We start from the raw sequence: 119471 nt of genomic DNA, 5'->3' as shown, positions 1-119471 counted from the left end.
TGGTAACAAAAACAGCTTCTTTAATAGGTCAGTAACAGTGCCTTGAACTGCTTGGGAAACAGAGACACTTCACCTGCTCTTTTAGAGTGACGACGTGCTTATTTACAGAGGAGTTTGTAGTAGTTTAGAAATACCCGTTCTTTCCACCTCTGTCTTGAGGTTAAAGCTGCATTTTGTCCTTTCAAACTCCAGTATGTGAACTGCAGTTCAGAGGGGAGCATCATTTTGTGCCTTAAAAGTCACATCAGTGGTTTTTTTCCCATTTGTAAGTGTTATTTAAACTTAGTACTGCTTGTAGAAATGGATAAAGTAGGATCCTGAAGTTTGTATTCCTGTTGTTGCTGTTTGGGAGTCTTGGCATCCCAGCAATGAATTTTAAGTGATCTGCGCAGCTGTGTGGGCACGTGTTTCTCGGCTTCCGAGCAAACAGTAGCTTCTGTACATGCTTGGGCATGGCAAAGTGAAAACTGGCCCCTGAAAGGATCTGTGGTGAACAGGGTAGCATTAAGGGTTTCCAGCTCACCCTGTTTTGGTAGCAAGCCTTGTTACGACAAATTCTGCTAGAAACAAGTATGACAAATCTGCTTTGGTTCTCAGCCTCTTGCCCACTAATTCCAGTCTTTTGTCTCTAGAAAGATAGTCCGTTAGTAGCAGTGACGTTTGATACTGGTCCTACGGCTTCAGGCTTTATCTTCACTGATGGTTACTTCAAGAACACTCAGTATTACAGATCAATGATCTGTTTTCCTCCCTTTGTCTTTTACTTCAATGTAATAGGAAGATCCAGAGTAGCAGAGCTACTTTGGACTAGGGCCTGTTCTTTTAACTTACTGGCTGTTTGCTAATTCACATGTTGAAGCGGATAATCATATATAACAGACCGTAGATTAAATGCCTCAGAAAAAGACAGGCAGAACATGATGATTATTTCTTGCCATTGAATTTATTTGGGTTTGGGTGGATACAGGCTTCCTGTGCTGCTGACCATCCTTCATTTATGCCTATCAGTACAGAAGGTGAGCCACGTTTCCACTTTCCACCTCCTCCTCGCACCTTGCATTTAGTAACAATAGAATAAATTCCTCTACTGCTTTCATGCTCTTTAGGCTGCTTTTTCCTGTTGATGGAAGTGGAGCTATAAAGTCCCGGCCCCGCTGTCTGGTAAGCGGACCATACTGTCTTGTCACTTGACAAAATCAAAAGTTTTATCAAAGACTGTTGAGCCAAGTACTGAAGTCTGTCTTCCTTAAATACCCAGAAGATGGGAATCGTCTGGAGTATGTGCAGCACCAGAAATGGTAGTAGCTTTTGTAGAGAGTATGTTTTTCAGAGGTGCCAAAATGGAGAGTTCAGAACCTACTTGCAGAGTTCTTCCTCCATGCAGACCTTGTGAGAGACACGCGTCATCAGAGAACGTGCAGCTGGACCTCATGATCTCTCCTTTTGATGAAGGTGTGGCCTAAGACTTTCCTAACCGGGAGATTAATTTTAGACTCGAACAGCATTCTTCCCCTCTTAGATGTGGGATTTGGGTTTGTTGGGTTTTGCCCCTGCTTTTTGATCACCTGCTTGAGTAAGCCTTCAACCTGGGTAAGTCTTCTGCTAGTTTCATGAAGCCTTGTGCTGGTTTTCTGACTGTAGAATAGCAAAGTTACTTTGTTTTGTGTTTAACTGCCCTAGCAGCACCCTGATGCGGTGCACGCGCTCGCGGGGGGCCGCAGGCACTATCAGTTTGTGGCGGTCTTTGCCAGGTTGTTGAAATGTTTAAAGCCTGGCCCCTCTCACCACACGAAACAAGCACAATGACACTGAAGCTTCTGACCGCAGCTTGCGACAGCAGAGCGAACTCCACACTGTCCCAAACCAAAAAGCTCTATTGCCGTAGACTTCATGTGAGAGCCTCCAGCAGCTGCCCAGAGAGCGACTGCCCGTGGCGAACGGCGCTTTGCTCTGGGCTGGTGCCGGGCAGGGGGGGTGCCTGCGTCAAGCGCCTCGCGCAGCGCGGGACGGGGAAACGGGGCACACACACTGCCGGCCATCAAGTGTTGGAAGTTTTGCGTGGAGGGATGGGTTCGGCGGTCTCTGTTTCTCAAAGCTGCTGCGGCTTGGGGTACTTTGCAGAAAATAAAAAAAATTGTTAAAACTACAGGTGCTTTCTGTCTGAAGGCCAGATGCTACTGCTTTAATGTGAATCAAAGAGGTAATAGTATTCAGAGGTCTCCTTTTTAAAACTATTTTTCTGCTTCTGTGCTGATGGTAGGTTTCCTTGGAGTCTTACACTTCACATTTTGGCTTAAAAATACCACCGTACAAGAAAGATCAGAGTTTTCCCTTTTTAGTGGCAGACTTTATTAAAAGCAGAAATAAACTTGGTGCTACGTAGCAACTGTAAGGTGTATCCCTAGGGACGTACTCTTCTACTTCAGACTCTAGCTTGTGAAATAAGGAAGCGGTTCTAGCACTGGCTTTGTGGGAGCTGCTGTTTGGCAGCCTGGCTTGCGAGGCAGTGGTATTTTAAGGGTGAGTGTACTGTAACTTTTCAAAGAGGAGGCTGAAATAGGGCATTTAGAGAGGGGGGGAAAGTTGCTGTTACAGTGAGGAAACTGTCGTTGCGTCTTCCAACTTCGTTGTGCCACATTACCTTCAGTCTATCAAAATAATACCCGTATTACATAAAAGTACAAAAACAGAGTAAGATGGTATCACAGCAACTTAATGATGTGATGTGTAAACATGAATGCAATTTGTTAATTTGATTTCTGCAGGTGATGTTTGGAGGTAGAGGAACTATCCCAAATCTTACATATTTCAAATACTTTTCTTACAGGAAGGAAGAAGAGGTAGGCTTTTCATAGTTAACCGTTTGCCAGGATTTTGCACTTCCAACTTGTTGACATGCGGCACTCTGCGGAACATCTACCAGCTGTCCATAAACAAAGGCAGGCAGTGTATTTTCTGAAGTCATTGACAAAATAACGTTTCCACCAAATGGTTTTATGAAAGTGTGTTTAGATAAAGACCATATAACTGGAGAAAAGCATAGCATGCTTTTGAAGCAAGGTGGTTTTTTTCTATGCGTTTTTTTCAATAGTATGTTTGTGGGTTTTTTTCTGCAAAGACTCAAAAAGCAGTTGTTTTTATAATTAGAAATATTTAAGTACTTTTAAAGAAAAAAAAAAGACAACTGTGCTGTCACTCTTTCAGAATTTCTGAAGCAAAAATTGATGTGTGCCATGACAGCTACCCAACTTTTATAACTAAGGTTAAAAGTCATATAGATTTAAGCTTTGCTTTTATACTGATGCTGCCTTCTCTTATTTTGCAAAGCTATGGTGCTCTAAAAAAAAAAAAAAAGTGAAGTAGACTGGTCAGCAGTTAAATAATAAGCCTTTTGCCTAGTTGTTTTTGAGCTTGAGATGTCCACTCCCCCTGTTTTTGAAATACTGTTTTTTTTCTCAACAAGGCCAAATCTCTTGAATCCCTTACATTGGAAGGAGCTGTATAGAGGCTTATGTACCACCAGATAAAAGCGAGGAGACATAATCCCACTGCATGCGGTCAGGATGCATTTAACCTTTACCACTGGGGCCTGGAAAATGGTACTGGTTATCAGTTTAAGAACGGGCTAATTTGCCCTGCATGATGTGTCACAGTGCACTGTGAGCATGTCTGCCAATGACACAAAGCGGGGAGGGGCAGCTGGCAGACAAACTGGGGGCACTGCCACCCCGAGGGACCTGGACAGGCTGGGCAATGGGCCACCAGGAACCTCATGCAGTTCTACAAAGGGAAACGCCACATCCCGTGCCTGGGCAGGAATAACCCCAGTACCAGCACAGGCTGGGAAGCAGCTCCCCAGAGAAGGACCTGGGGGTCCTGGGGGACAAGTAAACCATGAGGCAGCAACATGCCCTTGCAGCAAAGCAGGCCAGCGTCCTCTGGGGCTGCGTGAGGCAGAGCATCGTGGAGGGAGGTGATCCCTCCCCTCCCGTCGGCCCTTGTGAGACGCAGCTGGAGGGCTCAGTCCAGTGCTGTGTTTCCCAGTACAAGATACAGACTTACTGGAGTAAGTCCAGAAAAGGGCTACAAAGAAGATGCAAGGGCTTGGCGCATCTGACACGAGGAGAGGCTGCGGGAGCTGGAAGCGTTCAGCCTGGAGAAAAGAAGCTCAGGGCTTCTTATCCTTGTGTACAAATACCTGATGGGGGGAGCAAAGAAGGCGGAGCCAGGCTTTTCTCAGTGGGGCCCAGTGTCAGGACAAGAGCAAACGGGCACAAACTGAAACACAGGAGGTTCTGTTCAGACAGAAGAAACTCTGTTTACTCCGAGGATGGTCTAGCACTGACACAGGCTGCTTGGAGAGGTTGTAGTGTCTCCATCCTTGGTGCTATTTAAAACCTGACTGCACGCCGCCCTGAGCAACCCTGTTCGAGCTGACCCGGGTCTGAGCGGAGTCAAGACTCCACACTCTCCAGCGGCCCCTTCCACTGTCAACAGTTCTGTGCCCTCTCCTTAAATGGAGACTGGTAGGTGACGGTTATGGCACAGTACCACTTCCCTGGTGTAGCTGGGAAAAAAAAATCCAGGCTCTCTGCTGAAGGACTGAGGAGGGGAGTCAGGAAGTGATCTCAAACATGCATGTAAAACTGTTAATTACTGGAAATGTTTCTGTCTTGGGCAATGGTCTGTGTATATGTTCACTCTGTGGCTTGCTGCCAAATTACTGCTTACGGAGTGCTACCGTGTGTGTGAGGGGGTCCTGAACCTTTCGTTAACAGTAATTGCTGCACAATTACTTTACTGAGTTCTACAAGCACTGACTGCTTGAGCAATGAGAGGAAATTGAGCAAGGGCAGTATGGAGCTCCAGGTAACCAGGCAGCAGGTGTCTGGGCTGGAGACAGCTCTTAGCAAGGTAGCAACGAAGCTGAACCTTCAACCTGAACCTGTTTCTCTGCATGTAGATTAAAATGAAGCTGGAGAGGAGACAAGGGTTGTGGCTTCTTGAGATGCTTTCGCATTAGTCTTTCATGCAAGGAGCTTCGCTACCGGACCAGTTCCCTGCAGATAAAGGAGGGAGCTCTGGAACCATCAGGTGGGTTTCCCTGGGTCTATTCTGTTGTAACAGACCACTCCACCTAACTGTACCCCTGCTGCTGCTGTAGGTGCTGAGCCCTTAGCTCTACAGCTCTGCAGACCTCCTGCACTGAGTTGTGGAACCCCAACCCCAGGAACAGCTGCTGCTCGAATGGGTGGCTGGCCTTTGAGCAAGCAGCTGCCTGGTTTCTAAGGCCTACAGCATGATGTAGGCTTCTGCCTCGGCTGTGGTATTCCTGCTGGTTTTGTCACTGGTCCTGAACCCTGCCACTTGCTTGGCTCTAGTAAGTATTTAAAGCAGAGCTCTAACTGGTGTGAACTAAAGCAGCATATAAACACATAGACTCATGCTGTGCTTAACCCTTACTCTAATTTAAAGGTACAGAGCTACTAATGAACCAGCATCACGAACCAAAGCAGAAGCTGTTGCGAAGCACACCTGAATTAGCTCATCCTTATGCTGCTGGACTGCACTAAATCATCTCTGTCCTTCCTGCTGCTTGGGTTAAGGCTGTAACTCTGTGTTTGAGTGCGTCCTTTCTCCTTCCCTTCTCTTGTTCTACCCCAGAGCGCACCAGTGGGAAGAACGCAGAATGTGTTTTTGCTAAGCTAGCGATGTCTGTTGTGCTTTAACCCCAGCCACCAGCTCGGGCCCACGCAGCTGCTCGCTCTCTCCCCCGCCCGGTGGGATGGGGGAGAATCACAAGAGTGAGAGAACTCAGGGCTTGAGATAAAGACAGTTTAATAGGCATACCTGCTCATTAGCCAAACATGGGAAACTGAAAAAGTCCTTGATTTCTTAGCAACAACCAAAACATCACTGTATTATCAACATTCTTCTCAACTAAATCCAAAACACAGCAGCTTCTGGGAAGAAAATTAACTCTATCCCAGCTGAAGCCAGGACAATGTCTTTTAGAGAAAGCTGTGAGACTTAGGTAAGGCTTGCTGCAGTAAAAGGAAATGCAGGGGAACAGGCATAAACACAGCCTAGGCAATCCTTCTAGAAAAGAGAGGGCAGGATAAGATTCTTTCTATGGGACTTGACTATATGCTTAATACTGATGACTGAGGCTAAGGAACTCCCCCTCCTCCACCCACCTCTCTCTACAAGGCCCGAGATAGACTCTTCCATTAACGCTCGAGTCTTTTAGGACCCCTGTGTATCTGGTTGAGATGCTCTTCGGGGAAGAAAAAGGATCAGAATTCTGCAAGGCAATTAGCACAACTCTTTCCCCTTCGTTTCTACTCCCCTGCACTCCCTGTAAGTAGAAAGAAGTGCTTAGAATACATTCATGTCCTCACCAGAAAGGGCAGCAGAGAAGGAAAGTATTTGAAAGACTGCCCAGCCATAACAAGTAGATTTGTGGGATCATCTCACTTCAGCAGGTGGCCCTTGGCTTTAAAAAAAGGACCAAACTGCTTTTGCACACTTAATTAGAATAAACACAAGCAAAGAAAGTCTGAGATCTGAGGCCACTATGTTTCTGAAAGATGCTGTATTCTAGCGAGCGCGTACATAGAAGTGATAGAAGTCATGAATAAAACCAGCTGTTCAATCAGTGACAACTGGCCAAAGCAGCCTTACAGTTAATGCCTAAACCCATGTTAGACCATTTCAAAACAGTTTTTAAATAAAGATTGTAAGGATAATGTAGGAACCAATTCCAGTACACACATGGTTTTCTGTCCACATCAAGGCATTTTATTGAGGTATAAACTCTGCAGAAGATGAGGTAACAACTTGCATAGGATTTATGCAAAATAACTTCACAATTAAAATTTACTTGGCATTAACTACTGTATGTGGAGAGCGACTGATAATTCCTGCTTGATAGACTCTCCTCAATGCACAGTTCTGTTAATGCTAGTGGTAGGACCGTGGAGAAGGTACAGCAGTTGTAGCTAATGAAACCAGTCAGACTGAAAAATGCTTTCAGACAAATTGTACAGCTTCTTTTCAGTGGGTTGCATTAGAGATTACTGAGCTAGCCAACGCTTGCTCCAATTTAAAGAAAGCTCATCCCATGCAAGAAAGGGGGTGCTAATGTTCTTGTGGCAATGACAGCGGGTGGGTGAGGGTGGTTTTGTTGTTTGGGTTTTTTTAAGAAAGCTTTACATTTTTGGAATAAAAAGCCCCTGGTTGTCAAAGTCAGCACTTTGAATTTGGCACTTGAGCTTTAAGTTGTCAGACTTGTTAAGGGTAGAACATGGAAGTCTTGGTAAAGATACAGTCTTGTGTTATTAAATGCTCCTCTCGCATACTTACATGAAAATAAGTACATGCTCTATTTCCTCAGTTTCAGATTTTAAGAAATTCTATCAACCTATCTTTAGCGTGGCTCCCTTGAAGGTTGCAGAATAATTTCACTTCAGTCATGAAGAACATACAGAAAGTTTCCTGTGAAAAGCTCAGTTACTATTGGACATGTGAAACGTTCCTTGCTGGTGAATGTTAATATTCTAAGACCTAGTAGTAATTCCTGCAGACAGTAAGAATCATGATATCATTAGAACTATACTATAGAACGTACACAAGCATATATAGAAAATTAACCAGAGAAACATCAGTTGCCCATTGAAAGTCATACTTCTAAACCAATTCAAAAAGATTATCAAAATACAAAACCAGCTTAAAAAACAGCCTGAGGTAAGAGTTAAATGCAAATAGCAATCTTTTTCTTAAAAAAATAGCTGCATTGAAATTCTAGGTACTTAGTTACTGTCAATAAAAACTTTTACTAACAATTGTAAAGAGTACTTTAACTAATACAAAAGTATATAAACATTGTACACAGTTTCAAAGTAAAAAAGTACAATACTGTACTTTAATTTCAGTTAAAAATATATATAGTTATGACAATTCAAACTTTTACCATACACACAGGTGACTGGCTTTGGATTAGCTGCTACTGTTGTCCATGGAACAGTCAGCTAATTCTGTGTGCTGCTGACTGTCAGCTGTGCTGGGACATGCTGTTTTGCCATGTCCATTTGCCTGAGTAAGTCGGTGGCTGTAGAACAAAATGTAAGCTTGAGCCTTGCATACTTCGTCCATAGTGCACATGTTGAGTTTCGAATCATTGCAGTGTACCCAAAATCCTGCAGGGAAGAAATGCACCAAAAAAATATCATCAGGACACTGATCTGAGGCAACTGCATTGTATTTAATAATTAATTAGTGAGTCTCATTTAACAAGTTGTGTAGAAATAGTATACTGTTTCAGCTTCTCCAGTACATTTGCCCCTATGTTTTAAAAGCCCAGCTTAGCTCCCGTAGATTTATGAGAGTTCATAGCCAGAGCACGTTTAACGAGCCAATACGACTGTTTCGGTCTGCAGAACTGCAGTTCTCATTCCAGGCAGGTCAGCTACCAGCGACTCCCTTCTGCATCTGCGAGCAGACAGCCAGCTTCTCCGCTCAGCATTACAAACACCCCTCTCCCCCGCTCCCCATTCCACAGCCAGTTCCTACCTCCCTCTGAATTGTAGCAGTAGGCAGTGTAGTGCCCCGAGCCAAAGCCCTTCCCGTGATGCATGACCACAGCAGACAAGTCGTAGATAAAGCAGTCGGGTCGGAGGGACTTGAGGGACTCTCTGCAGCAATAAGGCTCCATGTTCAGCGTTTGATCAAAATGAACATGGACGCCAATCTTCTCACGATGATTGCGTCCGGACCACCTGGGAAGTTAAGGCAAATGAAAACTTACGTTCTGTCAAAGGAAGAGCACAGCATTCTAAATGATGTTTTAACATAACGAGTGTTACCCTCGCTACTGTCTTTGTGCACAAAATAAATGCTAATTTGCACACTTTTTTTTTCTAGCCTTCCTCTTTCACTTCTTTATTTCAAGGCTTTTAAAAATGTGTCTACAATACCTACTATTCTCATCTTCTGAAATACCCATCTTAAGATCTGTGTAACAGTGTGTGGGAAGTACTTCCCACATGTTGTATCTCACTGGTATTTCTCATCTATTCTTCTATCTCATTTTCATTTTCCTTTGTGTTCGGGACAGGCTCTATAATAATGCGTGGACTGAGAGTTCACAGAGATGCAGTCTCCACTTCCTTACTCTCAGGCTAATGCGTTAACGTGCTCGGTTAGACGAAGGTTACGTGTGACTTCCACTAAGTATAATCTCGGTTTGTACATTAGTGAATGTAAGCATTTACTCTACCTGAAGATAACAAAAGATTAATTTTTACCAACAGAGTTCACAGCGAGGTTAGTAGGTTTCGACTGAAAAGAAGGATGAAGTAATTTTGGTATTAAAGTAGCAAGTAGTTGGAATCCAAAAGGTCAGTTCTCTACTTACAGCATATCTTACTGATGTTTGAATTAAACGAGAAAAAGAAGTTTCTAATAACTATTTCTCATTGTACTAGCAAAGGGAAATGAAACTGATGCTGAGAAACATCGATCCCAAACAATGGAAGAGCAGGATGGAATTGGTCAGTTTGGAACACTGTTGTGGTGCTACTTACCTAAACCGTTTAAGGTGTAATCTGAGAACCTGAGGTAGTCGACACACCATAAGCTGCTTCTGAGCTTCTGTGAGTATAACTGGTTTAGAAGAAAACTTCCTTCGTTTTGCTGAGGCCAAACACACAGTTACACAATACAAATCTCGATAACAGCCTTGTATTTCAGTCTAAGATTTATCCACCAAATTTGTGTGGACCTAAATAGCTACGGCATGTGCCTCCTTAAAAAGGATACACTCTGAGAGCCATTTTGCAAGGATTGTTTTATGCCGCAAGGATAAAATACTTGCGGTCACTCAGTCACCTTAATTTAAAAAGCTGATGGGTTCTTCAGCTGGGAGTATCGGAATCCCCGTTAGTGTGTGACCAGACCATCTAAGAGAAGCATCACACTTTACAACATCCTTTGAACAACTCCATGTTCTAGATGGTCAGTAATAGCTGTCAGGTGACCACGCCAGGACTTTCTTTGCAACATACTTTTAGGACTTCTAGTATTTTCCTTCCATGCTTTCACAGTCAGTTTACTTTACATTTTACACAGAGAACATATGCATGAGTACATACTGCCTTTACTCACTGTTGCACTGATCACATGCATATATCTTTCCTTCCAAAGCTTCAGTTTCTGTAAACTTGGCCAGCATTTCTGTCAGCAGACACGGATACTGAGACGACATCTCCTTGCCGTTGCAGTGATACCTCTCAGGAAACTCCAGGGACAGGTCCCAGAAAGGTTCTATGGTATTTGACTTATTGTCACAGGCAAGACATGTAACCTGTAAAACAGTATTTCAACAGTTGCTTACGCTCAAAAACTTACTTTGCTAAAAGTGTACCATAACATAGCTCTAAAAAAAAGGGGGGGGTGGGGGTTTCTTCCTAGAGATAACTGATGCAACCAAAGACAAGACACAGCCATTTAATAAAAGAAATGATGCAGCTACTTTCTTTTCGCTGAAGCAGCATGTCCAATTCTGTTAATCACAAATAGGTAAGCGTTCTTATGTTTTACTGAGAAACCAAAGCAGGGTCAAAATAGTCTGTCTGGGGCTGTCCAAGAGAAAGCAGCTGGTGGAGTCTTGGGAATCTTTTCTCCAAAAAGAAACACTCCAAAAGGAAAGTTTACATGGAAGAGAGAAACTGTAGTTTAGGTTAATAAAAACAAAACAAAACAAAAAAAAACACCAACCCAACAGCTGGGGATTTTAAAGTCATATCCTTCTTACTTTGTAAGTCTTCCAGGGAAGCCTGGATTAGGAAGCACACTTCTTCAAAGAAAAATTAACAGGTAAAAATAATTTATTTCTTCTTTCAGTAAGTGGATCCATCGTCACACTAGGGAAAGGACAAGCAGTAAGACAACATGAATAAAATGTCAAGAAGTGAAGTGAGTCAACCTGGAAAATGCAGATAATACAGCAGACGATAATTAAGTTATGATAATATTCAATATTTAGGAAAGTAAGTTAAAAGCAGTAGCTCTTCGACGCTGGAACGGCAACGCATTAGGTGTTGATTTGCAGTCTTCTAAAAGCCAGCTCAAGCTGTTTATGGAAGAGTGTCACATCATTTGAGTCTTCCCCCGAAGGACCTCCACCCTTCCACCATCCACGTGGATGAACAACTTCTATTAGCAGCTGAACCTATGCAGTAGTGAAACTCTGTTTAGACTGTAACAAGCATAGTTCATAAGGGCTACAAATACCAGTAAATATCAAGTGTGTGTGAGACCAGAGATATGTTCACCTTGGTATGTTCAATGCACCAAAGTACAATACAATCCTGAAGAGTAACTACCTGAGTTTTCTACTGTCAATGTATTTATTGGCTTACAAGTTGCAGTTGCCCACTAACTCAAGCAGCTCTAACCTCACTGCTCTAGAAGAGATATATTCTGAAAATAAGCTGAATTTTAATTGGGTTCAGATGGATGGCTTTGACAGAACTTCCGTAAGCATCCTACATGTTCCCATCCCCTTCCCCAACAATTAAAACTTTTCCACCAAAAAGATTAAAAGAACCCAAAATTTTCAGATAGGACCGATTGTCAAGATACTGTTATTTATCAGCTCAGAGTAACAGCCAGGTGTGATAAGACACCACCATTTGTGTTTTACAGTAAATGGAATATCAAATACCTCCTTATCTCCTTAAGTTTGCACCACAAGGGTAAATAATTGCCAAATTAAATCTCTGTGAGCGTACTTCCTATTTAGGAAAATACCACAAGTTGTTTGGAACTAATATGAAGATGTAGTAATAAAGGAATTAAAATCTGTGAGGGACCCAAATTTTTTTATTTCACAGGCACGCCTTTGTGTTGCTGTTCTACGCAAACTCAGTGTAGTTCTCTTCAGTTAGGTTAGTAAGCCTACAGAAGTGTAAAAACGCCCTCAGTTTTGTTCGAGAGCTCTTTTATTTTCCTCTGAAGGTTTGCTGTTTTGCAATTAGTCACCCTGCTTTGTTTGTTATTTCATGATCATTTGTGTAAGGACAGATCTGTCACCTTACGGTACACCTTCCTCCTAGGTGTTCTTGTGAGTAATTATTTAATACATTCATTAGCTACCACAGCTTATACAGTCTATGCATTAGCTACCTAATGTGCGTGTGTATTTGTGTACCGGCACACATGCTTAGCTGCTTTAAATTCTTAAGAAGAAGAAAACACCACTGCCTTGTTCTTAGAAAACAAAACTTTGAACTTAGATGGCAGACAAGAGGAGAATCTTCTGTTTTAATTTACACTGACAGGAGCTCCTTTTGTAAGTGCTAACATCTGGCAACGTTTCAAAGCCACAAACTATTAGTAATTCAGAGCTGGAATCCGGAGTTGGAGACAAAATGATATGTTTGGCTACAGTTCAAGCTAACTCCAGCATAAACACACAATGACTAATAGATTTCTGCTGTACAAATGGGTAATTTTGTTGGGCCAAGAGTTTATTTAATTTACAAGTTACTTAAGAATTTGTTGCATGCGAATGCATACTGAAGGTTAACGGGCTCAGGATGAACTCAGTACAGATAATTTTAACAAGTTCTGAGGTTTTAAATGTAGTGTTAACAATCTGGGTTACTTTGAGATCTTCTTTCCCACCTAGTTAATGAGTACTATCCCAAACAAAAATAAAAAAAAAAATTGATCTAGCTTCCAATTTCTGCCTCTCAAAAATAAATATAAACTGATGCAATAGTGCTGCTTCTTATCTCATCACGCAACTGTGAGCAAAGCTGATTTGTGTTGACAAAATCCTGTACTGATACAGAGCTGCACTTATTTCCTCAAATGCAGGACGCTCCTCCTCACCACGAGGCTGCAGCAGAGTTAAACTCTGAAGAGTTACCTGGGACTTGCGTGCTTGCCAACAGGCAAGCAATTTGACGTATTCGATTACGCATACACCCAGCCGTATCAGCCGCCGTGGGCTAACTGCTCCTGGAGACACTCTCACTCAGTGGTAAATGAGAAGTATATCAGGGCTGGAACAAAGGTTGGGAGTCTTTTGCTTAGCCAGGCCTGAGCTTACGAACTGGATTACTCAACAAGCAGGAGGATCCCTACCCTTCTGTGGAATCCATCTGCACTGGCCTGTCCATGAGCACGGGCTTCTCAACACCCCCCATCACTTCTCTCCTAAATGGGACTCCTTTTTCTCACAGTCCTCCACTGCCTTTCACACAGCACAATCCAGATTTTCTTTTTTAATGAAAAGCACTGAAATTGTATAAATTGCTCAAAAGTTGATTGAACAAGATGTGAAGTCTTTACAAAAAAATAAAACAAAAAAATCCCCAAACATTAACTCAATGGGCTGGCAAAAACTTTTATGTATCTGTTCAATGTAACTTTTTCTGGTATGAGTATGCACAACAGTAACAGGGAAGTGAGTCTGCTCTAGCAATCTGGTTAGTGATGTGTATCTTTTTAGGACTACACTTTACAAGTTCAAAGTTCGATTTCACCTCCTCGTTATATTCCATAATTGCTATTTTAAGAAGCCTTAATGCTGTCATTTATAACAAAGTTACATGAGAAGTTTACATTAGAGCAAAGAAAGGATATTACTGTTTTTAGCCAGTCTGAAAACTCTACCTTATGTTCTGCCCTGACCACCCTCTCACACTTTGAAACACGGGTAGTATATACAATTGTTTGGTTAAAGCTCAGTATTCAATCATAGGGCAAAGGCCAGACTGAAAAGAGCTGGATCAAACTGCTTGATTCAAGCTAAGCATGGAGGCCACTCAGACAAGCATCATTGTGCCTGCAATAATTTGACAGACAGCCGCTGCCCCGGATGCCATTCAGCTTAAATGCAGCCAAAGAAAATGGTTAACATATTGCTGCAGAAGCAGCCAGCTCCATCATCCACTGTTTTGCCTATGTTCTGCACTTGCATGGAATAAAGACAACTGCTACCATCTCTCCTCTAATTCTTTTTTGGTTTTTAAGAACAGTAAGATGGCCAGTCCCATTTTTGAGCTTTCACTACTAAAGTTTTCACTACATGATACATAGACTAGTAATAAAATTTTTCCACAGCAAAGTAATCAAAGTAGAAGCGGATTTCTATGATACTGCTATAATATGTAATTCCACATGGCAATCCATACTGTATTTCCTCAGTTATAAAAAAAAATTAACTCTGTAGTGATGAGCATACAGCATCAGCAAAATGATCCGTATCTATTTAACAGAATAACATAAGCATAACCACAGTGAACCGTGGTCTGTGATTCAATGGCCTCCTCTAGATTAACTTAAAATGTCACCTTCATCTAGTTGGAAAGCAACTTGACAACCATTTTGTGATTCAGGCTACACATACAAGCACAGAGACTAATACTAGAATACAGAAATCAGTACAGGGGTCATGGATCAGATTAAGTGCAAATCCTCCTATTACCTACCTAAAGTTCTCATAGTTTTGAATAGTCTGTTCCACAGTAGATTTAATACCCCGCACTGCGTGAGTCACCCTCAGCACTGTCCCCCAAACTTTAACTCACAGCATACTACCGAAAACTGAAGAACTTCAAACAACCCAGAGATTGCTCATTTCCCCATCTCTCAGCAAATCTGTCCTGAAACACACGTGTTGAGCAAGTAAATGCAGCACGATTTGCAAGGAGAGGCATTGCCTTCTAAAACTTTAAACATAGTCCTCATACTACCTTGGCTAGAACCTGCTTCACTCGCTGGGTCTCAGCACGTTCATCTCTCCGGGCGCTGCACATTGCCCTTCTGCCGTGCTGAGCAGGGGGAGACATTTTGTTCAGATTCCATCTTAAATATGATCAGGAAGTAATCAAACAGTCTGTGGTTTGGGTTGTTGTTTTTTTTAAGTATGCCTAGAGATATCAAAAGCTAGTTCTTACATGGCATTGCTATAATAAGTGTGAATTATTGGGAAAAAACCTCACAGCCCAAGATACTATGGCCTAAGCAGAAACAGTAACTAATCACAACTTTGCTGTAGAGGAAACTCGTTACGACACCAGCACAGCTGCTGCTCTTCACTTTCACTGCTGTTTGGTGTTGCTGTAACAGAAATCTAGGCAGAGCTTTACGTAAGGCACCAGATTCAAAAGCAGTGGAATCCTCACAGAAGACTTTCAAAACCTATGCCAAACAAAACAGCTTCTAAAGGGTTCCTCACCACTCCAAAAAAGATGTTAAAATTACATTGCCTAGGTATTTCTTCAATCATTTATGTTAAACTTGATCAACAGCACTCTATAAAGAAATCATCAACAACTATTTACTGCTTTGCAATATGTGCCAATTCAGTAAAACACTGCACTCATAATTCAACATTCATTTTCTTCCTTGAATTATGTATCCAAGCAGCTTTCACATAAATCAGCACAAACCTCCTTTTTTCTCCTCCCTTACTTGGCCTTTTTCAGCCACAGAAAATATCAACAGTCCTTCTCCTTCTGCTTGCCTAGAATCAGAAACTATCCCCGATTAAACTCAAAGAACAGGAACTGGCTGATGGTGTGGCAAGACCATCCTCCATCTCTGAAAGGTCCTGGCAAGGTCATGGAAACCAGGAGAGGTTCCCAAGGAGAGGAAGAAAGCAAGCGTCACTCCTGTCTTCAAGAAGGAGAATCCGGGGACCTACAAGCCAATCGGCGTCATCTTGATCTGTGGGAAGGCCGATGGAGCAAATTATCCTGGAAACCATTTCCAAACATATTAAAGATAAGACGATGGCTGGGAGTAGGTACCATGGATTTATGATGGGAAAATCACGCTTGACCAACCTGCTAGCCTTCCTCCTACAATGAGATGACTGGTACAGATAACCAGTGGATGAGTGGGAAACTGTGGATGTTGCTTATCTTTACTTCAGTGAGGCTTTCAACACTGTATCCTATAACGTGCCCACAGAAAAAATGATTCAAGTGCAGGCTAGATACACGGACAGCGAGATGGAATGAAAACTGATCGAACTGCCAGGCTCAACACGTTGTGCTCAGCAGCATGAAACGCACCTGGAGCCCAGACACTAGTGGTGTACCCCAGGGGTTGATACTGGGGCAAATTCTGTTAAACTCTTGGCAGGTTTGCAGATGACACAAACCTGGGTGGAGTGTCTGATACACCAGAGGGTCCTTGCTGCTGCCCAGAAGGACCTGGACAGGCTGGGCAATGGGCCACCAGGAACCTCATGCAGTTCTACAAAGGGAAACGCCACGTCCCGTGCCTGGGTAGGAATAACCCCAGTACCAGCACAGGCTGGGAAGCAGCTCCCCAGAGAAGGACCTGGGGGTCCTGAGGGACAAGTAAACCATGAGGCAGCAACATGCCCTTGCAGCAAAGCAGGCCAGCGTCCTCTGGGGCTGCATGAGGCAGAGCATCGTGGAGGGAGGCGATCCCTCCCGTCGGCCCTGGTGAGACACAGCTGGAGGGCTCAGTCCGGTGCTGCATTTCCCAGTACAAGATGGGCCTGCTGGCAACAGATGGAGTCCAGCTGTCTCACAGCAGGAAAAGCATTCTTGCACATGAGCTGGCGGGGCTCATCGAGAGGGTGTTAAACTAGGTTTGAAGGGGGAAGGGGATATAACCAGGCTCACTAGAGATGAGCCCAGGCAGGGCATGCTGGGGTTGGGGGTGAGCTGGATAGCCCAGCTCAAGTGCATCTGCACCAATGCACGCAGCATGGGCAACAAACAGGAGGAGCTGCAAGCCACCATGCAGCAGGACAGCTATGACTTGGTCGCCATCACAGAAACATGGTGGGATGACTCTCATGACTACAGTGCTGCAATGGATGGCTACAATCTCTTCAGAAGGGACAAGTGAGGAAAGAGAGGCGGTGGGGTGGCTCTGTATGTTAGGGAGTGCTTCGATTGTATAGAGCTCAACAACCGATCGTGATAAGGTTGAGTGCTTATGGGCAAGGATGAGTGGGAAAGCCCACAAGGCAGATGTCCTGCTGGGAGTCTGTTATAGACCACCGAACAAGGATGAAGAGGTAGCTGAAGCATTCTACAAGCGGCTGGCAGAAGTCTCACAATCGCCAGCCCTTACTCTCATGAGTAACTTCAACTTACCAGCAGTCTGCTGGAAATACAACGCAGCAGAGAGGAAACAGTTTAGGAGGTTCCTGGAGGGTGTGGACGATAACTTCCTGACGCAGCTGGTAAGTGAGCCTGCCAGGGGAGGTGCCTCACTTGACCTGCTGTTTACTAGCAGAGAAGGACTGGTGGGAGATGTGGTGGTCGGAGGCCGTCATGTGCTTAGCGAGCATGAAATGATAGAGTTTTCAGTTCTTGGCAAGGTAAGGAGGGGGGTAAGCAAAACCACCACCATGGACTTTCTGAGGGCAGACTTTGGCCTGTTCAGGACACTGGCTGAGAGTCCTTTGGGAGAGAGTCCTGAAGGGCAAAGGGGTCCAGGCAGGCAGGCTGTCCCCATGTGCTGAAAGACAAACTGGTTGGGAAGACGACCAGCCTGGCTGAACAGAGAGATTTTGCTGAGACTCAGGGAAAAAAAAAGAGTTTACCGCTTTTGGATGAAGGGGCAGGCAACTCAAGAAGAGTACAGGGATCTCGTTAGGTCACGCAGAGAGAAAATTAGAAAGGCAAAAGCCCAGCTAGAGCTCAGTTTGGCCACTGTTGTAAGAGATAACAAAAAATGTTTTTACAAATACATTAACAACAAAAAGAGGGCCAAGGAGAATCTCCATACCTTACTGGATATGGGGGGGAACACTGCCACCAAGCATGAGGAAAAGGATAAGGTACTCAATGCCTTCTTTGTCTCAGTCTTTAATAGTCAGACCAGTTATTCCCAGGGTACTCAGCCCCCAGAGCTGGAAGATAGGGACAGGGAGCAGAATAAACCCCTCTACAATCCAGGAGGAAGCAGTTAATGACCTGCTACGCCAACTGGACACCCACAAGTCTATGGGGCCAGATGGGATCCACCCGAGAGTATTGAGGGAGCTGGCGGAGGAGCTGGTCAAGCCACTCTCCATCATTTATCAGCAGTCATGGCTAACAGGGGAGGTCCCAGATGACTGGAGGCTTGCTAGCCTGACGCCCATCTACAAGAAGGGCCGGAAGGAGGATCCGGGGAACAACAGGCCTGTCAGCCTGACCTCAGTGCTGGGCAAGATTATAGAGCAATTCATCTTGAGTGTGCTCACCACGCATGTGGAGAATCACCAGGGCATCAGGCCCAGCCAGCACGGGTTCATGAAAGGCAGGTCCTGCTTGACCAATCTGATCTCCTTCTATGACCAGGTGAACTGCCTAGTAGATGAGGGAAAGGCTGTGGATGTTGTCTACCTGGACTTTAGTAAAGCCTTTGATACTGTCTCCCACAGCATTCTCCTAGAGAAGCTGTCAGCTCATGGCTTAGACAGGTGTACTCTTTGCTGGGTAAAAATCTGGGTGGATGGTCAAGCCCAGGGAGTTGCGGTGAACGTAGTTAAATCCAGTTGGCAGCCAGTCATGAGTGGTGTCCCCCAGGGCTCAGTTTTGGGGCCAGTCTTGTTTAATATCTTCATCAATTATATTAATGAGGGGATTGAGTGCTCCCTCATTAAGTTTGCGGATGACACCAAGCTGGGCAGGAGTGTCGATCTGCTCAAGGGTAGGAAGGCTCTGCAGAGGGATCTGGACAGGCTGGATTGATAGGCAGAGGTCAGTTCTATGAGATTCAACCAGGCCAAGTGCTTGGTCCTGCACTTGGGTCACAACAACCCATGCAATGCAACAGGCTTGGGGAGGAGTGGCTGGAAAGCTGCCTGGCAGAAAAAGACCTTGGGGTGTTGGTTGACAGGCGGCTGAACATGAGCCAGCAGTGTGCCAAGAAGGCCAGCGGCATCCTGGCTTGTATCAGGAATAGTGTGGCCAGCAGGAGTAGGGAGGTGATCGTGCCCCTGTACTCGGCACTGGTGAGGCCGCACCTCAAGTACTGTGTTCAGTTTTGGGCCCCTCACTACAAGAAGGACATTGAGGTGCTGGAGCATGTCCAGAGAAGAACAAAGAGGCTGGTGAAGGGTCTAGAGAACAAGTCTTATGAGGAGCGGCTGAGGGAACTGGGGCTGTCTAGTCTGGAGAAGAGGAGGCTGAGGGGGGATCTTATTGCTCTCCACAACTACCTGAAAGGAGGTTGTAGTGAGGTAGGTGTTGGTCTCTTCTCCCAAGTAACTAGTGATAGGACAAGAGGCAATGGCCTCAAGTCGTGTCAGAAGAGGTTGAGATTGGATACTAGGAAAAATTTGTTTACCGAAAGAGTGGTCAATCATTGGAATAGGCTGCCCATGGAAGTGGTGGAATCACTATCCCTGGAGGTGTTCAAAAAATGTGTAAACGTGGCACTTTAGGACATGGTTTAGCAGGCATGGAGGTGTTGGGCTGACACTTGGACTTGATGATCTTAAAGGTCCTTTCCAATTTTAATGATTCTATGATTCTAAGATACAGACTTACTGGAGTAAGTCCAGAAAAGGGCTACAAAGAAGATGCAAGGGCTTGGCGCATCTGACACGAGGAGAGGCTGCGGGAGCTGGGAGCGTTCAGCCTCGAGAAGGGAAGCTCAGAGGGATCTTCTCCTTGTGTATAAATACCTGATGGGGGGAGCAAAGAAGGCGGAGCCAGGCTTTTCTCAGTGGGGCCCAGTGTCAGGACAAGAGCAAACGGGCACAAACTGAAACACAGGAGGTTCTGTTCAGACAGAAGAAACTCTGTTTACTCCGAGGATGGTCTAGCACTGACACAGGCTGCTTGGAGAGGTTGTAGTGTCTCCATCCTTGGTGCTATTTAAAATCCGACTGCATACCGCCCTGAGCAACCCGGTTTTCAGCAGAGTTGGAGTAGATGACTCCCAGCAGTCCTTTCCAACATCAACAATTCTGTGTGTGCACACATGTGCATATGTACACGCACACAAGTACATGTGAACTGTCACAAAGTCGTAAGAAAAATAAAGAATGAAAGACGAGCAACTGAAGGAAGATAAACAATCTCTGGTAACAAAAGAGTTTTCTAAAATAATAATTTGATCCTCAGTGTCTATTTTGACAAGTTATTTTGCTAATATCAGACTCAAATATACCTTTACATCTCACCACACACAACATTAAGAATATTAAGAGATTCAATAATCTGAACTATAATTTTGGCATTCTTTAAGAGTCAGTAAAAATATCTAGAATCATCCTGTCTGGCTTACAGAAAAGTCTTTTTTTTTTCCCAGTAATTTTCATGGCAAGAGGCTTATTTTTAACTTCAGGAAGTTTTTAAGGTTTGACCAATACAGTGGTAGAAGTTTCACTAATGCAGTGGCCAAAAAGCACAAGACACTTGAAACATACAGTATCTATTTTCCTTAGTAACTACCACTTCTTAGTTCCAGAAAGCTTTGTACTGCATGGGTTGAACTGGGAGACAGTTATATTGGGCAATTCATTTGGGACGCGTATGTGCTATACTCCAGTGTCAAGAGTGCCTCCAAATCAGCCGTACCAGTAACACATTTCTATTCTTTCGTCATTTGTGATGTCGATAGTCTTGACTCAAACTTGTTGTGAATATTAAAGTCTTCAAAAATACAATCTAAAATGGCCCTCTAAAGCAATCAAAACCTGTGTACTCTTATGTTATCCTAAGTGTAAAGCCATTTTGTTAAAAAGCTGAAATTCAAGAGGTAAAATCTACACTTCAGATTTTGCCAGGAAAAATATCTGCAAATTTCCTAGATCTGCTAGGCTAGCTTCCTAGATCAGCTAGATTATCTAGATCAGCTTTCACGATACTTTCATACTAATTTTCCTGTCTTTCTCTCCTCCAGTATAAATCATTCTGACAAAAATTTTCATACCGGTATAGCTACACACACACCACAGTTTCTGCTACTATGATTTCTTTGGACATATGGGACACAATTTTCCCAAAGCAGTGCTGAAAATATACATTTATTTTGGCTAAAGCTAAAATCTGCTATTTCAATTTCTGGATTTTTAAAAATATACCTGCCGACTTCCTTGCTTAATATGGACAAAGTCTGAAATAAAGATACCTTAAAAATTGTTGCATACTGCGCTATATAGCCAGGACTATTTGACAAAAAAAGCAAGCCAAAAAACTCTTGAGACAGATGGTAGCTAACCTACTTCAGCTCTTGAAGTGTACTTCAAAGATCTGTGAATCAGTATGGGTCATTCAGCACTGGCACATAACTTCATTGTGCAGTATTTTCTCCTTTCCCATTGAAGGGTCGAGGACAGGAGACAGTGGGTACCTCCCACAAGAGTACAACCACAGAGGGACTGGAAAGAACTAGGATTTTAACAGACATGTTGGCATCTGCTTATAGTCCCCCAGTGGGTTAAGACGAGCCACTGCTGCAGCAGATCTGCCCCTGAAAGCACAGGTTTACAAGGTACAGACTCCTGTGCTCAGGAAGTGCTATAGCACAACTTTCTCCACTCAATCACAGGAGGAAGACTAGCATGTGAAAAAGGAAAGAATAGAGGGGAAGGGTTTTGTAGCTCTATATCCTATCGTTACTTCCCTTAGATGTATTGGGTATTGAAGTTTCACGGTCTGTACTGCAGAGCAGGAAGCTGTAATCGTAAAAAGCACATTGGTATAAGAAATTAAAAAAAAAAAAGTCAAGAGGCAATCCACCCATGCTATTCCTGGTGTTACTCACTATGTATAGTTTAGCATTCCATAAAATACTAAAAGATTTGAAGTAGTAGCTGAGGAAGACTTACTTTAAATCAGTTGAGAATATGACAAAATAAAACCAAATAACTCATAAAAGGTACAACTGTTTTGACATCACCTAAAGCTTTTTCTAGTTATCAAAAAGTAATCTGCAGAAAATCTCACACACTCAATTTTCTCCTTTCTTAATTTTCTATTCTAAATTCAGTTGCAGTGCTGAACCAGGCAGCCATTTCAATAGCAACAGACTGATGGTAAACTTCAAATTAAAACAGCACAGCTAGAAGAAGGGAAATATTTCATCGCACATGTGAAAGCAATGTGAAACCTAAGTAAACATACAGCTTATCTGCACCGTAAGTGATCCTCTGAGGACTGTATCGAGTAGTTCATGGTATTCCTGAGGTTTGAAGGTCAAGAAGATTGACTTCATTGCACTTCAGTACCTCACAGAATCAAATATCTTTAACTAATGTTTTCAGTACAAAGGAATAGTAAATATAATAGCTTTTTTTGTGATCCTAAAACAGAAGGCAACTGCTGCACAGAAACAAGCTTCTCAGTTCCCCTTATTTACTGAATTCAGATATAGTTTATAAAACACTCTAGACTAAAATACCATCCCATTTTTAATAAATAGAACAGGCTATGGCTCCAACTATCTTCTAGAGGGAAACTGTGTACAGCTTGTAGGTAAAGTTAAGCCTACAAGGAGAAAGCATACACTCCTTGCTTTTAAGAGCTAACACTGTCAAAGATGTGAAGATACGGCAAGAAGTCTTTCATATTTTTCTTCAGTCATGCATGGATGTTTTCTTACCTTTTTTAACTTCATTACAGCAGTTTTGCCAGTTCTGACAAACGCCTTGTGAAATCATGATGCAGCTGTCTTATTGAGAGGAAAGGAATTGCCCAACAGAGTTTTTAAAGCTCATCCTCTCATCTGCAAACAGCAGGGCCTGAGTCATTAAGATGACGTGAATAAATTTTATCAAGGAGGAAACGTAAATCTTCAGGGGTTACCTTTAGCTTTTATCATGTTCAAAAGTGCTAGTGAAGACTGAACTGGAACAAAGGAGTAGCAGAAGACAAAGGGAACATTAGGAGGTAAAGTGTTGGACACTGTCTGTGGGAACTGCCTAATGAGCCGGGGAGAAATTGCTCTACAGATAGCAGACTCAATACTCTTTTCCTTGCTCCTCTCACTTCAGGCATTCTGAAGTTCATCGAGGCTGTATTTTGCACCCAGCTGCAGTACAAGAGCTGTGTGTAGTAGTCACAGAAGTTACAGGATAGCTCAAAACTGTTTAATTCCCTTTCAGTCTTACTCGATGACACTTGAGTGAATTCTCATTATTCCCCTCCCTGGTTTCAGGAAGGTGGGAGGGTTTCTAGTCACAAGCCTCTTCACATAACAAAGCTAAAAACATGTAAACCAAGTGCTACTGCTGCAATAATGCTTAGTCTCTCTGAGCCTTGAAAATTCTTCCAAAAAATAAGTTCTGTTAGAAGGCTTGGAATGCAACCAAGCCTTGTCAGTATACTTAAGAAATTGCTTTGCTTTACTAACAAAGTTACTATTTTGGAGAAAAGTGCGATTTTCAGATAGAAAGCTTTAATGACATAATACACTAGATATCTGTATTAGCACAACCCCGATACAAGACATGTTAACTACCCCGAGGAAACAAAGTATGCCAACAGAAATGTTCCTACACTGGGCCAAATGGAAGGTAGAGAATGATCTGGTTTCACTACTAGATGTAACAGTTTCTAGTAGCTACGCAAAACCTAAGATGACCTAAAATCTAACATATGCTGCAAGCAATCCTAGTTTTAAAAGTCCTTTTATCTTATCATAAAGTTTATAGATATCATAGCGGTAAACAATCCTTCGTCAAAAACCACTTGGATTTCTAGCATCACATAATTAAAACATTAAACCATCCATCAAATAAAATAATCTGAACATCCACATTTTAGTTTGTGTTAAACCTCTACTCCTTTACACAACACATCCATTAAATGCTTCTGCACTCCCTCAGTAACATGTGCATGTGTGCTAAAGACAAATTCCAGGTGGCCAAGACTTTCTCAACCTCTGTTCCTGCTGCAATGTGGTTAGCTGTTAGATTAATTCAACAGAACCCAGCATTTGTTTGTGCAGTCAGTTCTCAGACGTTCGTACACACACACAGTTGGGATATGCATAATAGTAAGTGAACACACTGAAGTACTTAACAGGAAGTCGAGAAGAAGAGAAGAAAAAAAGGAGAGTATTCAGGCAGAAAAGAGGAAAACCACCACTGCCTCCACCTCACATATTTGGTTCCTGTGTTGACCGAGCCTTCTGTATCTTTGTGTTGCAACAGAAAAGTAGTATTCCTGTACACAGCATGACTGACAGGCAATTACTCTGTAGTAACCAGTCTCAAATTCAAGCTATTTACTGAAATAATTCCCTGCTTGGCATCCATTACCTAACCAGTTTCCACTTAGATGAGATTAACACCTTCCTTAACACCTTTTATCTAGTATCACTACAGTGATAAGCTAGATGCTTAAAATTGTAAATTCTTTACTCCTGCAATTAGTTGGTGCTTAATAGCAAAGTCAGATACTTGTCAGTAGTTGCAAAGGTGTGCTTTAAAATACCAGATTTAACACTTTTATGTTTATCAGGTAACTCTCTGTTGAAAGTTTTAGGAGTACCCAAATAGCCTTTCTTCTGAAATTCTATATATTGTATCCTCCTCAGCCCCCCTCAGTAGTCATAAATGCGTTAACCTTTGAAGTATGCCCATCACTGATCAGTATAAACCCATAACTAGAAATCATTACACAAAAAAAAAAAAAAAAATCACAAAACATACCTGACTTAACAGCTGTCCATGAAAAATGTTGTTAACCACATTCAAAACCTGTTTTATAAGTTTTCTTTGAGCAGCAGGGATGAGAGCTGGATATCTGGTCCCTGTAGTCTCCAGTTCCTGCTGCACCTTATCCAAAAGTTCACAGAGAAATTCCTGAGCATCTTGTTGGGCATATCCTCTGAAGGCTGGAATTAGTCTCCACACAGAATGAAGCATGGCGAAGGGAGACACCAGTGCCCATTTGCCAGACCACATAACTTGAAACAGAGTATGCAGCTCATGACAGAGAGAAATATGCTTTGAACTGGGCTCCCTGGGCTGAATAAGTTCCATATTTCTACTTTTTGATGCTCCTCCACTTAATCCAGAGGATAAACTAGGCCGCCTCACAGAAGACGATCCCTTTACTTTCTCTTGGTTTTCACTCCCATGTAATGATGAGGCAGCCACTGATGGGTGTTTAGATGAAGATCTGGTTTTACCACTGGTTGCTGTCGCCAAGAGTTCCTGAGTTTGGTTGAGATCAAGCTTCAAAAAGCATTCTCGAAAAATAAGTAAGTGACTTAATACCTGCAGGATGGAATTCATATAGCATGTATTTCCCAAGTTTCTCAGTCCTGTTACCCCAGGAGTCACTGTAGGCCTTCGTTTAACTGGAGAGTCACTTATTTTTTTCAATCTTACTTCATCTGAGGTATATGTTTTTTTCAACTCTGCCACAGGTTCCATGTTCTGTGATGTTTTTTGTAGGCAGGGTGCTGTTTCTGAGGACATTCTAATCTGATTTTGTAAACGACTGCTCTTTCTCGGAGGCATCTTCTCCATCTCTGCTTTCAACTGACGCTTTCGTTCTTGTCTTCTCTTCCTAGCTTCGTCCCTTCTTTCCTCTGCTTCCTCCCGACGCCTTTCTTCTTCCAAAATCTTTTTTCCAGTAGGTGTCAACTCAAGCCATGATCTGAATATTTTGCCCAAGAACGCACGCCGTCGGTGCCAGAGAGCCGTGAACATGCGATCTTCATTCCGAAGCAACGCTTGGGCACCTCCATGTGCAAGGTAAGAATCATCACTTGTACCCAAAGAACGCAAAGTTCTCCCACTTCGAGTAATGCACTCATAGTTCTGACTCTTGATTGCACTTAATGTACTTCGCAACAGTTTTAAATCACCAGTTGCATTATCATTAAGAACATAATCATCGCAGAGGTAACAGAAAACATACAGCTCGTTTACTTCCAATGCCACTGGGTGACTGCTCTCCTGAAAGTGCTTTAGTGCATGTTCTTCAATATATCTTCCACACGCCACATGCGAGCAGCTGAGGCACGCCCACACAGATTCGGTAGTATTGCAGTCCATGCAATGCCATTTCTGAGGATTCAGAATGGAGTGATCTTGGGCCAGTCGCAGACGTCCTATGTGCTTACACTTATCCATTGTTAAAACTGAAATTGCAGAGATACACCAGCAAAACACATCATCCAAACTATTTTCTGTCCATGATATTTCAATCTGCAACTGAAAAAAAAAGAAAAAAAAGCTCTAGGTTACAGTTCATAAATACCCATAACCATATCACTTTCACAGGTGTCAGTATACCAAAGTCATACTAGAGGTTCAGATCATGACCTCCATCCAACTAAGTCCCACCAAACATACAAAGGCACTCAGTCATGTGGAGCCACAATCAACATCATTAACAGCAGCTGAACTCAGACTAAATGGCTGAAGACAACTGTTTACATTTCCAGTACCTTCTGGCACAGAACTGAAGCATACTAGCTACACTTTAGATTGGGCCTGGTTTTTTCAAAGGAGGACTGATTTAGTTAAAAGACACTGTTACAGAGTTTGGATACAAATACAGCTTAAAATGGGACAGGTGGCCCCGAAAAGCTGTGGATGCCTCATCCCTGTAAGTGTTCAAGCTCAGGCTGGATGGGGCTTTGAGCAACCTGATATAGTGGAAGGTGTCCCTGCCCATGGCAGGGGGACTGGACTAGATGACCTTTGAAAGTCCCTTCCAACCCAAAGCATTCTGTGATTCTATGATTCTAAACTGCTCCTACTAATTCTGTCCCTAAGCATACAGGTGTAGAAGTGCAAAGTTCACTGAAATTTATTACATTTACACAGCTCCAACAGTTCAGACAAATAAGGCTTTATGCAACTCAAACCCTTAATCAAACCACACCTGTAATTAAATCACTGCACCTTTGTGCTCAGGCAAGCCCATTATACCAGTGCTTTCTACAATAAGGTATCTTCAGTGAGTACATTTTAACATCTCATCCTAACAGCTCTAAAAGAGTGACTTGGAAAAGCAGAACTTGATTTCTTCATAATACAGAAATACCATTAGATACCTACCTCAGCTGCTGCAACCTTTATAAAAACCTTCATTTTGAACAGAACTTTTCTAATCCATGCCTTCAAAAAATTTAACTTAAAAATCTGGCTAGCATTGGCTTACATCATTTAGTAAGTTTATGTGGTAGGATTTATTTGTTCAAGGCTGCTGTATTTGCTTTCTCCTGTAAGGTGCATTTACCTAGAACAAACAGGCAGGCTTTCACTAACCAAAATTAAAGAGACAGCAATTCATTCTTTCTTCATGCTTTTACCATCTTTCTTTTGATTTTCTCTGGTTGAGAGATATCATCTAGAGAGAAACAATCAGCCAGGAAGTGATTATGTTTGCTCTCGGGTGTTCATGCCCACGATGTCACTGAGGAGCAGGGCTAAATAGCACACAACAGCAGTATCATCGTGCACAGTACTTGTCAGATGAAACAGTTACTTCATCTGAGGAGTACCACGGTTTGTCAAACACCCAGGCTATGCAAGCGAGACCAGTTATGCCATTATAAATGCACGCATGCTGTGGACCTGGCCTAGGCTGTACAACATCAAGGTCCAGGATTCTATGTTTTACAGATAAGTAAACCATGCTACAAAAACAGAAAGTGATTTAGACAACTCTGGATAGAACCCAAAAGATTATATTCCAGCTACTATCCTTGAATATGTTAATATTTCTTCATTTTTACCGTTCTGAAATACACAAGAATCGGTTACTCAATTTAGAACAGATGTCTAGGTTACAACAACCCTTAGCCCATGACATGGCACCACTACGGAAGGGAAACAGGTACAAAGTTGCAGCTGGATAGGAAAGCAGCTTTACTTATCACCCGGTACTTAGCTAAAAAACTGTAGTTAAAAGATTTAACAAGAAATGTCTTTGTTTGGTTAAATGGCCCACGGCTGGCACCTTTCAAAATGTTACAATACAGACACCAGCATAAGACCCAGACTAACTAAGCGCATAATCAGCATCCGGCATTGCATGTGTTGTGTAGGGCTTATTCTGTAATATAGAAAAGGTTGAGCCAGCTGTAGAGAAACTAATAAAGTGTACACCGTTTTACATGCCCTTGTTAATCATTCTCATTCAATTTAAGAGTTGTCTCCAGCCCATACTAACAGCACGGAAGAATTTCAGGCGCCATGACCTCTGGGTACCCACTCAGTAATTTCCAGATTAAGTATCAGCCATAGCGTATTACGGGAGGTCGAGATCCCTTGTGTGCTATGGTCAACAGATCACAAAAATAATGGCTTGCTGAACTTCTTCAGCTTGCTAGCATCCATAACATTCATTCTTTCTAAAACGCAGTCTATTCATAGGCTGCTAATGAGGTTCTTTCACAAACAGTCGTGCATACAAAGTTTGCTTTTAAAACTGTCTTTGTAAATAAGACCACTAGGGCTGTCCCATGCCTTCTGGTAGTCTGACAACCTGTTTTCCCCAACAAAGCTGAGCTTTTCTAGCACTGGTGAAATTCACTTTGAAATTTCAGAGTTGGACTACGCATATCAATTCTTTCTGGAGTATTAAAGTATTACCTATGTAAAGTCTGCTGCAATAATTAAATATGGTAGACAGGATTTTTAAGAGAAGATTCATCTTTGGTTTTTTGAGCTAACAGAAATAGATTTTCCTTCATAACATATTAGTAACGGTCCTTTCCAGCAAGCCAGAAAATAACACGAAATCCTGCCTTCCTACAGGGCTGTCACACACAGCAATGCTGCCAGTCAGAGGAGGCTGACAGGTCAACCTTTTCTGGTTTTAAGTCACTGTGTAAACACTGTGCCTTATTTTTCCTTCTTTTTAATACTATATGGTCAGGCAATTTTTTTTTCTCCATTTAAAAAAAATATTACCAAGAGTGAAACTACTTCCATATCTCAATGCAAGCAGATACTGGCCTGCAGACAAAAGCAGCCCGCCGATTTCGGGACAACCACTGCATAAACCAGGGTTGCACAATCAAGCTCTTCATGCAAAAGCAACACGATTCTACGAAAGCGCAAGATCAGCGCCTTGAAGAGAAAAACCTCAAGCCCCAGCTCCCCCACCAGCAGCCGAGCCAGCGTGACATTTTCCCACCTACGTCGATGTGTGAAGAAAGGCAACGGGGTGGAAAGGGGGAGGAAATATCTTGGCATGGGAGATTTCTTTGAAGAAAATGTGGTCAAAATGCAAAGTTTGGTCAAAAAGAGAGAAATACCTGAAAAGACTGCAAAAACTCTAGAAGTACAAAACTGAGACCAAGCAAACTTCAGCTGAATGTCAAGCAGCACTGTAACAGCATTAATGTTTTAAGATATCGAACGCTGAAGTACTGAGACTACGCCAAGCCACAAAAGTTTAAAACTTCACCTTAGAACCAAGACTTGGCAAAGATAAAATAGCTCAGGGACAAAACGAGAGTGAAGTGACATATAATTGTGGAAGTAACCTAAGAAATGCTGCATACTCATTCCCACGCCTACTAGAAAGCTGCAGCTGGAATAAAACAGCACAAGCAAATGCTTCAACGCTAAAAACCCCTAAAGAAAGTTATTCAGCGCTAGTTTCTGCATTCTTCTCTCCCGAGGTTCAGTTCTGTGCACACACACAAAGAAACTGTGAATTAGTTGACCAGCACTTCAGAGATCAAGCCCCCCTCTGTTCTTAGCACAGACCTGAGCTGCAGTAGTAAGCAAAACAACAAGTACTAGCATATAGAATTGCACTGCTGAAGTAGCTGTCTGGGAAACCAGATATACAAAAGTCGTCTCCTGCACCAAAGTTTTACAAACTAGAAATAACAATCTAGGGAATAGGTTGTTTTTTTTTTTCACTGAACCATATTTCAACCTTGTTGATGTGCTTCTTTATCTAGTTTCACTAAAGAACGGCTGGCAAAATGCACATTTTAGGGTAACTCATGAGCTGAGAAAGTACTTGATGCCAAAACCCAGCAACTTGGAAGTCAAGCAAACAGATGTTTTTCTTCTATTTGTGTTCCACGTAAACAAGAAATTTAAGATTTATCTTCGCAGCTGATAAATTTTAAAATTGTAACTCTAAACAAAAGGAAATCTTTTTCCCTTGGTCACTATTTTCATAATTAATTGCTCGGCACATAAATGAAAAATCAAACCTCAAGCGTTAAGACTAGAAACGCAGTACATAGTTTTACTGATATACATACACACACAGGTGTGTGTGCTCGCGTGTCCCATTAATGTTCTGGCTTTTAAATCAGATGACAGCTTATCAAGCTGATTTTCATCGGGTTCAGACTACTTGCTTAATATCTGCAAAAACAGGAATCATGAGTACTTGAACAACTGAAAGTTTCAGGTAACAAGGAGGCTACCTAGAAGGCAGACGCCCTGCTTTACTGCTTTCTTGAACAATTTTTCTTGTTTTTTAAAAGAAAGAAAACAACCTAATAAGACACTGATGGACGTAACTTCAAGCTGCAGCACACTCCTGCAGGCATAACGGTAAGACTTAAAAAAATCAAAGCAGCACTTCAGAAAGAAATTGTTTAAGTTACTCCCGATTTTTAACAGCACAGCCTTTGACGAGGAACTCCCCAGCACCCTTTCTTCGGAGCCGCACAGATCACTTTTCTAGGTGTCCCTGCAAACGGCGGGGGGGCTGGCACCAGCCGATCCGCCAGGCCCCTTCCAACCCAAACCATTCGGCGATTCCATGCTTCCCCCCTCGTTCCCCGCCGGCCCAGGACGGCGCAGGCCGCCGGCTGCCGGCCGGAGCCGCCCGCAGCCCCGCACGGCGCTGCCCGCAGACCCCAACTCACGGGGAGCAGCCCAGGCTGAAGCACTTCCACAGCAGCACGAAAACCGCAGCGTTTCTTGCTGGTCTGGGCTCGCACGTGGCAGTTCTCCCCGTTTAGAAAAATAAGGGTCGCCGACTGCCCCGACAGCTCCCCGGAGAACGCCCGGCCCCCGCTCCGGCGGCCCCCGCACCACGGCCGCTCCGCTAAGCCCACCCGCGGGAGTACGAGCGCTGCCCGCGGCTGCTTCGCTCGGAAGGTGCGGCGCTTCCCCGCGACACGGCGCGACCCTTCGCCCCCCGCCGACGACAAGCGGCACGCAGGGGACCCGAGCAGCCCGCCCGCCCGCCCGCCTCTCCTCCCCGCCCCCCGGCCTCCCTCGCCCCGCCGCCCTCCCGACCCCCACGCAGGGGCCCGCCGAGCTCCCCGCCACGCACCGAGGACGGTCCCGGGGGTCCCGCTCCGCCGCCAGAGCTGTTGGCGCGGCTGCAGCCCCCTCGCCCCCGCCCCGGTGGCTTCCCCCGGCCCCGCGCCGTGGCCGCCTCGCCCCCTCCTCAGGTGCCCCTCCGCGGGCACCGCCCCGCCGCCACCGCCCCGTCCCTGCCGCCCCCGCTCCCCGCCGGGCTCCTGCCCCCCCGCAGGCCGCCCCCGGGCGGCGGGGCCGCAGAGCCGCCGTCCCGCTCCCGCCGGCCGCCCCCGCACGCACCCGTCACCCGCCGTTGCCGCCATCTTGCGCACCCCGAGCCGCAGCCTCGTCGGAGCGGCCCCTCGGCGACGTCAGCGCAGCGCGGAGGCCGCCCCCCACCCTCAGCTCCCCCACGGCTCGGGGATCGCCGCTCCCGCCGCGGCCGCCTCCCCTCAGCGCCGCCGGGCGGGGAGCGGGCGGGGAGCGGGCGGGGGGGGGGGCCCGCCAGGAAACCGGCGCCGTCGAGCCGGCGGGGCAGCGCCGCAAGCGCGCGCGCACGCACACAGCCCCCCCACACACCGCCCGCCCGACGGCCGCCCCGCACCCACCTGCCGCGCGCGGGGCGGCAAGGGCCGACCGCCATGTGCCGGCGGCGGGTCCGTCACCAGATTTGTAGCGGCGAACCCAAGACCTTCCCACGTCTCCTCCCACCTCCCTCCGCCTCCCCCGGCCGCCGCCGGGCCGAGCCGGCCCGGTCCCGCGGGGCCGGGCGCAGGAAGCCGGGCGGGCGAGCGGGCGCTGGGGAGCCGGGGCCCGCGGCACCGGGGAGCTGCTTCTGCGCCCGGCCTGCGGCTCTGCCACCTGCGCGCCCGAGGCGGGTCTGCGCCCGGCCGGGAAAAAGAGGGCTCCCGGGCTCGCCCGCCCCGAGTCTCCGCGTCGCTCGGCTTCCTGCGCTTCGCTCGTGTTTGGGCTCGGTGCCGGGAGCCCGTTTCTGGCCTCGCCGCTGCCTGGGGTCTGTCCGCCGAGACGTGACCGTCAAACACGCTTTGTAGGGGACCTCAGAGCCCCCCTCCGCGTCTCCCCGTGTGCGTTTGTGGGAACTTCTGCCAGGCAGCTCACACAGAACAACCCCAGCTCTCACCCAGGCCCCTGTTACCCATTTACCGAGCACTTTTTCAGTCTCAGGTTTCATTTACAGAAGCCTTAAACAGGCAAAAACTTGCAAACCCGCATCCTGCAGATGTCCTGTTTGGTAAACTCGAAGCGCCTTTGCACTGGTCCTTTTAAACCCAACGTTTCTGAAATGCAGCCGGCTCTGCTTAGCTGATTTCCAGTTCTGCTCGTCCTGAATTAACTCACGCTTGCACGTCCCTTCTGCTCTGCCCTGGGACGTAGCGGGCAGCCGTGGACAGCCTGCCTGTGTTTGGGGCGAGAGGTGCCTGACGAAAACCCCCCCGCCTGGGCTGACGTCGTTTTTTTGCACCCACGCTGCGGCAGGTTGGCTTTCGGCTCACACGAACCTGCCCCGAAAGACGGTGCGCGGTGCTGCTGGCGACGGGAGAAGGTGTTCGTGGTGGGTGTGTGTGCTGCCGCTTCGCCGCGATCAACAGGCCGCGGCTTGAGGCAGAGCGTGAGCACTGCAGACCCCGCCTTCTCGTTTTGGATCCGTTCTGCGTCAGGATGGTTTCGTGATGGCGTCAAAATCTCGCACATCTGTTTCTGGATTTCTAACTGTGTCATCGCAGAAAATGTGTTTTAGTTTAAAACTTTAAATGAAATCTATAGGCCCTGATTGTCTCGGTTCTGCTCCAGTCGTGCTTTCTAATTCTTGCTGTCTCTAACGAGACTGCTGAGGCCATGTTAGCGGGATGTGGGCAGGAGAGGCAGAGTTCAGATTTTCTGCAGGGTCACTTTATCACGGTGCTTTCAGAAGCTCATAAGAAGAGTATATGGACAAAGTAAACTCACCAGGCTTCTCTCATGATTCCAATGTGCTCCTAACTCGTCACTTTAAAGCAAGGAATGCTGTTGCCTAATCAAAACACTTATGAAAACTGTTCATATAACAGTGATCCCACATATTTGCACATCCCTCTTATGTGTTTTTACGACAACTTTCACACTTTTCAAATAACTGCTTTTGTCAAGTTACTACCTCCATTTTTAACACCAGCAGGTTTTTCTTCGGTCGTAGTTGGGAAACTAACTCTCCCGCAGTGATGCGTCTCTGGAATCCTCTTACAACATTCTCACACTCAACACCTAAACCCAGTTCTGTGTGCTTGCCTGGTCTGTTGGGTGAGTGGGTGCTGGATCTGCTCTCAAGACCAGACTGACTCGCCACCCCTGCCGTAACCTCTTCAGCTGTGTTTGCAGGCTGCCCTTCACCCGAGCTCCTCAGCGTCCTCCTGTGTGTCTCCAGAGGGGAGAGCCTAAGCTCCGGATGCTGCCACACACGCTGGAGGTCTTGCCCATGTTGTCCGGGAGGATGAGGTCTAGGTGAGGCTCAGGGTGTTACCATTCAGGGCACTGAGAAATAACCCCGAGTCTTGGTTTTTCTAGGCATCCAGGGGAGACTTTGATCCTGGGCTGCTCACAGTAAGGCTGGGGCCAGCGATGGGAATGGGAAATGGTGGCTCTCAGCCATGCGTATGCTTAACCCCACTCCAGAGCTGATTACTCATTTAGACACAGCCTGGGGCCTTGTCACCAACCCCCTTTATGTCCTAAATGGGCGCTTCTAGCAGCCATTCCCAAAGTGATTATGTTCCTCAAAAAATCGTATTTAATGCTATTTTTTATATCTTGGTAGCCTATCGCGTCTCTAATGCACAGTGCTACCCCTTTCTCTGTCACCAAACAGTGCCTATCTATCAAGCCCCCGTTCTGGAGATAACAGAGATTCGCCATGTCTCTGCTGTCTCTGCAGTATCTGATTTAACACTGAATAGATAAAGTTCCCCTTTGTGTGTGTGTCTGTGCTGGTGGCTTCCCTTTGTAAACGGACAAGGTTTCAGCTGATTTTCGCTAAGTGCCCTTATTGGGTTAGGGCAGCCTCCAACCTCTCTTCCTGCATGTTGGCTCATCCATCGCAGAGCATTGATTCGGAACTGGGATTTGGCTCTGGCACAACAGGTAAATCGCTGAATTGTTATTTGCTGCTCTTACCATATCTCTCCTGCTTCATGCGTGCCTTTAGTGACATCCCGCTTAAAATTTTTCACCTCCCTTTAACCTTTCGCACAGTCATGTATTTATTCACCTAATTAATAGCCATGTTAGAAACGAATTCAAGACTCGTAAGAGAATTCCTGAGCCTCAGGGACATATATAAGACCCAGCTCCTTTCCACCACCCAGACATTACAACTAGAATGTTTGTGATTTATGGAGACAGCCAGAAATTTATTTCCCAAATGTAATTTAATTTTAAATTCATTTGACATTTATGAAAATGAATGCCAGATATAGAATATATTGTCAAGAAGCAAGAAAATGTAATAAATCTCTAAAAGTAATGTAACCTCATATCTTCCTATTATGTGTAAGAACATTCTCTGGAGGGAAAAACACCACCTCTGACTCAATGTTAAAACCTTTCCAATATGGCATATAGTTCTAATGCATTTTTTTAAATGGTCCCTAGCATTCTATGCACTGTGTGCACTTACTGCATTAATAAAACTGAAAAAATATTTACTTAGTCCATTTGACGCATGGAGGCATCATAAGCTGTTACTTCGAATGAGGCATCTAAACTTCTACATATGGCTGAAGTTTCATATTTCTGCCAAATATCAACATAATTATAAAACAGTAATAGCCTTTGATACCCAAGAAGAACAAAGAGGTAGGTTAACCAAACCTTCTGACTCTGTCTGAAAAGAGAGATGATGTGACACAGCGTATCAATAAACACCGGCTGCATAGGCATCTCTGTCCTCACTAGCTTTGGGTCTGGTTTTGTGGTTTGAGTGTTCAGAACTGGTGAAAAGGGAGAGACAAAGAGAAAACCTTACGAGATCTAAAGAAACGAAAAGCGAGCTTAAAACCAACACAGAGCCACTTTTTGCTCCGGCTGACGTGAACGCTGTTACTTGTTTGCAGCAGGCCAGATAAGAGTGATGCCCCTGTGTGCCCACGGCACTTGCAGGGTGTGTTGCACCCCGGCAGCCACACTGCTCAGATGTGAGGTCACTTTTGTCACTGCTCTGATCTCGAGCTGCCTGCATCCACGCTGCTTGCACCAGGAACTGTTCTGAGTTCAAGCTGCTCGTGTATGAAATTTCTCCTCCTGGAGAGCCAGCCAGCTTCCCCGAAGTGTGAGGCAATATTGCTGATCAGGAAATATGTTCTTTTGCTTTTATGAAAGTACAGACATGTCCTGTGTAGAAAGAAGCAGATGGGGCTGACAATATGGAGTTAATTGCACATCTGAGGCACAGAAAATTGATGGGCTGAGGGCTGTGATAATAAATCACAAATTTTTATAGATTAATATGGGCAGCTCGGTGGTTTCCAGTTCAGTCCTGGATGATAAACAGTTGGGGTTTTTTTTCTAAAACAGCGGGAGCATTTTAAAATAGAACATAAAAAGAGGAATCTTGGGAAGCTCATGTAGAACACATACATACCAGCTTTTGCATGTTTGGGGAATATTTGCACACCTACCTTCATGCAACATCTGCACTGGGTGTTTGTTGTGTTGCCGTGTTCCTTGGTACAAACAAAATACTTCCATTTATCTATAAAGAAATTCTGGACTCAAAGCAAAATTCTCTGTGTGCGTGACCCTAAAAATAACACAGGATTTTCTCCAGCACCTGTGAATCTCATGGGCTCTGGTTCAGTTCAAGATGAAGACATGTGCATGTTGGTGTCGACATAAGAGCTAGGTGTTTTAATTCTCAGAGTCGTGGGGGAGGCTTGCATTGCTTATATCTGAGGTACTTCGGGTGTGTGAGACATTCAGACAGCGCAGGCCATCCTGGCACACATTCTACAGGACTGTAGTGCCCTTCTGGAGCAGCAGCTGGAGACAAGATGGGGTAGCCTATAGCCTCCAAAATGGCATTGAGTGCCAAGACAGATGAACTGAGCACTGGAGATCTCCTTAGGCTGACCCTAAGCAGATAGCTCACAGCTGGTTAAATGAATCAATCTCTGGACTCCTTTGAATACAGCGACAAAGAGCTCAATCAATTCTGTGAACATCTAATGTCACTTGAGAGGCTGTGGGATGTCCTACCCAGACCCTTCTAGAAAGGCATCAGTTCCCATATGTCCTGTGCCGTATCTGCCAGCTCCAGGGAGACATCTCAGATACCTTAGGGTATCTCACATTACTTTAGGTGCCAGCATGTAGGCAAGTGCATCAAGCCTTGCATCTCCATTCCATAACAGGAATGCAGACACGTTTAGTTGCCTAAATGTAGGCCCTATAGGTGGCCACGGGCACCAAAGGCATCCTCAGAGGATGACTGGTATGATGGAGGGTCTGCAGAAGAACCAAATCTTCCCAGAGCTGGCTGTGCGGCTGGGCACCTCTCCCCTGCCCAGGTCCCTCAGTGGTGACAGACGCCTCCTCCTTAGGCAATTGAACCCTGCTCTTAGCCTGTGTACGGATACTTAGGTTTGGGTGTCTGCCTGGTGTGCTGGATCCCACCCCTGGCGCATTGGATCCCACCCCTCCTCGCTTCATTGAACTTCGACTGGGTTGGAACTTAGACGATTATTTTGCAAATACCTATTTTGGGTAAGTGGGATGAATGTTCAGGAGGATTCCTGAGTCTCCTAATGATCTGCAGGTTTAAAACCAAAGCAAAAGTTTTAAATATGGCATTACAAATCACTGGATATTTTTCCAAGAATTTCCCTACTTATCTGGATAAGAATAAAGCAAGTGGGGAAAATACCCATTTTAATGCTGTTTTGAGGGAAAATTGTCATTGTCAAGGTTCATGCCATGCTTATTCTACTTCTCTTCCTCCCATTCCACTTCACCTCCTCATGTTGTTTTCTCCAGGCAAATGCAGACAAATGCTTCCCCATGGCTAAAATGTTTCAAGGGCAAGGAAATATTTGGACCCAGGGCTTTGAAGGCCTATTAACAATGATAAATACACCAAAATGCTTAATGACACTTTGGGGTTTTTTTCTTATTATTTCTCATTTTTAAATAGCTTGAAATAGAATTGAAAATTTATCAAATGGTTGTTTCGGCAGGTGCTATTGATTTTAACTGAAAGGTCTGTGGCTCAAAGGTTCCTTTTCATCATTAGGCATGTGGCTTGCTCTCCTTGTGCTGCTGGTGAGCTTCTGAATCCCAGCTTTAATATTGTTGCTAAAGATGCTCAGACAGGTCCACTTCCTGAGAGTCTTTCATATGCACCAACTAAACATGCATAGAACGTGTCAAGAGACAGAATTTAATGCAACAAAAATGTATCAACCAAATCTTCCTACTGCTCTTTGTAAGGACAAGCGTACGCTTTTCACTTTCAAACTCAGGGGTCATCTCCTGCGACTCTGAATCCTGGTGAAAACATGCTTGTCAATATTTTCTTCATCTGCACTACTGGGACCCGCTCTGCTGCTGTACACAAGGGGAGCTGTGAAGGAGCGTGCAACGTGATGGACATCTGATTTTGTTACGCTTACATTAGATCTGACTTTGAGTCTAGACACCAGAAGGCTGATTTGTTAGTGATGTTGGGCTTAACAAACAAAGGATTGTTGCTCTGATTAACTCTTATTTCAAGGGCAGTTTTACACTCCTGCTTTATCGGCCAAACAGAAAGAGAAGAGTCCTCCTCTGCAGGCACTGCCAATGTGCACCCTCATATTCTGGATGTGGTTGTCTGATGGGAGACTGCTCAGAATCTCGCATTTTCTCTTACCCTAAACCCTACAATCATTTTCTCTTTCTCTAAGCCCTATATTCCTCTGCCTTTGCTCTGCATGAGTCTGGAAAGCCATCGTCCCACGTCCTCCCCAGAATACAAAGCATCCTCAGTGCATGACCCCACTCCTTGGCCAAATGCTGAGTCCTTTTCTTCTGCTCTAAGAGCTTGTTCTGCATGACAGTGCTTGTGTCTTTAACACATCTTTTGTGTGGCAAGTTCTGCCCGAGGATTTGCTATGGATCTCCCATCGAGGTCAATGGATGTGGTAAGTACTTCTGCATAGCTCAACCCTGCTATGCTGTAGTTGCAAAGAAAGGCAAAGTGCTGGGATGTGATAAATGTATCATTCTTCAGTCTGGATGCTGGATGTCACAGCTACTGTAGCTCGCTGGCTCCTCAGGGGGAAGAGTGAGGGCACAGCTTGCTTTGTCCGCGGCCCCTCTCCCAAGCCTCCGATGGAGCATTCATGGAGTCACACAGAGCGGGACTCCATCACAGAGGCCCTGATTCCTCCTTCCTTACCATAAGGGACCAGATCAATCCAAATCCGCGGATGGGTTTGGAGTTAAAGAAATTGTTTCACGTCACAGAGTTTGCTTCAGCCAAGCTGAAGAGTCACCTTGTTTCAGCTTAAGCGCGGACTTCAGTGGGAGCTGTGTCTGTGAGTAGATCTGAACCTGCAAATAGTCAAGCTGGCAAAAGAAACTTGACTTGATTTGGCCCCTAACACGATTTATAATTCCATTAGAGAAGCAGGAGGAGGACATGTTTATGCCATTTGTTTTGCTGATATGTACTTTTCTGTTGGTTTTGTAGCCACACATTTGATGACACTTTATTCCCCTTGATTTTGTCTGGTGCCCGTCTTCGTTGCAGAGCTTACCCTTTAGTAGTATTTTTAAACTTTAATAAGCTTTTAAAATAACCTTTTTGTTACTGAGTACCTCAAGCTTTGCTTGGTTCCCTCACTTGAGAATCAGCTCATCAAAATACCTCTGGAACTGGAAAAATAATACCTGCAAAAAAATGATTTGGATTTTGGGGAATTATTACTGCCGTCAGGATACAATGCCAGTATTTCTGCCTTCAGATGTAGATGCCTGTGCAAATGCTGCTTTTCAATTAAACTGTAGTACAATTCGTTGAAGTTTAGCCAAAGAAAGCCTGTGAATGGAAACACTTAAACGATACATTAAGATTTAGTTACAGACTTTGCATTTGTTTTCTTAACCAAATGTAAAACAATTGTGTAGTGGCCCATAGGAGGGAAGATTGTACTTGGGTTTTGTTTGAGCGTCAGTGTTAACAATCAGTGCTCAAGCGTTTTAGATTTCAATCTTAAATTAGCAATTTAAAGACAACAAAGAGTGATTTTCATGCTTGTCAGTTCTGATTAATGTAACATTAACCCCCAGAGAACAGTATATTTCTCCAGTACTTTATTTCAAGTTGCAAGAGACCAGCCCTGGGAAACAATGAAAGGCTGTTTTGGGGCTGGTTTGGATTTTGGGGGGCTTTTTTATTTTTTGAACTTGCCTTGCAAAGATACCACGGTCTACTGCTGCTATCACGCTTACTCCTTGCGGGTCTTGTGGTTGTTGTTTTCCAAGGTATGTGACAACGAGAGATTTCCTAAATTACCCCCCCGCCCAGTCAATGCCATTTCACTGCTTCCGACGGATTCCGGCACTGCTTGTGTCCCCCCCGTGTTGATCCCCAGGAACCCCAGCTCGCTGCAGCCTGATTTGAGCTTCCGAGGGCAAAAACTGCTAGGAGCATGCACAGGAAATTTATATGCTTCTCCCCTGCTGAGTAAATTACAGAGAGAGGAAACAAAACCAGAATGTGAAAGTGGCACATAAAGGAAGAGTAGTTTTGCTGTAAAAGCAGTTGCTTTTCTATATCTACCTGTAAAAAGAAACCTTGCTGTAATTTCCCTGATTGTAGAACAGCAGTTTACATGGTTGCTGTTTGTTATCCCCCAGTCTGGAGATGGTGACATAGGCACATAGGGAGGATGGTAGAGACGAGGAGAGGCCACGCAACAGTGCATTTGTCATATGGGGTGGATTAGGGTGTGAATGGGGGACCTCTGGCTCCCCTGATCCCTTCCCAGGGTAGGGTCAGACAGAAAGTCCATCCATATGAGACAGACAGGTCTGCCGTTGATGTAGATGCTGTCCCCCAGAATGAACTGTTGGAAAAAACCTGGTGCTACATTAGCAGTGTGCTCAATTGGCTCTGCAGAAAATGCTCCTCGTGAATGTTTAAACAAGGGCTTCAAGTCAGGAAAAAGAAGGTGCATTAGAACAACAACAACAACAACAAAGCCTTGGAAAGTTTCAGCTTTCCAAGTTGCAGCGATTGTATACAAACTTCACAAGACTTCCAAATAACTCAAATGTATCCCCCAGTGGCTGCAATCTCTCTCACCCAGCAACCCCTTTGTGGGCGAAGCAAAGATCAGAAAACCTCAGTGGGGGCACGGAAAAAAAGGGTTTCTTCCATCCCAGCTGTTTATATCTACTAGTGTTTTTCCAGGGGTTTAGGCCACATTTTGTTTTGCTTCCCTTCTGTTGGGAATGGAGAGCCAGCAGTTTCCTCACATGAGCCCATCACGCAGCAACGAAGGCAAGGAAACAAATATCTGCTGAACAACATGCACTTTTTGTGCTTCCCATATTTCCCTTGACTCAAGTGGGAGCTTGGGGATCTGCAAGAATCACAGACCTGGTCTTGAAGGATGGTTTATGTTTCACATATTTATTTTTCCTGACATTTGGAAATATTCACGGGTTTGAATGAAAGATCAGTGCACGCCCACGTACACGTACATGTATACATATGAAAGTAAGATGGTTTTTCATTTGTACCAGACCATTTGTACCAGAGCTTCCGACACCGACCGTGGATCTTTGCCGTGACCTGGTGTCAGAGTCTTGGTGCGAGCCTTATGCCAGGAGCGGGCAGCAGCTGGCAGATCCTGGAAGGAGGGTGCCCAAAGTGGAACTACGGGTCTGCCTCTGCACGTGCCTCTCATCCAGCCACTCGCAAGGCCCACGAGGTGACGCACGTTCAGGTGCCCTTGCCGCTGCCTCGCTCCTTTCGGATCTCCCTTACCAGCTCCGAGATGCTGGCATCTCCCCGCTGTGCCTGAGCGGCAGGGCTGGCAGGCGGGTGCACGGGGCGGGTGGGAGCTGCAGCGTAGCCCTGCAGCAGCACGATGCGCAGCTCCACAGCAGAAGAGCGTGAGGAAGCAACCACAGAAGGTCATCTCCCGCAAGAGGTGGCAGACTGACAGCAGCATCGTGCTCCTTTGAGCGTGGTAGAAATGCATAGCAAGAGGAAGTTCCTACAGTGAAGAGGCTGCGTTTTTGAATTGATTATATAGACACAGGAGATAGGGGAGGAAGCATATGGTATTAATTTATTGTAGTTGTCATACTTCTTGGGCTGCTTCCCCTGCATGGGGCTAAGCACCAGTAGGTGCTTCTGGATGACAGCTGGCTTCCAAAAACTTGAGGTGCCTTCCAGAAAACCCTTACACAAAGAAAAAAGACAAAGAAAAATAATGAACATCTGGAAACATGCTGGAAAGCTAATGATGTTTTCTCCAGAGGGTGGAAGTTTCCTCCCCAGATGACGGGGAGGGCTGGGGAACCAGAGAAGGCTGGAATCCCCCGTGGAAGGAGCTGTGGAGTCAGCCTCTTTGCTCACCCGAGCCTTGGCTGTGAACGAGCAGAAAGGATGGCCAGATCCAGGAGCACGCGTGCTTCCTCAGCCCCCAAAAGCAGCCCCTGCGGGAGGGAAGTGTAGTGCCTGCTCCCCACTGCTTTAGGTCTGCGTGAAGGCACACCCCTTCCTGCCGGTCACAACTTTCTTTTTTTAAATCTATGCCTGGTGCTGTTTTGATAATATTGATGCTCAAATATTTCGCATTTATGTTTCATTTTTTGTAAATATTTGGAGGCTTCTCTTTCCCCCACTGTTTGTTGCTCACAGGGAAAAGTGTAAAAATCAAGGATCGACTTTTGAGCCTAACCTAGGATTTTGGCAACTTCTAGTTATCCAATGCTGACATTTAGCACAGTTTACTGTGCAGTCACTGAGTGCTATTGCAGCTAAGTTGCGTAAAAGCTGCAATTACAAAACAGATGAGACACTCTGGTTTACGTAGAGGAGGCGGGTGGTGTAATTTTCATGGTTCTACTGCCAAGAGATTGAGGAACCAGGACTCGTTGCAGACCGATATGTTCTTTGTAGGCAGCTAGAGGTTCGAGATGTCACTTTAAGAAACACTAGTTGAAAATGCAGTTCTGAAAATATTGCACCTGATATGGTCAAAACTACCTCCTTGGTGTGCTAGAACTTGAAGCAATTCAAGAAAACGTCTTTCCTGTTTGTTTACTCAAACCCTCAACAACATTTTGGGCTTAAGGAGGTTCACTGCTTGTCTCTTTCTCTAGCTTTTCAGGGTTTTTTTTGGTGCTTCACCACACCAATGAGTCTTTCATGCAATAAAGGTGAGAAAATGCTGCAATAAAATGGGAGGACAAGATTGTGAAACGACAGATGATGGTAAAGGGCATTTGGCAGGCATGAACTTTGAAACCACTTGGGTTTTTTTAATTGACTAGATTACAAAGCCATGGTATCTTTCTGACTTCCTGGGCTTTTCACCAAAATTACTCCTTTTGGCAGGCCTCTCCTTGAAGCGTACACTGACCTGAGAATACAGCACTGAACTAGGTTCTCCTACACACCTCATGGGCTCTATTTCAGACATCTTTTTGCTTTAGGTTTAAATGTATGGTCTCTATGGGGAGTGACTTCTATGGAATATGTATCCGCTTTTGTCATCTGCAAGATCATAGGATCACAGAACCATAGGTTACTCTGTGCTGTGAGGGACATGAGGAGGCCTCCAGCCCAACATCCTGCTCAAAGCAGGAGCAGCTGTGAGATCAGACCAGGTTGCTCAGGATTTCATCCTGTTGGGTCTGGAAAACCTCTGGGGATGGAGACTGGACAGCCTCTCTGGGCAGCCCATCCCACTGTTTCAGTGTCCTCATGGGGAAAGAATATGTCCTTATATTCCATCTGAAACTCACGTTTCACCTCCTGCCCGTTGCCTCTCGTCTTTCCAGCAGATTGCGAGCAGCCTGGCTCCCTCTCTTCCATCACCCTCTCATTAGGGGCTGCTGTTAGGTCCCCCCCAAGCTGCCTCAGCTCCACGCTGAGCCAGCCCCCATCACTCAGCCTCTCATCATGGGGCGGATACATGAGAGCTGTGCCTCCCTCCAGGCTGGCCTGACCAACAGGAGCTGAGGAGGTGCAATGTGGTGCTAGTCCCATGCCCCTTGCTGCCAGCAAGGGCCCTGCCTGGCCACTGCATCAAGCAGCATCAACGGCACTGCCGTTTAAGAAACACGGTGAGCAGGTGCAGAGAGCAACAAGAAGTATGAAAACGGATCTGTTAGGGAAGGGTGAAGGAACCAGATTTACTTCAGCTGAAAATCAATGGAGAAAGTATAGAGCAGGAGTCGGGGGAAATAGTAACAACAGTCTGCTGATGGATAGAGGTTGGTTATATTGCCAGTGGTCATTACTTGTCTTTGGTGGCCATTGGCAGTAAGAAAATAGAAATTGTGCAAAATTTTCAATGCAGATGATGCAGGTCATATATAGGGAAAAACATTCAAATGTACAGGCAGTGGCTGGTCAGTCAGGGCAGTCATGGACCTGCTGTAATTGAATTTTTAAAAATAAGTTAGATGAATCTCTATCAGAGTAGATCTGGTAGTGGTTTATGCCTGCTTCTAAGCAGGAATTCATGGTGATCCTGGCTTGTGCTGTTGTTCCTCATCTCACCGCTGGAGCCCTGGGAATAGGGAGTTTGGGTTCTGCTCCCACCTTTGCTAGTGGCTTCCCTGTCCCCAAAAAGGGTCCTGCAACTGAGTTACCTCTGCAAGATGGGATCTGGCTAATGTAGCCCAGTGTTGTGAACTTGATGGTGGGATTCAGGGGTAAAAGAAAAGGACAGGGCTGCTCCCATACTGCAGGGCCTTAATCTTTATGAAAAGGGCATTTTTGGGGATATTTAAAAAAAAAATCCTCTTTTTCTAGACATTAAACTAGCAAATGGAGGGATGACTCTTCCACTATGAGGTTGTGTTGCTATATAACCTATTACTTTCTGCTGCTGCAAGCCACTCAGGGCCCATCAACATGCACTGCAGGCCTCTACAGAAGTCAGTTTTAATCTGAGTTACTGGCAGAGCAGATTTGCCGTGCTCTGTTGGGTGGTTAGTGCTTGTTCTTCAACCTCACAGCAGGATGTACATCACTAACAGAGAACAGTTATCTTACTTACTATTGCGTCCGTCAGGGACTGGGACCTTGTGGTGATGGATGCTGCAACTGTAGGATGAGAGATGGTCTGTCCAGTGAGATGATGAAGTAAAATGAAAAGCAAGGAAAAAACCATCAGTATAGGCAGGGAAGTAGGAAGAAAGATGGAGAAAATAACTCTACTTTTGCAACTCAGCTAGGCTCCGGATTCCTTGGGTATGTCAGCAGCAACCTCTCACAAGCAGCAGCAGAAAAATTATTGGTAGTGTTCACCACAATGCCACAAGCATTTCCTGCTCTAATTATAGATGTTGTGGTATCTTGGGCATGACACGAGGAGCATTGCACAGACTTGCCGGACTGCTGCCGTGCAGCGAATGGCAGTGTACAGGCTGTAAATGGTGTGGTCACTGGCAGTAAACGCTGGGGCTTTCCAGTGGTGGCCACTGTAGGTAGTTCGTGGTTGGAAGGGTGGCAACCACAGCGAAGAGCTTTCAAATCATCATTTGAAGTGAAAGGTGAAACCAGAGGGAGTCTGCGGGCATTTGCGAAGACATCCAGGCTGTTTGTTGTATGGGAAACAAAGCAGTCACTGCAGCTGCAGAAAGTGGCCATCTTTTGCCATTGTCCTCATTTAACGGAACTATTTTTAGAACTAAAAATACTTGTGATGTTTTTTTTCATGCAATTTTCTGAAACACTGACCAACATTCTTTATGACAGCCTGACTTCGCTTTTTTTTTTGGTATAAACTGACCCCTATGGGTGCAGAGCTGTAGCTACCGCTGCTGCTCCCTGGTAGGTGCCCCGGGGCCAGACCTCTGCAGGCCCCCTCCGGGACAGCTCCAGCAGAGATCTCACTCTTACCTGGCGGGGAAAGGATGCCATCTTTCTGTTCTGTTTCCATTTGGGACTCTCAAAACCCCTGAGTAGTATTCGCGACCCAGATGTCTGGGATGTCAGCATGTATGAGAAAGCTGAACATCCCTGCCTGTTGATGGACACAGCCAGGTTTGGATCTAGCCGGTCCAGATGAGAGACTAACCTGGCGCGAAGGCAGCTTCTCATCCTCGCTGCAAGCAGCAATTGCAGTGTGCTGAGCTGGCCTGCCCTGAATGTAAGAGTTTTGCATGGGGTTTTCCTGCTTGCCCCATATCCATTTTATGCCTGGGAGAGAGTGGAGATGACGGAATAATGGAGACAAAGAAATGATGCCACATATTTCATATTTTCAATTATTTAAAAGCCCTTTTTTTAAACTTTCTTTACCCAGGACCCCTTGGATACAGCTTCCCCTCCCTGCCTGGAGAAGTGGGTAGACGTGGGATGCTGCCTGCCCTCCGTGAAGGCTGCCAGAGGCTCCAACCCACTCTGTCAAGGAGGAGGGAGGAGAGACATCATGCTGCCTGCCTGCAGCTACACGTGGAGGAAAACAGCTGGGAAAAGCCAAAACACCGAGCCTATGCCTCTGCCTGCAGGATCCCCAGGGCAGTATTGGAACTTTTTACAGGTTCACTGGGGTGACCGTGCCTAGGAGGGACGCCTCAGTCAGGGACTGGGGCAAAACAGTGGGTCCTGTGTGCAAACCCTCAGGGTTTGCTGAATGTTAGGGTGCCTGAGGAGAAGAGCCAGGAAACAAACTCCTCTCCCAGCAGCTCCGGAGGAAACAGCTGGAAGGGGAACCACAGGGGACCCTACAGAGCCTCCTTCCGCACAGGCCGGGCCATACTTTCATGCCTCGTGTCCAATCCAGCTCTCATTTGGGCAGTGTGTGGTGCCGGCTGGAGTCTGGCCTTCGCGTGCCGAAGCTGCCAGCCTGGAAAGTGGAGGCTCCAATGTTCTATTCCCCTCACAATTGGAAGGGAGCCTTTAAAAGTCCTTGTGCTCATGCAATCCATCATCCAAGACGAAGAAGGTGTTAAGAGTAGTGATGATCATCTCCACTTTATACACAGGAAAGCAGATGGCTGAGGGAGAGGAATGACTTCGTCTGAGTCCCCACAGGGAGTGCAGCCCCGTTTCCCAAGCTGAGGAGTTAGTTAGCAGGTAAGCGGGTGTCTCCTGGGGGTGAGCGTCTTTTGCAGCACGTTAGAGACGAACCAGACCTTTATTTATTTTGCTTCCTCATTGGTTTCATGCTTTGAATTTTGGTCTTCAGGCAACTCAGTGCTTTCTTGTTCATATTCTTCTAATTTCAAAGGAAGGTGTTCTGCTGACATTTGTGCAAGATAACCATTTCTTATGCCAAGTCCTTAGAAAGTTTCAGTGTTGCTGTTCAGGGCATACAATTGGTCTCCCTCCTCACTCCCTGCAGGACTGTAATGCATAAACCAGCTGCAGCTACTGGTTTAGAGATCGAAAGCCTAGGGTATTGCTTTTCCAGATTGAATATCTGAATAAAACAGGTCACGCCAAGACTTCATGACTCAGGTCAGATAACACAGGCTAAGTGCCAGGAGCCAAATGGGACTGAAAAAAATGTTGATGAGTCAAGTACGTGTTCACCATCTTGACCTACCTCACTATCTAGAAATCAGCTAGAAGAGGAAATAACTCCTTCCAGCGGGCTGTACTGTCACAGAGGTGATGTATGTCACTTCACCAGCCTGTAAGCTGCTGCGGTCAGGAGAGGACTGCACCTCAGACAGGCTGGTGCTGGCTAGGAGGATGTAAATGTACCCATGGTTTAGATAATCTCTGGCTCTGCATGGCTAGAAATGAAAGACAGTATTTTTCTCCAGGTGACTGTTAGTATAAGTAATGCTGCCACTATAGTTTCCTTTCTCAGCTTGAGCATTTGAGCAATTTGCAAGGGTCTGTTTGCTGCAGGTAACGTCCTTGGCCTTTTTCCTGGTCACACAGCTACAGAAGACCCAGGGCACTGTGCTAAAATAAACCAGTGGTGGCTTGAGCTGACACCACTTTGGGGCAGAGACCTTTTTTTGGCTTCCTTCCTGAACCAGACCTTGCTACCAAAATGTCAGTCAAGCTGCCAGTTCCTTGCAGTCATGCATACAGGCTCCTTTCTGCTATTTTTGATGTGTTTATACAGAGGTGAACGCATTCACCATGGCCCCGTAGCTGTGACAAACATCTGGCTATGTGACACCCTCCTGCTGTCCTCTAGTGGGTGGATTCAGGAGAGCTCAGGAACTCTGCAAGGCCCCGTCTCTGGTGGGAACACTTTATGTCAAGAGTAACAGCCCAGGGAGCTGGAGGACATGAGGTGGTGTCAGTGTCACTGCTGCAAGGCTCCAAGTGTCCAGGCAGCCATCACAGAGCAGACCGTGAAGGCTTAGGTGACAAGGAAAACATCCTCTCTAGTCCTCTCTCTACTGTTTGTGCAGACTGCATGTCTGAAGTGACTTCTTTTTTTAAAGCATTTGCACTTTGAATGGACATCACAAATCCACAGATTAGATTGATTCCTCCCCATTCCTGCTTTAAAATGGTGAGAAACTCCTTCGCATGTGACCCTCTTCACTCATAGCCCCATGCTGGCCACCATGAGTGGGGCAAGGTGAGTCCCCTGAGAAGGAGCAGCCAGGACCGAAGTGGTCAGAGCAGCTTTGAAGGGCTGGGGAGGAGGCTGCCTGTGGGCACCCTCCCTGCTTGGTCATTTCCACCCACTGCTGGGGTTGCTGATCCATGCCAAGCCCTCCCACATCTCCATGCTTGTCCACAACCAGCCGAGATGTCCTCTAGGACCATTTCGGTGGCCAGCAATTTTGCTGCCCTGGTTTTCTGGAGCTTTCTTCAGCTGGGGAGAGCTCACCTGCAGCTTCAGCAAAGCCTTGTTGGTGGCTGGCCCCTGGGTTTGAGAAACTCCTCCAGTTTGCCAGGATTTGGAAACCATCGACAGCCTTCATCCTACATGAAAGACACAATTTCATGAAGCCAGGCCTTCTGTAACATATATGAAGAACAGTGTGTGTGTGTGTGTGCATACATGCACGACCGTGTTAGAAAACTTCCCAAACACACCAACCCAGCTGGGCACAATTCTGCCGGAGGACGAAGGGTGGGCGAGCACAAGGGTACCAGGCAGAGACCAAGCTGCTGACCAGGGGGTTGGCAGTGCTTGGACATGGCAAGATGAATTGGTGACAGGACCTGTATGGGGCAGACATCAATAAGGCAACCATGACTTCTTCTGTCTCGCTGTTCAGTAATTTTGAAGACTGGAATTTGCAGTAACGGAACTTGCAAAACCTTTGAAAAGCCTGAGAAAACCTACAGTTTAAAATTTTGCCATAAGGGGGCAGTCTGAGATAACTGCGTAAGTTATCTTGCACAGACCTGAGTTTTTCTTATCAAAAAAAAAAGAAGACTGATAGGAATGAATGACTTGTCTCAAACCACAGTCTTATATTTAACTTTAGAAGGTATTTTTGCAATTGGTGACATAGAATGAGTATAAAAGGGGAGCATTTACAACAAATACAATTAAATTCCTGCTTTCCTGGAAGAGATATAAAATGATGTCTGAGTCCTGAACTGGGGAGTCAGAGGGATGAGATCCAACTTTGTACAGAGGTATTCTCCTACTAGCAATGTGGGTTTTGGATTTTCCCTTCAGAGGAAAAACTAACTTGCGAGGCGGACCACGGCAGCACGTGCTCATGGTGAAAGAGCAGAGCTATCGCAAGGCAGGGACGAGGCATTACGGCATCTTCAGAGAAGACTTTATAAGAAGCTCTCGGGTCTTGCTCCCTGTTGAGGAGGCTAGGCTCAGCCAAAGCCACGACTCTCCTAGTTCCTGCTGAATTATTCCCAGTGCATGTAATCTCTAACATTGAAAAAGCCAGCCTGGCGCAGGGCTTTGAAAGGTTGCCTGCTGCTAGTCTGATTGCTGGGGTCTGGAAGAGAAAATCTCATCCTCTTTAAGCCCCAACTTATCTTCCTGTGGGGCTGGCCAAGGCACTTGTGTCCCCTGAGCATAAGCCACTGATGAATGAATGCAGGATACTTCCCACAGCGTCGTTCACTGGCTGCCTCTTGCAGAGTGCCTTAAAATGCTGCCGCTGCCTGTCCGTGTCAGATGTATAATGCACTGCTACTCCAGCCCCTGGTTGTCGTGCTTGGCCATCCCTTGGCACAAAAGGTAGGTCCAGGGGAAAAGAGGATTAGATCTGTGGAGGCTGCTGCCTCCCAAGGTACTGCTGAGGGACTGGTGGGGCAGCGGCAGAGGGGACAACCCCAAAGCTGGCTGCAAGCTTCAGAACCAGAGCTGGTGTTGGGGGGGGCGACCTCTTCTTCGCTCCTTTACTTGGCCATCACAGTGCCTCAAGACAAGCCCAAAACATCTTTTTGCGAAACCATCCTTTTGCTATGCTCTTTATCCAACACAGGGTGCATTTCACGCCTTTATAGCTAAGGCAAATACATTTGCTTCATGACGCAGCTCAAGGGCAGCTGTTCCATCAATAAAAACCGAAGAGAGCGCAAATGTTGTTTGTGTCCCAGTATCACCCTGGAGGACAAAAATAATCCCTCTCAGCCGCTCCTGCAAGAAGAACCCTGAAGGGTGACAAACCCCAAAGGAGGCTGGAGACAGTACGAGGCCGGAGCACAGAAACAGACTCACGTTCAAACCACTCCAGAGCCCGAGGGCAGGAGACTGAACGCCTGGCCTCCAGCCGTAGGGTGCGAATTGCTGTCACAGAAGTCAAAGAGCTGTGCTCTCCCAGCTGTGCTATAACCGACCGTCAGGTTGAGAAAGCATCAAAAGCTCGCTCTGACGTTATTGAAGCTATCAAGCAAAGGAGTTCAAGCACGCTCTGGGAAGATTTGTCCCCTGGTGTTGGAGAAAAGTATCCATGCACCTAATGTACTAAGGGATCTTTCTGGGTATAGTTTAAGTTTTAAGAAAACAGAGTTCCTGTGAACCTCCCACAATCACTACAGCCTTAGGGATTTGCTAGATAAAAGCCTCTGCATAAATTACCTGTGTTTTAGCTCGGGCAGCAAAATCTGGCGTCAAGTATCGTGAAAATTAGAAGAGAGCTTTGAGTCAGGGCTGATCCCAGTTTCATTTGCTGATTCTGGGTTTGTCCTGTTTTGCCAATATTTGATGATAAGCCTGTGGGCTGGAGGAGTCCCGCCCTACTCCAGCACAGGGAGAGCGTGAAGCCCTACCATGTTTCCTGCACAAGGCATGCACACTAGGGCTTGCGTCCTCAGCAGTGCCCTGCTGTCCCTCTCCTGCAGCGACCGAGTGACAAGACTTGTCTTCTGATAATATGCCCTTAGCTTCTCTCTGTCTTGAGCTCAATCTTTTCGGTATAGGTCGACCAAGAGCTAATTTCGTCTGAGGTGAGGTACTGAGTTGTATGGGAATGGGCAGGGTTATGGCAAGCTATAACTGGATTCTGCCATATCTTTCAGATGCAAAATTAGCTCCAATTTGTTTTCAGTAGTTCCAGTTAAAGGTTGTTTGCTGTGCCTTTTTCAATGTTTATTTTCAAGAATGGAAGCCAAAAATACATAAAATATTTGCTATTCCCTCCTCAAGTCTGCTTTTACTGTCACGTATAATGCAATAGGATAAATTGTTAAAGATGAAACACCAGATATGCAAGGTCCTGCACTTGGGTCAGGTGCACTATCAGTACAGGCTGGGGGAATGGAAGGATTGAGAGCAGGCCTGAGGATAAAGACTTGGGGGTACTGATGGACGAAAAGCTGGACTTGAGCCACCAATGTGTGCTCGCAGCCCAGAAGGCCAACCGTGTCCTGGGCTGCATCAAAAGCAGCGTGGCCAGCAGGTCAAGGGAGGTGATTCTGCCCCTCTGCTCTACTCTGGTGAGACCTCACCTGGAGTCCTGCGTCCAGCTCTGGAGCCCTCAGCACAGGAAAGACATGGACAAGTTGGAGTGGGTCCAGAGGAGGGCCACAAAGATGGTCAGAGGGCTGGAGCACCTCTGCTATGAGGAAAGGCTGAGACAGTTGGGGTTGTTCAGCCTGGAGAAGAGAAGGCTGCGGGGACACCTTATAGCAGCCTTCCAGTACCTGAAGGGGGCCTATAGGAGAGACGGGGAAAAATGTTTTTAGGAAGGCCTGTTGTGATAGGACCAGGGGTAATGGCTTTAAACTAAGAGAGGGTGGATTTAGACTAGATATAAGGAAGACATTTTTCACAATGAGGGTGGTGAAGCACTGGAACATGTTGCCCAAAGAGGTAGTGGACGTCCCATCCCTAGAAACATTGAAGTCCAGGTTGGACAGGGCCCTGAGCAACCTGGTGTAGCTGAAGATGTCCCTGGTCACTGCAGGGGGGTTGGGCTAGATGACCTCTGAAGGTCTCTTCCAACCCAAAGCATGCTATGATTCTATTCTATATTCAGAAATAACAGCCTGTGGGAGGAAGGAATTGAAAACTTCCTAACCTGTTCCAACCCCAATAATCTGACACCCCCCCCCCCCCCCACTGATTTCAAGTTATTTTGGGGGCAGGGAAATAGAAGGAATAGGATATTTGATCCCCATGCTATCAGCATGGGTTTGTTGTCTGTCATGGCTAAAAAAATGAAAGAGCAATCCTTTTATTTTGAGCTCAAGTTCACAACATGTAACAGTTACTAAAAATGTTCTCGGGAAAAATCTGAGGTCGGTCAAATACACGCTCAGTCTTACTGTAACTATTGTCTTAAATACAATCAAGTGTTTAACCAGTAGTTAGAGATGATCTTGCCTTTGATGAGCAAGAGCTGATCTTTAATGAGTGGATCTTTCATGAGCAGTGATTCTTTGCCATCTGTCTGCCATTTTCCCATTAAAATCAAGAGAGCAAATAGCTTCACAGCCCAAAGGGAGTTTGCAGTTTGCTATAAATGCACACAGAGGCTTCGTAAGAGCAAACTGAATTCCTCAGCTGTATACGGGCAGATGCCTTAAATCAGTGCAGTCATGCTCACAGAAGTAAAAAATGGACCTGTCATCTCTGAGGGGCTGTTAGTCCACTGCTGCACTCCCATGGGAAAGGGAAAGGCAATTTTCCCAACAGAAGGAATTGCTCCGTAATGTGAGAGATTATTGAAATGCAAGTAACAAACCAAAACAGATGAAATACTCGCAGAGTAAATAGATCAAAGACATTGAGAGAATTAATTACCAGAGGTCCAGTTCTCAGAGAAAGGCCGTTCATTCACAAAGAAGCCACTGTACCCGACACTTCCCAATATTGGTGTCTACAGCACAAATTTGCTGATGTTCCTTAATGAGAAAAGACAGAATTATTATTCCAGATAACTGGCTGCTCTAGAAGTTTATGTTCTGTTGTCACAATGCCTTGGCCTGCAATTAAACCACCACATTTGTAATATTTTAGTTTAAGAAAAAGTGCCAAGTCCTTTTCTGTGTTTACTAATCTGGAAGTTTTGATCTCTATCTGCTAATCATTCGTCTGTTTACACAGCCATTTCAAAAGAAAACTCAGCAGTGTTTTGAAATCAGATTCTCTTAATTCTTAGTGCCTGGATACCCATCTTTTTAATCCTGTTAGCACAGCAGGAATATTTCTGCTGTAAGGACAGTGAGCTCGGAAAGGATCCAGCCCTGCATTAGTGCTGGCTCTTTGTCTGCCCGCACGCTGAGATGGTCTCATCCCCTAAGGAATTACTGGAATGATATAAAAAAATAGTCTGACTTTATTTCGTGCTGCATGCTCTGGTCTGAGGGGAAGCCAAGAATCTTGAAGGCACGGTAAGGCTTGTGGCTGCAGGGTTATTTCTGCGAGGAGGAGTGTGGTACGAGTCAGGTGTGAACAGCAACTTTTAGTTGCTCTGAGTGTGCAAACCCAGAGGTTTGCCAGGTAGGAGGATTTGCCAAAAGGCACCAGGAGGAGTGAGGAGAGAAAGATGCTGATTGCTGTCGGGGGGTGGTACCAGGCACCTACCTTCTGCCGAAACCACCAAAAACTCGGTTTAGCCATTAGGTATCTCAATCTCTTCGAAGAGCAGCGTTTGAAGCAGCCTGGAGAAGCTGCATGTTTCTCAGAGAGATTCCAAGGGATGCTGAGGATGTTCACCCCACCCATTCTCAGCATCCTCACTGCTATGCCCTTTGGGGTCCTAAAAACTTCACAGCACAGGACTGGAAGTCCAGGCCCCACTGTTTCTCCCACTCCTTAAAGGAAAGCAAACCGCTCTTCTGGGGAGAGGACTGGTAATAGTGCAGCCAAGTCCAGACAGTGTCAAGGAGGTGGGGACAAGTGAGAGGCAAGGTCTCTTGTGTAGGCAGGTCTTAGCAATTTGGGACTTTCAGGATGCTTGGGGGGGAATGGAGATGCATGTGAGGGGCAAGCCTGAGCTCTGCAGCACGTGGGATGAAAACTGGGGGCTTCAGGGCAAGAAGGATGCGGGATTCAGGAGGAAGAAGGTGGTGTTGGGGTGGGGTAGTCTTTCCTCCCCCTCTCCTCTTTTTTTCTTTCCAAAAAGCACAGCAGCCCTCACCTGGATGGATGGATGCATGGATGGATGGATGGATGGATGGATGGATGGATGGATGAATGAATAATTGACAAGGAGTGACAGGTGTGTCCTCTTCCAGGATTAGCCTCCAAATGATTATATCCCAGCTGACCATGTTCAAACCAGACAGGCTTCCAAGTGTTTTCCTGTGAAAATTTGTCACAGATTCTCTCTCCCTTCTAACAACATCTCAGCAACTATAAAAAAAACACCCTGGATAAAGCACTATCTGTCTATTTATATGAATGAGGGGGCTGCAGCACATCAACTGTGAGACTTTGGACTTCATATCTGGCAAGGACCTCTCTGTTGTCAGTACATAACCACGTCTCCAGCTTTAACACTCTCCCAGAATAGAGATCTCCCCTCAGGTTATAGAGCCTAAGCCAAGGGATTTAAGGAGCAGCAAGTGACAGGGGCCAAGTGAGAAGGCTGAGTTTACTTCGTTTAGCACAGACCTTTAATTTTAGCCACTGCAAATATAAGGCCTTTTCTTTATTTGTCTATGCAGCCATGGAACAGAAAGGGCAGAGGAGCTTAAAAGACTTATTCATGCAAGAAGGGCTGCTGTGCTCAGTCCACTATTTACACACTGCAAATGTATTTCTTTCACATTAATGCAATGTGGAGGAAAATGGATGCAAATAGTGTGTCTCCATCTCCACAGCAGTACAGAGGCTGAAAGGGCAACCAGAGGCCAACAATCTTCGTATTTTTCCTTCCGCAAAATGGAAAGCTCACCTACACACAAGGGCTGAAAGGGTTTTCTAAGCCACCCCAAAATGGAACAAAATTTGCCTGTGTCCTGTGGCTCAGGGACTGCTAACAAAACTCTCTATCATTTCTCTGCCTGTCCTATTTTAAGCAGAGTGATTTCCCAGCTAAGGGAAAAATAGTCCAAGTTTGAGACATTATTAGCATTTTTCAAGAATTCTTGCTTCCTATCTCTTGCTTGTGCCAGGCAAATGGGTTTTGCTGAACTTCAGCACAGTTTATGCAGAATATTTCAAGGTGTTGCAGGCAGACCTTTGGGCTGCAGGCTGGCGAAATTGTGGTACAAGCACAGAAAACAGGCAAAGGCATGTCATCTTTGCAAGTTGCGTCCCTGGAGTGGTTTAACTGTACCCATGCACCTTTCTCCCATTGATACCCATAAATCAGAAACGAACTGGGATTTTAAGATGAAAAGAATTGAAAAATCAAGGCCAAAATAGCTGGTTTGCTTCCAGAAGCCCGTGGGAGGGCTGGAGGAGGACAGGAGCTCTGCGTGACCACCTATGCTCAGGGGGGTTCCAGCAGCCAGAAGGGACATGGGGGACCCTGCCCGTGGGACATGCCTGCCTGTCACTGGTCCCCCCCACGCCCGGGGACATCCAGCACATGCCGCTGAAGCTGTGACAGCCATCTCGCTGCTCTCGCAGGTGCATTTGGTGCTCCTCACAGCCAGCGCCGGCCTGTGCGGAGGCCCGGAGCAAGGCGTCCCAGCCGTGCTTGGCCGCCGGCGCTGGGGACACTCGAGCCAGGACTCTGCACAGCACTTCAGATGCCACCAAGGGAGGACAAAGCAGAAAAGGACCATCACCTTTCCCGCTTCATCCCTTTCCCTCCAGCTCCGTCACAGATGAAAATACACTATTAACAGCCTGCCAGTCCTACTGGATGAGGATTCCTGAAATAACACCTTTTCCTGCCCCTCCCTGCCCGGAGCAGGGTTATTTGCCAACTCTACTCAACATAAGGACTAACCTGTACCATGAGAACACCTCTTTAAAGAGATACTTTTTTTAGCTGCTCCTTTTCCTAGCCGAAGTGCCTGGAGAGAAGCCAAGAATGATTTTCAGGCATCTTGGAGCCGCTGGGTAATTTGGCTGTAGCAGAAGCTGGGTGGCAGAGTGGCAGAGGACTGGTTTTATCTGGCTCACAGATTTACAGTCACTCTTTCCAGGAATATGTTCAGAAGTACTCTGGTTCAAAAGGTGCATATTTTTTGCTTGGACATCCTTGTTTTCTAGCTGGTTTTCTGATTTCTGTCCTGGCTCAAACCTTTCAAAAGAGGATGCACGCTGGGAAGTCACTGCTGGAAAGCTGCAGCCTTCCTTCTTGTCTCTTACGGATTGTCAAGGCCGCTGAGGTCAGAACATGTGTTTTTCCTACTTCTTTCAATGTTTTGAATGTATGCTAAAAATGTTAATACATTATTGGAGGGACTGGAATTTTTCCTTCAGGTGTGACGCCTTTGAGCCGTCTGTACTTCACACACGATTGCAGGTAAGGGCTTGTTACATTGGCAGAAACATGCACTTAATGAAATGTTATTCCTCATCTTATTATAGTCAATAAGAGAGCTCGGCAGTCACTCAGCTTTTATCGTATCCCACTTTTTCCTCGAAAGCTTTGCCCTGGAGTCAGAGCTTCAGTGAGTCTTGGGCAAGAGGGACATCCGTCCTCGGAGGATGGCCCTACAAGGATGCAGACATGCCGGGACACTGCCGACGGCTGTGGGCACCTGGGAAAGCAGCCAGGAGACATACAGTGAGCAGGTGGTGACCAGGAAGGAGCCGAAGAAGGAGGAGGAGAGGACACCAAAGAGCATCAGGAATAAAACCTCTGGAAATAGAAAGGGATTTTGCTGATGGCTTGGTTCTCACTGAAGCTGTATGGCACCAGCCCAAAGAAACGAGGAGGCTCCCCAAGAGTCTGGGGATGTCCCTGGGCAAAGCCCGGTGGCAAAACGTGCCTGGGAGGGCGGACAGCCTGTGGGCATCTCTTGCCCAGGGGTCTGGCATCCCGGCAGCGAGCTGTACCTCGCAGACACAGCCCTGGGGGGAACCAGTCAGTCCCTGTGGCCTGTGGGGGGGTCATGGGCCTGCTTCACACTGGGGAAGGTGAGTGGCACAAGCCCTTACTCTTGGAGAAGCCTCTTACTCCTCTTGACAGCTCTGCAGAACTTGGCTGTAAGCTGGCTGCTCTGCTCTGCTCAGGTAATACCCTGATGGGGTGTCCACCTCAGGGATCCCAGGGCGCTTTTGGAGACTTTGGCTTTCCTCTCTGGCTGACTTTATCATCAGTTGTGTGGCCACTTCACTCTCATTGCATATTACTGGTTAAAATAGTGCTGTGCTGGCTCATCTTTATCATGAAGCCTCAGAGAGCCAGCAGACTGAGTTGTCCTGAAGGTACCGATCGATACCCACGGATAAGGGCTGGAGCTTTGCGGTATAACTTGAACCAGGTTCGGGATTCATTTGGGTTTCTCAATTTAGATTTAACTTTAGGCAGTTTGAAGAGGTCATGGTGGTAAAGGGCACATTCCCAGGTAGCTGCGTGCAACTCGTAGGCGCAGGCTTTCTTGCTGCATGTTGGCAGGGTCTTACTGCGCATCTGCAGGCAGTGTCTTGGGGGACAGAGTGCATTCAGTGTGTCATAACTGATGAAAAAGGATCCATGTGCGTGGAGGCGGATCTATACAGCTTTGCAGGAGGGAAGGCTTTTGGAGGGGGTCTCTGGGCTGAGCAGGACGCTGCCTGACAAGCATTCCCGAACCCCACTGTGTGCCACAGAACTCATTGACTTGGCTGGGAGGTGAGCGTGCTCCCTCCCCACCGATGTCCTCACTACCTTGCAGGACCGTGCCTGTATTTTGACTCCTAAACGCGTGTCCTCGGTGTGGCCAGGCGCCGGTCCCAGCCTCTCCAGCAAGCAGAGCGTGGTGTTCCGCCTGTCTGCTCACAGCTTTCGCCTTTCTTCTGTCCTCCTGCTATTCTATCGCTACCATAAAATGCAGTTTGACCTTTCTGTCCTCAGCAAGCTATTCATTTAAAATACAAATGCTGTCCTCAAACAGCAGTCATTAATATGAGGCAGCAAATTCTTTTCTTTGTTCTTTATTGTTGATTTCCCCACATTGGCAAACTGGGTGGCTGGAGAACTGCATAGCTGCAGGAGCAGCTTGCTAATTGCATACTTTCAAATACTAATTTGTATGGGTCTGTTTAGTTATAAAGGGAAAAAGAAACAAGCCAGGGGGTGATAAAAAAATGTCAAGGTTATAAACCCCACAGAAGCTCTCTGGCCTGGAATTTTTATTAATTCTTTAAATGTAAATTGCGGGCCCACGGCCGCACATCTGTGCCTCCTGCCGAGCACCAGGTAGCACGGTGCAATTTGCCCTGCAGACCTTCGGCATGGCTCTCCACCCGAAGAGCTGCGCCCTGCCCAGGGCTGCCTGGGACCAAGGCCGGCCAGACCCCAGCCAGGCCGCTGCTCCCTCTTCGGACATCGCTGGCTGCAGGCAGGAGCTGGCCCCTGACCCAAGTGGGGTCAGATGGTGGTGGAGGGCCAAACCATTTCTGCCTTTGGGGAGCTGTGGTTGGAGTGCTGTCATGGTAATACTTCGTCTGTGTTGGTCTAAGGAAAGAGGTGAAATAGGGTACACATATGGGAGTGAAAATTTTCACTAAAGCAAGAGGGACTGCTGAAAAAAAAGACAAGTCTTTGGGCACCTGTGCTGAGACTGCTGCTCAGAGTTATCCCTAGGCGTGTGAAACTCAGCCTCGCCAAGGAAAATGCTTACTAAACATGAACTGCAAGCTTTCACTGTTTAGTAAAGCAGCTGGAAGATTTGTTATGGGAAGCAAAGCAAGGCTTACTGATATTCAGTTTTTTTAAGGGCTCAGATCCTTGGATGCCAGCTCCTGCTAGGGTATCAGAGATGTTTTTTAGTTGTCTTTTTTGCCTGCTTCCTGTTTTTTTGACATACTTGATGTCTTTCTGTAGATTTTTCCTTGCCACCATCCGACATCTGCCACTTTTCTTCTCTTTTTAAAAGCATATTTTTACATGCTCTCTTCTAAGAAGCTCACAACACCCATTCACAGTACTCACCCACAGCCGGGACATTTCTGCCTACAGCAATCAGATCTGCCCCACTTGGACATTGTTGTCACTTTATCTCCTTCCCTGTCTCTGTTGCTTGCAGTCCCAGATTTGGAGAAGCACCCCAGCACCCTGACACCCAGCAAGAGCAGAGAATCCTCAGCACCAGCACTGCCCTTGTGTCCGAGGGCCGTGGCTGCCAGCAACCCCCGCTGCCTGCAGGGATGGCCCCCAGCAGGGCTGCTGCCTGTGTGAGGGGCCCTTGAAACATGTGCCAAGCTGCTGCCCATGTCACAGATAACCAGCTCTGAGGACCCGCTTTTGTGCTTCTGCGTGAAGGACGTGATAGCAGCTGGTGCCAGGAGGGACCTTCCTGGGGCAGCGAGCGTTGGAGGGACGAGCATGGCACGGGGACCCACTGTTCGCCATCATCCCAGTCAGAGCTGCCACCATATCAGCAGCCAAAGATACCAGAGGGCTCCAAGGCTGTGAATGTGAGGGAGGCAAAGTCAGGGAAAAAAATTTGTTAACCTTGTTATTTCGTGTCTATTTGTAAAGGAAGGGTAGCTATCTCTGTTTTTTCACTCTCTTGTTGTCACATTACATGATACAGAGGCAAAATGGAATTTATTGTTTACCACTCACATTAAAAAAATAAAATTGTTTCCCAGTATATACTAAAATAAGCCACTGTTGTTTTTCCCCCTCTGCTCAATAAAGTAATGGTGGTTGCATGGCAGCACCAAGGGAAAAAAAACATGCAGTGGCATCAACTCTCTCAAAAATATCTTGTATTGTATTATTTCATTGACAAGAAAAGGTCAGTCATTGACTAAGGCACACAGTTCTAGTGCATTTACAGTGGAAAGCACCATAACTGCAGGACTCTGCAGCAACAAAACCAATATCTAATTATAACACATACAAATGTTGTGTTGGCTGGGATCTATTACCTGAAGGTTGTTTCTCAGTTCATAACAGACAACACAGTGGATCCCTTGACAGGAATCTTTGGGTTTTTGAATTATGTGATGCTTAACATAATTGACCAATTAATTTCCTTAACTGGAAAAGAAAGCATGAGTCAGTAACCTTTATGGCTCATTCTTATTAGAATAGTGTTTATTCAAGGAGTAGCAAGGAGAGAATTGGAATGGAGGTCAGTGCTTAGCAGCTTGCAAGTCATTAGGATAAACCTACCTGCCCACAGCGAGTAAGACCTGGAGCGTCTCTGGTTTGCAATAGGTGACCCTTGCAGGCTTTCAATCTTCCGCACTCTCCCAGTGAGGGATCCCCCCAACCCCAAGCCTAGAAGAAGTGGGCTGTGGTGGGCTCCAAATCCACACTTTATGTTTTGTCACGACTTTCGTGTGCTCTGGGAGAAAGAAGGTGAGTGGATTTAAAAACCACAGAGTTTGAAGTGCCTTGTTTCACGGCAGCTCAGCTGTCACCAGCAGGCTGGGTGCTAGCACACGTGCTCCCCAGGACCCGGGTTCCTGCAGGCACATGGTGGGCTCTGCCTCTGCCCCGTGGCATCTGCTGCTCGAGGGTGGCCCACTGGTGGAGGGGATGGGCTGTCCGACCTTCTGCAAAAACCTCTGTCAGCACTGCAGCAAGGGAGAGTCATGGTGGTCTCGCCGTCTCACCATGAGAGCCGTGTCGGTCATGAAAGCGCAGCCCTGCTCTACGCCTGAGTAATGCCAGGGAAGGAGAACAAAATCCTGCAAGCAAGAAAAGGTGTGCAATGCTTCTCCTCCCAGCTCTGGTCTCCCTGGAGCCCTCGGAGCCCACAGTCTTTTGGGAAAAACCTCTCTGGGCAGCACCTAGCACAATCCAGCACCAGCCCCCACCAACAAGCTGAGTGCAACTGCTGCACTGACTGGGGAGGGGGAATCGGGAAGCCTGTAGCCCTGTTACTCCCCACCCCAGCCTTTTTCCACAGATGTATCTCCATGGACTACTGATCATTAAAATAAAAATGTTCCTTAAGTATAATGAAGAAATATTCAAAAGATTTCAGAAACTATACTAAAATCACAGCAACACTCCCAGTCCTTCACCAGCAGAGCAACAAGCTTCCTTCAGTACAATTCACTCAGAAAAAAACATCCTTGATATAACATGAAAGCAAAATCCTTGCTTCCCCAGTGAGGAAAACTCAAAGAATAGCCGTGTAGGTTTATTTTTTGGGATGCCCTTGAGTAAGCTGTCCCCCAGAATACGCTATGCTGCTAACTCACACTACAGGAAAAATAACAGTGCAGAAATCGTAGCATGAAGCAAGAAGTTATCTCAGTTGTGGATTTGAGCTTGAAGCTGGCATCCAGCTGGCAGAGACCGGATGGCTATTGAATATGTCAACAGCCCCAGATAAATGCCAGGATAGCCTTGTGAACAGAACTCTTGATGGTGTTTTCTCTTGTACTTTTGCTATTTTAGTTCTGTTTGATTTTGCTCTGTTTTTAACGTTATATAGAGAAAGAAAACAGAAGACTCTGCACAGCTAGAGAAAACAAAGTCCTGGAAAGAGAAGAATGAGGATGCCAGCTGGTCACTCCTCCTTTGCTCCTGGCTAATATAACTGCTGCATGTTTGATTTTTTCCAAATCACAGAAGGTTTAAATGACAGGTATGGTATGTCCTCAGCATATGTCATCATCTGCCAGGTATTCAAGGATTTCTAAGGATTTAAGCTTGCCTGCTGTTTGAATACGGGAGGAGCAGTGATCCCCTTTCTCTGGCATGTGTAGGGCTTCCCTGAGGGTGGAAAAGGAGACTGGAATTTAAACTGATTCTCATTTATTTAGCATTTCCCAGTATAAAAGCCGGGAGTTTTCCAAAGCTGACTGGAGTGCAGTCATTTGTGGAGAACAACCTGTGGCTGCTACCTGGGTTACGTCGACATGTAACAATACCTGTCTGCCTCATGAATGTCAGACAAAGCTGTCATAAATCTTGAAGCCCAGCAGTAAAATTAATGGGAATTGCAGAGAGCAGGACCTTGTCAGCTTCATAATAGGTCTGTGGGTGGAAAAAAATTCTTGTGCTTTCCTTCAGGCGTTAGGCAACCCAGCTACTGATGCTCAGTGGCCATTATCCAACTGTAAGTGCTTTTTTTCTCAGAAGAATTCAGTCATTATCGCTTTTAATGTGTCAAAGTTAAACAGTCACCAGCACGGAGGGTGGATGAGGGAGCAAACCCCGCTGCAGTCCGCAGCAGAAGTCTGGCAGGCCGTCTCCTCCTTTCGCCCTTCAGCCTCCAAGCTTCTTGCAGCATTGCTTGTATTTTGTCGCTTGCAGTATTGCTTTGTCATTTCAGAGCTGACCGGGGCACAGCGGGGGCCCGGCCCCTTCCCTCTTCTGCCCCGTCCAGCTGATCGGTATCAGCCCGGGGTGGGGTGTCCTGTTTACGTCCCCGAGCAGGACTTGGAGTGCTGGCTGGTCCCACCAGCACTATCCCCATCCCCGGTCCCCGTGCGGCATCGGGCTCCTCGGAGCGCCGAGGCTGGGCTGTGTGTCCGCACTGCACTGCGTTGTATTTGCAGAGCCTGTCGGGGCTTCTGTCGGTCCCCTGCTGTGACCCGGGAAATATTTTCCACCCCCCCTCCACTGCATAACTTGGCTTCTGCTTTCTTGTTGTTGTTTTTCTCCTCCTGCCTTTGTAGCTGTTGGCTGCAGCCGGGGCCAAGTCACGGGGCAGGATGTGCTGCTTCTCCGGCAGTATGGACAGGCAAATAAATTACACAGTTTTCAGGAACTTTTCGGGGCACTGGAAGGTGATCATCTGCGTGGCCGTGTTGTTAGCATGGCTCCTGGCACAGCTCTGGCCTGCACTGCTTTGCATCCTCCCGATGCCCCAGCCCTGGGGGCTGCCAAGGGCCAGGGTCCCTCCCTAAATGTCTGCTTCTTCAGAGGAGTTTGACAGCATAGGCAGGATTTGTTTGCACTGAAAAGCGGCTCTGGGCACTTTTTGTTCGCATGCACAGCTCCGTCTGAGTGTTTCCAAACTGAAGGGGCTGATGGGGTCTGGGCAGCCATGCCAAGCAAGGGGTGATGGCAGCGATGGCTGTCACTTCCTTGTCTCCCACTGCTGGGGTCCCTTGTCCCTGCATTTGCCTGCAGCTGCAGAGGTGGCAAAGGATGCTGCTGATGTCTCCGCTTGGGCCTCTGCTCTGTTCCACTTCCCTGCCCCTATGGGTGGGTTTAATCCACTGCTCTTCTGCCAAGAGAATCTTGGTGGTGGTCTTTGAGCTACAAAAGTATCTGTGCATTTTCCTGCCCCCTGAGCTGCCCCTGCGGAGCAGCCGGGCAGCTGTAATGGCCCCTTCGGGGTGCTCCTGGGTCTCTGCTGCAACCCTGGGGGAATCAGGGCATCCTTGCACGACTGCTGCCAACACTTCATGTTAGGTGGGGCAAATCTCCAGTCCTCATTTGTGATACCTGAAAGAGTGTCTCCTTATCTCCTACGAGTATTCTTCAGCTAAAGCCCAAGAAGAGGTTATGCAGCAGAGTTGCCCACCCAGAGGCTGCACAAATGCTCAAGGTCCGGAGGCGAGTTGCACCTGATGCAGACAAAGCAGAGGAGAACCAGCTCCGATGAAGAGCAGAGACAGAGAGCAACCACGTTTTTTATGGCCATATATTTTAAGATTATAATGTCAGAAATATCTCCTATTGAAGCAGGTAGGGGTGATGTGTGTGAACCAGACATGGGAAATACAGTGAGGAGTGTTCTTTACTCCAGGTTGACGCCAGCCTAATGGTCGGTTGCTTGGTTTTGGTCTGTTTTTCTTGTGTTTCAGTACCTCAGCGTGTGTCCTGAGCCTGGAGCTGGGCTGCATTTTGCACCTGTTGAAAGGGGTGCGTATCCACGTCCACAGCAAGTCAGTTCAGGGAAACCACTACCGTTGGGTTTAGGAAGCAATTTTATTCTTCTCGACAATTTTCATACAGATCTGAGGGCCTTTTGCCAGCCCTGATTTCCAGATGGCTTAAAATCCATGTCCTATGCTCAGTAAGAGTGTATGACTTCTGTGTATAAGACTGAGAGAAGAGGCCAATGAAAGGAATGCCGGCAGTGTGAGGGGCCTGGCCAGTCAGGGGGAGCTCAGAGACATGAGCAGAGAAAACACCATTTGGGAAAAGAAGCAGCGAGCACATGTGTGGGGAGACACATGCACACCCCCTCACCCACATCTGCACCCCCCGCCCCGACCTCTCAGCAGCCCGATAAACTTCTTTGATGCCTCTTCTACTGATAAGAAAGTGTCTAGGTAGAGCTTGGAGATGTCTTGGGCTGCAGATCACATTGCAGGGAACAAGACTTGGGCAAAACAAAATTTTCCCTGGCCTATGCGCATCACTTTGGCGTAAGTGTATCCACGAGTGCAACGCATCTGTGAGCACACCACACCCGTGAGCACACCACAGCTGGAAGCACACCACATCCGCAAGCAGCCCAGCATTATTTTTCCTCCAAAGGAGCCACTGGAGCGACAGACAAATGAGAGGATGGGCACAGCCTGGAGCTGGGCTGGGCACACAGGGTGGCTCTCTCGCTGCCTGCCGCAACACATTGGCCTCTCAGCCATGCTAACATTTTCAATATGCCAACAAGTTGCCCATATATAGTATATTTATCAGTCTGTGAGCCATGCCGAGGCTTCACTGCCTTCCCTTCAAGCAATAAAAGGCGTTTGTGATGTTTCTGTGCTGAACTGTGGGAAAAGAGCGGCAAGAAGCTCTGACCCCTGGGCAAGGGCATGCTTTGGAAACACCGTCATTGAAAAATCAACACATCAGCCCAGAAGGCCCACAGGCAGCCGATCTCCTCCTGCCTTATCAGAAAGAAGGCTCCTCTGGATGCTGGAGCAGCAGCCACCGGACATTTTTGAGATGTTTATTCTATCCAGTGTTGATACTGAAGTCAATACGATAACTAAAAATAAAGATTTAAAAAAAAAAATACAGTGCAGCTATTTGTTCCCGAGTTGTTATGTTTACCCATACCAGCCCGGCTTTCCATTTAGGCAGGCCGGTAGTACCAGATGGTCAGTCATTTTCAGCAACATGGTCATATCCCAGAAGATTTAGCCTGCTGAAGCAACTCTATTAAACACGCCTGTAATTTTCCACTGCGACTGGAAGATCGTATTCCTCTGGGGCGAGTGATGGCTGGCTGGATGAATGCCACAGGCGTGCAACGGGTACAGCCTCGAGCCCATTCCTGCGTGGCAGGAGCGAACACCATTTCTGCAGCCTGCCAGGACTTTGTCTTGGAGGTGCTGAGGACGGAGGAGGCCCCCATCAGTAGCACCTCCTGGGAGGTGGGGGACATGTTGCTGGGGTCCATGGGCTGTCCAGTCGCCCTACAGCCAGCTGCTGCTGCAGGGAAGTGTGAGGCCGGGGCTTTTTCCCCATCCCTTCTTGCATGCACAGCCTGTAGGCATGGTTGGTGTCTGTTAAGATGGTCCAAAGAAAGAAATGCTCTTTAACAGAATAAAAGCAGATGTTTCACCTAAACACCTCCATTCGGTCACCTCCTGCTTGCTGATGAACGAGCTAGGCAGAGGTACCCATCCCGCAGGCCCTGCAGAGCCAGGGAGCGCTCACCCCATTTGCAGATGTTTACTAATGAGCAACCAGATGTGTAAGGTGATGTCCCCGAGTAAGGATGCAGGACATCCCTGAGTCCTGCCTCCTTCAAGCACCCGGCTTCAGGTTGGTGAAAACTAATGGGCAGATCTGGGTAGCTCTTCCTGCTTTCTTCCACAAATAGCAGTGGCGGCAGAGGACAGTGGAGAAAGCTCCACTTGCACAGCAGCACATGGATTTAGTTAGTGCCTGGTCCTGACAGCCCTCAAGGGAATGCTCTGGGGAGGGCAGCTGCAACTCCCAGGGCCACTGCCACCACTCTGATCCCTGAAACCCTGGCACTTGCCTCATCTCTCCTCTTGCCAGGAGTAGCACGGTCCAGAGAAGGGCAGCTCAGCCTCTGGGAGCTTGTCAGCTTTGGTTCCATCAGCAACTCTTGTTTGTAAGGCCAGAGGGATATTTCTGGAAGAAAAGACCCATATGTGGATGCTGCTGTGCACCCAAACAGACTCACTGCCAACTCTGATTATGAATGGGTTGGTTTTCCTGCCACTGCCTTTTGTCACACAGCAGGATGGGCCAAGGCATGGCTCCTCCTGGAGCCGTCAAGCAATAAATCTGCTCTTGACATGGGCGAGGAAAGACATCCTGTTCTTATCCATGTAACAGACAGGATTAAACGGATAAACCAGGCAGGTTGCTTCCATGAACTCACTCACTCACTCACTCACTCACTTGCTCGCTCACTCACTCACTCGCTTGCTCACTCACTCGCAACGATTTACTGTCCAAACAAGCTTTTCTCCTTGAGAAGGGCTGGGCTGGCCATCTCGTCACTGTGAGGTGATCTCATATGGGTGGAGGGATATCCAGCTCGCCCAGTCTCGGTAAAGGGACATTTCTCCTTTCAGCCAGAATCCTCTCACAGAAATCTCTCACGGGCAGATTTGCCCTACAGAAGCTGTCCCTTTCCTTCACAAAACCATCAGCGCCCAGACCCACGGCTGGGACTGGGGTCAGACAACGTGCCTTGAGCAGTGTCCACCACTGGAGCCATCCCAGTTCCTTGCAGTGCTTGAGCCACCTGGGACTGCGGGCCTCTCCTCTCACAGCCTCCAGCTTTCATGATGCCACCTTAACCAACTAGCTGTTGCAAAGGCAGTTTTAATGGCATTAAAATAAAATCAAGCAGAACATATGTCAAGCAGGTAAAACTGCAGAGTTTTAAATCGAAGTGGGGCTATTGGAGACTCTGAGTCTCCCAGTGTCTCTGTTGAAGGACTCTTTCCCTGCCCTCTCCTCTAGCCACCAGGGAGACGGGTGCTGCCGCAGCACAGTGCCCCGGCAGTCACTGATTAACCGCCCGCCCAGGGAGCTGCTGCCCACGCTGCTTGTTACGCCTCGACCCCCTGGCTGCTCATTTCTGATGCTTGATTTCACTCTGCCGTGGTTTTTATAGACCTTTTGCCACAGCGCTCATTTCCCACAGCCTTTTTTTCCCTCTACAGTTTCAAATGTTCGGAGTGAGCCTGACTTCTGCCACCTCTGGCTTGCTTTTTATGGGTAACTGCTCTGCAGCTCAGCCATCGGGGTTGTGTGGATGCAAGGATCTGGCCAGCTTTGAAAATATTTAGGTACAACTGCCCTTTGTACAAGAATAGCTTATAAGCCTCCCAAAACAGAAGTGAAATGGGATTTCTGTGAGTCATCCATGCCAGCTGGCTTTTTACCACATGGTGAACGTTACCCCCAAGAGAGGAAAGTCTCACCCACGGCAGCTTCTCTCCACCCAGCACCATCTTCTCTGCACTCTTTAGTGCAGGCATGAAGACCGAATTGCCAGTGGCATAAGCAGTAACAGGAGATGAAGATGTTGAAATCATATTATATTTATTACATACATGGGATATAAAAACAAATTACCAAAATAGTATCATTTCTTCTCTGAGTCCACAGGACCTTGAAAGAAAAATGCATACGTAAAGCAGATTGGCAGACTTGTGACTTCTCTGGTGTTGTATGTCTTCCTTTTGATTTCCCTCACACAAACAAAACACACTCTATGCAATGTGGTTTAAAGATGCTTTACAGAAAAGATACATTTTAGTGCTGAAAACTGTAGTAAACTGTGCTATATTCCATACTGGTGTTAATGAGGAAGTATAATGGCCATATATATTGCAAACAATAACACGGAAGAAAACAAATCAAATGTTCAGTTTTAAATACTAACATAAAAAGAAAAGAAACTCCAGGCCCACCATGTATCGCTGGGCTGTGATATGTGAATGCGAGTCCTTTCTCTTCTCCACATCCATTCCTTTTCCTGCAGGCAGAGTTTTTCTCCTCTGACAATTGCATTTTTTATCTCAAAGTCTCCTCTTCTTCCCAGGCTGCTTGCGAAGTCTCGCTGGAGTCCTGCCTACGGGGTCCAAGTGCTGGTCTGAAGCTGGGACTTCAGTGCAAATATACTTTATCTTTCAGATTGCATCCTCAGATAATCTGAGTGGCCAGTGCCAGGCTGGCCATTCCCTTTATACCGTTGACGCCGTCCAACTGGGGGAAGTCTTCAGGAGTGCTTCTGTTTCAGGGAGTTTTGTTCATGTGCCACCTTCACCCTCTTCTTTCCCCAACACAATTAGACTTCCCGCACTGTTAAGTGGCAGGTAGTAAAGTGCTTTATACAATGAAATATTTACACTAGGGCTAAGCTTGTTTCTTAACACTTCAAGGACAAAAGCTCAGAGATGCTGCACCTTCCCAGGCTGGCTCTTCTCTGCGGCCGTGTGGTGGGTGAAGAGCCGGCCTCTGCCCGGTGCCACGCTTGTGCCAAGGCAGAAGGATTCGATTCACTCTGGCAGCTCCACCCTTGCCAGCACTGGCAGAGAATTCAGCCCCCAAAACCTTCAGCGGGATGACCGGGTGAAAAGCACACAGTGCCTAATTCTCTTAGACGGGTGCCGTGTCCTAACCCGAGTGGGGCGTTTCTAAAGAGCAGTTGTCGCTGCCATGCTGCCACCAGTGCCTGCCCGCCACTGCAGCCATCGCCTTCCCCGCAGCATCCTCTGGAAACCTCTGGAAGTCGTTCAGGATCCACGCTGGTGGCATCGGCAGTGGTGTTTTAGTTCTCAGCTGTGGCTCGTGGGCGCGCTTTCCCTCTCCAGGGTGGCAATTTAGTCTAGGGCGATCAGTGGCTTCCCAGGAGTTGCTCCAACATCGTCCCAGAGCGAGACAAGCGTCCGCCCTTCCTTTTGTTTCCCTCAACGTAACGATGAGCTGGGCTCAGGTGAGCCCCTGGCGAGGAAGCCACAGGCGAGTGAATGAACATCGGCCAGGAAGGGTTAAATCAGACAGCGCTTACAACTCTGAATGCTTCGCTACATGTTTTGGCACTATTTTCTTACATTCCAGTTTTCATCCTAGAGGTCTTCTCTCTGTGAAGGCTGTTGCATTTTGTGCATAAAGAAATGCCCTAGGCAGTCACGCACCTCTAGTTGCAGTCTCTTTTCAGAATCTCCAGGACTTTTCTTCCGAGAGCCGACTTCCACTGATGGACAAAGCTTTTCATGTTGACGATGAGTCTGCCCGTTCGGACGTCCTCATGTCCTGCCACGAGGTACTCCAAGCCTGCAAACCAGCAAAGCAGTCAGGAATTGCACAGCACTACGCTTAAGAGGCGTATTGATGTTGCAATGTCAGCGTGCATATCTAGTCCCGTGTAAAAAAGCACTTACACGAAGCAATATTTATATGTGTCAATTCTCTCATATATCTGTATATCTATACCTGGGTCTGTATGTACAGAAAATTGACCTCTATGGCACATCTGCCAGTGACATGCAGCATACAAACTTTGATTTTGTTGGCTTCTAAATATAAACGGAAGATGAACCCTGAGGGCTGTGCTACAAGTTTTTCTGCCTCATTAGGGAACTGCTATTACCTTCATTTGGCAGCCACCTGCCTCACCCCTCCCTGAATATACCTGGGCCTTGAAATCAGTCTGTTCAGCGCGTTCCAGCAGGATGGGGCAGGATGGCCCAGTGCTGGTGTCTTGCTCAAAATGGCCAGTGGCCCCTTGCAGGCAAAGGCACGCCGGACCCTGACAAGACGCAGTACTAGATTTGCCAGCGAAAGCACCCCAGAAGAGCCTGAGGGGGTGGCAGTCACACTGAAAAGGGCTCCACCAACTTCTGCCCCCACCAGATGTTTTAGAGACATGACAGCAGCATCTGGCAAGGCCTTGCCTGGTGTCCAGGTGCTGCCAGATCTGGCTGGAGTGCGGCCCCACAGTGCTCTGCCGCAGGGCTCACCCCAGGCATCCAGATCTGCGCTTGGCTTTCAGGGCACAGCTCAAAGAGCGCTTGGAGCCAGGCAATAACTGCTAAGCGGGGGGACAGAGCGAAGCCTTTGGCTTGAGTTAGCTAAAGAAACACTGCCACAGATCCCAACAGCCTAAATAGGCCATGAATGTGCCATAAATGGGGATAACAAGGAGGATAATCCCTCCCGTGGCAGAAGGAGCTCCCTGCTGGGGCCAGCATCCCGCTGCAGCATGCTTGGGGTACAGCAAGCACGAGACCCACCCCCACGTAGCCCCTCCTCCTCACACTGGTCCGGGGAGCACCATGCCATGGCATGAACTAGCCTGGGGGAGACTTGTCTCCTCCAGTGCTCTCGGTCACCCCGCTCCATCCCGGCCACAGCGGGGAGCCTGCTCGTGTTTCCTTGGGTTTTTGTTTTGTAGTTCAGAATAAAGGAAGAGTGTCCCCTAGTTAAAGGTCAAGCAAGTTTTTCTTTAATTCAATACAATTTATTATCTAATCTACTTCATCGGAGTTTTTGGGCACACACATCCTCTCTTTTGCCAAGTAAACACAGGATATGTGCATGGCAGTATCACCCTTTGCAAGACATTCATTTTGGCCACGACAATCCTGCTGTTAGAAACATCGCTTCTCAAGGGCTCCTAAATCTGTCTCCCTTGGGAGAGAAACACGGCATGCACCCTCAGAGAGCAAGCGAACGTTGCCGCCATTGCTGATTAGGTAGGGCTTTCTAGATTTTCAACCCGATGTTACAGAAGTGTGAAAATAAAATGAATTTAACGAGCGAGATGCTGCAAGCCAGGAGTTGAGGCTGTGCGCTTTGCCCTGCGTTGCTGGCAGGCAGCTCTCTGCTTCTTTGTGCCTGTGCTTGGCAGAGCCGAGGAGGGGAAGGGGCTCCTGTTCTCTTGCAGATGGCTGAGACTGTTGAACCTTTCAGCTCAGTGTCCCCCCAGGAGGCCAGCCTGCCTCCGTGGGTGTGTGTGGAGGGAAAGGTGTGCAAGGGTAGTGAATAGCCCCTAGTAGAAACTTAAGCACATTTATCATCTGAAACCAGCCCACCGAGATTTGATAACTGCTTGGAGTTTTTATTTCTTGCCAGAGCCTTTAAAAGCCTACGCTCCTTTTCGTATCCGTTTAGCGTTGTGAAACAGAATAAAAATATGTCTTTCTTTCTTTTATTTTTATCTTTCATCTCCTCTATGTTTTTGGGAGATGTGATTTCCATTCTAGCTATATGTCAGGAAATTGTTTTGTGTCTGCTTGGCTTTTCATCCAGTTGCTGTTGGTTTATTCATCTGGAGGTCATAAGCTCTAACCCTGAAAGAGGGTTAAATCTGCTAATATAGTATTGCCAACCATTCAGAAATGAATATGGTAGCTAAAGAGACCCATGAGATTTAAAAAAATATCTGTGATCCTTTTTTATTCCCTTGGAAATGATTGAATCTTAAAGATGTGCTCAGTTGATGTTTTCAAGTTTCTCATTAAGACCAAACTTCGCAGCTTCTTTCCAACAGGAAAGCTGAGATTAATTTACACTCACAGGACTCCAGCAGCTGCAAGACAATTCTGGACTGCGGTGTGAATCATGAGAGCTGGTAAGGCAGTAACACCTGATGTGTCAGACGCCTGGATTCTCCCTAAAGGCAATTGCACCTCCACTCTTCCACTGATGTCCAAGCGACCTCCATCGATTCTGTGATTACTGCTGTCTCTTCCTCTGCTGAGGAAAATCAGTGAAGCTCCTCTGAAGTTAGTGGAGTCGCAAAGCTGGGTGTGAGGTGCAGGGCTGGGCTGCCCTGTACACTCGGTGTCTGACAGCTTTCCCGGTGTTCCTCCAGGTTCATATTAAGGCAACTGCATCTGAGCTTTCTTGCTTGCATTTGCATATGGAAAAATAAAACAGCTGTATCTGTTTAACTATCGTTTTCTGGTGTTTTACCAATATTCAAAGTCTTACTGAAACTGACGTTTTGATCGGTGATTTCCGAGTGATGTGTGTGCCTCATGAAAGAAAACCCTTTATCTGAATTAGTTGGTAACTGTTGGTTTATCTCAGAGTTGTAAAGAAAGGTGTGTCACCTGGAGCTTAGTTTTGCTCTGCTGAAGAAAACCCTGAGTCTGCATCTCCTTGTCCGTGTCGGAGCCTGCATGCACTGTTTAGCCACCACTGGTCAAACTCCATTTCAGTGAAAGAAGACGAGAAAAAACTGTGAAGCCAAAGCTGCCCTCTCACTGCGTAAGAGAATTTCTCCCAAATCTTGCAGATGCAAATTAGTGCTACTTTTAAAGAGACATCTTTCCTTGAGTTTAGGTTAGAACTTCAGTGCAATAACATGACTCAAATTAGACTTCAATGTGTTTTTATGGATTTATATTAGCATTAGTTTTGAAAAGATACATCATGTAGTCATGCCATGATATGCAACTCACTCCCTGAAGGAACAGACTGAGACTGGTAAAGCTGTAAGACTGTTATTATGCTTCATAAAGAGAATTGTATGTTTGAAAGTCTATAGAATGAAATAAGTTTTTCTCTACAAAATTCAAATTTTGTGGAAATTCCTGTTGGAATCCAGATGATGTAACAGCCAACAACTTAATCAACTCTGGGCTGCAATCTCAGCTCATTGGCATGAGAGGATGAAGGGGTGGGAATGAGATCCGTGTAAGCATGGTGGGGATGTACTGCTTAGGGAGTCAAACCTACCGGGATTGAGGATGGGACAAGTGCAGCCTCTGTTAGTCCAGGATTCAGGGTAGAGCGTCCTCTTGCCCCGAAGGATTTTTAGCTTTGTAGATTTCAAGACTTTCTTGATCTTCACATTGACTTCTGCATGGGACCCTTTGTCATGAGCTGACAAGATCTTCGTCTTGATCACTGTGAAGACACAAATTCAAACCCAGGAATACATGAACTATTTAAATAGTCTCTTTTGGGGTTTTTTTGTCTAATGGAGGAGTCTGGGCAAAGCAGTGAAGACAATTACTCTGTTATAGCAGAGTTAGCCCAACGCTCCTTGCTGGGGAGCCCAGGGTCAGCACAGCTACCAGGGAGTGCATACGTCCCCATTCCCATGGGCAGGAACGCTGCTGGTTGGTTTGGCCACAGCCCCTGGACCTGCCACACAGGCAGCAGGAGAGGTCAAATGACCTGACTGTCAAAATTTCTGAGGGCCCAGTTTTGTCCCAGAGCTTGGCAATGACTTTGGCTTCATCAGCACTTTCGGAAATCAAGCAGAAAGCCTTTCTTCTAGGGATGGACCTGGAGGCTTTGCTAGTCTTGCCTCGGGCAGACCAGGCAGCAGGCAGGGATGTGAGGGGCTGCCTCCATCCCACCCGGGTGAGCACTCCTGCTGTGGGTCCTCCCGCTTTGCAGAGCTGCCAAATCCAAATGTAACGGCAGAGACTAAAGAGTTGGTGGGGACTGAGGCAAATCCCAGACTATTCTGAGCTCACAGATACTCACAGGCACATCCCCACCACCTGGTATCCCACCTGCTGAGCCCCTGCGTGGTGGAGGCTCCAGGCTTGGGTCCCACGCTTGAGCGTCCCCCCGATCGTGCTGACACCTACACTGGTAGACATCACCCTACGGCAGTGCTTTAGTCAATGCTGCACTGGAGGAAGCTCAGTAAAACCTCCCCGCCTACGGTACGGCCTCCTGAGGCTCACGATGAGCACCGTAATTCATCTGTCTCTGCAGCATAGCCGACACCTTTGCATGCTGAGTGGTGAAAGAGTGGGAAACCTGAGTGCACTTTAGATAAGATTTATGAACTTGAGGGTTTTCTGACTTTTTTTTTTTTTATTTCTTCTCTTTTACAAGATTCAACACTGTCACTATCATGGCCAGGGAGCAAAGCAAAGCAGAATCAGTTTTTTTCCAAATATCTATCTCTAAGCCAGGGCTATATTTCTACAGCTGGCGGCCCCTTGAACTTCCCTCTCTGTGTTGCTCTGCAGCCTGCAGAGGCAGGGGTTATCTCTCTGTGCATTTTCAACTTCAGTGCGAGACAAAACAGGTGCAAGAGACCCCTGGAAGGCTGTGAAGGAGGGGAGTACTACCCAGAGCATTCCTTGCTCTGCTGCGGTATGAAGGAGGAGGTTCACTGGCACGCACCTGAGAGGTCTTGGGAAACAAAGTGCCTCCTCTCATTCATTTGAAGTCAATAGGCACACAGGCAATATATATCACCCCATTGCAACAGCTGGACTTTGTTGACAGAGGGAAGTTTCTAGTGGCTACCAGAGCCTTGTTCTCTGCATAGTGTCTTGTGTGGTGGTCACCATTGCTCATTACATTCCACATAACTCAGATTTAGTGATTTCTATACTGTGCTTGGGGCATCTGGTCTACAGACAGAGTAGTCACCATTTTTGGTAACAGTGCTTTACAGTCTGTCTCGGACCTAGGAAACCTCTCAGGGACACTTCCAGCTCTTGTCCTCCCATGATTTTGGTCCTCCCATGATTTTGGCACAAAGGCATTTTGGTAACAAGAGGGACGGGCAGCAGAGCAAGATACTTTACCCACCTTGACTTGGCACCATGATATTTGTACATTTTGGAAAGGTCAAAGATCTGCCCTTAAACTAAGTAGCCGATGGGTTTGCCAGGATGGAGCAGTGCACACAGCAGCACTGCTCAGGCTTTATACTCTTGCCCTGGCTCTCAGTGCCTCCCCTTCCGCCCCTGCCACCTCACCCGCAACTCACCGTAGGTGTACTTCATCCCGCAGAAGACCTTGGAATTCCCTAAAACTTGCTCTTTACATTCGCATTTACCTGGGGAAAGAGAAGGAAGCAAACACCTGTGGATTGTACTTAAAAGAAGTGAGGCTTCAAAGGCAAAGCCTGGGACCCGCCAGAGGTTTTCATGTGGTCCCCAAGCCCCGTGCAAAAAAAGCCCTATTTTCAGATCCGGACTGAATATACAATCTTAATCCAAGGGCAGTTATTCCTTGTTTACACTTTGAAGAGAAGGGAAACAAAGGCCTTATTATTTTGCCTTGGGATGCAAATAACACGCATGTCTCCCCGCGGTATTTTCCATTCCGTAATGTACCAGACAAAATTTTAGAAGGAAATGTTGCAGAGGTTAAGGCAGACTAATGACTTCTGTGATCTTAGAACAAAGAATAACATGATATACTTATTTACGTTTAAAATGAAGTTGCCCAGACAAACGATGGAGCTTTCCCCTCAATTAACTCAATTATTGTATCTTTGAGATTTTATCATACCACTTTCTGAAAAACACAGGAAATGACGCTCGACCGCTTGCATGCAGCCATCGCATGGAGGGACGGCTCGATGCTGCGCCGTGGGGCCAGCGGGCCTTGCAGCAACCTCCCGCAGCACGGGGAGGGGGGAAATAACTTCCCCAGCTGAAGCCGTGGCTGGAATGCTAGGAAATCTCTCACTGTATCGTAAACCGAAACTGATGCCATAATTGTTGTGGGTATCAGGGAAATAAATTTTTATTTGGGAATTTCCTGACTCCCCGCCTGTGAAGTGGCAAACCTCAGCCTCTAAATAACATTGCTGGTTTGCCCAACGTGTAGTAGTTCTAGAGAATACAAAGACACATTTAAAACATGATCGACAAAAGAGAGTGTTTGTCCTTGAAATTCAGAGCCGGGGCTGCAAATTCAGGCAGGCTACTCTTGCCCTACCAACAGCTAAATGCTGGGTGCAGGCTTTCAGCAAGAAGCATCTGCCTAAAGGGTCTGCACGTCCTCACACTGATGGGACGAGCCATCAGGCTCCTCTGTCTTGTGGAGGAAAAGGAGGTGATCGCACAGGACATCATTAACAGGAAAATGTCCACCCCCTCTTGCAACTGCCAGGGCACTAATTACAAGCCAGTGTAGAAGACCGCATCTGCGCTGGCTGCTGGCAGGAGGGATGGGGCAGGGAAACACACGTGAAGCCACCGTCCTACCGGAATGCCGGAGCGCCGAGAAGCCCTGCTCCTCCTCCCAGCTCCAGACGGGCTCGCTCTGGTTGAGCACTGGCTGGAAAGGTGGCACTTCGTGGTGCCAGGTCATGTCCGAGCTGTTGAGGGGACAGGCAAGCAGTCAGCCTTTCTGGAGCCAGCGGAAAGCTGGGCCACTACTAACCCGCCCTCCAGGCACAGAGTGACTGTGTGTCTTGGTGGTGTTAAACGCAAGGGGCGGTTTTGGAAATGAACAGCTGGAGTGTTCTCAGAGTGGGTCATGAATCCATTTGGGGTTTAAAATGCATTATAGGGATTATAAATAAATGTAAGTAAATATATACTATATATATACTATAAATAAAACAAATAAATTATAAACTAATGTATTATTTATAAATAAAATATGTTATTTATAAGTAAAATATCCCCAGCATGGTAAGAAAAAGCAACACATAATATCCCAAGAGTGGAATATTATTGAAATGTGCTGTCTTCTAAAAGTCAGAGCCTGACTCTAAGTCCAGCACAGTCAATGAAAGGTGAGTTGCAACAGAACAACATTAACCCTTTGGCCTCCTCTCGATCAGATCTCCCTGAGGCTCACATTTTGCTCATGGAGAGGCAGCAACAGTAGAAGGTTATGGAAAACACCCCATAACACCAGCACCAAGAGCCAGTAATCCAACCTTGCCACTGCCCAACGTGCACCAGGCACTCAGGCAAACTGCAGCCTCAGGCCCCGCTCCACCCCCAGTTCCTGACCATACCAAACCCCAAATATTTTATGTAAGAGAGATTTTTCAGACCACAGGCCGTGCACAAATCATGTGGGAGCAGTGCCTTCCCTGGGGTGGAAATTGCGGGGGGATTCCTGAGGCTGGGGTGGGGTGGTAGGGACCCCCCAACTCACCTGCTGGTGCGGCAGTCGCCGGTGCGGGGGTCGCAGCTGCGGGCGCAGTCGCAGGGGCGGCAGCCGTAGGCACCGAAGCCCCAGTAGCCGGGGAGGCATTGGTCGCAGTGGGGCCCCGCCACGCCGGGCTTACAGGGGCAGTCGCCAGTGCTGGGGTCACAGAAGGTGTGGGGTCCCAGGGGGAGCGCGGCTGATCCCAGGGGGTGGCAGGAGCAGGCTGTGGGGGACACCGCGGGGGAAGAGAGAGCATCTGTGAGTGTGACCGTTCTGCGGGACGCAGGCAGAGGAGACGCCTGTGAAACCGCCGCTCTGCCTAGGGACTATGATGCTTCTGCGCTTTTTCCCTCTCATCTGTACAAATCTGACCAGAATCTCCCTTTAGAAACCATATGACTTTACCTTTTGTGAGGTATCTTAATTATTCAACCCACCTTGGTTTTTCATCATGTTTTGCCAAACAGGCCTTTATTACCTTCCTTCTAGCATCTGGACTCCAGTCCAACCAAGTACTCAGGGATGCGCCTGGCTCACGATGACATTTAAAGAAACTGTGGGGGCTTCACTGCAAAACTGAATCAGAGCATAACTGCTTTCTAAAGTAATAACAACTGTCTTGCATCCAGGAGGTTAAAAAAAACCCCTCGGAATGGTCATTTTAATTACAGTGGAGGATGAGTCTGTCTCTGTCTGATTTTCTTTTAAAGCCATTATTTGAAAACATGAAAAAAAAAAAAAGAATGAGGACACCAATGGCTCAGAAATATGCTTTTGCATATAGTCCAGGACATGGGTTTGCAGAGTGCATGTCAGAAATGCCAGCCGTGCTTTTTTTCCTCTGGCAGGAGAGCAATGCACTGGAAGAGTACCGGGACACACTGGGAGAAATGGCCATTCTCACAAATTAGAAACGATGCCCTAAAATACGTGGTGTGAAGATTTCCTTGCCTACTTCTTAGGATTTTTCTTTTGCGTAAATGTGATTTGTGTCAGGTAGAAGACTACAAGCTTTTTTCCCCCAAAGATGTTCATCTTTCCAAAGACCAGAAATACAGTTATCAACAGTGTGAGCCAAACCTCTGCCCATGTGGCCTGGCCAGCAGGCAACACAGTGTCCTGCAGGACCAGTAGCAGGGTGACTCGTGCTCTCCTTCCCACAAGGTTTGGTTGTCTGAGCAGGACATGTTATGGTCAGCCTTGTGCATTACGGCAAAAAATTCCCTCTTGAAAGACTTTTGTCTAAAACTCAATTTACATAAAAATTGGTTTTCCTGGAAATTTTCATTTAGAGGGAAAATTTTCATCAAATTCTAATATGAATATTTTTATTTTGCATTTGTGAAGGCAATAAAGCACAAAAGCCACGGCACGCAACACAGCCTTCCTTTCTCTCAAAAGACTTATTGCTGCCCACATATATTTAATTTTGCTCTGACAACATTTTTGTGGTTTCAGGAATTTGATATACCTGGAGTGTTGTTTCAAAATATTAAAGGACAGATTAATACTGACAGTTAACTTGGAGGTGACTACAATTCCAAAATCTTTGCCAAAGTAATCCCCAAATATTCCCCACCCTTTCAATTCCCAAACAAATATAATTATATAAAATTAAAAGATTAGAAAGCCTCTCCACAAACTGCATAACTAGCTGCAGGCAGCGAACTCCGGTACCTTTCATAGCATAGTTTTCAACAATGCTTACCGAGACTTGCATACCTTTCTCCTGAAGTCTGTGAAGTGTTTTACACCTGACACATGTAGCCAAATGCTCTCTTTCCCTACTAGATGTGGGCATTTCTGGCATTCCTCAGCCCCTTCAGGGAAAATATCAAGCACTTAAAGCCCTTCTATTCTCCTGCAGTCAGTGAGCTAAGCCCACTGCTCAGAGAGAGATTTGGTCCTCTTTCGGTTGAGTTTCAGCTGAGTTTTACACTCAACCCTGCTGGGGTTGGAGCTTTTTATGTTTTAGGCAATGCTTTCCCACAATTTTTTCCTAATAAAAAAATTAATGACAGTGACAACACTACGGTGAGGCAAGAATATTAAATGTACAAAGATTATTATGAAAAATACAGCTGCAAGCTCACAGGCAATTAAAATGGCAATTAAAAGTGAGAATGTAGTTGGCTATACTTTGTAATAAAAGCTGCAAAGAAATGTGTTGTAAAGGTTGGTCATTCTTACTTCTTGCTGCTCACCCACCTCCATGGACCCTGTCCTTCCTGGCTGTTCCCCTATGGGCTACCAAGGTGCCGACCTGCTTTCCAACGGCGGCTGGCGAGTTGAGGCTTCTTGGTCTTGCATCTTGGGTGGAGGCCCAAGATGACACTAAGTGGCATTAATCTGGATGCTTTGGGTGGCAAATCTACAACACAGTAAATGTTTGGGATGTGCTGCAGTGGCAACATGCTGAGCAATGCAGAGACACAAAGTGCAGCCCATCCCCACGCACTGAGCACAGAAACGAGACTATGGAGCTCAAACGTGAGTGTGTTGCATCAACTTTGAAAGAAATGCATGAAAATAAGACCAGTGCTTCCGTACTACACAAATGGCACGAAGAAAAGGACTGCAGGACTGATTATACAACACTTGACAGCTTCAGCTACTGCTCCCTGCTGCGCTGAGTGTTGGTTTTAGACCCTGTTTTCCTCCTTCCACCCAATCTGCACCTCACTGTAGCACAGGGAGTAGGAGATGCCCCCCAGGAAGGTGAGAGGAGCAGTCGAGCAGCAAACAGAGCAGCTACAGACGGTGCTGGATGGCACTTCATGGTGGACACACAGGCGCAGAGCACGAGACTCTCAGTGCGAGGCTTCGGGACAATGCCTGTCTCATGCACTGTGGCCACTCCACCGGCGAGGCTGGGAGTGTCCACGGCCGAGGGAGCTCCAGTGGGAGAAGGGCTGGCTGGGCACCACTAGCCTGGGACCAAGAGAAACCTTCCACAAACTTGATCTTCTTGCTTTCTTTCAGATTCGTAAAGCAGCATCTTCAAAATGCCAATTTGCCACCCTGTACTACATAGCAATATTTTGCATGTGACTTCCACACACATATGAATTAACAGCTGCCCGTCCCAGGATCGCATACACTGATTGGGATCGAAACCCAGGGAACGAGACTCCAATGGACCTGGATTTCCCCGCTCTGGATTGGCGATACTGTTGTGGTTTCTTCAGCTGCAATCTAACCTTTGGAAATAACAAACATTTACCCTCAAAAACCTACAGTTGAAAAGCAAAAATAAACATGGCAATTATAAAGCCCGATTTATTGTCCAAAGTTATACTGTAGTTGAGGCTTAGAACTTCATGAGGGTTGTAACGAAAAGGACCAATAGGTATGGTGGGGGGAAAGAGTCATCAGATTGCTGTTTTAAATGGCAGAATAACTCGCTTTATAGGGTACACACCTACTCCTGAGCAAATATTATATACACTCTTTGCCTACAAGAATCTTTAAAGTATCCTTAAAGATTATGGCTTAAGAGCTGCTTTATTTACTTTGACCCTGGTATTTTTAAATTTTCAATGCTCCCCTGTGGTTGAGCAATGCTGTGGCCTTCCCTGAAAGAGTAACAGGGCACCATGCATGTCCCTTGTTATTGCAGACCATGGCACGGTCCTTGGAAATGTGGCAGGCATAGGCTGTAATCGGTCTTATATAATTCAATTTAACAGTCATTAGTCATTTGCCGTGGTCCTGAAAGATGCCAGGGTCGCCCATCGGATGCCTGGTCCCCACGTGCAGGGAGCAGCCCCAGCAGCAGGAGACCAGATGGGAAATGGTGAAGGGTTCTTAGGGAGGACATTTGTGAGGGTGTGAAAACCCCAGAGAGAAATAATCTGTGTGTTTGTAGTGATAGGGTCTCTGAAAGGAAAGCATTCAGATAATCTCTACATTTTTGTGGATCCCAGTTTATGCTGAGGAAAGTTGTCTCCCTGAGATACTGGAGTACTCCATGCTCCATGTAATTCATGAATACAAAAAAAAAAAAAAAAAGAACAACCAAGTAGATGTACTTGATGCAGAAGGTAAATGAATGTAGACTTTTGCTCACTGTACTCAAGGCTACCTTACAGTTCTTGTCAAATACATATTACCTCTGGCCTTTAAATACCAGATTTCGTGAATACAAGTGGAATGCCACAGACCCGTGCTTTAGAGATGAATGCATAAAGCCGGGAGGACCAAGCACCAGCATACGTCATCAAAAATACCCATTAATCACTTCACCTCCACAGCTTCCTCCTGTCCAGAAGGGCTGGGAGAAACTTTTTAATGAAGTCTCCTGGGATTCGGTTAACATATACCTAATGCTGTGATGTAATGCCTGACTTCATCAGTGCTGGTCTAACTTGCACACAGGCACACGCACACTGCTGGCAGCCTTCCCTTCGAGCCATGGCTGTTTTGCAGTGGTACATCCAAAGACCTCCATTTGCATCTGGCTTTGCAAGGAAGAAGGCTCCGTGCTGGCCAGCCCAGGAGGTGCCGTTTGACTTCCTCTCAGACCCTCCAAACAGCCACAGGGTTTGGATTGGGCATTTCAGCACCAGGAAAACCGTACGATGGGTCTCTTGTGAAACTCCATCTCCCTGACGAGCTGCATGAGACACGACAGGAGTTGGCAGCCTCTCCTACCACCTCAAAGGTGAAGGGCATTATTTTTAGGTGTCCAGAAGACCTCACTGAAATCAGTGCCAAAGCGTGACTTGGCTTCTTTGGCCTCAGAAAAGTGCATGCTTTTCCCTGATGGGAGCTGGCACATAAAGAGCATCAGGAATTACAACCTTACTGAATCTAGCACAATCCCAGTAAAAGCACATTTCGGAGTCTGAGGGTCCCATACAGAATTTATTTCAGTCTTTCGTCCTGTGTTATCTACCAGGAGTCAGTTAATCCAAGGGGTTTTTTTTCAATTAGCAAAGCTGAATCTATGACAGAAAAAACCCCTCAAGCCCATGCTTTGGGTCTAAGTGCAAGATTTAAACCTGTTTTTTTAATAATGAGACTCCAAAACCAAAGTTTGTTGCCTGGCAATAATTACGGAGGGAAAGTATCTGATGTTTCGGAGAGGAGACTTGGAGCTTTGATGGACACAAGTAGGTAAAGGAACTTTAAAAAGTCATTAAATCAACTGTTTAAAAAAACTATTTTGTGTACATACTACAGCAGTGAAATAATTATTTACACAAGAATACTGTGGTCAATTCTGTTTTCATAAAGAGAATTAGAGTTGTGGAACAGGCAATTCAGCTGTTGCTGCTCCTCCTTGCAAGGAGTGAAAGGTGGAGAGGAGGAGAACTTCTGCGACAGGCTGGGGGGCTGCTGGGAGTCTCACAAGGATGGAGCAGGATGATGTGGTTGTTCCCCATTCGACCCCGCAGACAAAAGTGAAACCACACACACCCTCCCAGCCCCGAGTGCAGCTCCCAACCCCAGAAGGGTTTCTCTTCCTTTAAACGCAGGTCCTTCTCCTTTGGAGGAGAGAGGTGTGCTTAGTGTAGCCCCCAAAAGACTCAAACAGGGTGTCAGTCTGATTTTTTTCTGCCACCCGTGAAGGTCCTCCTCCAGATTTGGTTCAGTGAGGAGAAAACTGCTGAAGCTGGTGGGTGGCTGTAGGCACAGAGCAGAGAGCATGCCTGCACCCTATATTTAGCTGACCTGTGTAATGTGCTCAGCGTGGCTTGGGGATCCGGAGTCCCCCATGGTGAGTCACCGTCCTCACAGCTGTCCCTGGAGAGCGTGGCTTTTGGATCACTGCTTTTGCGCTTGGGAAATATTTAATTTCACATGTGGCCAAGTCATTGCCTCTGGCCTGGCCTTCTCGGTGTCACACCTTCTGGAATATCACTGAAGTCAGGTTCCTGTCTCTCCCTCCATACCCACCTGCTGCTGCTGTGAACACGCACTGGTGGGTGATGCTATTTCTCGGCTGCCCCCCTGTTGGCTGAGGCACCCTGCTTCTGAGGCTGCGGCAATCGCCAAACAAGGACAACATGCAAACATGATGCAGCATTTGCTCTCCAAAAATAGCATGAGAAAGTCAATGAATCATCTCTCTTCCCCTGCCCCCAAGCTACGGGGTCCTTGAGATAGATTTGTCAACAGCATCTGCAGGCTTTTGCCCTGCAAACTGCACCACTGTTTTTCGCAAACAGCATCAAAAAGGGAATTCAAAGAGCATCCTGTCCTTCACTGAAGCAAGAAGACAGCTGCAACAGGGGGAGGAAGGTCTCACCTTTACTTTGACACGCTCCCACTTGAGAAGCATTTTACTAGTAGAAGGTCGCTGACTTACGTTTGCAGGCGTCCGGGGCAGAGAAGGGCTTCCTGAGGTCCCGGTAGAAGCCCGGCTTGCAGCGCTGGCAGTGCTGCCCTTCTGTGTTGTGCTGACAGTTGTCACAGACGCCGCCGCTGCGATTGCCCGATGCCAGCCATGCATCCATGTCAAAATGACACGTGTCGGCATGCCCGTTACACTTGCACGCTGGGGTGAGGCCAAAGGGAACAGAAGGACTCATTACGGCAGTGTAAGATGTTGTTTCATAGAAGAGAGACAAAAACCCAAACCACGTTTTGGAATGGGAGACTTGATATGTGAACCCATTATTCATTCAAATGCATGAAGTATCACCACGTTTTCATCCACGTTTCCCAGCCTCTAGAGCTGACATTTAAAACAAAATAATTTCTTTCATTTTTTTGTTTCCAGTATGGGTTTCCCAGCACAAGGACAGCAACGTGGCCAGGCTGGTGCAGGCACACCTCCCACATTCACTGCTCCTGCTGGGGCACGATCCTTCCCTCCTTGCTTTAGAAAACAGCGGTGCCCTGTAGAGCATCTGCCATGTGGGGTGCTCCTTACAGCTGACGGAGGAAAAAGGCAGGTGAACGGGAGGTGTGTGAGAGAGGGCAGGCATCTCCCTTTCCCTGTGCTGGCAGTGGAGGAAGTCTCGATATCCACATGCCTGAGGTCAGGGGCCAAGTGAGATCTGTTCCAACCCCTGCTCGTCAAAGACTGATGGTGGGAACAGGGACTCACTGTCACTCCTTTGGGGAACATCTGTACTACAGCAAGGTAGGACAGCATAGAGGCAGGCTGATGCTAGCTTCAAGTGTTGATAGCATCCTAGCCACACCAGGACAGTGCTCAGCATGCCTGCAAACCTTCCTAGGGTGGTGCGGTTAATCCTCAGCACCCTCCCAGCTAGACTGCTGCTGTCACTGAAGATTGCCCCGTGACCTCTGCGGTACCCTCCAGACTGCACTCCCCCCGAGCATCCCTCCCCAGCACTGCAGAAGCAATCCTCAAACCTCCCCAGAGCCCAAAGCTCCTGCTGCCCCCAGTGCCCAGGGTGTGAGCAGAGCCCATGCCCAGCAGCAGAAGACCATACCTCCTATGAACGTGTTTGTCAGCAGTGCCCATGGAGGGGACAATGCTGGCCCCCTGTAGCCTCCAAGGCACCCCGGCAGGCTGCAGTCTGCCCACAGCAGAAGACCTTGTCTCAGGGAGATGTGCTTGGGTCCCATAGAATGGCCAAACCAACAGACAACACGGTCTTGTGAGGATTTCCAAGCGAGGGGCTGTGTGAACAGGGCCGTCCCCACCATACAAACAAGCCGTGGACGCCGGGCAGGAGCGTGGCATTGGCACTCCACTCACTGAGCTGCTCCACAAGCACCTGCCCACCACCCCAGTGTCAGCTGCCGCATGGAAACCCAGGAGAAAGGTACCCAAGGAGGAAGCATTTTGCTCTGGAGACGCTGTTCCCGGCTGGCTACTTACACTGACACTCCTTGGGGGCTCCGGTTTTGCCGTCGGCAGCCTGCCAAGGCTGGTCGTTGTAGAGTGGGGCACAGTGCTGGCAGTGAGACCCTGCTGTGTTGTGCTTGCACATGCATTTCCCATGGACCTAGTAGGGGAAAGAGCAAGGGTCACCCACAGCAAATCTCAAAGAGTCCCCAGGGCACAAGCAATACCCATGTACAGCAGATACCACACCAGCTAGATGCTATTACATAGACCAGAAAGAGGGCTAGCACGATGTCTGCCTTGATGTCCCATTCAGCCAAAGGCAAATGTTCTGCAGTTACACTTTCAATTAGATTAGTACTTCTGGATCTGCATGTCATGGTATTGGATAATCATACCATTTTTTATTTTTTGAGATCTAAAAGGATCTTTAGCAGACAGTTTCCAGCTGCAGCATGAATTTCCAGGTAGGATTAAAAAAAGCCGAGATGCAAATCATCCTTGGGAAACACTCTAAAACCTTTCTCTTTTTCTCCCTCCCAAACACAAATACACCTTTGCAGTACTGCAGGAATAGCACCCACAACCTCAGCATCCACCTCTGTGTGCCTAGCCATCATCAATGTAAATAAATATGAGAAAAAAGAAATTCAAACCCCTGAAACATAGATATCTTCTCATCCTAGGCAGAATCTTTGTCCCACAAAGGAAGAACCAAGGATAGCACAAGAACCATGAGTGACTATACTGAGATATGTTCATGACAGATGATAGATAATTTAACAGCTAGACAGCCTAATGTAAGGGGGTAATTAGAGATGAAAAGCCAGCGTAGCACGCTTGGTGCCAGCTGCCCTGTCAGCCGCTGGCATTACTCACACTGTTGGCAAATGCATAGAAAACAGAACGTAGCCAGAGGGCAAGAGCAGCCCAGCAGCCCGTGGATGCAATGAAATCAAGCTCGGAAGCAGCATGGCTCTGCCAGCAAGGCTGAAGGCCCTGCCTTTCCCATGGACCGTGGCAGGCAGCTACCTACCGTAGCTATTTCGGTGGCTGCCTGTGCTTGTAGCTTTACTCTGCTCAACGTTTTGCTTTTAAGTACAGTTTTACTAAGAGCATCTCAGCTGCAAGCCTCTCCAGACGTCTGATGCACGGCCAGGCTCGAGGTACGGCTGGCGTCCTGCGTGTGCTGAAACACGAGCTGAGCGGTGCCTCACCACCCTGGTGCCCCTTCCTTTGCCAGTCACGGAGAAAGTGGCAGAGAAAGGAAGGCAACAAACTGAGCATGACTCGGCTTCTCCTGCTGCTCGGTAACGAACCAGAGACCTCAGCCTGCCCTGCCAGCGTGGCCCTGTGCTCGTGCCACAGGTTGGCCATAAAACCCACGGAGCTGGGGAACCGCACCAGCTGCTGGCTGCTTTGGGCATCCGGAGCAACACAGGGTGGTTGGGGTGGCTGGTGATCCGGCCCGGAGCTGGGGCACAGCTTTAACTGCTACTGGAAAACGCTACCTTCCACTCTGTTTAACTTGCGGTTTTACAAGTGTGCTGTTCCTAACTGTACGACTTGCTGCCAAGACCTGCCATGAAAAGGGTTCCTGTGAAAAACCCAACCAGTAAACAAAATAGAAGAGGACCTTGAGCACATTGCAAACAGCTCCTGCTTGTTACGTAGGTGAATGCATACACACTACACACACTCCTGCTCATGATGACTTTCGGATTTTTTTTTTTAATTAATAGATTTCAGCCGCTATTTCACAGAGATCAGATGTAACCAGCACAGATAAAACTCCCAAACTGACCCTGAAGGTACTTAAAAGACTTTTCAGCAGCAATGCAAACTGGAAAATCTTTCAAAAACTTTTCAAGTGATGCTTTCCTGCTTTATTAAAATGTCTGGATCGTCAAAGCAGGGATAAGCAAAACACAGTACAGCAACTGGACTGCATGAGCAATAGACGGATACAGATGGAGTCAGGCAGAAAGCGCAAGCATCTAAGCTAAAGCACAAATACTAAGATAACATCTCTTTCTGCGCTATTTTGGCCTCATCACAGATACCAGTTGGTCTCACCGCAGACACTAGTTGGTCTGTCTGGCTTATTGTATTGACATATGCTTAAATGTGTGCTAACGTTTGAAAATAATGAGAAGCAAACATTGAAATGAAACAAAACAAATTTGCAGAGGAATATTTAGTTCTCAAAGTGTGTCTTGCGTTTTCAAATTTTCATTTTTGCTGCCACTTGCAAAACGTTCTTCAAACTCTCAGATACCTTGTTTTACTATATCAACACAGCAAGAAAATTTGTCTCTCCTATATTTTTTAGGCAAAGTCCACACACACACCAATGTTACAGAGCTACTTTACACACATTTGAAAGCATGCACTTGCATGAAAACAGAAATTTGTTAAACTTGTACTAATCAAGTGGTCATCTTCTGGTGGTTTTGATGAAGCCCTAACTCTTTGATGTCTTTTTTTGTAGGGGCTTCTTGCAAGTCCTTCGGTCATTGAGTGGTTAGCGCTAAATGGACTGCAGTAGCCTGAACCACATCTGTAGCCAGAGAAATCCTTCAGCTTGTTCCTTGCCAGACTGGCCCAGCTCTTAGGGTAGAGGGACCCACCAAACCTGGGACATGTGTGATCAGGAGGGGAAGGTGACCTGAGGGAGCCATGGTCAAAACCAGGTGGTCGCTTGGTGCCTTGGCAATCATGATGCCAAAGTAAGAAGGATGTGGGACAAGACTTGGAAACAGAGGTATGTCTCAGACACGGGGTCTCTTGGGATTACTGCGGGGATGTGTGCTCCCCCTGCCTGTGCCCACAGCCTGCAGCTTCACCCCTCAAATTCAGCTCCCCCCTTGCCAAAGTCGCACAAAGAATCAATGGGGACTCAATCAATCAGCCAGCGGCTGCTCAGCATTAATAATATATGACTCTGAAACTCAGCAGCACCTAAGAAACCCTCAAAGGATTAGGCATCCCAAGACACCAGCAGAGAGCGAGGCAAAACTCCCTGTCGAGGAGCATTCACGGTCCCAAGGCGTAAGAGCCTGCATTTTCTGAAAGCCCCAACACCGTATAATAGAGCATGTCACATTGCCAGGACAGGGGGAGGTGGGTGAAAATAAAGGAGAAAAGGATGGATATCCCAAGACCCTGATGTGCAGCCATTAATTTGGCACACAGAGCTAATAAGTAAACCACTGAATAGCTGTGTGCCAACTTCTTAATCTGTATGTGAACACTACAGAAGAGTTTTTTTCAACTTAAAAAAAAATAATTAAAAAGAAGCCTGTGGTGGGGCGTTTCATCCTGCTGCAGCAATGGCAAGTTTGCGGGCTCTTGGCGAGGAGTACTGCAAAAAAGCCAAATTTGGAGATGGTGCAAATCAAGCCAGCAGTTGTTTAGAAAGCTCCTGAGGCAGAGCAGGGCATGACGCTCCTTGTACTGATTGCTTGTAAATGTATGATGCATCTGGGGGAAAGGAAATGAACAGTCTGGCTGAAAAGCTTAAAAAATAACAGAATGGTGCAATTCTGAGTTCTGCAGAACGGCAAGCACAGGATCAGCACAGATGTCTGTGGGTGCAGGCTCCCCAGTGGACTTGGCAGGGCTGGAAACCTGTTCCTGAGGCCAGCAATGACTGCTTCGTGGGTGCCTGGGCCAGGAAGAGCCACGCGTTCCCACTCCTTATCGTAAGGGGTCTGCTTCACAGTCTCCTTTCCTCCAGGCTTTATCACAACCAGATGTGTCATCGTCTCCATCAGATGCTCCCTCCCAAGCCCAGATCCCACTGTGGGTCCTGCGCCCCCTCCGCTCAGCTCGGCGTGGGCTGGGATGGCCGTTCTGTAGCCCAGCCTGCCACGCACACTTTGCAAACCTGTGCGTCCTTGCTTGCTGTGGGGCCGGGGATGTGTAATCTCAGCAGGACACGTGTCTGGGTGAGCACCCATGGGGGCACAGGACATGACAGCCTGGCTGACCCCAATTCTGCATTGGATGCAGCTGCCGAGGCTCTGGTCTTTGGGAGCAAGCTTTGGAAAAGGCAGCTGGGTTCCCAGTTCCCACAGTACCGAGCCTTTGCAATGGTGCTACTCAGACAGGCTGGACCTCGAGAAAACTGTCTCTGCAAGGTGTCCTCACGTCCCGTGGTGGCCCCGACCCCTCTCCGCCTGGCAAAGCAGGACGCAGACTTGCTAATGAACAAGCTAAACTGCTAAATGGCCCACATGAACCAAGCAAGGGGAGAGAAATGGACTCTTTAATAACCTGTTTCTCAGTGCAACTGTTCAGTTAATACCTTTTTCCTTCTATTCCTTTTTGCCAGAAATTTAATGAAAGTCGGAACTAAGTGTTTGCCTCAGGCTAATGTATTTATTATCTTTCTATAGCATTATAACGATTACCACCCAAACCAGCTCTGCTTTAAACATCTTTTCATCCTAGCTTTATCCCATTGAAGAAATTCTCTTTTTTCTTCTGCATAATTTCAGCATGACAGGAAAGATTTTTTTTGCATCGGAAACAACAAAAGAAGTGCATATTAGCAAGCCCTTTCTTGCAGCCCATAGGCAGACAGGTATTTTTTTAGTTATAAAGAAATACTGTGACAGCTGAAAATGGGAGAAAGACAGGATGTGAAGAAGAGATAATAGAAGGAAAAGAGAAGTGGCAGCAGGCAAAAAACAGCCAACAGACTGTCTGCACCAGGCAAAATTAACGCCTGTAAGAGCTGTGGGAGGGCCAGATGCAAGACGGTGCCCTGCAAATTCCTCGTGAAGCCAGAGAGCGTCCGGGAGCTGGAGCTGAGAAACCAGCCCAGCAGCTCTGCTGGGACCCAAGGTAGAGTGGCAAAATGGTGTACCCGGCGTCAGGGATTTCTCTGGCGCCTGGGCACCTTTCCAAAGGCAGAATGTGACCCCCACGCATCGACAAGGGAAAAAACACATTTCTTCCTCCCTTTTCATTCACCTCGATTTACATGTAACTGTAAGGTGTACCCACGTGGGTCATTCTGGAGCATTGCTAAGTACACAAACACAATTCCCAGTACGTCTCACTGCTTTAAGGATTCACACGGCTCTTGACTCATTTAAGCGGCAAAGCCTTCTCATACCATTTTTCATTTTGTCATGGGGTCTTTACATCCCAGTTCACTTTCACACTGTTTCCCTTCTTAGCTCGACAGCCCGCTCGCAACGTCAGTCATTAGAGGGCACAATGCAAACAGTGTTACAAAAGTTGACTTGTGTAAGATAAATGAGCGACTGATTTCTCTATAAAAGACAGTTGCTAGGGCATGCTTCCTTCCAGAGCCTTTTGTTGCTGAATTATAACCTTCCAGCGCTTCCTTTCAGATTGCAAATACGTGCCGTTTTTTCTTTAGTCAAATCCTATAAAATACTTTTCCCCCTATTTATCATGTTCCAAAATGTTGGGCAGTTAGAAAGAATGGCTGCGTCGAGGGAAAAATGCTTTCAGTCACCTGTTATGAATTGTTTTATGTTGCAAGAAGTCACCCACTATATAGAGTCCAACACAAATGCACACCAAAAGAAAATCAATATCCCAAAGACCTGATAGCCTAAACAGGCTAAATAGCTGGGAGGGGCAACTGCTTTTAATAGAGTTTCTTTCTTGGAACTGCTAAAATTGTATTTTCTCTCTTCTTTTCTTTTTTCACTTTCATGGAAATGGGCATGATATCAGCCTAAAGGAAAATCATGGTATTCATGCTGAGTCTCTAACGATAGCTTTGAAACTCTGTTGTGCTCAAGCCCCTATGCCAATTTTAAAACCAATGCCTAGTGGCTGCTGTCAGCATGTGGGGAGGTATTCTTTCCCAAAGCACCAGACAACCAAATTTATGCATGAGAAAATTCTCATGTCCTATCTTGTTCTTGTGAAAGAATACAAAGCTTGTTGTCCAGGGTGAGGGGGCCGTCTGGTGTTTTCTTTAAAATTCCTTGTACAATAGGCTTCTGTCAGTGGTGCTGGAGAAGACCTTCAGCACCTTTTGATGCCAGTAGCACGATAAAAATTTATAACAGCTACTGGGTTGTCCACATGGGAAGGGGGAGGAATAGTCACCCTGCCCGACTATACAGAAGTGCTTCAGCATGGTAGCTCAGTCCACCCGAGACCCCAGCCATAGTGTATCCCCTGCACTCCTCTATAACAATGGAAAGAGCCCAGGGAGATCAGCTAGCTAACCTGTGTACATCAGCTGCATGCCTCAAATTGTGAGGTATATCTAGGGTTTGGTGCCTAATTGTCAGGCTGCTGCCAGAAATCAAGTTCAGATACATTCACTGATCAAGTTCCAGAACTGGTTTGTCTGTTCAGCCTGGAAAATAAAGCCCAGTTCCCAGAAAAGTCCTTGACTTCCACTGACAGAGCACCTTGGACTACTAAAGAAGAGTATAAGTGTAACTGCAGCAGTACGGTTTCGGTACAGCAGCAGCACCACACCAAACCGAAACCACTCTGGGCACGTCTTGAGTCCTTTGAAGCTTCTTCATGCCTAGGTTCTAGTTTCCCACTTTCTTTCTTCAGAGGAAAGATAGCTGCGCTATCACATTATTAAAACTGTCATTGAGGGAAAAAGAGAACGAGAGGATGAACAAAACCAGACCATTTGATTTGTTCTCACTCTGTTCAATTCAGGCGAAAGATGTGCAGACAGGGCTGCACTAGTGGGAGTGAGGGACAGGAAAGGAAGGAGGGAGTGAGAAACATTAGATAGTTGATAATGTTGGATTATCAATGAGATAGTCATCAGTTGATAGTGGGGTCTGATATCATAGGGGTAAAAGCAGGAAGTCCCAGCAAGGACACAGCCCTCTAATACTGATGACTCAGGCCAACCATGAAAACCAGCTAGCTTTTGCAAGACTGTGCAGCCAGTGAGGGGCAAGGAGTCTCTGAGATGGATGAACTCCTGCCCTCACCTTGAGACAGAACTGCACAGCCCAGATGAGATATCTCTGGGTTTGCTTTCCCCACTTTGGAGTCCTAAATTGCAAGATCCTACTTACCTCCAGGCCAATCCTCTCTTTCATGACCCTTGCCATAGTTGCAAGTGGGCCACGGGAATGCTTTAGCTGGTAAGAGGCCAAGCACGCACTGCAGTAGCTCCATGTGCAGAAGTACTGGCAAGGGGTGAGAAGTTCCTCTACTACAAATCAGCCAAAAAGCCCCAGTCTTCTCATGGCCACTGAAACTCAGGAGGAATCTCCTGTGTATGTGAATCCATTTCTCTACTCGCATTGGTGGTTCACTGTGTAGTGCAGTGCACAAATGGATCCAACTGCTTTACACGGTACTGTGTGAGGTGCGTTTCTCCACGTACTTTTTTTGCTGGGCATGCATTGGACTGTCGCTGGTGAGATTTGTCTAGTGACCCTTTGAACTAATTTGGGAGGAGCAAGGAGGAGAAGGAAGTGCATCAGTATCACCCTGACAGCTGTTTGTTGCACACAAGTGTATAACGAGGGGCGGTCAGGACCATGCTACCCACGAGGAGCATTCCTTGCCATTGCTGGAAGGCAGCCAGGTCTCCTCTGTAGACTTCCCCTGCAGCTCATGGAGACATACCCTCCCCTAGAGCAGGAGTCCCACCTGTATATTCAGAATTCACCTAACGGCTGAGATGGCATTTCTGATACTCAAACAAACCCAGAGCTTTCCTACATAAATTCCTTTCTCCTTTGGGAGAATGGGTGGGCAGGGGAATTGCCAGCAAGCTTTACTCTGTGGTATCCACACAGTGACCACTACAGAGAGGGGCATCACAGAGAGTTTTGCAGCTGGGCGGTGGTGAGGGCACAGAACCATACCTCTTCGCTTATCAGGCCCTGGCTATTGCTCTTTGCTGTTGGGGTTAATGTGAAATGTTTTTTTCTCACAGTGAGTGTTTGGCCCCTGTAAAGCCCACCTTTGCTTTGACTCGGTTCAGAGGGATCATAAAGGAGGTTATCCCTCGCAGTGAACGGAGCTAGAGCGGCTTCTGCTGGGGTGGAAGGAGCCCCTCTTTATCCACATCTTTATCCACCCTATTCACATCCCACCCTCACACCTTGAGGATGTCTCAGGTCAATATTATCTCATGGCCAAGCTGGACTTCTAGCCTCCCTTCAGCCACCGAGAATATTTACCTTCAAAACTGTCAACTTTTCAGCACATCATGGCTCAGCCCTCAAGAAAAAAATGCTTCCAATGGGAGGAATCCGGTGGCAGCGAGCTGGGCCAATGTCCCAGGTGAAATGTACAAAAATGCTTGCTCTTTGAAATCCTACTCTCTTTTCAGAAGCTTCCCTGACTTCTCTCAGCTAAGCATCCACAGACCCCTCAATCTTTCATGCCTTTTCTGTTCATTCATGCATGTGTCTTGCTACACAAGATATTGCTATACCCCCCCGCATTGCATGTGTCTTGCTACACAATAATCCTCTCTTCCCATCTTGAAGCAACACACTGGCAAACCCCAGCCTGGTAGGCACGAGTGGCATGCCACCACAGTCCCCAAACTGCAGCAGCCTCGTGCCAGGCAGGAGTCTGACATGGACTGGGCTCAGCCCCAGCTGCCCCAGTGTTATAATGGAAAAAGCGGTACTGGGAGAGGAAACATCTTACCACTCCCCGACCCGCCCAGCAAACCACGGGGCTACATCAGCCCTACACAGGCACATCCCTTATGGGACATGTGAAATAAGCTGTAAGGCACAGTAAAATGAGTCAGCCTCGCTGCAGAAACGTCACCCTTGGGACTCCTGCCACATACACATTTATCACCAGAGTTGAATTTCCAGTCCCCTTGGGGCTGGCACAGGCGCTTGTTGCTATTTCTTGCTTTGGTTTCCAGTGCAGTTTTGGCACTTGATTCCTTCCCATAGCACTGCCTGTTACCTGCGCACTACGGTGTCCACAGGCTACGGCTGTACCGGAAGCAGATTTGGCTGCAGGCTCTGTTATAACTCTCCGCAGTGCTCTGGGGCACGCTCCTGTGCAATTGCATCCCACCAAAATAATCCTGAGCAAACAGCTCCTTTCAAAGACTTTCACTCAGGGAACATCTGTGGAAAGCAGAACTGTGCTACTTGAAGCAGCCTTATCAATCATACCACTGCACGCTTTCAAATTGGTATATTTTCAAAATCTCGCAAGACTAGCTCTATTAGAAGGGAAACATGCTGTCTGCTTCTTGTCTGAGACCATAATTTAAGCAAAATGAGAGTTTCCTGAAGAGCTGGACAGATGCCAGGCCTCCTTACCTCGAGTAACTGCCTTACATTTTTTTTATGATCTTTCCCTTTCTAACATTATTCAGCGCAATATATTTGACTGCCGCGGCTTTCCCTACTGCTCCTCTGCCAGCAACGCCAGCTCTGTCAGAGCCAGCCAAGACTGGCAGAAAGGACAAGATATGTTGGGGACAGCGAGTGTCCCCAGACTGTCAGGGTGCAGGTGTCAAACATGTCGGCCACTGCTGTGCCCACCACCTCCCCAGCGGGTTAGCAGCTCTCACTTCTTTGGGACGTGGGAGGACAAGGGATTAGGTCTTGGTGGGTCCCAAGGGATTCGAGCTTAGAGCTCTTGTGATGGGGGTCCCCTCAAAACTGGAGCACAGAGTTTTTATCTAGAGAAAAGTATTGCAAAGTGCAACGGAAAGCCTGGGAGCGAGAGGCAAACCCCAGCTCTCCTTTCTCTCAGTTCATGAGCCAGCTCACTGTTTGAGGACCCTCCAGAAGCAACGGCAATCACAAGATCCCTAGTACATTCAGGGAAGCTCTCCTCCCTCTCTGTCATCAAAATACCCTTAATTTATTATCTTTTAGACATTGTGTTATTGTAAGTTAGCTTTTGGGGAAGAAGGGAGTCAGCAATTTTAATTTTTTTTAAGGACCCACCTGAAAGAAATAAACCACTGTGGAGCACTCCTGAAGGATGAAGGTCCTGGTGGAGCCTACGCTAAGGCACAAGGGAAGTAGAGCACCTCAGCCTGACACAAGACCACCTCCTTAGTAAATACTGCTTTTGCTCACTGTGCTTGGAATTCAGGGCATCACATGCCAAATACCATACACTTGGACCTATACCACACTGTATACCATTCCCTACTATTTTTAAAACTCTGCTTTTCTGCAATGCAGACACTGTCGGGTGCATGTACGTACCACGTGGAAAATGCCGGCTGCCTTGACGGGCTTGAATCCATCAACGGGGACGCAGTGGTCAGCGTGGCCATTGCAGAAGCAGCTGCCCTTCACGATGAAGTCGTAGACGGCGTAGTGCAGGGTTGGCGGGGGTTGTGGGGTCCGGGGCTTCGGGTCAGGCGGGAGGCAGGGGCAGCCCTGCCACTCCAGCAGTCGCAGTCGCAGGTTGGTGATCTTCAGCTGCGCCTGGGCTTCCGCGCTGTATGGGTCCTCCACAGCGTAGGGCGGTGACAGGGCTCGGTATATCACCTGGGCAGAGAAATGCAGCAAGGGAAGCGGAAAGGAGGATGTCAGCCAGCCCTGTGGCTGTGGGGCTGGGGTTGGGATGGCGACGGGAGCATCCCCTGGTAGCACGCACCAGGTTCTCCTGACGGTCTTCCCCCTCCGCAAGCGGCAGGAGCAGGAAATCCACCACCACTCCAAGTGTGCGCAAAAAGTGCCCCCCCTTGGTCCCCATGCCCTTTTCCATAGGAAGTCCGGACCCTACGGGTGTGAAGTGGTAATTCAGCATTAACTTCAAGCGGAGGTTGCTGCTGCTGGTACGCGGTGTGGCCCAGCACAGGGACCGGCAGTTCTGCAGGTGATGCACACGCAGGGGACCCTTTGTTAACCTTCCCTCCCCATGTTAAAAAATGGGTGTATTTTTTAACAAATAAAGCTCAGATTTCCAAATATTTTGCTCCTATCAGTCCCAGGATGCTTCCTAGTGGAAAAGTGATGAGGTGTGGCAATTAGTGACAGCAAGCTGATAGTCGAGAAAACCGAGATAAGAAAGAAAGAAAAGTCGGGGCTTCTGGAGTTTAGACAAATACTTATCAGCCAGTCTTTATTATAACTTCAGTCTGATTGAATAGTTAAATATTGTCTCAAATTGGAAATTGAGAGCATTAGATAAAAACTACTACTTTTCTTGAAGAAGTTTATTTTAAACTTGTTGGTCTAGCTGCCTACAGCGTGACATCAGAAACAGTATGTACTTCATATAACTACCATTGGCATAAAATGACACATTTATGACACATGTATTAATTAGCAGTACATTTAACTTACTAAACTAACTAAAGTTAAACTTTCTAAATAGTTAAACAGCTCTTCACTGAATAGCCACTGCAGGCTTGATGAACCACAATATTTATAAGCAATGTTCAGTCAGTCACTTGATGAGTGTTTGAGGGGGTGACACAGCCTAACAGCTTGATGCGCTGCTCCCAGCAGCAGCTTAAAACCTCCCCAAGCTGCCCTGATGCCCTGCTGACAACCACCCACGCTACCTGGAACGCCGGCCAGCCTCCTACAGACAGCAAGGAGGTGTGTGGCAGGGAAGGGCGACCATCGTTTCTTGCCAGGAGGTGCTGTGGGATGCCTGGCGAGAGGCAGCGTGCGAGCCTGCCAGCGCCACTCACGAGGACCACAGCCTCCTCTCCCTAAATCCACTCCTCCCAAACGATGTGGCTGACACACTTCAGCTGATGAATTCTTCCCTTTTATTTCACCAGGATTCACGGATCCTGGAAATAATGACCCCTGTGCTGCCAGCTCTCCTGCCCGCGGGCTTTGCCTGTTGGCTGCCACCTCTGCCAACCCCACCACTGCTGGCATCGGTCCTGGCCAGGACCTGGCTGTTCTCCAGAGCTGCCAGGATCCAGCCGGAGGAAGCTTTGTCCTGGCCTGGAAAGAGATTCAGAGCTTGTTTTGGAGCTGAATGGTGGCAGTGTGCTCTTGCGTGGCCCATCAGCCTGCCAAGCGCGGTCACTACCAGTGGCCGGTGACAGCAGGGCTCAGGTGCGCTGGTGCCGGACACTATGGGCTGGCAAGCACATTGTGGCTGCAGCCTTGTGCCACCCTCCTGCAAACACTCCCTCCCAAAGGTATTCCAGCATCTTCTGCCGGAAAGACATAGATAAGGGAGAAGGTTAACCAGGAGAGGTGGTCAGAGGGCAAGGCTGGTGAGCGGTACGCCCCTTGTGAGGAAGGGTTGAGTCTGATGAGGGATATTAATAAATAACAACACATTTCAGAAGTTTTTTTTTGTTTCCTCCCTTTCAGGAACATACAGAGTTTTTTCTGCTTTCCTAATATAAAAATGTCCACTAGATACGAACAAAAACCCAAGAAAACCAACTATTAGGTCCTGCACCTCTCCCCAAGGCTTGTTATTTACCCAAATTTAAATCTATGTCACTCTGATCACATTTACTCGTTAGTGGCTTTGTGAACAGCAGATGCTTTCAGATATGGAAAGAAAACTCCTAGGGAAACATCCAGAGCGGAGACATTGATTTTCTTTTAATGGAGACGATGGAAAATGCCGGGCTGAGAATTATCAGTAAAAACTAGCATTTTTGGGTTTCTTGTTATTACGTAAATCACATCTCAGAGAATTCTCTGTTTGTCCTGATTCAGATGAAAGCAGCGAAGGAAATGTGTAAATGGAAACAATTTATGCTAGATGCAGCTGCAGACTTTCCTCTTCTCATTTTCAACTTTTCTTGTTTATCTATCCCCATTTAATGCACATGACTGATGCTTGTAGTTCTAGCAAAGAAAATCCCAGCGAGGAAATCAATAACCCTGAGTGCCTTTGCACTGAGAGAGTTAAATCTTGTCTGTGTGGAATTCAGGGGGAGTTCTGCTGCTGATTTCAATGGAGCCAGTATTCCCGCTCAGGCTCTAAAATGTTACAAACATTTCTTTTTATGGCTACTTGAAAACAGTGATGCCAAACATGAGCCCTATCTGTAATTCCCAGAGGCTGCGGGCTCTCAGCCACTGTCCCCAGCTGCCCAGTATCGCTCCAGCCGTGCCCGACAGCCCCGGACACAGCTTCAGAGCCGCGCTGCACCCTGCAGCCGTGCAACGCAATGGGGTGAGCCTGGTCTCAGTGCTGCCAAGACAGTAAACACACTCATCCCTCCATCCCAGACACTGGCAGCTCTCCTTTAATAAAATACAAACCAGTCATTATACCATGTAGGATGCCATACAAATAGCAATTTTCTGCTCTACCCTGGAGGACTGAGCTGGAGACCCCAGAGGCTGCATAATAAGGTCAAGAACGTGTTTCCCAGCAAGTTTTCCCTGTTCATTTGTTAACTTTGCTGATTTATCCCAGTCTGTCTCTGGAGTCAGCACATCACTGGGGCCACACCACCCTCATACAGCAGTTCTGGGTCTGCACCCCTGTGCTGCCCAGCACCTCAGCTCCACATACGCACATGGCCAGGTAACAGCTTTCCTGCTTTTACCTCTCCTTGGACTTTTCTGTGCAATTGTCCCACTGTTAGGACTGGCCCTGGTGTGCAGCATCCCATCTATGAATGAACCATGGTTTGCACAGCAAACCTGACTGGGTTTTCACACCTACAGTTCTGCTGGCAGCCCCTGGCCACTGTGGTCAGAGGCCTCCTCAGCCAAAATATTATTTAGTTTTAACAGTGCAGAGGAAGTACGTAGGCAGGATTTGAGAAGAACATTCTGCCTACATGCATGTGTCTCTGATGCTAGAGTTTTGCAAGCCCACCATCTCCCTGATGCCACCAGGCAGGAATTCCTCTGATTGACTCTGTTGGGCCACCATGCCCCAGCCACCCTGGGACTATCGTGGTGACGTGCCCAATCCACAGCCATCATTTATTCTTCCCAGCAGCTCCCCGAAGCCCTCCGGGTTTATCTTGCTAAAGCCACACAGAAAACATGCGCGCCCGGCTCAACCTGCAAGAACAGAAACTCTCCGCCACCACAGTTGCGGTCTTGGTACACGTCACGTCAGCTTTTTAGCTGTTGGGACAGCCCCTCTGCCAGACATGATGGGGGGACAGCAGTTCCCTCCCACCCCTCTGAGAAGGTGCTACCTACAGAGGCATCAAGTTCATTACTCTTATCCCAAAATTGCTGGAAGTCATGCCCGAGGGTCCTGCCAAAGAGAGCTGTGTTGTGATTACACAAAGCAGATATATAGCTCAATGAGGTACAGGAGAACATCTTTTTTGATAGAAGATGCTGTTCCTGTTTTCACAGAGCAGGGCCTCTGCCAGGAGAAAGTGCCAGTATGCACAGGGGAATGCACACCTCCCCTTGATTAAGAAGCAATGGCAGCAAAATCTGGCCATTAGCCTACAGCGAGCCTCACTAGAAAGCAACCCATGGTGACCAGACCTCCATCTTTCCCACTCAAGTCTGTCTGCATGCAGGTATCTTACTGACAATATGTAAAAGCTCAGCATTACAATGTTGGCCGGAAAATGTGCCTTCTCCCAGCAGTCAGCATCATGTGTGATAGTAAAGGGTGCGGGGTCTGGATCTTTACATTAGCAGCTCTTTAGTGCATGTACTAATTCAAATTTTCTGTTTTGTAGAACAAGTAGGAAGTAATAAACTGAAAACCCACAGTACTTCTGTGCTAGACATCCCATAATATATTGTATCAGAAAGATATTTTCATCCCTAGTGTTGCTAGGTCACTACAAACCTATATATATATTTGGGATTATTGCTAGCTCACTATAAATCTTATGGTATTTGGGATTCTTCTTAAACACAGTTCCAGGAACTGAATCTTTATCTCAGCTTCCATTTAAAACTAAGCACCTAGTGATATCTCATATCTGAGGACCAAATGTCACACACCAGGAGGCAAATAAAAAGAACCTGTCTTTAAAACAAAATATCAGTATTTGGGGTAGTGCTACTTCCACGTCACATGTAATTCTGCTGTTGGATCCCACATCCTATAAACACAACATCTGCATGAAGCAACATTAATAGAGAAGTGATTTAAAACTTGAATGAGGACTGTTTAGTGGGGGAGAAGTCTTTCTACACAGCCAAATAGGAACTGTAGACTGCGATCCCTGAGTGAGGAATGCCACTGCCATGCCTCGAGAGGGTCAGGTGAACCTGGAGGGATGCCTGGCAGCGGCAGGAGGAAGCCCACTCCACTCCCAGGGGAGCAGGAGAGGAGAAGATGCCTCGCAGCTTTTTTTATATTCTGCCCCTCAGAACAGAAAAATATTCTGCTCTTCAGCCAGACTGCTCCGGTTGTCTGCGATTTGAACACATCATTACACAGACACCCTCTGATAAATTGCCAAAGCATTTCAAATTCCTTATGGGCTGTCATGAGCAACTCTTGCTCTGTTGATTACTTCACCTTATTTTGTCTTCGTGCGGCAAGAAGCCTTAGCTCCTTGCCATTCCGCAGATGCAGTAATGTAGCCCTGTATATAAATAAAATGGCAGCCATGAACACGGTACACTCAAGTAACCACTTGCACCACAATGACCTTGATTTATAAATACATAAAAGTCCCTTTGCAAGAAGTACCCTAGTATGTTTACACTCTAGATGCAATGAAAGGACATCTTTATATATAGCCACAGTGGGAAGCAAAATGCTAATGAATGATGATGAGAGCAACAAAATAGGCTCTGAAGCCAAAGTTGCCTGAGGAAGTCAACAAAACGAATGAAAGCTTTGCCACCAGCAAAGCCTTCTCGATGAGCCACAGATGCATCTCGGACCGCTGGAGCCTCTATCTGCCACAGCTGCAGGGTCCCAGATCTTTGTCAAGATGCAAGTGTCCACAGTGATAAAATGGGGCCCTTCGGGTTGCAAATGCCCACAACATTGAAAAGATGCACGTGATCCACAAGAAGCTTCTTCCTCACAGATCTTCAGAAATGGGGACAGCCTCAGAAGCTGTGGGCAGGCACCCACAGCCCCCGTGCGCATGTCCCTTCCCAGGTCCCTGCCCCCGGCTAGAGGCACAACACTCCACCCTCCTACTGGGATCCTGGCCTCGGCCAGAGCTGCTCCCCACTGAGCCTGGAAGGCATCAGGGAATGGTTCACAAAATGACAACACCAGTAAATTACAGACAGAGGGAACAAATGGATGGGAGACTCAAGCAGCACATACAGATGGGAACAAGACAACAAATGGGAATACTGCAGAAATAAAAGCAATAAACAAATATTAAAAACATAACCGCATTTTTATTTGGTTCTAAATGAAAACCAAGGTGGTAACACTGCACAGTGGGCTGTGCTTTCTTTCCAACAAAATCTCCAGATAAAAGAGACTGATGGACTCTACCCTGTATCATCCGACCTGGATGCATGAGAATGTATCTGTAAGCACTCTGTCATAATGACCTATCCGTATTAGTGATTCACCTATTTCACTCATGGATGTTTGATAAATTCAGTGCTGCTTTGTTTGATTTTTGCTGGTGGTTTTATTCCTTTCAATCTATTTCACAGGAACACAGGAAAAAAATAATAAGAATAAAATGAATATGAGGTTTGCTATCTTCTCCAAATAGAGACAGCAAAAGCAATGAAGGACTTGCACCACCTTACAAAAGGACACACAATGTCTAGGTAAGTGTTTAACAGAAAAGCTTTGGTTTGCATTAGGAGTCTGGAGTGTCTCTTGGTATGCAGGCTTTAAATAAATGTGACTAACTGGCCTGTATTACAGGGCCTTGTTGAATCCCCGCATCACTGGAAGCTATCTGGTTTATTTAGTGCCTGGATAATGCTCTGAAAATGTAGGCAGTAAAGGTGATGGTGGAGCTCTGACAGTGCATCCAGGACCTCACCCCTTTGCCTCCTGAAAAATTTCCCCTGAGCCTGGTATGCGGCTGAGCCAGGCACTGGGGGCTAAGGCGAAGGGGAGCCCTCATCTTCCACCTCCCAGCCCCAGGATTTCCAGCCGTATGCCCAGCATCACCTCGCATCTGCTGGTGCCCGCAAACCCCGGCTGTTGCTCACAGCCGCGTGCAGCCACAGCTCAAGCTTGGATGCTCCACGCTGTACTCACTGCCCAGTACACCTCTGCCACCCCGCAGCCACTGTGTGTCTGCGCCCTGTCCCCCCGTGCCTCCCCCCACAGCCAGCCCAGCCCATCAAACAGCCCAGGCCCTCTCCCATAGGGACTACCCAAAAGTGGCAACCGCTTTCAGCCTTGGCTGGTCTTGTCTGGAGATGGTTAGCTGGGAAATTTTATTGGGTCAAGTAAGCTTTCCCTCTCAATAGATGTAAAAGTTAAAAGTAATAATTTCTCTTGGTTAGCATTATGGAAAGCTCACAGGGGGCAATAAGGCTGATTTGTAGAAATGGATAATTTAAAAAATAGTAACACTAATGCCACATGTGTGTGCCCACTGGGGCTTTCTATAACATTAACCTGTCACAGTGTCTTATTTCAGCTTCCACTCAAGAAACTGCATCATCACCCCAAATCCTGATAACACTTACTCTTTTTGCACCCGTGGAGGGAGCTGGATGTGAATCTGGCTATGGTAATCCAGCACCAGGCAGGTGCTCCTGCTTCACAGAGGGTGTCCCCACACCTCCTTTGCTTACCCCTGCTTGTTCACCTCTTGGTGGTGCAGAGGAGCCTTGGAGCTGAGACCACTCTGTGTTCATCCCCCTGCACCTTCCCAGGAAAGGGTAATTAAGCCTAATTAAGCCTAATACCCAATGACACATGCAAGAAAGACTGAGATGAGACTGTCTTACCGGACATGTGAGGCTTGACTTTCAAGGTTTGCTGTGCCAAGCGGGGACACTCAGGCCACAGCAATAGATCAGGTTTGGGATGGTGTGAGCAGTGACAGTCCTACCTGCCCTGATGCCTTTGGTGACCCCTTTTTACAGCAGAAAGCCTCAGGCTCAGGAGCTGCCTGGTTTAACAGGGCTTCCTCAGCCCTGCCAGAGCAGGAGCAGCTCAGGGGCCCTGTCTGTCAGACACATGGTCTAGCCACCAGACTTAGTGCCTACAACAACCAACATATTCCCTGCCCACAGGTGTCCTCTGAGAGACACAGAAACTCTGCAGAAAGGTGTTTGTTGCCTTCCAGTTTCAGTATTGAGGGCTCAACTCCATGCTAGCATTTACCCTCCAGGTCAGTATTTTAGCTTCCAGGGATTTTCTGCGTAGTGTGGCCAGCTCCTGCCAGGCTCTCTCCTTGGCTCTTCCCGCAGTGGGGAGCTGTGTCTGCAGAGGACTGTTTCACTTGGAAAGCCTTCCCATACCTGTTAGGTTAGTTCCCTACTGAAACGGGCTTTATGTCACTGCCCTGCATGTGTATCTATGTGTCTGTCCATCAGTCCACCCTAAAAACCTTTGAAATCACTGGCTAACTTCAACACATTCGGGAAATGTATCTTAAAGGTGTTAAGATCCTTAAAGTTTTACAAAAATTATCTTGTTCCTTCACAAAATCAAGCCTGGTGGACTCCTCCCCTTGTGAAGAAGGCTGCTAGAGCCACAACGCCAGTACACTCTATTGGCAAAACAGACTTATTTGGTATATTACCACACCAAGCAAAAGAGCTTTTAAGAGAGAAACCCATGTGCATCTTTGTACTATGTTCATTGCAATGACCCTCGGCTAAAAAAAGACATTTTGACAGATACTGTAAATAATTCCCATGGTTTGGGAAGTTCATCAGCCTAAACTGGGCAGGTATCACCCACCAGCTCCTCTAATATACTTCGTTTTTCTGCCTGTCAGACCAAGCGGACTGCAGGGAAGAAGAGCTTCTCTTTTGCTCATGGAGAGGTCTGACCATACCCTGCAGGTGCACAGTCATAGTGCGCACTTCAGCATCACCCAGATGAGATGAAACAACAAGAGAAATTCAGGACCCTGCCTTGCCACTGCAGAGCAGTGACTGTTAGAGGCACAGGTCACACTGAGCAGTGCAGCCTGTCTTTCAGGCCACATTGTGAAGCACCCTGTCCGTGTTCCCAAGCAATGGTGACAGAAACCCGCTGTGTACCACCAACGGCAGCCCCTGAGCTCCTCAAGACACTGGAGAAATGGCACTCCATTTTGGCCCACTCCTACGGCCCTTCTGCAATTTTTTACAGCACATAAAACAAGGCAAATGATCCCTCGTCTCACCATCCAAAAGTTAGGCAGTCTTACAAATATTTCAGGAAGAAAATCCAACTATTTCACATAAGCAGCCCTTGCGGGGGCCTTGGCAAGTTAATTTACATCAAGGCAAATTTTATCTTTTGAGAAACTCAAGGCATTCTTCTGTCATTCTCAAAAGCATGAAGCTGTATGGGACAAGCTCCTACTCACAGGCAGCAGCTGGCCAGTGGAGGGCTGGAAAAGGCAGGAGAAGAGCTAGGCAAGAGCCTCAGGATTTCTCCAGGATCGCTGACATCTCTGGCAATAATCAATCACACAGGAGACGTCTCCTCAGCTTCCCTTCAACATCCCACCACACGATTTCATTAGACAAAAATGAAACACTGCTAGGGCATGCCTGTCTTCACGCAGACAATGATCACAGAACTAATATTCTTACCATGAAAATCTATCTCCAGCTCAGAACAGCTCAAAACATTTGGATTTCTTCACCTTCAGTTAACAGTGCTTCTCCAAGAATTGACAGTTTATTTCACAATGGCTTGTTTTGCCTAATCACTGCTTTCACTCATCAAAAAAATAGAAACATGCAGTTTCTTGGCTAACAGACCCCTCCAGATGTATGATATCATTGGCTATGCACTATCATGGAAAATAATTATTGCTTTTTTCTCATCTTTAGAATCATTATTTCCAAGGCTGCACTATCCCTCATAGGAAAATGAACCAGCACATTTCAGCTGATGATATGCAGAAGTCCTTTGACCGCTCAGCAAGACAGACGGTATTTAAATACTCTGCCCTCCAGCAATTCCCCTCCTTTCCCTAACCCCACAAAGATTTATGTTCTCAGCCTTGGCCTGCCGGCAGTACCTGTTGTGAGTATGGAAGACCAAGAAAACCTGGAGCTACCTCCAAAGAGCCAGACAGAGAACTGGACTTGCTCGTTTGTAGGCAGGGCTGTAAGAAAAGCTGGCTCCCTCCCCGGAGCTGCAGCATAAGCCCTTTTAACAGCTTCTGAGCACAACACACCACTGCAAAAGCTGCAAGGCAGCAGGTTAGCGTTTCAGCAAGAATGCCTGAGACAGCACTAGGGATCAAGGGGGTTTCTTTCAGCCTAAGAGTAACACGACTTCATGAATATTTTCAGTTGCTCTTGTCTGTAATGAAAAGGCTTTATGTCTATAGAGCTGGCTGCTTAAACCATCCAGTTACCATGAGCTACCCTTAATTTTGGGAAAAAGAACACCTGTCTGAATTACATATAAATACGCATAGTCAAAAAGGCCATGAGAAACAGCACTGCTCTTTCAACCCATGGCTATGGATTTTGACCACCGCAATGAGGGACGCTGCACAGAAACTGGTGATACAGAGTCATGGCATATGTGTCTAGTAAGTTTGTTGTTGGACATGAACTTCTTTTCTTCCTGGACATGTTGCCCAGGGACAATTTGAGGACTTCACCATTTGTGTAGGATTTTGAACATTGGTAGACTGGATATCTCATGCTGACACCCATTGCGCATGGCAATTCATCTCAGATGAAGTCCCCATGAGCTTTTGATCCAAAACTTCTGAGATGTGCCAATTCACTGCTTCAGGTTACACACTTCCCATGTAACTGGTGGTATCCAGGAATCCCAAAGAGAAACATGGAAACCCTACTTTTCTGCCAGAAAACTGGGAGCTGAATAAGTGAGCCAGTCCTCCCTTCGTGCCAAAAATGAACTGTGAAACGAAGCAGTGGGGTGCAGTGCCTGAAGAGAGGCTCTGGCTGCACCGCTAAAATCCCATGGCATTTTTCTTAAGGGAAGTAATAGTCCCGCTAACAAGGCCAGATGCCAATTTAGAGAATTAAATTCTGCCTACCCAAATTCCTCTTGTCTCATGTGGGTACAGTGCTCTTCACTTCCTACATAAGAAGTTTGGAAAGGGTCTCCCGGAGCCCTGGGACTCATTCCCTCCTGCTGTTGGCAGGCTACAATATATCCCCTTTCACGGACTGGTCAAGCTAACTCCGAGGAACAATTTATTTTAGCCATAGTTGGAGGCCTATCCAGAAGCCCTGATCCGCAGTTGCTAGAAACTTGCTGTTCTAAACGGAGGACCGCCAATACGCGCTGTTAAACACTGGCTATTCTCCATCCCAGGGACAGCTGCATTTCAAGAGCTGGCCAAGCGGAGGGCCAACCTCCAAGTGTCAAAAGCACTGGGAAAGCCAGGGAGGAAAGGAGACGACGAGACCTTCCTGTGGGCTAGCTGCAACAGGGGGAATCATGTGGAGGATCACCGGGCAGGCTGGAAAACTGTCTTGCCCCTCACATGCCCTGGTTCTCCAGAGATGCTGAGCACTTGGGAGGCCCAGCAAAGGGACATGTCACTGCTCTGGGACTGCCTGCCACAGAGAGGGAGGATTTTGACACAACCTGGCCCAGAGACCTGGCAGTATCATCCCTGGTACTCCAAGTATGGAAAAGTTAAAAAGCAGGTGCCGGTGCCTGGAAAGCAGCGGCTGTTTCACTCTGCCCAGTGATGGTGCCCAGTCTCTGGAGGGAAAGAACCTCTCATGGTAAAATTCACTGGAGACCAAAGGTTTGTCTCCACATGTGCTCAGAACCGCCCTTGTCTCCTGTCCTTTCGGGTACAGACTGAAAAATAAGCTCAGGTTTCCCCTTTTTTGCTGAATCCCCTTTTTGCTGCCCCATTATTTAAAGGGAGAGGCTCCCTGCAACCAAACCACGCTAAAGCCAGTGGAAACCCTGCACAGGGCTTGGGAAGATGGGCTTTCCTGCCAGGAGGGAAAGCTCGGGGGCCAAGCAAAGAGCTGCACCACGCCACAGCCATGGGCAAGGTGGCTGCAGGCAGATGGCATCCCACTGGTGTGCTGCCGCTGCCAGTGCTGCTGCGAGCGGTGAGCCTGATGCCACACTGGCCGGCAGGCACGCATCCCGCTCGGCTCTCACAAATGGTCCCCAGCCGCCCCACACTGAATGGCCGGCTGCTGCAGCTCGGGATTTCTACTTTCCTACATCATTTCATTAACTCCAGCCTGGCTTAATTTACATTTTATTTTTCCCCTAGAAATCATTATTCTTGTTCTTATGAAATACGGCCCCCATGTCTTGCTAAATTCACTGATATAGCGCAAAGAGTTAGGCAGCATCTGGCCATCAGCCCCATCGCCTCTGGCCCCCAGCTGAATGGACTCTCCTTTGCACGCCGCATTTCTGTACAGAGCCTGACAATTTGCATATTCCCAAAGACAGAATGATCAGGAAGATGCTGTTAAAGAGGCTTTTTCCCTACAAAATGCACTTCTACAAAGTGTAGAGATGGGAGTTGAAAATACACTTCCCTAGCTGTGTGCTCACATGTCCTGAGCACTGCTGAACACCAGCCAGGATCTCTCTTTCCTTCTGGCCAGTTTGGGCCTTTGTTTTCTCTCTGTGCAGACACCAGTGGCACAGGATGATTAAAAAAGCCATTTGCAGCCCTCTAATGGGCTGACATCCCAGGCTGTTTTGGGGTTATTCTTGCACATTTTCCTAGGTTCTTTATGGAGTCCCAAGTCCTGCAAGTGACTAAACTCAAATCTCCCGTGACCCACGAGATCCTTGGAGGATCTCAGAGCAATGGAGACATAGCTTCAGTTAAGGACAGCAACAATAAGCTTAAAACCCCAGCTTATTCAGGCCAAAAAAAGGGCAAAATCTGCTAGGCTGCAACAGAGTGTTTCTACAACCCAAAATTAGGGCTCCAAAATAAAAATCACTGAGCATCTTTACCTCCTGTTTGTGTCAGCAAGCATTACAATTCCTCACTGTCTACCAGGGCCAAAGTTGTGAGTAGCAGGACACAATTTACATCTCCTGTACACAGCTAATTTCAGGTAGAACCAGTAGGACTGGTGTCCAAATCCTTAAGGAACAGAGGCAGGCTGAATGCAGTAACAGTGCAAGGCAAAACATTTGAAGGTTTTTCTGCTACAGAAGGCACACAAGATCAATAAAATGCTCAGTAAGACACACGTCCCACCGTAAAAAAGTGGTATGTGATGTTTCAAAAGTTAGAAACACGTTAGAATTTGTTGCTGGAATACAGTCAAGCTGAAAGCATGCCTCTCCTATTAATAGTAACCAGCAACAATAGCTGAGGTCTCCAAGTGATTTATTAGCAGTATTGTGAATAGATGAACACCCAAATAAGTTACTAATTTACGAAAATCTTGTCAAGGAGACTCTGCTTCAGTAAGTCCTTTTGTCCTGCAGCCTGTCTAAATGGGGACACTCAGGCGAGCTAATCTAAATTGACCACAGATTGGAATGTAAAACGAATGAGATAATTGCATTGCTGAGTGGACAGTCACTCTCGCTCACAGTTAAAGAATTAACATCTGCTAAGGGTCCCTTGTCGATGAGCACTTAGCAGTGATCAGATTAGGTTGTAAAGGAAGAAATATTGACACATCCCGAACCATGGGAGGGAAGACAGCCTTTTACACATACTAATAAAATTTGCATTCCTGTCTGAGCATGATGCTGAAAGAGTTTATTTCTGCTTCTTGTTTTGTTTGGCTGGTGAATCCAGTTCTGACTTCCCTCGCTATAACGTGGCTGAAGGGTTACACCCTGGAAAACAGTGGAAATACTCTGGATTTGTAGCACATTTGTACGATCCAGGCTAAAACTTGGCCTTAGCCTTTCTCTTAAAATTCTGATGATATAAGGCCAGCATTTAGAGGATTCTGCCTATGCTAAACAATCAATTAATTCACTAAATTAAGCATGGAGAAAATTTTTAGTGACCCCTCCGCGTGCAGCTGATCAGGGCTGCATACCTGACCCCTCAAACTGGCAGATGCTTGAAGCTTGCGAGAAGCCCGGGTTGGTTGTACCGAGGTTTCCTCCTCCTTCTCGTTTCTCCTTCGCCCATATTGGATGGGCCCTACAGTAGGGGACAGCCTGGCCCTAGGTGCTGAGCGATGAGAGCCCCCGAAAGCAGTGCCAGCCTGCGGGCAGGTTTCTGAACAAGACGCACTGAGTGCCCGGGGATGCCGGGGCAGGAGGCGGTCGCTCACCATCTGCCTCTTTTCCTCTGTTCCTAACAAAGGAGCAGCTCAGATGGGCTGGGCTCCAGGACCCTTACAGAGCAGTCATTGCTTTCCTGGCTGCTGAAAGGTTGGCTCTTCACGTGAGGCCAGACTACAGTCAGACTACTCCGGCAAAAGGCTCAGTTTGGCAAAGTTTCCGAGCACGTGCTGACCTGTGAACTCGTGTTTACTTTCACCGAGAAAACCTGTAAGACCAAACCCAGGGCATCAGTGCAGTGTTCCTGACATCACCTCCGTGCCATACAGCCTTCAACCCATTTCCTCTACAGTCCTGTCCAGATCTGCCCTTTCCTTCCTGATCCCACCATTGGGCTGTTTATCCTTGAGCTGATGCCTTCTTCAGGGTGGAGAACTCAGATGCACCCAAAGCAGAGGATAACCACAGCTGGTGGTTTTGCAACATCAGAGACAGGGAGTAAAGAAGAGCAGAGACCTGTCAAGTCCCTGCCAAGAGGACTCTACCCATCAGTAGACATGCCAAGTGCCACACATGGCGTGTGACATTCCCTTTTCCAGTTCCCACCACTGTAGTGGCACCCAGCTTGGGTGACCGCAGCACGGTGCCACCCTCTGAGCACAGACTGCTCTCCAACACCCTCCACCACACCAATCCCACCACTGCAGAGGGAAGCCCAGAGCCACTCTACTACAGAAGAAAGCTGAAAGGCATCTCCCAGAGCCAGTTCAGCGTCTCTCGTTTCTCCACAAGCTCTGAGCTCTGGGTCTTTGAAACGAACGCAGAGGCTTGGCAGCTTGCTTTCTGCGGTAACATAAATCTCCTCAAAGTCAACATCGTGGCAAAGTTGTGATGAGGAAGGATTTTTGTCATAAGAGCTGAACTAGGCATCTAAAGAATGACTTATGATCATGAGGGCAGAAGAAATGCAAAAAGCCTGGGTTTTTTTTTCCAATAAAAACTGACGGAGATACACCTTTGACTCAAATTAACACATGTGATTTATTAAAAAGAGGTTGTAAGCCCCTGAATACCACAAGCTTCTGCATGCTGCTGCCCTGAAACGGGGCTCCCAAGCACTGGGGCTCCCAAGCACCGTAACACTCGGCAGAAACAGGCAGATCAGCACCGCCTGCTCTTTGCAGAGGGCTAAAGCCAGAAACCGCCAGCGCAAACAGCCACAGGTCCGTGCGGAGTTCCAGTGCCGTGTGAGGTGAGCCACCATCTCCTGCGGCCTCCCCTGAGCTTTGCAAACTGCTCATCCAAGGGGACGGGCAGCAGTGACCGAGCTGCCGGCAGCGTGAACAGACCCCGCCGCCCTGCAAAACCCTGCAAGCCCTGACACCATGCCGGGAAACGCACAGACGGCGTTGAAATGTTTGAAGTGGGAGCAAGTGGTATACAGACGGCGTAATACACAGTTTGGATCATAGGTTACAGTCGTTACATCGCAGTTAAAAAAACCTCTGAAAAAATTAACAAGGAAATCCAGTAGCGCTTGCAGAATTTACCTTGTGCTTTAAAGAAAACTGCGGCAACTGAGCTGTGATTAAATAACACCCTTCAGAGCTGGACATTTCAGTTGACTGCATACTTGAAACCACTGTTTCAAGTGAAATTACTGTTTCCATATGCCTGAAATTAGGTGCTACCAGAAGTGGGAGTGAAGCACAGCATAACTCTAAACGGAACACAAAACTCTGATGTTTCTTTAGGTGAGATACATGTTGCTATTGGCAGTTACAAGTAATTGCTGGAATGTAGCACACTGTAATAAATAAAATGTGATATTTGCTAAGCATGCAGGCTTGCCATCTGGTCACCAGAAAGCTGCTGTTATTACTTTGCAGGTAAAAAGTGGTGTTTAAGTGCAGCGAACTGAAGCGTGCCATACAAATAAAATCTTATAAGCTACAGCCCCTTGGACTCAACATTTGTTTAAAACCTGGAATAATTAAATGATCTTGACTTTTATAGCTTCTTTGCAACAACACAGTCTAAAGCGATGCCAAAAGAAGAGATCCTGCAGAAGCAAGCTTGGTAAATAGCCTGTTTTTGCAGCATGCTACTGCAGATAGATCAAACACCACCACATTCCTTTCCTTCTTGAGATAGGCACTGGCTTCTACCCACCAGACCTCAATCCTACCATCCCCACACATTGCACCAACCTGTAGAGCATCCAGCCCGAGGTCGGGATTTGCACAGGTTCTCGCCAGGCAAGAGTGGTGGGGAGGCACATCACTGGGGTGACAGCAGTGAAAACCGCACTGGGGTGCTAGCTACGTGGGACCCAGCACAAACGAGGAAAACACTGCCCCAAATGACTCCCTGGGCTTCTCACCCCTCGGAAAGATCCCTGGGAAAGCTGGAAAAGGAGCGTGCAAGCCAGAGTGCCCCAGACATGCCTCACTGGCTGGCCCAAGGGCTATACACTTCAGTCCCTGCCCTGTACCACCAGCTGGCACAGCCTTACGATTCAGGCGGTGGGACAGAGAGGCTGGCAGAAGTGCTGAGGGCCTGGAAAATTCCCAGTGGGGTACATCTGTCCTTGCTTTTGCAGGTTCCCACTTCGTAGTCAGCCCTGAATCAAAGCCGCAGAATGGTTTGGGTTGGAAGGGACCTTCAAAGATCATCTAGTCCAAGCCTCTGCCACAGGCAGGGACATCTCCCACCAGATCAGATTGCTCAGAGCCCCGTCCAACCTGGCCACCTGGCATAAACCCTTCTCTGGGTCTGTCTGGCAGGTCTGGAGATCCTTGTTTCTGAGCTGATGAGAGCACGGAGCAGCTTCTGCTCGAGCAGGTCATTGGCTGCCTCCCGAGACACAGCTAAGAGATGCATTTTGGTGAACAGACAGCTCTCGGTATTTCTGCAGAGAGTGGCTTCCGAGACAAAGCATGTCTAGGGGTGACCTCAATGACTGCAAAGGGGTCTGAAAAGGTGATTTTTCTCAGACACGAATGCTGGTCTCAAGGAACCAGGCTTTCACCTCAGAACATGTTACCAGCAGAATCAAAAATGATACAACCCGATTCCCTAATCAAATTTGCTGCTTTCGCTGTGTTAGGTTAGAGGGCAATTTTAAGTTCGACTGAACTTTCAGACCAGCTCATTGAATGAGGCCACTAGAGGGAGCAGCCTTTAAAGTCCAGAGCTGGTCACTGGAGACGCATCCCCACGAGTGGGGACCCCGGCAGGCAGCCCCACGGCCGTGGCTCCCAGGGAAGGCTCTCCAGCACCACGGGACAGGCTGAGGCACTGCAGGGAACAGTATCATTGGGACCACCTCCAAATGCATGATCTATTATCTGCTGTTCCAGATTTTGAAAATAAACTGACTTTTTCACATATATTTTTCCTCTTGGCAAACCTGATGCTTTTCTTCATTTCTTCAAGCTCTTTTCATGTAAGAATTAGTGTGCACAGAAAAAAAAAAAAAAAGACTAGGTATAAGTTTCTTAATTACCCGGCTAATCTCGTTTACAGGAACCATACCTCTGTGTGGTCAGTAGCTATTTTGATCAGTTACGTGCTTACATCTGAGTGAAGGCAGTCATAATCAAAAGTGAATCTGGTGACCATTAATTTTGACATAGTTGCATTTTGGTGAGAGTCAGACGGATTTGCATCACCCCAAAACTACATGACTGAAAGATCTGGATTAGACCGTCAAGAGCGACGTTCCCTTTGGCTTTCCCGAGGAACTGGCAGCACCCGCCTCGTCTGCGGCTGTGCGGGGAGGGGGTTTCGCCCGGTGAGGGGAGAGGAGTTTTTGGAGAAGAGGGGGATTACGCACTCAGCAAAGCGAGGGGCAAGGCGATGCCTAAGCCACCTACACCACCTAGGAACTAATCGCGTTAATTCACCTTGTGAAATTAATGCAATGACAAGGGATGCTGGTGCAGTAAAATAAGAAGCATAAGCGCTGGAGTGGAGAGCGCAGATGGAATGGGGGCTGGGGCGAGGGCTTTCTCTTCCCAGCCCCAGCAGACCTACCTCTCCTCCGGTGCAGGGGAAGGGACTCGAATATCTGGAAGTGCAAATGGCTCCTCTCTGCCTCACGTCATCCTCCAGCCCGAAGGCAGCCGAGCAGTTAGCAGCAAAGTATTTGTAAGGCTTCCACGTCTCGCCGAAGTCCTGGGAGCGCTCCAGCACCATGGCGGCCGGCCGGGGTGACTTGAAGACCAAAATCAAGTGGGTGAAGTAGAAGGCGGTTTCCAGGTCCAGCCGGATGGTCTCGCGTGGGGCGTCCTGGGCCGCCTGCCACCAGGTGCGAGGCAGGCGGAAGGGGGAGTCGGCCATGGCGGCGGCGGGGTGGGCCAGCCCAGCATGGGTCCCGCTGCACCAGCTGCAGGTCGGGCGCTTGCAGCGGCGCTGGGCGTCCTCGGCGTAGGCGCAGAAGGGCTCGGCGGCATGGCGCCCGCAGGCTGTCTCCGTCTGCAGCACCCGCCCGTGCGCCAGGTCGCCCATCCGCGGGTTGCAGGCCTTCTCGCAGGGGCTGCCCGCTCCCACCGCACTGCCCAGACCTGCAAGGCAGAGAGCGGGGGTTGACACTGGCTCCCGTCGGGAGTGGATGTGCCCCGCGGCACGCTTTTCAGGGGTGCTGACCCTGCCAAGGCCACACGCTGCTGGTACCCGCTGAGCCCCAGAGCTGCTTGGCTCTCCCCTCCGTGGAGCTCAGTGCGTCTACAACAGCAAAACAAACCCCAGCACCCTCAGGGGTTCCTTGCACTTGGGAAACCCCGACCAAGAGCTGCAGAGCAGAGCATGGGAGGAGAGACGCCTCCACCTCGCCCACCTGCCCTGAGGGACCCAGAGCAGGGCTGAGGCTTTGGGGGCAGTGACCACGGCCATGCCACCCCTGGCCCGAGCCTCAGAGAGGATCCAGGTGGTCCTGGGGAAGGGGAGGAAAGCACAAGAAAGACGGGCTGCTGGCGACACCAGGGCGACCACAGCAGCGTGCCAGCAGGAGGCCAGGAGATGGCCGCGGGGGACAGCATTGCTGTGCCCCAGCTCACCCGGCAGCACATCGGGCGCCGGGGCTGCGAGAGCTGGTCGGAATATCTCCTGCCACCAACAACCTCAAATCTTCACCCTCTTCCCCACACCTCCATCCTGACCCCAAATCTCCCCACAGTCCCAAACTGCTGCCAAGGTCGGGGTTGAACCGAAGCACCGCTGGAGTTTGGGACAGCTGTCACTGATGTGTGTAAGGGTGGTGGTGGGGGAAATAATCCTTGGTTGAAATGGTGCTGGCAAGCTGCCTTGCAGCTGAGGCTCTGTGGGTTTTTTTCAAGTTCCTCTGGCAGACTTGTCGATTTAAAAATCCACAGTTAAAGTGTCAAAGAAAAATAAAATCACCATGGGGTTTCGTATGAAACCATCTGCAATGTAACCCTCTTGGTGCAGGAACGTTTGATCAAGGGCTCTCCACCTCTTTATTAATAAAGGTAACAGTAGGTCAAGGCTGTATTTGATGAACCATAACAGTTTAACATAAAAAAAAGAAAAAGGCTCTGATGACTTGGACGTGGGCAGCCAAACCATCTGAGGTGCATAATGTCTTGTCACTGGGCCAGTCGTACATAGCTTCGTGCACCAATTATTGTGGCTGCTTCCTGGCATTTTTGTTATGTCCAAAGGTTGTTTCAGTTAAGCATCCAATAAATCTTTTATTTGTGGTTTATTCAGCTTTTGTCTACAGTGTCATAGTTGCAATTAAGCTATAGTATGCACTCGCAGAGGCTAAGCCTTCAGAGCCTGACAGCGTTCCCCACTCCTGCTCCTCAAGAAACAACTTGGAAAGAAAACATTTCGACCACCAAAAGTCTATGCAGGTTTTCTACAACAACTATTCAGAACAGATGTGCACCGCTGCTTGTTATGCTCCCGTTACAAAGCACCTCTGAAGCCAGCCTCTGGATTTCGCCGGCTAAGCAGTCTTGGGAAATTTTTAGTGAACAAGAAACGCTCAGACAAGCTAGCTTCCTACGGGGACCTGGTAAAACTGTGTCTGAGATGATCTATACCAACTGTGCAGAATACATCTACTCTAGAAAAGTAAACAAATATAACTGCAAAATTAATGTAGTATCACTTACATCTCCTGAACATACTTTTCAAAGTGCTGTATAAACATTAACTAACCTACGCAGCTCTCCTGAGGGGTAGATAAGTAAGTGTTATTATCATATTATCAGTCAGGCTTGCCACATGTTTGCCTAATTTATGTCTTTGGCTGCTTTCCTGGATTCTTTGACTACGTGCAACACAGCGCAGCTAGCCGCTACACAAACAGTCGAACATTTACTGCGGTTCCCTCCGTCGCGGGATTGGAAAGCAGATTCGGGAAGAGGCAAAAAGAGCAGGGCTCCGTCAACACGCTGCGACAGGTTGAGATCGTTGGTTTTGTTCATCAGGTCCTTCTGTTTTTTGCACAGCACTGATTACTGCCCCCGGGGAGGCAGTGGAGGAGGACCTGGTCAGTGGGAGGTTTCCTGGTGACTGTGGTGGTGCCAGGGCTCGGTGTGGCAGGGGCAAGGCTCTGCCTGAGCCTGGTCAGGAGGGGTTGGCTACCAAATTTCCGTATGAGACCCTGGGAGCTGAGAGTGTTTGATTGCCCCCGGCTCCTGGTATGCTCCAGCCCCGGCCATGCACGGTCACTGAGTGCGGTTGTCTTCAGGCCAGGCACGGAGGGTCCCTCCCTCACCTGGGGTCAGGTCTGGAGCCAGGGATCTGAGCAATGCTGCTGGCACGCAGACCCCGCTTCCCGTCCCGGAGCGAGCAGGGGGAGAGGAAACCCCCTCCGAAAGGGTGTTTGTTTGCACTTCAGCTGGCAAGAGCTGCGCGACGGATGCAGAGCACCGCGTGTTACGACAAGTGACAGCTTTCCAGCGTAGAGCTGCCCTCCACAGGAACCCGGCAAAGGGACAAACGAGACCGTAAAGATCTCCACGACCCCTCTGCCCCAGCCCTGGCCCAGGCGCTTTTCCCGGCTTGCCCCCAGCGACCCTGCCCAGCCGGACAGCCCCATCCCGCACCGGGACCTCCAGCGGGGAGCCGGGGCGCGCAGCGAGCTCCGTGACTCACCTGCGACACGGCCACGGAACACCACACGCTTCCCGCTGCGGCGTCCTGGCCACGCTCGCCTGCTGGTTTTTCATTGCTACCCCGCGCCGCAGTGAGGGGTTTGGCTCCCGTCTGGGCTTTGCTTCTTGCGAACGGAGAGAGCCGGCCGGCGCCCGGCCGAGGAGGCGCCGCGCAACCTGCGGCCGCCCCTGCCGCGGGACCCCGCTGCGGGCAGGGCTGTGCTGCGGAAGGGGGCTTCGGCAGCCCCGCCCGCCCCGCTCCGCACCCCGCAGCCCCAAACCGCCTTGCCCCCCCCCCCATCCCCGCGCCCCGCCGCACCCCCCGGCTCCCCGCGCCGAGATCTCCCGGCCCCGCCGCCCCTCCGGGCCGCGGCTCCCCCCGGCGCGACAGGACCCCGCACCGCGCGCGCACAGACGCGCGCATCACGCCTGTGCGACGGGCCGGGCGGCGAGCGCGCGCCGCCCTGCGAGGCCCCGCACCCGCCCCGCGCGCCCGCGACCCACCTGCAGCGGCGGCGCCCAGCAGCAGCGCCAGCCACGTCCCGCGCCCCATGGCCGCGCGCCCCGACGCCCTGCGGCGCCGCCGGCCCCCGCGCGCGGCATCAGCGCCCCGCGTGGCACCGGCGGGCGGGCGCGCGCCGCCCCGCCGCCCGCCGCCCTCCGCGCCGCCCGCCGCCCCGCGCGCCCCGCCGCCGCCCGCCCCCGCGCCCCGCCCCGCTCCGCGCTGCCCCCCCTCCCCCCCCGCGGGGGGCGGTTGCCGGTGCGTGGCGAGGCGCGGTACTGCAGCGCGGCCCACCCTCCGCCCCGCCCCGGCCCCTCGGCCGGTCCCGCCCCGCACCGGCCCCCCGCCAGCCGCCGGCCCCGAGCCCCGGCCGCGCCGTCGGGGCGGAGAGCAGGGAACCAACGGGTTGAAAGGCGGTCGTGCTCCGGTTCGGCACCGCGACCCGACCGGCCGCCGGCCAAACCCCGCGCTGCCCGGGGCTGCGGAGACGCTTCCGCCGGCTCCTTCCCGGCGGTGGGAGGACGGAGCCACGCGAACGCAAGCGGCTTTCCCGCCGCCGAGCTCCCCGCCTTTAACAGCCGCCGGGTCCCGCGCGGCCCGGCAGCACCGCTCCCCGCACCGCGGCGGCAGCCCGGGGCTCCCGCACGGGCGGAGGACGCGGTCCCGCCGGTTTCCCGCCGCCGCCTCACCGGGCCTGTCCCGGCGGGGGGACGCGGGGCGGAGCGCTCCCGCGCAGCCCCTTTTCCCTCGTACGCGAATTTAGCCGGGAGGCGAGGTTACGAAACGCCCGGGGCCTCTTCCCCTGCGCGCCCGGACTAACGGCGACGACCCACGAGCGGCTCTGGGTTTGTGAAACCCAGCGCGACGGTGTCTTCAGGCCCGCCGCGCCGCCTTCTGCAACGCCTTTCCAGAACGCCACGCGTCCCGGGCCGCGCAAGGGGACATCGTCACCAGAACGGCCCCGGAGAGGTGCTGAGTCCACAGTCCACCGACAGTGGCCGAACATTGACCCACGGGGCGGTGTTCTCTCCGTCTCTGCACCCTGGAAGGTCCACGTGGGCTGAGCTTCGCCACCTTTCTAACTTCTCGGCGCTGACCTACGCACCGTGGAGAAGCATTTCGGCTCATGTTGTCATCTTCTCTGCCCTCCAGATGAGCGCGTCTCGACAGGGACACCCAGCCCCCCGGCACCCGCCAAGCCCCCATGGCTGCTCGCAAGTTGCTCGGAGGCTTGTCCTGCAGCCCAGGCTGCGCCCACGCTCCGAAGCCTCCTCACCGCCGCGCCCGCGGAGGGAAAGGATGTTCTGGCTCATGGAAGGGTGGTGCGCGGCTGAGGAATCACACGGGGGTTCGCGTTGTTACGGCCGAGTTGCAGCAGTTGCATCACGCGGGGTGAGCAGAGTGAAAGTGCAAGCCATGGGCGAGGAATTTGTCCCCATCGTAACTCCTCGCTCATAGTTCCTCCCACGTTGAAAGGGCCAGGTCGTAAGTCTGCTGTGGGGTGAGAAGTCTGGGCGGACCTGAGCAAGGTGCTCAAAAAACGTGCAGATGTGGCACTTCGGGACATGGTTTAGCAGGCACGGTGGTGATGGGCTGACGGTTGGACTCGATGATCTCGGAGGTCTTTTCCAACCTTAATGACTCTAGAAGAGCTCACACCACTGTGTCAACCCCTTTGGTGTCAGGAGCACAGGGCAGGTTGAGGTCCATGAGGAGGAGAAGCAATCGTCTGGAAAGGAGCAGGAAGGGCTGGCTGGGGCAGAGGACGGCTCTGCAGAAATCCCTGGGGCAGGAGGGAAGGAGATGATCCGGACTGAACAACTGCGGAACAAAATCCTCAGGGAGGAGACGGATGGTGGCATTGGTGGCTGGAGAAGAAGAGAGCAACCAGGCTCGGGGTTGAGTTAGAAATGAGAGGGAAAAGCAGCGGCCAGTGAGGGAAAACGGGAGAGAGCCAACACGGTGGGTAAGGAATCGCTGGGATAGGTGAGAGCGTGTGGTCAGGACACGCTTGTGGCAGGGGCGGGAGGTCTGATACTGCTGAAACAGATCCATCGCGTAGAAAACTGGGGAGAATCATAGAATCATGGAGTCGTAGAATACCAGGCTGGAAAGGACCTCAAGGATCATCTGGTCCAAGCTTTCTTGGCAAAAGCATGGTCTAGACAAGATGGCCCAGAACCCTGTCCAGCTGAATCTTAAAAGTGTCCAGCGTTGGGGAATCCACCACTTCCCCGTAGAGATCATTCCAATGGCTGATTGCTCCCACTGTGAAAAATTTTCCCTTTGTGTCCAGTCAGAATCTCCCCAGGATTAACTTGTACCCATTACCCCTCGTCTTCTCCATGTGACTCCTCGCAAAAAGGGAGTCTCCATCTTTGTATTCAGCCTTCAAACACTGACCAGGGTTAATGGTGATAAGGTCTCCCCTAAGTCTTCTTTGCTCAGCAAGTCTCCTTTTCTCAAGGCTGAACAAACCCAGTTCTCTCGGCTTTTCCTCATACGGCAGGCTTCCCGGCCCTTTGATCATCAATAAGAGCAAAGAGTAACTTTCAGGTAACCCCAGGTAGGACATCCAAAAGTCAGCTGGAGAATGCAAATACGAAGAGCTGCTGAGCTGCCCGCACCTTCGTGGCAGAAGCCTGCTCCTCTGCGATGCTGCTGGCTCACATGTCTTGGGCTTCATAAGCCAAATAACTGGGTTGCGCTTTCTTTCCTGCCTACCAGCTCTGCGACCTGATAAAAGCTGTTGGCTCTTCCCAGAGGAATTTGTTTCACTTGTTGGAGGCCACACAGCCTGCAGGTCTGTCCACGGGCAGCTCAGATCCCCCCCCCAGCCCCTTGAGGCTCTCGGTCGCCCCGTGGGACCTGCACAAACACGCGTCCACGAGCACAGCCGAGCTGGTGGCTCAGCAGATGCTCCCTGGGGAGCTGTGCACGGCCACAAGCTGTGGGCATCTTCCCAGTTCGGGCATGGCTGCCTGCTGCTTCGCGGGGCTGGTGGGGTCCAACAGGGAGTAGGAAGCGCACAAAGAGGTTTCAGCACAGTTTTATTTTCTTTCTCTGTCAGTGTTGCCTCTTGAGGTGCTGGAGGAGAAAATCACATAGTTACGAGGAGGAGAGCCTTCACCTCTCCCCAAACTTTCTTTGGGATCACGGGCTTTTGGGTTCATACCGTACTGCTGGTTAAGGAACAGCAAGAGATGTTTCCAGCTGTCATCCCTGCAATGTGGTTGCAGGTAGCCAGGTTGATGGAAAAGCCCAGAAATGCGAAGGTCATCTGCCTTTGTCTGGTGTTTGCATTTCTCCATTACTCAAGAAGTGTTAAAAGAGCGATGATGTTCCCTGAATATAGGTGTCCTG

At 47.9% G+C, this 119471-nt stretch overlaps 2 protein-coding genes across 7 annotated transcripts; both read right to left on the bottom strand.

Moving 5' to 3' along the window:
- Nucleotides 1–5821: 5821 nt before the first annotated feature.
- USP44 (ubiquitin specific peptidase 44) lies at nt 5822–32377 on the bottom strand. Of its 5 annotated transcripts, none has more exons than XM_075427983.1 (6): nt 32360–32377; nt 24656–26170; nt 10165–10363; nt 9585–9693; nt 8572–8777; nt 5822–8198 (listed from the first exon to the last, which is right to left on the bottom strand). In XM_075427983.1, the coding sequence occupies exons 2-6, from the start codon at nt 26087–26089 to the stop codon at nt 7999–8001; spliced, it is 2148 nt and encodes a 715-aa protein (XP_075284098.1). In that variant the 5' UTR covers nt 26090–26170; nt 32360–32377; the 3' UTR covers nt 5822–7998. The 5 variants fall into 5 exon arrangements, with proteins under 5 accessions (XP_075284098.1, XP_075284101.1, XP_075284097.1 ...); XM_075427986.1 differs by lacking the exon at nt 32360–32377 and adding an exon at nt 31804–31888; XM_075427982.1 differs by lacking the exon at nt 32360–32377 and adding an exon at nt 31496–31639.
- A 34885-nt stretch (nt 32378–67262) lies between these two features.
- On the bottom strand, nt 67263–116185 carry NTN4 (netrin 4). 2 transcript variants are annotated; one of them, XM_075428768.1, is made up of 10 exons: nt 116111–116185; nt 112515–113044; nt 94517–94804; nt 84366–84492; nt 82878–83066; nt 76571–76787; nt 75664–75776; nt 74436–74504; nt 72428–72598; nt 67263–69016 (listed from the first exon to the last, which is right to left on the bottom strand). In XM_075428768.1, exons 1-10 carry the CDS (start codon nt 116157–116159, stop codon nt 68880–68882), a joined length of 1890 nt encoding a protein of 629 aa, XP_075284883.1. In that variant the 5' UTR covers nt 116160–116185; the 3' UTR covers nt 67263–68879. The 2 variants fall into 2 exon arrangements, with proteins under 2 accessions (XP_075284883.1, XP_075284884.1); XM_075428769.1 differs by lacking the exon at nt 116111–116185 and adding an exon at nt 115608–115809.
- Nucleotides 116186–119471: the final 3286 nt, after the last annotated feature.

The sequence above is a fragment of the Opisthocomus hoazin genome, chromosome 8 (assembly GCF_030867145.1).
Source record: "Opisthocomus hoazin isolate bOpiHoa1 chromosome 8, bOpiHoa1.hap1, whole genome shotgun sequence".
Taxonomy (NCBI): domain Eukaryota; kingdom Metazoa; phylum Chordata; class Aves; order Opisthocomiformes; family Opisthocomidae; genus Opisthocomus; species Opisthocomus hoazin.
This window is presented reverse-complemented; position numbering and strand designations above follow the sequence as displayed.

What these genes read in the sequence shown, in the direction of transcription:
- USP44 (XM_075427983.1), bottom strand. Translation starts at nt 26,089, where the DNA reads ATGGATAAGTGTAAGCACATAGGACGTCTGCGACTGGCCCAAGATCAC. An exon ending in TGCATGTGATCAGTGCAACA is followed by an intron (nt 9,694 to 10,164) that starts GTGAGTAAAGGC and finishes GTTTGGCCTCAG; the next exon opens with CAAAACGAAGGAAGTTTTCT. An exon ending in CTGCTACAATTCAGAGGGAG is followed by an intron (nt 8,199 to 8,571) that starts GTAGGAACTGGC and finishes TCTTCCCTGCAG; the next exon opens with GATTTTGGGTACACTGCAAT.
- NTN4 (XM_075428768.1), bottom strand. Translation starts at nt 116,159, where the DNA reads ATGGGGCGCGGGACGTGGCTGGCGCTGCTGCTGGGCGCCGCCGCTGCA. An exon ending in AGCCCCCAAGGAGTGTCAGT is followed by an intron (nt 83,067 to 84,365) that starts GTAAGTAGCCAG and finishes GCCTCACCCCAG; the next exon opens with CGTGCAAGTGTAACGGGCAT. An exon ending in GGCGACTGCCGCACCAGCAG is followed by an intron (nt 75,777 to 76,570) that starts GTGAGTTGGGGG and finishes TCCCCTCAACAG; the next exon opens with CTCGGACATGACCTGGCACC.